The sequence below is a fragment of the Neovison vison genome, chromosome 11 (assembly GCF_020171115.1).
Source record: "Neovison vison isolate M4711 chromosome 11, ASM_NN_V1, whole genome shotgun sequence".
NCBI lineage: Eukaryota > Metazoa > Chordata > Mammalia > Carnivora > Mustelidae > Neogale > Neogale vison.
This window is the reverse complement of record NC_058101.1, coordinates 12,334,591-12,478,769: the sequence shown is the minus strand read 5'-3', so window position 1 is coordinate 12,478,769 and position 144,179 is coordinate 12,334,591. Positions and strand designations below refer to the sequence as shown.

At 36.2% G+C, this 144,179-nt stretch overlaps 2 protein-coding genes, 1 non-coding gene and 3 pseudogenes across 11 annotated transcripts; all 6 read right to left on the bottom strand.

Moving 5' to 3' along the window:
• Positions 1-17,812: 17,812 nt before the first annotated feature.
• Positions 17,813-17,947, bottom strand: LOC122890635. The gene has a single exon (XR_006381110.1). It is a non-coding gene; the product is annotated as a U4 spliceosomal RNA (small nuclear RNA).
• Positions 17,948-33,208: 15,261 nt separating this feature from the next.
• On the bottom strand, positions 33,209-54,649 carry LOC122890535 (UDP-glucuronosyltransferase 2B31-like). Of its 5 annotated transcripts, XM_044226203.1 has the most exons (7): positions 54,372-54,649; positions 53,926-54,017; positions 49,952-50,100; positions 48,147-48,278; positions 45,236-45,323; positions 37,484-37,703; positions 33,209-33,542 (listed from the first exon to the last, which is right to left on the bottom strand). In XM_044226203.1, exons 1-7 carry the CDS (start codon positions 54,647-54,649, stop codon positions 33,263-33,265), a joined length of 1,239 nt encoding a protein of 412 aa, XP_044082138.1. In that variant the 3' UTR covers positions 33,209-33,262. The 5 variants fall into 5 exon arrangements, with proteins under 5 accessions (XP_044082138.1, XP_044082135.1, XP_044082134.1 ...); XM_044226200.1 differs by having other exon boundaries at positions 49,952-50,096; positions 53,922-54,649; XM_044226199.1 differs by having other exon boundaries at positions 53,926-54,649.
• Positions 54,650-70,651: 16,002 nt separating this feature from the next.
• LOC122890169 lies at positions 70,652-78,333 on the bottom strand (annotated as a pseudogene).
• Positions 78,334-81,130: 2,797 nt separating this feature from the next.
• On the bottom strand, positions 81,131-102,931 carry LOC122890525 (UDP-glucuronosyltransferase 2B31-like). 5 transcript variants are annotated; one of them, XM_044226189.1, is made up of 7 exons: positions 102,654-102,931; positions 102,208-102,299; positions 97,304-97,452; positions 95,528-95,659; positions 93,542-93,629; positions 85,763-85,982; positions 81,131-81,583 (listed from the first exon to the last, which is right to left on the bottom strand). In XM_044226189.1, exons 1-7 carry the CDS (start codon positions 102,929-102,931, stop codon positions 81,304-81,306), a joined length of 1,239 nt encoding a protein of 412 aa, XP_044082124.1. In that variant the 3' UTR covers positions 81,131-81,303. The 5 variants fall into 5 exon arrangements, with proteins under 5 accessions (XP_044082124.1, XP_044082121.1, XP_044082119.1 ...); XM_044226186.1 differs by having other exon boundaries at positions 97,304-97,448; positions 102,204-102,931; XM_044226184.1 differs by having other exon boundaries at positions 102,208-102,931.
• An 8,600-nt stretch (positions 102,932-111,531) lies between these two features.
• LOC122890168 lies at positions 111,532-118,151 on the bottom strand (annotated as a pseudogene).
• A 17,544-nt stretch (positions 118,152-135,695) lies between these two features.
• On the bottom strand, positions 135,696-136,350 carry LOC122890167 (annotated as a pseudogene).
• Between the last annotated feature and the right edge of the window lie 7,829 nt (positions 136,351-144,179).

The following is a 144,179-nucleotide window of genomic DNA, read 5'->3' as shown; positions in this document are numbered from 1 at the left end:
TTAACATATCCAGCACCTCATGAGTTTGTGTGCGTGTGTGTGTGTGGGGGGGGGGGGGTGAGGGCTTTTTAAAAATCTTTCTTTGTTACTTTTTTTAAAGCATAGTTAACACACAATGTTACATTAGTCTTAGGTTACAACATAGTGACTCAGCAGGTTAATAACTATGCTGTTATTCTCACAAGTGTAGATTCCATTTGTCAGTACACAACTATTACAGTAACTTTGACTATATTCCTTATGTTGTACCCTTTATCCTCCTGACATTCATTTAATAACTGGAAGACTGTATCTCCCACTCTCCTTACCCATTTTCCTTTCCTTCTCTTGTTTTTTTTTTTTTTTTTTTTCAAGCAACCATCAGTTCTCTGTATTGATGAGTCTTTCTGCTTTTGTTCTTCTTCTTCTTTTTTTTTAGGTTCCATATGTAAGTGGTAACATATGATATTTGTCTTTCTCCCTCTGACTTACTTCTTTTAGCGTAATATTCTTACAGTCCGTCCATGTTATCACAAATGGTAAGTTAACACTATTTTTTTTACAGTGGAATAATATTACATTGTCTACATATACTACATCTTCTTTAAACATTGATTTATTAACAGATTCTTGGGTTGCTTCCATATGCTGGCTATGGCAAATAATGCTACGGTAAACATAGAGTGCGTATACCTTTTTGAATTAGTGTTTTTGTTTTCTTTAAGTAAATGCCCAGTAGTGGAATTACTGGATCATATGATATATTTTTTTCTTTTTCTCTAGCTTTATTGTAATAATACAATATGTAATACATATCACATTCAAAGTATGTGGAGTTTTTTTATGTGCCCTCCTTTATTTCTCCTTCTCCTTCTCTTCTCCTTCTTCTTCTATCCTCCTCCTCCTCCTTCTCTTCCTTCTTCTCCTTCTCCTTCCTCCTCTGAAGAAGGTTCCATGCCCAATATGGGGCTTGAACTCATGACCCTGAGATCAAGAGCTGCATGCTTTACTGACTGAGCCAGCCAGGCATCCCTTCCTCTCTGTCTTCTTTGGGAAATGTCCATTCAGGTCCTTTGCCCATGGTTTAATGGGATTATTTCATTTCTTGGTGTTGCATTCTATAAGTTCTTTACATATTTTGGACATTAACCCCTTATTGGGCATATCATTTGTGGATATCGTCTCTCATTCTGCTACTTGCTTTTTTGGTTTGCTGATGCTTTTCTACACAGTGCAAAAACTTATTTTGGTATAGTCCCAATAGTTTATTTTTGCTTTTGTTTCCCTTGCTTGAGGAGATATTCGAGAAGAATGTCACTGCAAACAATGTCAGAGAAATTGCTGCCTTTATTTTCTTTTAGTAGCTTTATGGTTTCATGTCACACATTTAGGTCTTCAATCCATTTTGAGCTTATTTTTGTGTATGGTATAAGAAAGTGGTTCAGTTTTATTCTTTGACATGTATCTCTACAGTTTTTTCAGCACCATTAATTGAAAGGACTGTCTTTTCCCCATCATTTAGTCTCCATGCCTTTTAGATTAATTGACCATATAAGTGTGGGTTTCTTTTTTTTTTTTCAATTTATTTATTTTCAGAAAAACAGTATTCATTATTTTTTCACCACACCCAGTGCTCCATGCAATCCGTGCCCTCTACAATACCCACCACCCGGTACCCCAACCTCCCACCCCCCCACAACTTCAAACCCCTCAGATTGTTTTTCAGAGTCCATAGTCTCTCGTGGTTCACCTCCCCTTCCAATTTACCCCAACTCCCTTCTCCTCTCTAACACCCCTTGTGTGGGTTTCTATCTGAGCTCTCTATTCTGTTCCACTTATTTTTGTGTCTGTTTTTGTGCCAGAACCATGCTGTTTTGATTAGTATAGTTTGTAGTATATCTTAAAATCTTAAAATGTGGGATTGTGATACATCCAGCTTTGTTCTTCTCTCTCAGAATTGCTTTGGTGATTTGGGGTCTTTTGTGGTTACATACAAATTTTAGTATTCTTTTGTTTCTATAAAATATGCTATTGGTGGTATGGTAGAGATTGCTTTGACTCTGTAGATTGTTTTGAGTAATATGGACACTTTAAAATTATTACCTTTTCTAGTCTGTGATATTGAATGTTTTTCCCTTTGGTTGTGCAATTTTTAATTTCTTTTATACATTTTTTATTAACATATCATGTATTATTTCCCCCAGGGGTATAGGTCTGTGAATCATCAGGCTTGCACATTTCACAGCATTCACAGTAGCATATACCCTCCCCAATGTCCATAACCCAGCCACCCTATCCCTACCTCTCCACCCTCCAGCATCCCTCAGTTTGTTTCCTGATCCCATCTTATTTTATTTTTTCCTTCACTGCCCACCCCAAATGCCCAAACTTTTCTCTCAAATTCCTCAGATCAGAGAGGTCACATGATTATGGTCTTTCTCTGATTGACTTATTTTGCTTAGTATAATACCCTTTATTTCCATCCATGTCATTGCAAATGGCAAGATTTTGTTTCTTTTGATGGCTGGATAGTATTCCATTGTGTGTGTGTGTGTGTGTGTGTGTGTGTGTGTGTATTTATATATATATATCACATCTTCTTTATCCATTCAACTGTTGATGGATATCTAGGTTCTTTCCATAGTTTGACTATTGTGGACATTGCTGCTTTAAGCATTCAGGTGCACGTGCTCCACTGGATCACTACATTTGTATTTTAAGGGTAAACACCCATTAGTGCTATTGTTGGGTCATAGGGTAGCTGTATTTTCAACTTTTTGAAGAAACTGCATACTGTTTTCCAGAGTGGATGCATCATCTTGCTTTCTCACCAACAGTGTAGAAGGGTTCCCCTTTCTCTACATCCTCACCATTGTCTGTTGTTTCCTGACTTGTTGATTTTAGTCCCTCTGACTGGTGTGGGGTGATATCTCACTGTGGTTTTGATTTGTATTTCCCTGATGCAGAGTGTGTTGAGCACTATTTCATGTGTCATTTGGCCATCTGGATGAACACTTTGTAGAAATGTCTATTCATGTCCTCTGCCCATTTCTTGATTGGCTTCTTTATTCTTTGAGTGTTGAGTTTGATAATTTCTTTGTAGGTATTCAAAACTAACCCTTTATCTGATATGTCATTTGCAAATACATTCTCCCATTCTGTTGGTTGTCTTTTGGTTTTATTGACTATTTCCTTGCCTCTGGAAAAGCTTTTTTAAAATATATTATTAATTTTTTTATAAACATATAATGTATTATTAGCCCCAGGGGTACAGGTCTGTGAATCGCCCAATTTACACACTTCACAGTACTCACCATAGCCCATACCCTTCCCAATGTCCATAACCCTACCCCCTCTCCCTAACCCCCTCCCCACAGCAACCCTCAGTTTGTTTTGTGAGATTAAGAGTGTCTTATGGTTTGTGTCCCTCCTGATCCCATCTTGTTTCATTTATTCTTTTCCTACCCCCCCAAACCCCCCACATTGCATCTCCACTTCCTCATCAGGGAGATCATATGATAGTTGCCTTTCTCTGATTAAGTTATTTTGTTAAGCATAATACCCTCTAGTTCCGTCCACATCATCACAAATGGCAAGATTTCATTTCTTTTGATGGCTGCATAGTATTCCATTGTATATATATACACCACATCTTCTTTATTCATCCATCTTTTGATGGACATCTGGTAATTTCCATAGTCTGGCTATTGTGGACATTGCTGCTATAAACATTAGGGTGCACGAGCCCTTTCAGATCACTACGTTTGTATCTTTAGGGTAAATATCCAGTAGTGCAATTGCTGGGTCATAAGGTAGCTCTATTTTCAACTTTTTGAGGAACCTCCATGCTGTTTTCCAGAGTGGTTGCACCAGCTTACATTCCCACAGAAAGTGTAGGAGCATTGCCCTTTCTCCGCATCCTCACCAGCATCTGTCATTTCCTGACTTGTTAATTTTAGCCATTCTGTCTGGTGTGAGGTGGTATCTCATTGTGGTTTTGATTTGGATTTCCCTGATGCTGAATGATATGGAGCATTTTTTCATGTGTCTGTTGGCCATCTGGATGTCTTCTTTGCAGAAATGTCTGTTCATGTCCTCTGCCCATTTCTTGATTGGATTATTTGTTCTTTGGGTGTTGAGTTTGCTAAGCTCTTTATAGATTTTGGATACTAGCCTTTTATCTGATATATCATTTGCAAATATCTTCTCCCATTCTGTCAATTGTTTTTTGGTTTTGTTGACTGTTTCCTTTGCTGTGCAAAAGCTTTTGATCTTGATAAAATCCCAATAGCTCATTTTTGCCCTTGCTTCTCTTGTCTTTGGCAATGTTCCTAGTAAGAAGTTGTTGTGGGGACGCCTGGGTGGCTTAGTGTTAAGCAGCTGCCTTCAGCTCAGGTCATGATCCCAGCGTCCTGGGATCGAGTCCCACATCGGGCTCCTTGCTCCGCAGGGAGCCTGCTTCTCCCTCTGACTCTACCTGCCACTCTGTCTGCCTGTGCTCACTCTCTCTCTCTCTCTGACAAATAAATAAATAAAATCTTTAAAAAAAAAAAAAAAAAAAAAGAAGTTGTTGTGGCTGAGGTCCAAAATGTTGCTGCCCATGTTCTCCTCAATGATTTTGATGGATTCCTTTTTCACATCGAGGTCCTTCGTCCATTTTGTGTCTATTTTTGTGTGTGGTGTAGGGAAATGGTTTATTCTTCTGCATGTGGCTGTCCAATTTTCCCAACACCATTTGATGAAGAGGCTGTCTTTTTTCCATTGGACATTCTTTCCTGATTTGTCGAAGATTTATTGACCATAGAGTTGAGGGTCTGTTTCTGGGCTCTTTATTCTGTTCCATTGATCTATGTGTCTGTTTTTGTGCCAGTACCATGCTGTCTTGATGATGACATAGAGCTCGAAGTTCGAATTGTCATGCCACCAACTTTGGCTTTCTTTTTCAATATTCCTTTGGCTATTTGAGGTCTTTTCTGGTTCCATATAAATTTTAAAATTATTTGTTCCATTTCTTTGAAAAAAAAATGGATGGGATTTTGATAGGGATAGCATTAAATGTGTAGATTGCTTTAGGTAGCATAGACAATTTCACAATATTTGTTCTTCCTATCCAGGAGCATGGAACATTTTTCTATTTCTTTGTGTCTTCCACAATTTCTTTCATGAGTACTTTTTTTTTTTTTTTTTTCATGAGTACTTTATGGTTTCCTGAGTATAGAGTTTTTGCCTCTTTGGTTAGGTTTATTCCTAGGTATCTTATGATTTTGGGTGCAATTATTAATGGGATTGACACCATAATTTCTCTTTCTTCTGTCTTGTTTTTGGTGTAAAGAAATGCAACAGATTTCTGTGCAGTGATTTTATATCCTGACACTTGACTGAATTCCTGTACAAGTTCTAGCAGATTTGGAGTGGAGTCTTTTGGTTTTTCTAAATATAGTATCATATCATCTGCAAAGATTGATAGTTTGACTTCTTTGCCGATTTGGATGCCTTGAATTTCTTTCTGTTGTCTGATTGCTCAGTCTAGAACTTCTAGTACTATGTTGAATAGCAGTGGTGATAACAGACATCCCTGCCGTGTTCCCTGACCTTAGTGGAAAAGCTTTCAGTTTTTCTCCATTAAGAATGATATTTGCAGTGGGTTTTTCATAGATGACTTTGATACTATTGAGGTATGTGCCTCTATCCCTACACTTTGAAGAGTTTTGATCAAGAAAGGATGCTGTACTTTGTCAAATGCTTTTTCAGAATCTATTGAGAGTTCATGTGGTTCTTGTTCTTTCTTTTATTAATATATTGTATCTTATTGATTGATTTGCAGATGTTGAACCAACCTTGCAACCCTGGAGTAAATCCCACTTGGTCATGGTGAATAATCCTTTTAATGCACGGTTGGGTCCTATTGGCTAGTAGTTTGGTGAGAATATTCATATCTGTGTTTATCAAGGATATTGGTCTGTAATTCTCTTTTTTGATGGGATCCTTGTCTGCTTTGGGGATCAAGGTGATGCTGGCCTCATAAAGTGAGTTTGGTAGTTTTCCTTCCATTTCTGTTTTTTTGGAACAGTTTCAGGAGAATAGGAATTAATTTTTCTTTAAATGTTTGGTGGAATTCCTCTGAGAAGCCGTCTGGCCCTAGGCTTTTGTTTGTTTAGAAATTTTTGATGACTGTTTCGATCTCCTTACTGGTTATGGGTCTGTTCATGTTTTCTATTTCTTCCTGGTTCAGTTGTGGCAGTTTATATGTCTCTAGAAATACATCCATTTCTTCCAGATTGTCAAATTTGTTGGTGTAGAGTTGCTCATAGTATGTTGTTATAATTGTATTTCTTTGGTGTTGGTTGTGAACTCTCCTCTTTCATTCATGATTTTATTTATTTGGGTCCTTTCTCTTTTCTTTTTATAAGTCTGGCCAGGAGCTTATCAATCTTCTTAATTCTTTCAAAGAACTAGCTCCTAGTTTCATGGATTTATTCTATTGGGGTTTTTTTGTTTGTTTGTTTGTTTGTTTGTTTCGATTTCATTGATTTCTGCTCTGATCTTTATGATTTCTCTTCTCTTGCTGGGTTTAGGGTTTCTGTGTTGTTCTTTCTCCAGCTTCTTTAGTTGTAGGGTTAGGTTGTGTATTTGAGACCTTTCTTGTTTCTTGAGAAAGCCTTGTATCACTATATATTTTCCTCTCAGTGGTGCCTTTATTGTGTCCCACAGATTTTGAACCGTTGTGTTTTCATTATCTTTTGTTTCCATGATTTTTTTTTCAATTCTTCTTTAAATTTCCTGGAGAAACAATTCATTCTTTAGAAGGATGCTGTTTATCCTCCATGTATTTGGGCTCTTTCCAAATTTCCTCTTGTGATTGAGTTCTAGCATCAGAGCATTATTGTCTGAAAATAGGCAGGGAATGATCCCAATCTTTTGATACCAGTTGAGACCTGATTTATGACCCAGGATGTGATCTATTCTGGAGAATAGTTCCATGTGCACTGGAGAAGAATGTGTATTGTTACTTTGGGATGTTACTTTTTGATGTCCAATAGGTCCAGTGTGTCATTGAAGGCATTTATTTCCTTGTTGATCTTTTGCTTGGATGATCTGTCCATTTCAGTGAGGGGGGTATTAACGTCCCCTACTATGATTGATTTATTGTTGCTGGGTTTCTTTTATTTTGTTATTTATTAGTTTATATAGTTGGTTGCTCCCACATTAGGGCCATAGATATATAAAATTGTTAGATCTTCTTTTCAGATAGACCCTTTGAGTATGATATAGTGTCCTTCCTCATGTCTTATTAGTTTTTGGCTTAAAATCTAATTGATACGATATAAGGATTGCCACCCCAGCTTTCTTTTGATGTCCATTCACATGATAAATTGTTTTCCACCCCCTTACTTTAAATCTGGAGGTGGCTTTGGGTCTAAAATGAGTTTCATGTAGGCAGCATATTGATGGGTTTTGTTTTTTATCCATTCTGATACCCTGTGTCTTTTGATTAGGCTTTTAGCCCATTTACATTCAGGGTAAATATTGAGAGATATGAATTTACTGCCATTGCATTGCCTGTAAGGTGACTGTTACTGTATATTGTCTCTATTCCTTTCTGGTCTACTACTTTTAGGGTTTCTTTTTGCTTAGGGGACCCCTTTCAAAATTTCCTGTAGAGCTGGTTTGGTGTTTGCAAATTCTTTCAGTTTTTGTTTGTCCTGGAAGCTTTTCATTTCTCCTTCTATTTTCAATGATAGCCAAGCTGGATATAGTGTTCTTGGCTGCATGTTTTTCTCATTTAGTGCTCTGAATATATCATGCCCATTCTTTCTGGCCTGCCAGGTCTATGTGGATAAGACTGTGGCCAATCTAATATTTTTACCATTGTATGTTACAGACTTCTTTTCCCTGGCTACTTTCAGTATTTTCTCTTTGTCGCTAAGACTTTTAAATTTTACTGTTAGATGACGGGGTGGGGACCTATTCTTTTTGATTTTGAGAGGGTTCTCTCTGCCTCTTGTATTTTGATGCTTGTTCCCTTTGCCATATCAGGGAAATTCCCTACAATAATTCTCTTCAATATACCTTCTGCTCCCTTCTCTCTTCTTCTTCTGGAATCCTAATTATTCTAATGTTGTTTTGTCTTATGGTATCACTTATCTCTTGATTCTCTCCTCTTGGTCCAGTAGTTGTTTGTCTCTCTTTTCTTCAGCTTCTTTATTCTCTGTCATTTGGTCTTCTATATCACTAATTCTTTCTTCAACCTCATTTATCCTAGCAGTAAGAGCCTCCATTTTTTAATTGCACCTCATTAACAGCTTTTTAAATTTCTACTTGATTAGATTTTAGTTCTTTTATTTTTGCAGAAATGGCTTTTATCTCTCCAGAGAGGGTTTCTCTAATATCTTCCATGCCTTTTTTGAGCCCACCTAGAACGTTGAGAATTGTCATTCTGAACTCTAGATCTGACATATTATCCATGTCTGTATTGATTAGGTCCCTAGCCTTCAGTACTTCCTCTTGTTCTTTTTTTTTTTTTTTTTTTTTTTGTGGTGAGTTTTTCTGCCTTTTCATTTTGTCCAGATTAGAATATATGAAGGAGCAAATAAAATACTAAAAGGGTGGCAAAGACCCCAGGAAAATGTGCTTTAACCAAATCAGAAGAGAACCGAAATTTTCTCTCTTCTCTAGCTGGGTTTAAACTTTCTTTGCTGTACTTTCTCCAGCTCCTTGAGGTGTAGTGTTAAGTTGTGTAATTGAAACCTTCCTTGTTTCTTGAGAAAGGCTTGTATCGCTATATACTTTCCTCTAAGGGACACCTTTGCTGTGTCCCAAAGATTTGGAACAGTTTTGTTTTCATTTTCATTTGTTTCCATGAATTTTTTCAATTCTTCTTTAATTTCCTGGTTGAACCATTCATTCTTTACTAGGATTATCTTTAGCCTCCAAATATTTGAGTTTTTTCAATTTTCCCCTTGTAATCGAGTTCTAGTTTCTGAGCATCATGATCTGAAAATATGCAGGGAATGATTCCAATCTTTTAGTACTGGTTGAGACCTGATATGTGATCCAGGATGTGATCTGTTCTGGAGAATGTTCCATGTGCACTAAGGAAGAATGTGTGTTCTCTTGCTTTGGGATTGAATGTCCTGAATATATCTGTGATGTCCATCTGGTCCAGTGTGTCATTTAAGGCCTTTATTTCCTTGTTGATCTTTTGCTTGGATGATCTATCCATTTCAGTGAGGGGAGTGTTAAAGTCCATTACTATTATTGCATTATTGTCAATGTGTTTCTTTGCTTTTGTTATTACTGGTTTATATAGTTGGCTGCTTCCATGTTAGGGACATAGATATTTAAAATTGTTAGATCATGTTGGACAGACCCTTTAAGTATGATATAATATCCTTCCTCTTCTCTTATTATATTCTTTGGTTTAAAATCTAATTTATTTGGGGGTGACTGGGTGGCTCAGTGCGTTAAAGCCTCTGCCTTCAGCTCAAGTCATGATCTCAGGGGACTGGGATCAAGCCCTTCATCGGACTTTCTGCTTGGCAGGGAGCCTGCTTCCTCTTCTCTCTCTCTCTGCCTCTCTGCCTATTTGTGATCTCTGTCTGTCGAATAAATAAATAAAATCTTTTTTAAAAAATCTAATTTATTTGATATAAGGATTGCCACCCGAGCTTTGTTTTGATGTCCATTAGCATGGTAAATTGTTTTCCACCCCCACTTTAAATCTGGAGGTGTCTTTGGGTAAGATGAGTTTCTTGTAGACAGCGTATTGATGGGTTTTGTTTTTTAATCCATTCTGATACCCTGTGTCTTTTGATTGGCCTTCGAGCCCATTTACATTCAGGATAACTATTGGGAGATATGAATTTAGTGCCATTGTATTGCCTGTAACATGACTGTTACTATCTATTGTCTCTGTTCCTTTCTGGTCTGTTACTTTTTGGACTCTCTCTTTGCTTAAGGACCCCTTTCAATATTTCTTGCAGGGCTTGTTTGGTGTTTGCAAATTCTTTTAGTTCTTGATTGTCCTGGAAGCTTTTTATCTCTCCTTCTATTTTCAATGACAGCCTAGCTGGATATAGTGTTCTTGGCTGCATATTTTTCTCATTTAGTGCTCTGAATATATCATGCCAGTCCTTTTCTGCCTGCAAGGTCTCTGTGGATAGATCTGCTGCCAATCTAATATTTCAACCATTGTATGTCACAGACCTCTTTTCCCGAGCTGCTTTCAGGATTTTCTGTTTGTCACTCAGACTTGTAAGTTTTACTATTAGATGACAAGCTGTTGACCTATTTTTATTGATTTTGGGAGAATCTCTGTGTCTTCTGGATTTTGATTCTTGTTCTATTCACCATATACAAATCAAAACCCCAGTGAGATACCACCTCACACAAATCAAAATGGCTAAAATTAACAAGTCAGATAATGACAGATGTTGGTGAAGATGAGGAGAAAGTGGTACCCTCCTACCCTAGAATGTAAGCTGGTATAGCCACTGTGGAAAACAGTATGCAGGTTCCTCAAAAAGTTTAAATAGAGCTACCCTATGACCCAGCAATAGCACTAGTGGGTGTTTCCCCTTAAGATACAAACGTAGTGATCCAAAGGGGCATGTGCACCTGAATGTTTATAGAAGCACTGTTCATAATAGCCAAACTATGGGAATAACCTAGATATCCATCAACAGATGAATGGATAAAGAAGAAGTGGTATACATATACAATGGAATACTCTGCAGCCATCAAAAGAAGTCTTGCCATTTGAAATGACATGGATGGAACTAGAGTGTAGTATGCTAAACAAAGTCAATCAAAGAAAGATGATAATCATATGATCTCTCTGATATGAGGAGTTTGAGAGGCAGGGCCTGGGGTTGTGTGGTAGTGAGGGAAAAAAATGAAACAAGATGAGACCGGGGATGGAGAAAAAGCATAAGAGACTCTTAACACTAGAAAACAAATTGAGAGTTTTGGGGAGGGTGAAGGTGAGGGAAGAAGTGGCTGGATTATGGACATTGGGAAGGGTATATGCTATGGTGAGTGCTATGAATTGTGTAAGTCTGATGATTCACAGATCTGTACCCCTGAATCAAATAATACATTATATTTTAATAAAAAATAAAAATAAAAAAATTGCTGAGTAACTCTCTGTCTTTATAGTGAGTATTCCAAATACTTTCTGGTCTTACCTGAAAATTGGGTTTTCCCTATAATCCTTTAAGTATATTCTACTCGTTCTACCATACCTATATTAATGAAGATCCAGGTATAGGCTTGATCTACTTTCTCCTCCCTTCTGACCACATTTCCAAATATTTCCTTTTGTATGCTTTAAAAAAATATCCTCAACATTATGTTTTTAATCTGTGCTATCAATGACTCATGCTCCCTAATGCCAACTGTCAAGCTTTTAGGAAAAACTCCCATTCACAGAGGCGTCTGGCTCCTAGTCTTGTGCTCCACCTATGTTCTGGTTTTACTCTGGGTAGCTTAATTTTTATGATAAGGATCCAGAAAAAAATCATGTCAATTTATTAAATGGCATTCTTAATTTAAAACCACTGCTTATGGAAAAGATAGAACTATGGAGGCAATAAAAAACAATCCCGAGATTTTGAGGTAGGAAGGGATGAATAAGTGACACACAGAAGATTTTTGGGGCAGTGAAACTATTTTGTATGATACATGAGTGGATACATGACATTATATATTTATCAAAACCAACAAAATGTATTACACAAAGAGTTAAGTTTAAGCTAAGGAAAGGGGTTGATACTCATGTGTAAACCTTGATTAATTGATTGTAACAAGTATGCCACACTGGTGTGAGGTATTTATGGTGGGGAAGCTGTGTGTGGGAAAGGGGTAGGTGAAGAGTGGGAACTTTGTACCTTCTGCCCAATTTTGCTGTGAATGTAATTTGTCTCTAAAAATAATGTATCAATTAAAAAAAAACCCCACAAACTCTGTGTAGGCTGATTCCCTGAGATTAAAACCCTGATTTAATATTTGCTTATCTACATTGCATTTGTGCCTCAAATTCAGCATGCCAAAATATAAACATATTATTTTTCCCTCACAACTGCTCCCCTTTATTTCTTCACCTTAGTAAATATCAGTATTTACTTCTAAATTTCCAGTAAGAAACAAAGAAAGGCTTTTGGAAATAAATAAAAAGCTAAAGATTCATTCTTGAACCCTCTCCTTTAATCTCCACCTCCAGGAAACCACCCAATCTTATTTACTTTCTTTGTATGTACTTTTTAAACCTCTCTAATTCTAATAAAAAATTATTGTCATATTGTAGTTTGTATCTCTATAATCTCTTGCAAGAGTTATTGCAACTGTATCTCAGCTCATTTCCCTGTGTTAAATTTTGCTCCATGCCAAACATTCAATAAACAATATTTATGAAAAGGTAAGCTGTATCATTTAACTGTTTAAAAATTATACAGTAATCCTTCATTGATCTTAAATTTGAAATGAAGAATACTTAGTATTGCCCTTTTTTAAAATTTAAATTATCTCCCAATTATCTATTCAGTCTAACTTCTCTTCTTTGTTCAAACCAAGCAGTTCATCATTGCTGAACTTCTGCTACATTTTTTGGATGGGCCATCATATCTCTATATGATATATTCTCAAAGTAATATAATTTACCTACTACTATCCATTTCTACAACTAGATTAGACTAAATGACATACAACTCCAAAACCTCAGTGGCCTAAAACAGTTTATTCCTTCCTCATGCTGTATGTTCATCTATTGAGCTGCAGCTGGTATGTATATTGTTTAATCTAGAACTCAGGTTGATATTTCAGCTATCATCTGGAATAAAGCCATTGGCATGACAAAGGAAAAGAGACTTCTGGAGTAACTGAATCTGGCAACTAAATATTGGGCCTGGAAGACATACATTTATTTTAGCTCAGACCATTGTGCAGGAGGACTCCATGGTTCCACTAAACTCAGGGTCTAGGAATCTCATTCCTATCATATGTGTGGCAATGTCAGTAATGGTTGCCATGATAATGTTATAAGATATCTATGATAGTGTAATTAACAGTTTAAGAAAATAATGTCCATTAATTTCTGTGATGTGTTTTCACTTAAGGGATCAAATATTATAAATAAGAAGCTAGAAATAATTCCAAGAGATAAAAAGATAAACAAGAAGAAATAAGCATATTTAATTACCTTAGGCAGGGACTTTGCAGATTTGCAATGCAGTCCTGCAAGAAATTCAAAATTAGGGATATAAGAGTAAGGAAATTCAAAATCCCAGTAAATTCAAATCAACCACATTTCAGCTTTCCTCATAATCTCACATAATGTAGTAGGTTTTCCTGAATAAAAATGAAGGATGATAGAGGGAAAATAAACTGATATGTTAAATGAGAAATATTCGACTATCTCATTTTCTAAGAAAAATCTTTAAGGAACAAATTCAGACCTATGAAAATCATATAAAATTGATCCACCTTTCCCCAGCAAGAGTACATAGTAGTGAAATTATGAATAACCAATCAAACAAGGATTTAGGTCTACAACAAAGCCAAAAGCCTGCTGCTTTCCTCTTTGCCATGAGAGTCATCTGCTTGAGAGAAGCCTGACTTCTACTTAATGCTCAGAATCACTAAATGCTCCCAGCAAAGAACAAGAAACAAGCAGTAACTCTAAGCTCATTGTGGTAGTGTCTCTTGTTTTTCTGGGATATAATTTATCTCATTCTTGTCTCTCCAAAAGACACTTTATGTCCGTAAAAAATATGACTTTTGTAATTTATCCATCTTTTTCTAGTGTTTTTGAGTGTGCTGACACAACAAATCACATCCAACCAGGAATGGAAATCTTTCAGTAAGTTTTTGAGAGTGATTTCCTCCCTTACTATACAAAATCAAAGTTCCTGTTGATAAGACTTTGTTCTCTTTAGCAGGAAAATATTAGCTGTTCTGACATATTTAGTTAATACACAGTACAAAAAGAGTACCCTTCGAATGATGTGGTAACCCATTGAACATTAACAAAATAAAAACTCAGATTAGTGACTCTGAATTAAATAATTTTCCTTATTTGAGAACTAGAGCTTTGTTTCTGAATTCCAGTTATTGTGCAACAAGAAGACAACTGGAGGTTTTGTACCCTTTTGAAATATATATTCAGTATTGCTGGTATGAGGAAATTGTAACTGTATAATTTTGCACCATATGGCTTTTTTAATGTTCTTGATATTTTAAGCATGCTAAAGTTTTGATCAGAAAATATGAGGGATTTTTAACTGACCAGGTCAATCTCTCTGTATAAAAGATCACAAACAAATCTCACTAATTTACGAGTTTTATTCTGAGAATGCTAATGGTGTTGAAAATCCAGTTTCAACTCAGTCCATATACTATTTTAGTGCCTTATAGGTGTCAGCCATTGCTGTAATCTTATTTTCTTTGTGTGATGATTCACTCCCCCACTTTTTTTATATAATAGTTTTATTAAGATGTAATTTATATGTCATACAATTATTCCATTTAAAATACACAATTCCGGGGTGCCTGGGTGGCTCAAAGGGTTGAGCCTCTGCCTTTGGCTCTAGTCATGATCTCAGGGTCCTGGGATCGAGCCCCGTATCGGGCTATCTGCTCAGCAGGGAGCCTGCTCCCCGCCCTCTCTCTGCCTGCCTCTCTGCCTACGTGTGATCTCTCGCTGTCTGTCAAATAAATAATTAAAATATTTAAAAAAAAATAGAGAATGTCTGGGGGAGACAAGATGGAGGGGAAGTAGGAGGAGGCGCCCTTTCAACCTGTACCATAAAGTAAGCTGATTACCTTCCAAAGAACTCTGATCACCCACGAAATCAGCCCGAGATCAGAATTATACACATCTGGATCTCTACCGGACCAGAAGATGCCAGTGGGCAGGTAAAGCAGAGTGGGAAAGTCGTACTGATATTGGAAGATAAACAAAAGGGGGAGGGAACCACCAGAGGCGACCTGTTGGAAAGTAATAACCCAACACGAGAGTGCCCTGTGCCTGGGGACCAGCATTAACTCGGGAGTTTGGTAGAAAGCACTCAAAAAGAGCAAAGGATCACCGGGGGGAAATTGCAAGAATCAGGGTGTTAGGGTCAGGGGCTTAAGACCCCAGACCCAGGACAACCACCCCTGGTGCAGAGCCAGAGAGAGTGCGGCAGAGAAACCAGGTCTTGGTCCCTGAACCACCAGTCTTTTTGTTTGTCTGTTTTTGTTTGTATACTTCATAAATCTTAACTTGAAGCCCATTTGGGCTGAACCTTCTCTTTTATCTCACCTTTTGTTCCTGTCTCTCTCCTTCTCTCTTTTTTTCTTTTCCTTTTCTTTTTCCTCTCATTTGGGTGGGGAACCCTGATTGCTCAGAAGCATTCCAGGGTGCACCTTGACTGCACCACAGTTGATACATCCAGCTACACCCGTTCAGCCATCTCTCACCAAAATGACTAGGAGGAGGAATGCCCAACAGAAGAAAAATAGAGAGGATGGACCTTCTGCAACAGAGCTAATGACTATCAACATAGACAATATATCGGAAAGAAAATTCAGGCTAACGATTATCCAAGCAATAGCTAGGTTGGAGAAAGCCATGGGTGACCAAATGGAATTGATTAGGGCTGAACTGAAAACGACCAGAGATCATGTTTTTAATATTAGGGAAGAACTGAAAGCTACCAGGTATGAGTTTCACAATGCTCTCAATGAGTTCCAATCTAATCTAAATTCTCTCAACGCTAGAGTAACTGAGACAGAAGATAGAATTAGTGATCTGGAGGACAAACAGATAGAGAGAAAGGATCAGGAGGAAGCCTGGAACAAACAGCTTAGGAGCCATGAAAACAGAATTAGGGAAATAAATGATGCCATGAAACGTTCCAACGTCAGAATTATTGGAATCCCTGAAGGGGAGGAGAAAGAAAGAAGTTTAGAAGATATAGTGGAACAAGTTCTTCATGAAAATTTTCCAAATCTCATGAATAGAACCAGCGTTCATGTACTAGAGGCCGAAAGGTTTCCCCCCAAGATTACAGATTCTCAAAAGTCCTAGAGACACCTAATAGCAAGAATGAAGAATTATAATTGTAGGCAGAACCTCTTGAAAGCAGCGAGGACAAAGAAGAATCTTACATACAGAGGAAAGCCCATCAGAATAACGTCAGACCTGTCCACAGAAACCTGGCAAGCCAGAAAGGGCTGGCAAGATATATTCAGGGCACTGAATGAGAGGAACATGCAGCCAAGAATATCCAGCAAGACTGACATTCAAAATGGATGGAGAGATAAAGAGTTTCCAAGACCGGCAAGGCTTAAAAGACTATGCAACCACCAAGTCCATACTGCAGGAAATATTAAGGGGGGTTCTATAAAAGAGGAAAAAGCCCAAGAATAGCATTGAACAGAAATATAGAGACAATCTACAGAAAGAAAGACTTCAAAGGTAACACGATGTCAATAAAAACGTATCTATCAATAATCACCCTCAATGTGAATGGCCTAAATGCGCCCATAAAATGGCACAGGGTTGCAGACTGGATTAAACGACAGGATCCATCCATATGTTGTCTACAAGAGACCCATATTGAACCTAAAGATACACCCAGACTGAAAGTGAAGGGATGGAGAAGCATCTTTCATGCCAACGGGCCTCAAAAGAAGGCTGGGGTAGCGATTCTCATATCAGACAAATTAGATTTTAAACTAAAGACTGTAGTCAGAGATACAGAAGGACACTACATCATTCTTAAAGGGACTATCCACCAAGATGATCTAACAGTTGTAAATATCTATGCCCCCAATATGGGAGCAGCCAATTACATAAGAAAACTGTTAATCAAGATAAAGAGTCGTATTGATATGAATACACTAATCGTTGGAGATCTTAACATGCCTCTCTCAGAAACAGACAGATCATTGAAGCAGAAAATCAATAAAGAAACAAGAGCATTGAATGACACATTGGACCAGATGGACTTCATAGATATATACAGAACATTCCACCCTAAAACAGCAGAATACTCATTCTTCTCAAGTGCACATGGAACCTTCTCCAGAACAGACCACATACTGGGTCACAACTGATCAGGACTCAACTGATACCAAAAGACTGAGATTATTCCCTGCACATTCTCAGATCACAATGTTTTGAAACTTGAGCTCAATCACAAGGAAAAGTTCAGAAGGAACTCAGACACCTGGAAGCTAAAGACCACTTTGCTTAAGAATGCTTGGATCAACCAGGAGATCAAAGAAGAACTGAAACAATTCATGGAAACCAATGAGAATGAATACACTTCGATCCAAAACCTATGGGATACGGCAAAGGGGGACATACATAGCCATCCTAGCATCCCTCAAAAAAATTGAAAAATCCAGAACACACCAGTTGTCTCTACACCTTAAAGAACTGGAGAATCAACAACAAATCAAACCAACTCCACACATAAGAAGGGAAATCATCAAGATTAGAGCTGAGATCAATGAGGTAGAAACCAAAGATACAGTAGAACATATCAATGAAACTAGAAGTTGGTTTTTTGAAAGAATCAATAAGATCGATAAACCATTGGCCACAATAATCCAAAAGAAAATAGAGAAAGCTCAAATTCATAAAATTATGAATGAAAAGGGAGAGATCACAACTAACACCAAGGAAGTAGAAACAATCATCAGAAGTTATTATCAACAGTTATATGCCAATAAGCTAAGCAACCTAGATGAAATGGATGCATTCTGGGAAAACTATAAACTCCCAAAATTGAACCAGGAAGAAATTGACAACCTGAATAGAACAATATCTAGCAACGAGATTGAAGCAGTGATCAAAAACCTCCCAAAAAATAAGAGCCCAGGACCTGATGGATTCCTTGGGGAATTCTACCAAACTTTCAATTAGCAATAATCGCTCCTCGGATAAACCTCATTGGCTATGATACTGCCACTGTGCAAAGCTGTCTACCAAACTTTCCAAGAAGAAATAACACCTATTCGCCTGAAGCTGTTTCAAAAAATTGAAGCAGAAGGAAAACTTCCAGACTCTTTCTATGAAGCCAGCATTACCCTCATCCCCTAAACCAGGCAAAGACACTACTAAAAAGGAGAATTTCAGACCAATATCACTGATGAATATGGTTGCTAAAATTCTCAACAAGATCCTAGCAAACAGGATCCAACAGCACATTAAAAAGATTATCCACCATGACCAGGTGGGATTCATCCCTGGGCTACAAGGATGGTTCAACATTCATAAATCAATCAATGTGATAGAACAAATTAAAAAGAGAAAAGAGAAGAACCACATGGTCCTCTCAACTGATGCAGAAAAAGCATTTGACAAAATCCAGCATCCGTTCCTGATTAAAGCGCTTCAAAGTATAGGGATAGAGGGAACATTCCTGAACTTCATAAAATCTATGAAAGACCCACAGCAAATATCATCCTCAATGGGAAAAAGCTTGCAGCCTTCCCGTTGAGATCAGGAACATGACAGGGATGCCCACTCTCACCACTCTTGTTCAGCATAGTATTAGAAGTCCTAGCAACAGCAATCAGACAACAAAGAGAAATAAAAGGTATCCAAATTGGTAATGAAGAAGTGAAACTCTCTCTCTTTGCAGATGACATGATTCTTTTTTTTTTTTAATTTTTTTTCCCAATTTATTTATTTTCAGAAAAACTATTCATTATTTTTTCACCACACCCAGTGCTCCATGCAAGCTGTGCCCTCTATAATACCCACCACCTGGTACCCCAACCTCCCACCCCCCCCGCCACTTCAAACCCCTCAGACTGTTTTTCAGAGTCCATAGTCTCTCATGGTTCACCTCCCCTTCCAATTTACCCAAATTCCCTACTACTCTCTAACGCCCCTTGTCCTCCATGCTATTGGTTATGCTCCACAAATGAGTGAAACCATATGATTCTTTATATGGAAAACCCAAAAGACTCCACCCCCAAACTACTAGAACTCATACAACAATTCAGCAACGTGGCTGGATACAAAGTCAATGTACAGAAATCAGTGGCTTTCTTATACATTAATAATGAAAATACGGAAAGGGAAATTAGAGAATCGATTCCATTTACTATAGCACCAAGAACCATGAGATACCTGGGAATAAACCTAACCAAAGAGGTAAAGGATCTGTACTCAAGGAACTACAGAACGCTCATGAAAGAAATTGAAGAAGACACAAAAAGATGGAAGACCATTGCATGCTCTTGGATCGGAAGAATAAACATTGTTAAAATGTCTATACTGCCTAGAGCGATATATACTTTTAATGCTATTCCGATCAAAATTCCACTGGTATTCTTCAAAGAGCTGGAGCAAATAATCCAAAAATTTGTATGGAATCAGAAGAGACCCCAAATCGCTAAGGAAATGTTGAAAAACAAAAATAAGACTGGGGACATCATGTTACCTGATTTCAAGCTTTACTACAAAGCTGTGATCACCAAGACAGCATGGTACTGGCATAAAAACAGACACATAGAACAGTGGAACAGAGTAGAGAGCCCAGATATGGACCCTCAACTCTATGGTCAAATAATTTTCGACAAAACAGGAAAAAATATACAGTGGAAAAAAGACAGTCTCTTCAATAAATGGTGCTGGGAAAACTGGGCAGCTATATGTAGAAGAATGAAACCCGACCATTCTCTTACACCATACACAAAGATAAACTCAAAATGGATAAAAGACCTCAACGTGAGATAGGAATCCATCAGAATCCTAGAGGAGAACATAGGCAGTAATCTCTTCGATATCAGCCACAGCAACTTCTTTCAAGATATGTCTCCAAAGGCAAAGGAAACAAAAGCAAAAATAAACTTTTGGGACTTCACCAAAATCAAAAGCTTCTGCACAGCAAAGGAAACAGTCAAAAAAACAACCCACGGAATGGGAGAAGATATTTGAAAATGACAGTACAGACAAAGGTTGATATCCAGGATCTATAAAGAACTCCTCAAACTGAACACACACAAAACAGACAATCATATCAAAAAATGGGCAGAAGATATGGACAGACACTTCTCCAATGAAGACATACAAATGTCTAACAGACACATGAAAAAATGTTCATCATCACTAGCCATCAGGGAGATTCAAATTAAAACCACATTGAGATATCACCTTACACCAGTTAGAATGGCCCAAATTAGCAAGACAGGAAACAACATATGTTGGAGGGGATGTGGAGAAAGGGGAACCCTCTTCCACTGTTGGTGGGAATGCAAGTTGGTGCAGCCTCTTTGGAGAACAGTGTAGAGATTCCTCAAGAAATTAAAAACAGAACTTCCCTATGACCCTGCAATTGCACTACTGGGTATTTACCCCAAAGATACAGATGTCGTGAAAAGAAGGGCCATCTGTACCCCAGTGTTTATAGCAGCAATGGCCACGGTCACCAAACTGTGGAAAGAACCAAGATGCCCTTCAACAAATGAATGGATAAGGAAGATGTGGTCCATATACACTATGGAGTATTATGCCTCCATCAGAAAGGATGAATACCCAACTTTTGTAGCAACATGGACGGGACTGGAAGAGATTATGCTGAGTGAAATCAGTCAAGCAGAGAGAATCAATTATCAAATGGTTTCTTAATTTCATTTAAATTGTTTATTGCGGTTGCATATTATATATTTTCCCTCTATAAGATGATGGCACCTGCCCATTTAAATAGTTCTATGTCTTCCTATCCAATGTGGATTTCTTTATTTTATGTTCTTGCCTAGTTAGTTGTTTTGGTTTGAACCTTCATTACGATGCCAAAAGGGTGAGAATGGATGTCATAATCTTCTTCCTTATCTTAGGAAGAAAGCATTTAGTCTTAAGCAGAAAGTATGATGACAGTTGTGGTTTTTTGTAGATGTCTTTTATCCATTTGAGGAAGTTCCCTTTTATTACTGGTTTACTGAGTATTTCTATCATGAGGGTATTGAATTTTTAAATAATTTTCTGCATTTATTGAGATAACCATGCAGGTTTTGTTTTTCATTCTATTGGTATAGGGTATAGTAATAATTGGTTTTTCAGTTGTTAAGGCAACTCTTGCATTCCTGGGACATATCTCAATTTTTCTTGGTGTATAATTCCTTTTGCATATCCTTGGAACTGGATAACTAGCATTTGTTGAGGACTGTTGAATCTATATTCATAAGAGATATTGGTCTGTAGTGCTTTCTAGTGATGTTTTTATGTATTGGTAATATCAGGACCTTATTGAATATGTTGGCAAATGTTTACTCCTTTTCTATTATTTGGAAGATCTTTTTGAAGAAGTGATATTAATCCTTAAATTCTTGGAATTATCAATGAAGTCATTTGGGCATGAACTTTTCTTTCTAGGCAGTTTTTTGATTGCAGATTCAATCTATTTTTGCAATAGGCCTATTCAGATTTTCATTTTCATCTTGAGTCTATTTAATAGTCCATATATCTGCATCTACTATCATTAAAATTTCTGTTGCAATGAGTTGAGTGTGTGATGAAAGAGTGGGTCATATTTCAAATGCTATAGGTCCTTTTTAATCTTTTCTTCCACGTTTTTACTTAAATTCCTGTTAGTTAATATAAAGTACAATATTAGTTGCAGGTGTAGAATTTAGTGATTCACCACTTCCATACAATATCTGGTGCTCATCACATCAAGAGCCCTCCTTAATGCCCATCATGCATTTAACCAATTCCCTACCCACCTCCCCTCATAACCATCAGTTTGTCTTCTGTAGCTAAGATTCTGTTGTCTGGTTTGCCTGTCTCTCTCTCTCTCTCTCTCTTTTATTTTTTCCTTTCCATATATTAATCTCTTTTGTTTTTTAATTTCCTCATATGAGTGAAATCATATGTTATTTGTCTTTCTCTGACTTATTTTGCTTAGCATACTACTCTCCAGCTCCATCCATGTTGGTGTAAATGGCAAGATTTCATTCTTTTTTATGGCTGAGTAATATTCCATTGTATACATGAACCATCTTTTCTTTATCCATTCATCAATCAATGAACATTTAGACTCTTTCCATTATTTGGTTATTGTTGATAAGGCTGGTATATACATAGTGGCATGTGTGTCCCTTCAAATCAGTATTTTTGTGTTCTTTGGGTCAATATCTAGTAGAGCAATCCCCGGATCATAGGGTAGCTCTATTTTTAACTTTCTGAGGAATCTCCATACTGTTTTTCAGAGAGGCTGCCCCAGTTTGCATTTCCATCAACAGTGCAAGAAGGTTCCCCTTTCTTTACATCCTTGCCATCATCTGTTGTTTCACATGTTGTTGATTTTAGCCATTCTAACAGTTGTGAAGTAATATCTCGTTATAGTTTTGATTCATATTTCTTAATGGTGAGTGATGTTGAGCATCTTTTCATGAGTCTATTAGCTTTCTATATGTCTTCTTTGGAAAAATGTCTGTTTATGTCTTCTGTCCACTTTTTAACTGGATTACTTTTTGTTGTTGTTGTTGTTTTTGGTGTTGAGTTGAGAGAGTTCTTCAAACATCCTTCAGTTCTTCAATTTCCTTCATGAGTGTTCTATGGTTTTCAGAGTACACATCTTTCACTCATTTGATTAGATTTATTCTTAGGTATGTAATAGTTTTTGTTGCATTTATAAACGGAATCGATTCCTTGATTTTTCTTCCAACCGCTTCATTATTGGTGAATAGAAGTGCAACACATTTCTGTACATTGATTTTATGTTCTGCAGCTTTGCTGAACTCATGTATCAGTTCCAGCAAATTTTTGGCAGAGTCTTTTGTGTTTTCTCCATAGAGTATCAGCTCATCTGCAAAGAGTGAAAGTTTGAATTTATCCTTGCCAATTTGGATGTCTTTTATTTCTTTTTGTTTCCTGATTGATGAGGCTATGCCTTCTAGTATTATGTTGAACAACAGAAATGAAAGCGGGCATCTGTGTCATGCTCCTGACCCTAGGGGAAAAGCTCTCAGTTTTTTCCTATTGAAGATATTAGCCGTGTATCTTTTGTCTATGAGGTTTATGATGTTATGTTCCATCTGTATCTACTTTGTTGAAGTTTTAAGAATGGTTGCTATATTCCATCAAATGCTTTTTTTGTATATATTGAGAGGATCATATGTTGAGTATCATATTGATTGATTTCAAAATATCATGCCACCCCTGCAGCCCAATGAATAAATCCCATTTGATCATCGCTACTAAATGTGCTATTGGATTTGATTTGCTAGTATCTTGTTGAGAAGTTTTACATCCATGTTCATCAGGGGTATTGTTCTATATTTTTCCTTTTTAGTAGTGTCTTTGTCTGGTTTTGAAATTGAGGTAATGCTTGTCTTGTAAAATGAGTTTGGAAGTTTTCCTTACATTTCTATTTTGGACAGTTTGAAAAGAACAGGTATTAACTCTTCTTTAAATGTCTGGTAGAATTGCCCTGGGAGCCATCTGGCTCTGGCTCTGTTTGTTGGGAGAGTTTTGATTACGATTCAATTTCTTTCCTGGTTATGGGTCTGTTCAAATATTCTACTTCTTCCTTTTTCAGTTTTGGTAGTTTGTATGTTTCTAGGAATTTATCCATTTCTTCCAGATTGCCCAAGTAGTTGGCATATAATTTTTCATACTGTTCTCTTATAATTGTTTGTACTTCTGTGGTGTTGGTTGTATCCTTCCCCTTTCATTTGTGATTTTATTTATTTATTTGGGTCCTTTCTCTCCTTTTTTGATAAACTTGGCTAGAGGTGTATTAATTATATTAATTCTTTCAAAGAATCAGCTCTTTTCATTGATCCATTTTCTTTCCTATATTATTTATCTCTGCTCTAATCTTTATTATTTCTCTTCTTCAGCTGACTCTAGGATTTACATGCTCTTCTCTTCCTATCTCCATTAGGTGTAAGGTTAAGTTGTGTGTTTGAGACTTTCTTGCTTCTTGAGGTAGACCTGTGTTGCAATATACTTCCCTCTTATGACTGCTTTTAATGCATCCAAAAGGTATTCAACTGTTATATTTTTATTTTCATTTTTTTTCATCTAAAATGTCTTGTTTAATTTCTGCTTTGACCCATCCTTTCCTTAGTAGCATGCACTATAACTTCCATGCATGTGGTCTTTCCACATTTTTTCTTGTGGTTGACTTCATGTTTCCTGGTATTGGGGTTGGAGAAGATCTCAATCTTTTTGTACTTCTTGAGGCCTGATTTGTGACCTAGTATGGGATCTTTTCTGCAGAATGTCCCATGTACACTTGAAAAAATATGTATTCTGGTGCTTTAGGAGGAAATGTTTTGAATGTATCTGTTGAATCTATCTGGTCCAGTGTGTCATTCAAACCATTGTTTCCTTGTTGAGCTTCTGCTGAGGTGATTTGTCCATTATTGTGAGTGGGATGTTAAAGTCCCCTACTGTTATTGCTTTATTATCAATGAGTTCCTTTGTGTCTGTTATTAGTTGTTTTATGTATTTTGGTGTTCCAAGTTGGGGGCATAAATATTTACAATTGTTAGATCCTCTTGTTGGATAGTCCCCTTTATTATGATATAATGCCCTTCTTCATCCCTTGTTATAATCTTTGGTTTAAAATCTCATTTGTCAAGGCGCCTGGGTGGCTCAGTGGGTTAAAGCCTCTGCCTTCAGCTCAGGTCGTGATCCCAGGGTCCTGGAATCAAGCCCCACATCAGGCTCTCTGCTCAGCAGGAAGCTTGCTTCCTCCTCTCTCTCTGCCTGCTTCTCTACCTACTTGTGACCTCCATCTGTCAAATAAATAAATACAAATCTTTAAAATCTCATTTGTCTCATATATGTATTAGTTCACTGTTTTTTGTTTCTATTTTTTCATTCATTTGCATGTTTAATATTCCTCCATTCACTCACTTTCAATCTGCAGGTGGATTTAGGTCTAAACTGAGTTTCTTGTAAGCAGATTACAGATGGGTCTTGTCTTACAATTTTAATCTATCTACCTTCAGAGTAATTACTGATACATATGTATTCAGTGTTATTTTATTACTTGCTTTTTCATTGTTTCCTGTGATTTTCTCTGTTCCCTTCTAGTCTTGTCACTTTTGGTCTCTCTCTCCCACTCAAAAAGTCCCCTTTATTATTTCCTGAAGGGCTAGTGTAATGGTCACAAACTCCTTTAGTTTTTATTTATCCTGGAAACTCTTTACCTCTCTTATTCTGAATGACAGTCTTGCTTGATAAAGTATTCTTGGCTGCATATATTTCCCATTCAGCTTGTTGAATATATCATGCCACTCTCTTTTGGTCTGACAAGTTTCTGTGGAGATCTGCTGCTAATTGGATTTGTTTTCCCTTGTAGTTTAGGGATTTCTTTTCCCTCACTGCTTTCAGAATTCTTTCCCTATCTTTATATTTTGCAAATGGTATTACAATAAGTCCTGGTGTTGGCCTTGTTTTGTTGATTTTGTTGGTTGCTCTCTGTGCCTCCTGGATTTGGATGTCTGCTTCCTTCCCCAGATTAAGGAAGTTTTCAGCTATACTTTACTCAAATAAACCTTCTACCCCTTTTCCCCTTTCTTCTTCTTTGGGATTCCTATGATAAGAATGTTACTACACTTTCTTCAGTCACTGAGTTTCCAAAGTCTACATTCATGTCCAATATTTTTCTTTCCCTATTCTTTTCAGCTTCATTATTTTCCATAATTTTATCTTCTGTATCACTTAGTCATTCTTCTGACACTTTCATCCTTGTGGTCATTACATCCAGGTGGCTTTGCATCATATTTAGAGCATTTTTTTTCCCTCCCTCCTTCTTTGGTCTGACTAGCTCTTATCTGTGTTGTAAGGGACTCACTGGTATCTTGTATGCTTTTCATGATCCCAGTTGGTATCTTTATGATGGTTGATTTAAATTTCAGTTCAGACACAATACTTATACTTGTGTTGATTAGGTCCCTGAGTGTGATGTCTTATTGTTTTTACTTTTAGGGTGAATTTCTCTATCTTGACATTCTCTATAGGTTTCTGTTTTCTCTGTGTTAGGAAAGTCTGTTTTGCTTCCTTCTCCTGAGAGTAATGGCTATATTAAGGAGAGCTCTATACTTTTCAGGGCCTAGTGCTTCAGGGAGTGTTTCTGGTGTATGCTGTGTGCATTCTAAGTTATTTTCAAAATGTAACATTTGTAGTTCTCATTTTTTTAAAGATATTTCTTAGTTATAATATTTTCATATATGTATAATTTTTTAAAAATGTAGGAATGCCATTCCTGAGTTCTTTCTCTTCAGAACAACCTGCCACCATATATAGGGGCCTACAACATCAATAATCTTTTTATTATTATCCCTCATAGTTCTGGGTGTCAGCTGGGCTCAGGCAGTAGTTTCTTTGCATTGATTCTTGGGTTTCTCAGTGGCTTACAGTTATATAATGGCTGGGATATAATCATCCAAAGGATCTTCATTCACACATCTAGTGATAATTAGGGAATACTCAAGTTGCTGCTATCTGTAGTCAGGTTTTAAAATTACCATAAAATAATCTTTTATTAGCACATAATGTGTTATTGTTTCAGGGTACAAATCTGTGATTCATAAGTCTAACTGGGGCGCCTGGGTGGCTCAGGGGGTTAAGCCACTGCCTTCAGCTCAGGTCATGATCTCAGGGTCCTGAGATCAGCAGGATCCCTCCTCAGCAGGGAGCCTGCTTCCTCCTCTCTCTCTCTCTCTGCCTGCCTCTCTGCCTACTTGTGATCTCTCTCTGTCAAATAAATAAATAAAACCTTAAAAAAAAAAAAAAAAGAAGTCACAGTACCCATCATAGCACATACCCTCCCCAATGTCCATCACTCTATAATCTTTTGGAAGCCAGCCAGCAGAGGTCACTAAGCTATTGTAAAATTCATGAAATATTGACATTAAAAATACAGTAAAATCATTAAAAATTGTGCATTTTGGTCTTCACATGTATTGAAATTTTTAATAAACATTCTAACATATTTATTATTAGATATTTTAGATGAAAGATTTCCTAAACATGAAAAAGGGGCCCAAGTTTGTAACAATAGATGGCATATCAGATTTTGGTCAATTCTAGTATTCTGACTGACATTACTGACCTGATAGCACAATAGCAAAATCTTGGAAATTGTTATATTGAAATCATATGTTTATTTCATTAGCAGATTTTTAAAATACATTAATTAATTAGCAGTATAATTAATACATGAAAACCATGTTGTGAAATGTCAAAAGATGAAGACAGGTATAAATGTCTATATTACCATCATTTGTTGTTCTCAGTGTTCTTTCAGAATGTTTCTTTGGTGTATGTACAAATTTATGTGTATTTTATTTTATTTCCAAAAGAGAGTACCATGCTTGTGTTTTTTTCTGGAACTTGTTCCTTTAGCAATGTGATGTGGGAAATATACAACAATATTGCCTGTAACAAAATCTTTTGTGTAATTATTTCTTGGGGACTGCCTGTGGCCAAGGAAGTTCTCACCATTGCAAGATGGTGCCTGGCCAGGTGCCAAAACAGACCTCCACGTAAACAAGTCAATAGTGGCAAACAGTGGCAGCCCATGTGGGGGAGGAAAAGCAGACCCTGGATAGACTAACTAGGGGAAGCCTAGAAGCAGGTCTGTGATTGGATGTCTTGAGAATATCTGTCTTCTGATAGGGTGCCCTACTGCATATAAGCAAGTGTGGTATGAGAATAATAAAAAAAAGCAACATTAACAAGAGACCAGGCTACGTGTCGTTCTTGTGGGTCGAGAGCGACAAATGGTGCCGAAACCCGGGAGATATTAAGAAAAATAGAAAAACCTTGCAAGGGAGAAGTCCGCAGGTAAGCGGGGTAAAAGCACGACAAAGGTGGTGGGAAACTTGTACAAGTCCGTAATAAGAAGCGGGGCGGCCATAGAGCCAGGATTTCACAAGTCCGCAATAAGAAGCGGGGTGGCCTTAGAGCCGGGATATAGGGGCAAGTATACGCTGAACAACCATTAGGTTGGGATTCTAATTATGGGATCTGAACTGTCAAAGTCAAGGTTGGAGGGTGCCCTAAAGGACCTTCTAAAGGCCAATGGCACGCCGTTAAAAATGAGAACTGCTAGGATATTCTTGAATACAGTTGAGACCGTGGCACCTTGGTTTCTGGACGAGGGCTTACTAAATATCCCCCAATGGGATCATTTAGGCGAGGATTTTAAGAAGAGGGATAAGAACAAACTATTGCCGCCGGGAACGTTAGTTATATGGATTCTAGTCAGAGGGTGCCTGGGAGGATGTAAGCCGAGATGTGACTCAGCTATTCAGGAGGGCGCTGAGGCACTCGAGGAAGTGAAAGAAGAACGCTCATTTCGTGCTTTGGAAAGGAGCAGTTCTAGCGAAGGGGAAGAAGAAATGTCGGGGGAGGAGCTAGAGCGGAAGTTCAAAGTAAGACTAGGCCCTCCCTGTTCAGCAGTGACCCCTAATGCTCCACCTCCCTACAATCCCCTGGTGGAGGAGATGACATGTAAATGTCATCCCTCTGCCAATGAGGATTGGAAGACCGCATGGAGGGGGGCCAATAGCAGTTCAATATTCCCAGTTCTAGAGGACCAAAATCATCAACGATATCACCAGCCCTTGGACTTTAAATTAGTTAAACAATTAAAGGAAGCGGTCATGCAGTATGGCCCTCAGGCAGCATTTACTATTTCTCTAGTGGAGTCCATAGCAGGCATGAATTTAATCCCTGAAGATTGGGGGAATTTAGCAAGGGCAGCCCTCTCTGGAGGGCAATATTTGGTCTGGAAGACAGCATGGCAAGAGTATTACCAGGATGTTGCACGGCATAATGCCACAGCAGGCAACCCACAATGGAATCTGGATATGCTTATGGGCATGGGGCCATACGCTGGTAAACATAACCAACTGCAATACAACCCTGCCGTATACAGGCAGATTTCAGCTGCTGCTACTAAAGCATGGAAGACCCTCCAGGGCAGTGGGGATTTGCAGGGTCAACTATCTAAGGTTATACAAGGACCAAATGAAGCATATGCTGATTTTGTTGCAAGATTGATGCAAACAGCTGGGAGAATATTTGGGGATGTTGACACAGCCATGCCTTTAATTAAACAACTGGCCTATGAGCAAGCCAATAAATGGTGTAAAGAGGCCATTAGGCCATGGAAAGCTAAAGATTGAAGCACATACATCAAGGTATGCAGGGATATTAATGACAGTGTTATTCAAGGACAAGTACTTGCTTCAGCCATTACTCAAGGCCCGGATCCTGTATTAATCTGGAGCAGAGGTTCCGTTTGTGTTTTCCCACAGGACAAAGAAGTGCCAATTTGGATTCCAGAGAGATTGGTCCGGAAAGCCCCTGAGAACGAAGATGAGGACAGAGGAAGCCGTGATCCTCCTACTGTCGTGGGGGACTCTGATATTCCTAATTCCCCCGACAGCGACACGTGAATTATGGGCTATTCTGAAAGCTTGGCCCTATCCTTTACCCTTAACTAATTCTTCCTTTATTTTCCCCCTGTTCTTTACCACCAATCAAACCCTAGGCTTAGCTGAAATACTGAGTGTTGGTTGGAACAATACAACCAACACTCAGTATTTCAGCTAAGCCTAGGGCTTTTTCTGCGCTCTGTGTTACCCCTGTAAAATTCTCTAGCCTTAGTCAGATTAGCAATTCCTCCCGACGGCTCTCCCGATATTTACAGGCACCTGGTCTGAAGACTTTCAAAATTTTACACAGAGCCTTCTTGCTGAGATCACTAAGGTTAATAGTACTTGTGTATGGCCCGCATCATTTCCAGACATACTAAATGCACTCGGCAATGTTTTTAACTTTACTAAACAATGGGCTGGAACGATTGGTCTGCTTGTCCTTCTCCTCATTGGCATGCTACTTCTCACTAAGAAAATATAGCAATGGAGATGACAACATCAGGAACAAAAGTGAGACCTAGTACAAGCTCTGCTGGCGATCGAAGCTGGAACATCCCCCCAAATATAGTTAAGCATGCTGGATCGGTAGTCAAAGACGGGTAAGATCAGTAGAGAAACATACCAACCTAAGACAGGACAGAGATCATGGATATCTTGTGTCTGATGACGGGTAAGGATGTTTTCTGCTACTGACAACCTAAGACAGGCACGATCCCTGCCATAAAACAAAAAAGGAGGAGATGTTGGGGACTGCCTGTGGCCAAGGAAGTTCCCACCATTGCAAGATGGTGCCTGGCCAGGTGCCAAAACAGACCTCCACATAAACAAGTCAATATCAGTGGCAGCCCATGTGGGGGAGGAAAAGCAGACCCTGTATAGACTAACTAGGGGAAGCCTAGAAGCAGGTCTGTGATTGGATGTCTTGAGAATATCTGTCTTCTGATAGGGTGCCCTACTGCATATAAGCAAGTGTGGTATGAGAATAATAAAAAAAAGCAACATTAACAAGAGACCAGGCTACGTGTCGTTCTTGTGGGTCGAGAGCGACAATTATTGTATACATTATGTCTTTCATTAGAGATATATTTGATAGATATTTAGGTACTTCTGGGAATATGCTGTGTATAAACACGTGCATGTATATTTCTACATGACTGATTCCTAGAGGTAGAAATGCATGATTAAACAGTATGTTTAAGTTTTATTAGAGGGTGCCTGGGTGGCTCAGTGCATTGAGCCTCTGCCTTCAGCTGTGGTCGTGATCTTGGGTTCCTGGGATCGAGTCCCACATTGGGCTCTCTGCTCAGTGGGGATACTGCTTCCTTTTCTCTCTCTGCCTGCTGCTCTGCCTACTTGTGATCTCTCTCTCTACCAAATAAATAAATAAAATCTTTAAAAAAATTTTATTTGAAATCCTCATTCTGCATTATACTTCATAAAAACAGTTTTCTCATATTTTTTTTAACAGAAGAGAATTGCCTTAATTTGATTAAATATTTATCTACAGTAAGTCAATAACAGGGAATATTGGTGAAACAGGTAAAGGTTTTCACTGAGATTGTGAAGGATATTTAGAATGGTCACTATTCCACCTCAATTCAGTATTGTATTTGGGGTTATGGACATAAAATAAATTGTTATATGTGTTCAACATAATATGGACCCTGAAGCTAATTTAAAAAAAAATCAACCATTTATAAGAGAAATTGCCAGAATATAAAGGTGGTTTCCTTAGCTTGCTAAGTAGTAATTATCTCACTCTGGCATTAATTAAGAATATTTACTATAATGACCACTTCACAGATAAGTAAAACAATTTACATTTTAAACACTTCTGTAGGATATATATACTACCACTTGAAGTAGAAATGAAAGCCAAAGAATGTCTTACTAGACAACATGCTGACCTTAAGTATTTCTTAGCCATGGCTCAGGAGCCATGGAGAGCTTCACAGTGTGCCACTCCCTGCAGGCCGCATGTGGGGTTGTGGCTTTGCAGCTCAATACAGCAGCAGTGTCCTCTGAAGGCATCAGAGAAGAACAGGCCGCGATGTCAAGAGAGGCCCAGGTCTGCAGTGATCCCTGAACCCTTTCAGATCTTGCAGACAGCAAGGATCTCAGTAATGGCAATAGGCACCCAAACATTTATCTGCACGGCTGGTCACCAGTCTTTGCTGGGGTGCTCAGCGGAATAAGAAGCTGTGGCAAGGCCCACTAAAGGAGTGGTGGGCTGTGATTGGGCCCTCTAAGCTCAGGGCAGTGGCCCACAGCAGCGGCCATGTGGCTAGCACACAGGAGATGTACACCAGGTAGTGAATGTGCCATTGTTTGTGCAATGAGCCACATGCCCCAGTTGTACTAGAAATAGCGGCGTCTGGCTAGGTACCATGTAGGGCAAGTACGCCTTTGGGTGAACTGAGGCACACAGCCAGGCTGGGGTTGTAAAGACTGGGTTGGCCGAGGGCTGCCAGCCATGCAGCACTTGGCAGGCCAGGCTGTTCATTCCCGCTGTGTCGTAGTCCACAGGGTCCAGGGGGCCTGGGCTGGGTTGCCGAGGACTGTAACAGGTCTGGGGGCAGCCAACTCCATGACAGCCCACTACTAGCACTGAGGCTACCTCCAGGTGCCACTGCTGCACACACCCAGCTGAGGCATCACCTTGTTGTGGGCTTTGGAGCCACAGCTCCTATCCACTCTGGGCATCCTTCTGGGCCACAAGAACCAGTCATCAGACTCTGGTCACCAGTCTCTGCATCTGGGGGCCAGGGGCTCCTCCTAATGGGTCACTTCGGCCTACAAGGTGATGACTCCCTCCCTGGTAGGCATGGCAGCCCCTTCCCTCTCAATAGGAGAGAGTGAAAGTTCAGTAAGTGCCTTAGGGAGCGTATCCTCTATTATCCAACCTACAAGTGAGACTTTGCATCCATTATCAAAGAGTAGAATGAGCGTGGAATTCACCAGGTGAATCTTTTTAAAGGACTGTGAGGTAAAGAGAATAAGCTAATGAAACAAAGTCTGTCATAAATAGCTCAGTTTTAGTTTTGTTTTTTTAAGATTTTACTTATTTTGGAGAGAGAGTATGCCGGAGCAGGGGGAGTGAGAAGCCGAGGGAGATAACCTTCAGCAGACTCCTTGCTGAGCCCAGAGCCCAACTCTGAGGTTAGATCTCTTGATCTCACCGCCCTGAGATCATGACCTTTGCTGAAACCGAGAGTCAGAAGCTTAACCAGTTGAACAGCTCAGTTTTATCATAGGAAAATGGTAGATAGTAGATTTCTAAATTCACCTATGTTCTGCTGCAAAGTGACAAGCTGGATGAAACCCAAGAACTCGCCCTGTTCTTAGGTAAGGAGTGACGCAGAGGCTGGATCCTACTCTGGAGAATCAGTGGTCTCCCAAAATGAAATAAACAAATAAATCATTTTGCACAATTTTAACCACCTGTCGTATCTCTAGCAAAGGACAAAACTACAAAATTCTGGCCCCAATTTATCTTAACATATTCTGAGTATTTGACGATAATAAAGATATTCTGCATAGCTTTCATAATGTTCTTGTGTCCATACCCAATGTTTGAAACAGAGTTAAGATCAATAACTTTTGGAGGGAGATGACTTTTGATTTAGAATAATAAGTTTCAATAAATACCCATACAGCTTTATTTATATTTTATTTATTTTTTCCCAGTTTTCCTTTTGGCATGACATTTCTAACTCTTAAGTAGGCCGTAAATCCCTTGAAAACAGATTTTGATCTGAGAAGCTAAGTGGTGAAAAGTCATTTGTCACAGGAGGAAGAAACCTTCTATCACGGCTTCTTGCTGGAATAAACTGGATGAGTCCCATTTGTGAGGCATACCAGCTTGAGGCCCCCAATGTAACTACTCCTTTTTTTCCTTCTTCCCTGTTTTTGCAAACTTCCGGTAACAAAACAGACAACAACGTGTGGTGACAAATATAGCAGCTGCCACACAGGCCAGCAGGAACCCAATCACATCCAGAGAGTGGTACTGGAACCAGGTGAGGTCATGGGAGGCCGGCCGCAGGTGCTTGGCTCCTTTGTGGCGCATGACAAACTCGATCCAGAAGACGGCTCGATCCAAGGGCTTTATAGGCTGGTCGTGGTGAATCCTTGATAATCTCATAGCGTTTTCTTTGTATCTAAACAGAACCATAAAGATACCGACATTGAAAGGAAGCTCATTTGCCTAATCGTATAATTCCCATGAAAGGTTTTTGAAAAGTGCCATACAAATGCTTCAAAATATATGTCATAGAGTTACAGAAGCCATATGTTTTTTTATTTGGATCCTCACTGGAGATTTGGCATTTAAATTGGAATTTTCCCAGCACCAACTATTCTGAGAAGTGATAATGGAAGTGCAGTGAGGATAGTTTGATCTTTTCTAACAGAGGAAATGCTATGGGCCCTTGTAACAGCTGTAAATGAGATGGTGGGAATGCACTTGTAGAATGACCTCATGAAGAAACAAAGGGAATGTGCCATGGTAAGTAAAATGCCACCTCACTGGTCTCTGTCTCCACTCGTCTGCCCTCTACTCTTTATTTTCCATCATGTAGCCAGTCTGATTTTTGAAACCGATATCAGATCACGGCACTTCCCTGCTCAAAATTTCCATTTGGCTTCTCATTACCTTTAGAATAAAGTCTAGCTAGGGATTTTGGACAATAGGATCTTACAGATACAGCCCCCGGCAACCTCTCCTCCTGTCACTTTGTCCCATGTACACTCTGTTGCAGGCATAAAGACCTGCTAGGAGTTCACTAAAGTTGCCAAACATGTCCTCACTTAAGCACCTTTGCACTTTCTCTCTCTCTACTGGACACTTTTCCCTGCAACACTCTAAAGCTGCTTCTACATGTTGATAGATGACCAGCTCTGTGTTCCATCTCAGGCTTTTCTGGGCCACACTATCAAAGTACCCTTAGACATGTGGGATGTGTATGTGCTACTCTTTGAAACCTAGGATTTTACATATATTTTCCATAATAACATTTAAATATAGAACATAAGAAAAACGCACATCGTCTTAACTGAATAGCTCATAAATTCAAAATTTGTTAGAATATTATTGTGAAGTAGATATAATAATACACCTACTGCTTAGATATTGATATAGGGTATCACATGCTACCCAGAAGGATCCCATCTTCCCTGACCCTTTTAGTCATCATAGATTATTTTTCTTATTTATGTATCAGTATAATAAGATAGCACTCATTTCCTTTTGTCATTTGTTTAACAGTTTTCAGTTAATTATAGAATATTTCTATTATTCCATTGTCTGTATTGTACATTGTAAACATTGTAGTATTCCATTGTTTGGCAATACCACAGAATATTTCTTTATTTAATGATCAGTGGACATTTGTGTTAACAATTTTTAGCCATTACTACTAAAGCTGTCATAAAAATCTTGTGTATTTCTTTAGATTTGCATGTTCATACAGTTGTGTTTCTATATAATGTGAAAGTGGAATAGTTGAGAAGAAGGTTATTTAGGGTTGTGATTTCTTTACTGACTGAATTATGTAGAAGTATATTGCTTAATTTCCAAAATTTAGAGATGTTTCCATTATCTTTCTTTTTGACAATTTCTAAGTGAATTCCAGTAAGGCTGGGCAGTATACTGTTGATGATTTATATTTTTCAAATTTACTATTGGTGTATAGCCCAGCATTTTGTTAATTCCAATATCTATTCCATCCTTGATATATATGTATTTTATGTTGTTTTTCTTACTATGATGTATATGTATGTCAGATAGGTTATATTTCAAATTGAATCCTTTAAACATTTAGGAATTTAGTCATTTCATTATCTTCTCTGTCCATCCATCCTTCCTTTCTTCCTTCTTTCTTTTTTTGTCTTCTTTTTCTATGTTATTGAGAAAGATGTTTGAAAACTCAATAATACGACTGTAGAGTTGTGTATTTGTTTGTTCTTTTGTACATCAGCTGCATTTTGATATTTTCATAGTAGGTGTCACCAGGTACTAATTTGTGTTGTTTTGACAGATCAGTCTATGTATCGTTATGAAATATGTATCTTTATTTTTGTTAGTGATTCTGGAGTACTGTGTCTGATAGTCGCATAGGCACATCTTTCTAAATGGTTACTGCTAAAATAGATCATTTTCTACATTTGTACTTCAAATCCTCTTCTACATTTCCATTTGAACATATCTTATAAACAGAATTTAGTTTTTAAAATGCATTCTGAAGATATTTGTCTTCAAATTATATAATCTGTTTAAGTTTAATGTAAGTGCTGGCATATTTATATTTTTACCTGCTGTCTTATTCTCTATATTCTGTTCTATTTCTCCAACATGCCATATATTTCTTTTGCTTTCTTATCTATTTAAAGTATTTTATTAATTCATTGTTCTATCATTTTCTTCTTGATAATACATTTTTTGGTATTTCATTAGATGATACCCTCCTAATTTAATACTAAACTGGTAGTAGTAACAAATACTGAATTCATAGATGTTGTGCTAGGCACTACAAATTCCCACACAATATTTTCCTGTGTAATATAGAAAATTTCTTTATTTGTCTTTTCAACCTTAAAAAATTTTCACTTCAAAGGACACAATCAAGAAAGTTAAAAGTCAAGTCAACCAGATGGAAGAAAACATTAACAAATCATATATATGTTAATGTGTTATAGTCATAAAACACAACAGATTTTTTAAAAAAGTGAGACAAATAATGAAATTTTAAAATTACCAAAGAATTGGAATAGACATTTCTCTAAAGAGGGCACATGGATGGCAATTGGTATATGAAAAGATGCTTAATAACTTAGGCTACAAGGGAAATGCTAATCAAGAGCACAAGGAGAGACCACTTTACACTCACTGGGATGTCTGTAATAAAACACTGGGTGGCTCAGTGGGTTAAGCCTCTGCCTTCAGTTCAGGTCGTAATCTTGTGGTTCTGGGATCAAGCCCCACATCAGGCTCCCTGCTCAGTGGAGAGCCTGCTTCCCCCTCTCTCTCTGCCTGCCTCTCTGCCTACTTGTGATCTCTGTCAAATAAATAAATAAATAATCTTAAAAAAAAAACAGATGATAACAAGTGTTGGTAATGATGTGGAGAACTCGGATCTCCCATACTCAGCTGGTGGAAATGTAAAATGGTGCATCTCATGTGGATATCAATTTGGCAGTTCTTCACAGAGTTAACATATGACCAGCAATTCTACTCCTAGAATTTCCAAAAGTTTCCTTTCATTTCAAAAGAAGTGACAAATTTTGTTCACACTATACCATATGTAGGAATATTTATAATTCTTAAATGTGGAAATAATCAAAATGTTCATGAACTGATGAATGAATAAATAGATTGTAGTATATCCATACCACAGAATATTATTCAGCAATGCAAAACTACCACATCAGTGAAACTCGAAACTCGAAACATGCTAAGTGAAAGAAGCCGCATGCAATAGGCCATAATTGTATGATTCCATTTATATGAAATATCCAGAATACAGCAGTTAGTAGAGCCAGAAAGTAGATTGTTTACTTAAGGCAAAAGGAATGGGAAATGACTTCTAAGTCATATGCAATTCCTTTTTGGGTTAATGAAAATGTCCCAAACTTAGATTATAGTCATGGCTTCATAATTCTGTAACATACCACATATGTTTGATTTTTGTACTTTAAATATTATGGTACATAAATCACATATTATAAAATATATTACAATAAAAATAAAAATTAATTCTTGGACAAAAAGTTTTATACTGAATTGAAAGTTATTTTACATAACTGAAAAGTCTTCATTCTTTCATTTTAGGAATTCTATCATATTTTTAAATATGTGTCCTTACAATTCCATATATAACTTTTGCATTTGCTCATATAGAAAATTGTTGCAGCCCATTAAATCAATGGGGTTAAAAAACAACTTTGCAAAAAATGTCTGGTTGAAAATAAAGGTAAGTTTAAGATGAGTTATACATATTAATATTTCAAAATTAGCTTCTTAAATACAGGATGAAATGCATAGTCATCATTGATAGAAGAACCTATCTCTAAATACTATTAATGAAAAAAAAATAATACTCACGAAGGGTTATTAATGACCATCCTCAATGCATTGAGCAAATCTGTACTAGACAGTGTGTGGAAATCCAAACTGACAGCTGCTCCCTTGGCCTTCATGTGAGCAAGGTTATCAGGTTGATCCGCAAACAAGGGAATGCCCACCATTGGAATCCCATGGTGGATCGCCTCATAGATGCCATTGGTTCCACCATGAGTTACAAAGGCTTTGGTTTTTGGATGACCTAGGATTGGATGAATCTCAGCACATTAGTAATTATAATTCTTAGGAAAAGGAGAGGTTAGCAACATAAGGCACATAGTACAATACATATGAAATAGCATTAAAATGTCTTTTAGATCCCAGAGCAAGAATTGCATAAAGCTGCTGGAGAAGTCAATAAAAATTGATGTGGTAGTTGTAGCTTGAAAAATAGTTATAGGATGGCTGAACAGACAGATTGAAAGGGAAAATTCTGGATAAAGAAGAGCATGTGAAAAAAAAAAAGAAAGAAAAGAAAAGAAAAGGAGGTGGCATGTTAAAACATAGAACATAGTCTCTTAAACAGTAAAGTCACTGAAACTAACATGTAGAGTGTCAAGGCAAAAGGAAGTATGATAGTGGTGGTTCAAGTCAGGGGAAAGAAAGACTGCACTTTATCATGAAATGTGTTATGACTTTATGAAAAAGATTATGGTGTTTTCCTGGAGAAAGTGTAGAGTCACTGGGAATAATTTTTCACTAGCACTGAATAGCCATGCAGAATGAGAAAAGATAGGAATAATTAGGAGAATTAGGAGCCAAAGTGATGATCCATTTAGTTATTAAAAATTTATTGGAAGTGGCAAGATGGTGGAACAGTAAGGGACCTCATTTCATCTTGTCCCTGAATTTAGCCAGATAATTATCAAACCATTCTGACCACCTATGAATTCAACTTGAGATGTAAGAATAGAATTACTGAAATTCTACAAATAAAAAAGTGGGCACTTTTTGCAAGGTGGGAGGATCAGAAAAATGAATCTGAGGGTATATTCAGAAGATAAATTGTAGGGGGAGAGAGTGTCCACAAGCTGGCTACCAGAAAGTGATTTGGCCCTGGAGGGCAAATTCAGACTCTTTAGAAGTCTGTTCCAGGGAGAGATGTCCCTTCCTGAAAGGTGCTCAGGTGGCAAAGTGGGGCAGAATCCTAGGTGGGACAGTGTGGTCTCAGGATCCCTGGGGTCACAGAAAGAACCGGGGTGCCTGAGTTGCAGAATTCCCAATCCATTAGAGGAGAGAAACCAGTTATGTTCAGTGAGACAGGGAGGGGGCTCTCAGCTCAGTTCATAAACTGCAAACTGCACCATGATCAGGTGACCATTCTCTGTGTGGGGGACCTCCAAAGGGCAGAAATGTGGTGACCCTTCACCTTCTCCTGGGAAGATCAGCGTGGGTGCATACCACACGAGTCTGCAGTTTGACACACACAGAACTGAAAACTGCTTATCCCTGTAGACTTGCTAAAGAGAAGGGGCTGTGATTTTTCAGCAACAGGGCTGGAGACTGGCATGCAGCCATTTTAATTTTTATCCTCCAAAGAGGCACAGAGGGTCTTCAGTGAACAAAAGCCACATACAACAATCAGAAAGCTTACACTGAGCCCAGCCTCAGGCAAGGTGTTGTGCAAATCTGCCCAGGCAAGGCCACTTGAGAATCAGTGCAGCTGGCCCTTCTCCTGGAAGACCAGCAAAAACAACAGAGAACACCCGGTTTTTGGAGCACAGGGGACTATAAAACTCCAGCACTGGAAGAAAATAGTATGTAGAATTCAGTTTTTCTCAAGAGTCATTTAACTTTCAGTTTAAAATCTCTTGTTCTTTTAGTCTTTTTTTCTTTTTCCATTGGTTTCTTATTTTATTTTATTTTTTAAACATATTGTTTATATGTGTGTGAGAGAGAGAATGATCAGGGGAGAATCACGGAGGGATAGAAAGAGAGAAGCAATTTCCATGCTGAGGAGGGAATCAGATGCAGGACTCGATCTCAAAACCTGGAGATCATGACCTGAGCCAAAGGCAATAGCTTAAGTGGCTGAGCCACCCAGGCATACCAACTGGTTTCTATTTTATCAATTCTTTGTTTTTAAATATTTTTTAACATTCATTTTTAAATTTACATTTTATAGATTTATTATTCATTTTTGGCCTCCTCTCACTGTTTCAATTATATTTTTGTGTTTATATGAGTTTTGCTTTCTTTATAAGTTTGGTATTTAGTGTCTTCTAACAGACCAAAATATACCTAGGATCAAGTGGGTCACCATGTTTTGTCCACCTGGGAGATTATAATCTCTCTCCCCCACTATCTTCTTTTTGTTTTTTTGTCTTTTTTAGTTTCTGACCTCTTTGGATTTGTATAGTGTGTGTTGCATTTGATTCTTGGTTGTTTTTTTTTTAATTTTGTTGCCTCATTCTTCCATTCTTCTTTGGTTAAAATGCCTAGAAGGTGGAAATCACAACAACAAAAAAAGAACCATAGGTGATATTCTCTGCCACAAATATAATCAAAATGGATATAAGTAAAATGCCAGAGCTGGAATTCAGGGTAATGATTATAAACTTACTATGTGGGCTTTAAAAAAGCACAAAACATACTAGAAAATCTCTTAGTGTAGAAATAAAATCCAATCAGACAAATTAAATATACTTTAACTGAGATGCTATCTAAAATGGATGCTCTTACAGCTAAGGTAAATGAGGCAGAAGAGTCAGTGACATAGAAGACAAGATAATGGAAAGGAAGGAAGGAAACCAGAGAAAAGCAAGAAAAACAACTAATGGGCCCAAAGGGTAAGAGGAGGGATTTGATAAATGAGTGATCCCATAAACAAAATAAGTTTTTGGGGACCCAGAGGAAGAAGAAGAGAGGTCTATGAGGCATATTTGAGCAAATCATGGCTGAGAATTTCCCTAATCTGGAGAAGGAAACAGGCATTCACGTCCAGGAAGCACAGAGAACCCCCCTGGAAATCAATAAAAATAGGTCAACACCTTGACACATAACAATGAAACTTGCAAATCTCAGAGACAAAAAGAAAACCCTGAAAGCAGCTTGGGACAAGAGGTCCATAACCTACAAGGTAGAGACATTAGATTTGCAGCAGATGTAACCAGGAGACCTGGCAAGTCAGAAAAGACTGACAGGATATATTTAGAGTGCTAAATAAGAAAAATAGGAAACTAAGAATACTTTATCCAGCAAGGCTGTCATTCAAAATAGGAGAAAGTAAAGGCTTTCAGGACAAACAGAAACTCAAAGAATTTCTGATCAGTAAACCAGTTCCGAAAGTAATATTAAAGGAGATTCTTTAAGTGAAGAGAGTGTCCAAAAGTAACATAGACCAGAAAGGAACAGAGACAACCTACAGAATCAGTGACTTTACAGTTAGTACAATAGCACAAAACTCATATCTTTCAATAGTTATTCTGAATGAAATGGGCTAAATGGACTAACTGAAAGACACAGGGTATCAGATTACATAAAAAAAGCAAGACACATCAATATGCTGTTAGCAAGAGACATATTTTAGACTCAAGTCACCTCAGGATTGAAAGTGAGGGGTGGAAAACAATTTTCATGCTAATGGGCATCAGAAGAAAGCTGGGGTGGCAGTCCTCATGTCAGAAAAATCAGATTTTAAACCAAAGACTGTAGAAAGGATGAGGAGAGACATTATATCATAATTAAAGGGTCTATCCAACAAGAAGATCTAACAATTATAAATATGTATCCTTCTAACTTGGAAGCAATAATTTATATAAATATATTAATAACCAAATTAAAATAACACATTGATAATTATACAATAATAGGGAATTTCAGTATCCCACTCATTTTAATGCACATCTAAGTGAAGATCAACAAGGAAACAGGGCTACGGATGACACAGCGGATGAGATAGACTTCACAGATATATACAGAACATTCCATCTAAAGCAACAGCATACATATTCTTCTTAAGAGCCCAGGGAACATTCTCCAGAATAAATCACATACTGGGTCACAAATTGTTTTTCAACCCATAACAAAAGATTGGGATTATCCCCAGCATATTTTCAGAGCATGATGCTTTGAACTTGAACTCAATTACAAGAGGATGTTTGGAAGGAAATCAAACATTTGAAGGTAAAAAGAGCATCATCCTAAAGAATGAATAGGTCAACCAGGAAATTAAAGAAGAATTTAAAAGCTTCATGGAAACCAGTGAAAATGAAAATACAGCTGTTCAAAACCTTTAGGATGCAGCAAAGGCGGTCCTAAGAGGGAAGTACATAGCAATGCAAGCCTTTTTCAAAAAAGTTAGAAAGTTCTCAAATACACAAGCCAAGCTAACTTTAAAACTAAAGGAGCTGGAGTAAGAACAGCAAATAAAACTTATACCAAGCAGAAGAAAAAATAACGATTAGGGCACATATCAATGCAAGAGAAATCAAAAGTGTAGAGCAGATCAATAAAACTAGAAGCTTGTTATTTCAAAGAGCTAATTACGTAAAAAAATCCCTAGCCAGATTATCAAAAAGAAAAGAGAATGGGCCCAAATTAATAAAATCATGAATGAAAGAAGAGAGATCATGCTCAACACTAAGGAAATACAAATAATTTTAAGTACAGTTATGAGCAACTATATATCAATGAAATAGGCAATCTGGAGGAAATGGATGCATTTCTGGAAATGTATAAAGTACTAAAACTGAAACAAGAAGAAATAGAAAATGTGAACACACTTGATAGCCAGGAAGGAATTTGAAGTAGTAAGAAAAAATCTCACAACCAAATAGAGATGAAAGTCGATGGCTTCCCACAGGAATTCTACCACTTAAGGAAGAAATAATACCTATTATTCTGAAGCTGTTTCAAAAAATATAAATGGAGGGAAAACTTCTGAACTCATTTTATGAGGCCAGCATTACCTTGATCTCCAAACCAAAGGCCCCACCAAAAGGGAGAATTACAGAGCAATACCCGTGGTGAACATGGATGCAAAATTTCTCACCAAGATATTAGCCAATAAGATCCAACAGTGCATTAAGAGGGTTACTCACCACAATGACGTGAGACTTATTCCTGGGCTGCAAGGGTGGTTCTGCACTCACAAATCAATCAATGTAATACATCACATTAATAAAAGAAATGGCAAGAAACATATATGTCCTTCTCTATTGCAGAAAAACATTTGACAAAACAGTATGTTTCTTGATTAAAACTCTCCAGAGTGTAGGCACAGAGGGAAACTATCTCAACATCATAAAAGCCATCTATGAAAAGCCCACTGTGAATATCATTCTCAATGGGGGGAACACAGAGTTTTTCCTCTAAGGTCAGGAATATGACAGGGATGCCCACTCTCACCATTTTTGTTCAACATAGAACTGGAAGTCCTAGCCTCAGCAGTCAGACAACAGAAAGAAATAAAATGCATTCAATATGGCAAAGAAGAAGTCAGACTCTCACTCTTTGCTGATGACATGATACCTTATGTGGAAAACCCCAAACACTTTACCCCCAAATTGATGGAACTTATACAGGAATTCAGCCACATGGCAGAAAATAAAATCAATGTACGGAGATCAGTTGCATTTCTATACACTAACAATGAGACAGAAGAAAGAGAAATTGAGGAGTTTATCCTATTTAAAATTGCACCCAAAACCATAGGATACATTTGAATAAACCTAACCAAAGAGGTAAAGGATTTGTACTCTAAAAATTACAGAAGACTTGTGAAGGAATTTGAGGAGGACACTAAGAAATGAAAAAATATTCCATGCTCATGGATTGGAATAATAAATATTGTTAAAATGTCTGTGGTACCCAGAGCAATCAACACATTCAGTGCAACCCCTATCAAAATACCATCAAGAATTTTCAAAGAGCTGGTACAAATAATCTTATAATTTGTATGGATCCAGAAAAGACCCCAAATGTTGAAAAAGAAATGTTTAGAGAGGAATGTTGAAAGGAATGTTGAAAAAAAGAATATTGAAAAACCAAAATTGGTGGCATCACAATTCTGGACTTTAAGCTCTATTACAAAACTGTAATCATAAAGACAGTGTGGCATTGTCACAAAAAGAGATACTTAGACCAATGGAAAAGAAGAGAGAACACCAAAAAGAACCCTCAACTCTATAGCCCACTAATCTTTGAAAAAGCAGGAAAGAATATCCAATGAAAAAAGGACAGTCTCTTCAATTGATTGTGTTAGGAAAATTGGACAGCCACAGAAGAATTAAACTGGATTATTTCTTACACCATGCACAAAGATAAACTCAAAATGGATGAAAGACCTAACTGTGAGACAGGAATCCACCCAAATTCTCGAGAACACAGGTAGCAACCTCTTCAACCTCAGCCACAGCACCTTCTTGCTAGACATGTCTCCAAAGGCAAGGTAAACAAGGCAAAAATGAACTGATGGGACTACATCAAGATAAAAAATTTCTGCACAGCAAAGGAAACAGTTAACAAAACTAAAAGGCACCTACGGAATGTAAATGACATATTAGATTAAGGGCTGATATCCAACATCTATAAAGAACTTAGCAATGTCAACACCCAAAAAACAAATAATCCACTCAAGAAATGGGCAGAAGACATGAACAGACATTTCTGCAAAGAAGACATGAAAATGACCAATAGGCACATGAAAAAATGCTCAACATCCCGTGGCATCAGGGAAATATAAACCAAAACCACAGTGAGATACCATCTTATACCAGTCAGAATGGCTAAAATTAACAAGACAGGAGACAACAAATGTTAGAGAGGATGTAGAGAAAGGGAAACCCTCTTACACTGGTGGTGGGAATGCAAGCTGGTGCAGTCACTCTGGAAAATATTATGGAGGTTCCTCAAGATGTTAAAAACCGATCTACCATATGACCCAGCAACTGCACTTCTATGTATTTACCTCAAAGATACAAATGTATTGACCTGAAGAAGCACTGCTATAACCCCCAGTGTTTATAGTGGCAATGTCCACAATAGTCAACCTGTAGAAAGAGCTGAGATATCCATGGACAGATGAATGGATAAAAATAAAGTGGTATATTTATGCAATGGAATATTACTTAGCCATTATAAAGGTTGGATATTTACCATTTATATTGACATGGATGGAACTGGAGAGTATTATGCTGAATGAAATAAGTCAGTCAGAGAAAGACAATAATATTATGCATTCATCCAAATGTGGAATATAAGAAACAGCACAGAGGATCACAGGGGTAGGAGGGAAAACCGAATGGAGAGAAATCATACAGGGAGACAAACCTATGGTTTGCTATAGTTTGCCCCTATAGGGAGCAAACCAAGAGTTGCTGGAGTGGAGATGGATGGGGGATAGGGTAATTGGTGATGGACATTAGGGAGGGCACTTGATGAGATGAGCACTGGGTGTTATATGCAATTGATAAAATATTGAACAGTACAACTGAAACAAATGATGCACTCTATGTTGGCTATTTGCATTTAAATTAAAAATTAGAAAATTACACTTGAGAAGCAATTACACCTGAAATAAAGATACTTTGATTCTGGTTATAAGGAACGTGACTGTGTATAATAACATCCCATATGTGATCTTTTCCCCCCCTAGCACGGTAAAATAAATGTAATGAAGTTAATTTTTGTTTTAGAATTTTTCAATAATGAATGTTCAATCAATTTGCTTCTTGAGAACTCTTATCATTTTGTTTAGCATTGTGTTTAACTCAAGGTTTTCCAGATTCTTACCAAGAAGGTCATTCTGGGGGATCCAGTCATACAGCCGAGTATTTGGCCCTAAGTTGTCTGGTTTCTTGCCAGTAAATCTCCATAGAACCTGTTAAAGAAAATCCCTTATTTCATGAGTCGAAACTCTGAAGTTATAGCATATTAGAATTTTTTATAGATTTTATTTATTTATTTGACAGAGAGAGCTCACAAGTAGACAGAGAGGCAGGCAGGGGTTGGGGGGAAGCAGGCTCCCTGCTGAGCAGAAAGCCCGATGTGGGGCTTGATCCCAGGACTCTGGGATCATGACCTGAGCTGAAGGCAGAGGCTTTAACCCACTGAGCCACCCAGGTGCCCCAGCATATTAGAATTTTTTTTCTTACTTTTTTTAAAATTAATTTATTTTTTTTCAGCGTAACAGTATTCATTGTTTTTGTACCACACCCAGTGCTCCATGCAATCCATGCCCTCCCTGATACCCACCACCTGGTTTCCCCATCTTCCCACCCCTACCCCTTGCTCCCTCAAAACCCTCAGATTGTTTTTCAGAGTCCATTGTCTCTCATGGTTCACCTCCCTTTCCAATTTCCCTCAACTCCCTTCTCCTCTCCATCTCCCCTTGTCCTCCATGCTATTTGTTATGCTCCACAAATAAGTGAAACCATATGATAATTGACTCTCTCTGCTTGACTTATTTCACTCAGCATAATCTCTTCCAGTCCCGTCCATGTGGCTACAAAAGTTGGGTATTCATCCTTTCTGATGGAGGCATAATACTCCATAGTGTATATGGACCACATTTTCCTTAGCCATTCGTCCATTGAAGGGCATCTTGGTTCTTTCCACAGTTTGGCGATGGTGGCCATTGCTGCTATAAACATTGGGGGTACAGATGGCCCTTCTTTTCACGACATCTGTATCTTTGGGGTAAATACCCAGTAGTGCAATTACAGGGTCATAGGGAAGCTCTATTTTTAATTTTAAGAAATTAAGAGATAATCTAGTTAGACCCCTTTCACTGAATGAAAAATAACAGGACAAATATATTAAAAATGAGACTACCAAAATGCTGGTATAATAAAATACCCACATTTTTTACTTATTTTTACATTCAAACAAGTATGAATGTAATCATGATGTTTTACACATAGAGATTAGACAAATGAGATTAGCAGTGACAAATATACATATTTAAGAAATTTTTAGGCAGTTATTATAATTCTAGTGCAAACAAATTGGAAATTACTAAGTCCTACACATTTGTTTTGTTTTATCTATTATAACTGCTATCATCTTCCAATGTAATATTACCTATTTATTTCTTTTAAAGTGTTGCAGGAGGGAGTTCATGTATATCTACTTGTTCCATATGTTATTTTATTAGAGTTTTATATCTTTTGATATACAAAAAAGCTAAGTATGCAATCTGTTGCTTGTGAGAAATAAATATTTCTGCTTACCAGTAATTTTTTTAATGTAAATAATTTCTCTTAGTACCTATAATTTCTTTTACATTACTAATTATTAGACACTACTTCCAAGAAAAAGGTAAATTTTTACATGAATCCAGATTGTTATTACTATTTCTTGGTTTGGAAATTCTTCAATTGTTACAAAGAAGAGCCTATTGGTGGGCACCTGGGTGGCTCAGTGGGTTAAAGTCTTTGCCTTTGGCTTGGGGCATGATCCCAGGGTCCTAGGATGGAGCCCCGCATCTGGCTCTTTGCTCAGCAGGGAGCCTGCTTCCTCCTCTCTCTCTGTCTGCCTCTCTGCCTACTTGTGATCTCTCTCTTGGTCAAATAAATAAATAAAATCTTTTTTTTTTTTTAAGCCTATTGGAACTTCAGAAATAAAAGTGCAGCTGTTGAAAAACATCCAAAGCAGTGATGATGCTACATTTTATTTAACTGATTGTTAACACTTCAATAATGCACTACAAATATGATAGCATGGATTAATATGAGTTCTATACCAAAGCAATTTCCATTCCCAGTACCAAAATAGATTGATTTTAGAATTCCCCAGGAATCCACATAATCTGGATGATGGTTTACATTGGTTAACATATGCGAATTTTCAAGTAACTTTAGATATTAAGTGAACATTAGCATAAAGAGAAACTATATCAGTAAACCAAAAAGTAGTTCACAAATACCCAAATACCCAAATACTCCAGTTGTTTTCTATATATCAGAAAATAATTTCCTACTATATTTTACATAGAAAGAGGAATCCAAAACTTTTCCTTCCTAAGCTTGTTTCTGGTTGACTCCTTAATATATTTCCATTTCCTTCCTTAATCAAGTGAAGTTACTATTCTGGCAAGTTAAAGTCCTTTTGGAACCACTATTACTAAGCACAGGGTCACCTTGAAGGGGTGGACTCATCTCCTCCCTTTTCATTTATTTTACTCTTTTACTCTGAATGGGGTCCACTCCACCATTCATGTCAGTTTTTCTCTTTCCCTGAATCACTTAGGCTGGATGATTGCCAAAACCTAGCTTGGTGTGCCCTGGGCATCCTTTCTCTGAAGAGCATACTGAGTTGGCTTTTCTCAAAAAGCTAGTGGAAGGAAAAGTAACCTGGATTATCCAACAAGCATAAACTGCATAGGAGAAGGAGTGAATGACAGGACAGAATTTGGTGATTTCTGCATCTGCCCATGATACATTATAATAGCAAATGTTACACTGTATCTCCTAAATAATTCCTCCTAAATATCTTTCTTTCTGATCTCAATGTTAATGCCAAAGTTATTGTCAAAACACCTTCTGTACTACTTTACCATCTGCCACATATATTTTGCTCATATCTGAGAAAATTGGAGCTATCATCATGGCTTCCATGTGACGAAGGAAAGGGCAAACAAACTTTTTACACAGTTTAACAGACTCGCTAAGTAGTTGTATAGGATTAAGTTACTTTATCTAACCTTTTGTGGAATCTGTGCAAGGGCTGATGCAATCACATTGGCTTTTTCCTCTGGCAGGTTAGTGACCATAGACCCTAGTGTAAACACCACAATACCATTTTCTCCAGAGCTCTGGACAAATTCTTCCATTTCCTGTGAAGAAAGAATTTGTTCCATTACAAAAGGAGAACACCACAGCAAACACTATTAAACAAATTTCTATAGGGGTGCCTGGGTGGCTCAGTCAGTTAAGTATCTGACTCTTGATTTTACCTCAGGTCATGATCTCAGGGTTATAAGACTGAGTGAGCTGAGTCTGGCTCTACACTCAGTGGAGAATATGCTGGGTCTTCTGTCTCTCCCTCTGCTGCCCTCCCCTATCCCCCATCTCTCTCTCAAATAAATAAATCTTAAAAAAAAAAATCTTTAAACAACGAAAGAGAGACACCAAATAGTATCAGGGGTTTTAGAGTAATGTCTGTTCTTATCTTTAAATTGTGGTGAAATACACAAAAAATTTACCATTTTAACTATTCCTGGGCATGCAGTCAATAATGTCTATATTTACACTGCTGGGTCACAAATCACCAGAATTTTTTCATCTTGATAAACTGGAATTCTGTGCTCATTATATAACAATTCCCCATTCCCTCCTTCACCGTCTTTAGCAACCATCATTATACTTTGTATTTCTATAAATCTGACTAATCTGCATACCTTGTATCAGTGGAATCATACCATATCCATCGTTTTGTGATTGCCCCCTTTTACTTTCTGTAACATCCTGAAGCTTTACTACCTTAGAGTATGTGTTAGACATTTCTTCTGTTTTATACCTAATATTCCATTATTTGTAAATACATTATATTTATGGATTTATCTGTTCTGGACACTTGTGTTAGACTGAATAGAACTTTTGTTAGTTTTACCTCAGGATTTCGACTTTGAGAAAGTTACCGTACACATTTAAACATTTTGCAATCAAAATTGATATTAGGTTAACCCTCAAATAAGGTTTTAGTTTCATCTTATTACCAATAAAAAGGTGGACAACAAGATGTTGAAAAGACCATAAAATCATTTTGTAAGGGATATTTGTTTTTCTTATGTCTTAAAGGTACAATATCAACTTAAAACATATTACCTTATTGCTTTCCTTCATAAAGTATCATCTTATACATTAACAGTATTATTTTGCAATTTTATATTATGAATATTTTTCAGCTCTAAGTGGTTGAAATTATTTGGTCCTTATTAAATATGCAGAATTTGTGGTACTTATTATGTACAAAATGTAGTTTTTTCTGTGCTCATTTTTGCAGACAGCTATCATGTTGAGAACCATGTTCCCTCAATGATCTTTTTCTTTTTTTCAAATATTTTATTTATTTGTTTGTCGGAGGGAGAGAGCACAAGCAGGCAGAGTGTCAGGTAGAGGCAGAGGGAGAAGCAGACTCCCCACTAAGCAAAGAGCCCAATCCCAAAACCCTGGGATCATGACCTGAGCAGAAGGCAGCCGCTTATCTGACTGAGGCACCCACGTGTCCCTCCACCAGTGATCTTTACTGAGGTTTTGTTTAGCCTTGATATGTGGCAGAAAACACATATTCTCATAATCTAAGCAAACCCATTAATGCTCTAAGATGTCAAGCCTTGGGATCTCAAATGAGGAATTGTGTAAATGTTGGAGTGACAGCAAGTGAACATTGGATTTGACTGCAGATATTGTTGGGACACACAAATATTGTTGAGGAATGATATTTCTAAGTAGAATACTGGTTAAATGCCTCAGAGTAAATAAAACAAAAGAGACAGGAATCACTTACCTTAGGCAGGGGTTTGGCAGGTTTACAGTGGAGTCCTCCAACAAACTCAAAATTTGGTAGGAGAGGGCGAGGAAATTCAAAATCCCAGTAGGTTCGAATGAGCCATATTTGAGCTTTCCCCCTTAACTCAGATAATGTAGTGGTTCTTCCTGAAAGGAAAAAGACAAACATCACATTAGTGAAAGAAAGGAGAAAAACCATATGATCGTTTCTATATATTCAGGAAAAGCATTTGACAAGGATATACATCTATTCATGATAAAAACTCTCAACAAAATAAAGGCCTTATATGGAAAACCCACAGTGAACATCATATTCAATGAGGAACAATGGAGAGCTTTTCCCCCAAAGTCAGGAACAAGACAAGGATGTACACTCTTATGACTTTTATTCCATATAGTACTATATGTTCTGGCTATAGCAATCAGACAACAAAAAGAAAGAAAATCCATTCAAATTGGTAAGGAATAAGTAAAACTTTCACTATTTGCAGATGGCATGATATTATAGAAAACCCTAAAGAAAGAGTTAGTATCCAAAATATATAAAGAACTTACATAACTCAATACCACAAAACCAAATAATCCAATTTTAAAAAAGGATAGAAGTCATGAACACACATTTCTCCAAAGAAGGCATACACTTGGCCAACAGACACATTAAACGATGCTCAACACCGCTCATCATCAGGGAAATGCAAATCAAAACTCCAATGAGATATCACCTCACATCTTTCAGAATGGCTAAAATCAAAGCCACAAGAAAGAAGTGTGGAGGTTTCTCAAAAAGTTAAAAATAGAAGTACCTTATGATTCAGCAATTGCACTACTAGGTATTTACCCAAATCATACAAAAATACTTATCCAAAGTACATGTACTCCAATATTTACAGCAGCATTATCTACAGTAGCCAAATTATGGAAACAGCTTAAGTGTTCATCAGCTGATGAATGGCTACAGAAGAAGTGGTATAGTTATACAATGAATATTACTCAGCCATTAAAAAAAAAGAATGAGATCTTAGGGCACCCAGCTGGCTCAGTTGGTTAAGCATCCAACTCTTGGTTTTGGCTCAGCTTCTGATCTAGTGGCCGTGGGATAGAGCACCAAGTGGGCTGAGTATACTTCAGATTCTCCCTCTTTCTTTCTTTCTTTCTCTCTCTCTCTCGTAAAAAAATAAAATATTTTTTTAAAAAAATGAAATCTCACAATTTGCAGTGACATGGATGTAGCTAGAGACTATTATGCTAAGTAAAATAAGTCAGTCAGAGAAAGACAAATACCATATGATTTCACTCATATGTAGAATTTAAGAAACCAAACAAAGGAGCAAAAGACAAAGATAGAGAGAGAGACAAATCAAGAAAAAGACTCTCAACTATAAAGAACAAACTGTTACTAGAGGGGCAGTGGGTAAGTGGATGGTTTCAATAGATGATGAGGGATTAAGGAGGGTACTTCTGACGGGCACAGAGTGATGTCCAGAGTTGTTGAATAACTATATTGTACACCTGAGATTAATATAACATTATCAGTTAACTATACTGGAATTAAAATTAAAACTTAATGCAAAATAAAAGTAAATAAATAAGTAAAGAACCCTACAACAAGCAATAGGTAGAGGAAATGAGGTAATGATAAAGGTAATGGCAGGTAATGTAATGTGAATATACTAGGGAGTTTTCTGAAAGGAATTTGGAAAAATTTAGTCAAAAATGTTTAAAAGTATTTGCAGTTTGATAATAGAACACACATATGATACAAACATCTATAATGATGCAAATATATATTTACATATTATGTATGTTGTTCATATGTATATATGAAAGACAAAGTGTAAGTCTCATTTCTAATATCACAGCAGTACATTCACAGTCATAAACAATTATTAAACCTAAGCCACCATCAAATTAAACATGCATTTATTTCCTTTGAAATGCTGCAAAAGTAACAGATGCAAATGTAAACAATTATTTGAGCTCCCCAATCAATTAAGCAATGGAAACATTCTTCCCCACTCAGTCTCATTTCTATAATTTAGCAAGTTATTCCCTTGATCCTAGATTTTCCAAGAAAACTGTAAGGTTTTGAAAGTATGGCTTGACTCCTTGTACTTACCATTGCCCTTGGTTCACATTAGGAGCATAATAATATTTGTGTATTAAATAATATTTGCAAATAACAGCTGGAATATTTTCATCAAGTATGGAAATAGATATGTGCACTATTAATTTTGACTCATTTTTTCTTTAATGCAGTAACATAGTTTTCAAAAAAAGTGAACTATTAATGTGTATGTGCACCCGTCAACAAGATTTTAGGTCTTTAAAGCATGATTTATAAGCCCGAATAAAAGAATTTGTGATCGTTAGAAACTTCTTATTATAGGCTCCTGAGTCTGGGATAGAGCCAGTATTTCTTCCAGTTATGAAGGAATCTTTGAGGTAATATGACAAAACATTTTTATTTTTAAATTAAAAAAGAGAAACAAGTGGAAATAATATCCTTAATACTCTATAGACAGTTGTACTGGAAAAATGTGACTCCTCAATTAACATCTCTGCTTTCATCAAGATAGTGAAATTTCTAATGTCTTTTTTTAATTATTTCTTAAGATTTATTTATTTATTTATTTGACAGAGAGAGAAATAACAAGTAGGCAGGGACGCAGGCAGAGGGAGGGGGAAGCAGGCTCCCCGCTAAGCAGAGAGCCCGATGCTGGGCTTGATCCCAGGATCCTGAGATCATGACCTGAGCCAAAGGCAGAGGCCTAACACACTGAGCCACCCAGGTGCCCCTCCAATGTATTTTTTAAAAAGATTTTATCTATTTGACAGAGAAAGAGAGAACATAAGCAGGGGAAGAGGCAGGCAGAGCAAGAGGGAGGAACAGGCTCCCTGCAGAGAAGAGAGCCCAATTTGGGGCCAAATCCCAGGATGCTGCCACCATGACCTGAGCTGAAGGCAGACGCTTAAATAACTAGCCATCTAGGCACCCTTCTAATGCCTTTTTTAAAAAATGGGAAAAGTAAAGTAAAATGGGTATGTAGGAAATAGGCATAGCAGAGAGGATTTTTAAGGCAGTGAAACTGCTTGATATAGTATTGGTGTATACATATCATTATAAATTTGCTAAAACCTATAGAATGTACATCACCAAAAGTGATCTCCACTGTAAATTGTGGACTTTGGATGATAATAATGTGTTAGTGTAGGTTCATCAATTGTAACAATTATACCACTCTGGTGGGGGATGCTGATATTGAGGATTATTTTTTAAGATTTTATTTATTTATTTGACAGATAAAGATCACAAGTAGGCAGAGAGGCAGGCAGAGAGAGAGGAGGAAGCAGGCTCCCTGCTAAGCAGAAAGCCTGATGCGGGGCTTGATCCCAGGACCCTGGCATCATGACCGGAGCTGAAGGCAGAAGATTTAACCTACTGAGCCACCCAGGTGCCCCGATATTGGGGATCTTATGCATGTGTGGGAGCAACAGTTATATGGGAAATCTTGACTCAATATGCTGTCATTATTCTATTATTCTCAAAATTATTCTAAAAAGTGAAGCATATCAAAGGTAATATTTTCAACCTGTATTTAATAAATAACAAAGGAAGTTTAAAACACTTTATCCAGGAAAATTTTTAAAAAATTTAAAGTATTATAAATAAACACAGAATGAATAGATATTAGATATATAGATAAATAGTAATTGCTTAAAGAAACCCTTAGTGCTTTAATTTGTGGTTATTGAATTCTTGGAGTGTAATGTGTACTCAGTAGTGGATGACATGGTTGGAACTGGTCCTGTCATATAAGTCTTTCCATAATAATTGTGAGGCTGGGAGACCACTGTTTATTATAATTTCATAATTTCTCTTATAAAAGAGAAATTCCTTTGACTTCATACAAACTCATCTTCCTAGGCACTAAGAATTAAGACTTCATGCTACCAATTAGAAACATGACTTACCTAGTACTTGGCTGTAAAACAGATTCCAACTCTTCCAATTAAGTGCTTGGAACCAAAAGTCAAAATAAAGCACATATATCATGTTTTTTACTCTCTCCATGAATGTCATTTGATCACTTAATTCTGAAAAAATAATAGGCACATAGGATGGAGGGAGAGGAAGACCTCCACTTTGCTTTTCAGCTGCATAGCCAGGAGAGAAGCGAAGACTGTACACTAACGGTATTTTAAGGAGCTCAGCCAGCAGCTCACCACAGGGTCCAACGGTGTCTGCAAGAATGACGTCAAACCTTGATTCTTGTAGTTTGGTCATGAGCTTCCTGTTCAAAACTACATCTTCACAGAGCTTTTGAATAGCGTCAGAAAATTTCCAAAATATTTCTTGCATTTGTGAAAAATATGTCCAAAATGTGTCTCTTGGCAAGTTATATATCCACATATCGAGCATTTTGCTGAAAAAATTCTTAAAATCATCTTTAAGTATGGATGCAGGGAAAATCTCATACTTGATAGCAGATGATTCATTTGGATTAACAAGAATGGAAGCTGAAGATGTCAGAACAGTCACTTCGTGACCTCTCTGGACAAGTTCATCGAGGATTGTCTTTATATTGATCCAGTGGCTATATTCTGTGGGCCACACCAGCACCTTTCCACAACTCCCAGAGCTGAAGTAACAACTGAGCTGTAGCAGCAGCAGAACGGAAATCCACTTTGTAGACATCCTGGTGGAATGCAATGCTTCTTTGCAAATTCCTGTTTCCTTGTCCCATTGCTTGTATTTATAGCCAAGGACAAATCACTCAGTAAGTTAAAGTATAACTCTTACATTTCAAAGTAAACAGATTATGTGAACAGTCAGATTATTTGGATGGCAAATGGAAAAAGGTAAAGGCAGATGATTTCATCTGTACACAAATGTGTTTAATATCTGTTTGATGCTTATAAATTCTATCATCTAGCTAAGAGCCAATGACCTAACATGTGCAAGTCACCCGTCTTATGTAATATATTTTGGAAGAATGTTAGTGACAGTGGTGAAAGGTCACTGTCTGTAGTCTCATTGACACAAGAATTAAAGTTATTATACAGGTGAATTATATTTTGTGGATATGATGGTTCAAGAGATTTTGTTTTGTTCATAAAAGTTTGGTTGACATGTAATTCATATCCTATACAATTGTTAGATTTTAAATGTACAATTCAGTGGTTTATAGTATATTCACAGAATAGTGTAACCACCATGATGATCAATTTTAGAGCCGTTTTATCACCCCAAATGGGAACATTTACCCTCTAATGAAACTGCATTTTCTGCATCTCCCAGCCTTAGTCAACATTTTATCTACTTTTTGTCATATTTATTGTCTGTTCTGTGCATTTCATATAAGTGAAATTATACATCATATTGTCTTTTGTGACTGGCTCCCTTAATTAGCATAATCTTTTATGTTAAAAATTTGTTTTCTGAGTTTATTGAGATATCATTGATACAACATTGTGCATATTTAAGGTGTACAACATGCTGACTTGCTTCCCTTATATACTGTGAAATGTTTGCACCACAGGATTATTTAACACATCCAGCACCTCATGATTTTGGGTGCGTGTGTGTGTGTGTGTGTGTGTGTTGAGGGCTTTTTAAAAATCTTTTTTGTTACTTTTTTTAAAACCATAGTTAACACACAATGTTACCACAACATTGGTACAACACTGGTATTGTGTTACTACATATTAGTTAACACACAAAGTCTCAGGTTACAACATAGTGACTCAGCAGGTCTATCTGCTGTTATTCTCACAAGTGTAGATTCCATTTGTCAGTACACAACTATTACAATAACGTTGACTATATTCCTTATGTTGTACCCTTTATCCTCCTGACATTCATTTAATAACTGGAAGCCTGTATCTCCCACTCTCCTTACCCATTTTGCTTTCCCTCTCTTGTTTGTTTTTTTTTTTTTAAGCAACCATCCGTTCTTTGTATTGATGAGTCTTTCTGCTTTTGTTCTTCTTTTTTTTTTTTAGGTTCTGAGTATAAGTGGTATCATATGATATTTGTCTTTCTCCCTCTGACTTCTTCTCTTAGCGTTAATACTCTTATAGTCTGTCCATGTTATCACAAATGGTAAGATAACATTATTTTTTTTTACAGTGGAATAATATTGCATTGTCTACATATAATACATCTTCTTTATCCATTGATTTGTTAATGGACACTAGGGTTGCTTCCATATGCTGGCTATGGCAAATAATGCTACAGTAAACATAGGGTGCATATATCTTTTTGAATTAGTGTTTTTGTTTTCTTTAAGTAAATGCCCAGTACTGGAATCCCTGGATCATATGGTATTTTTTTCCTTTTCCTCTAGCTTTATTGTAATAATATAGTATATAATACATACCACATTCAAAGTACATGGAGTTTTTTTATGTGCCCCCCTTTATTTCTCCTCCTCCTTCTCTTCCTTCTTCTCCTTCTCCTTCCTCCTCTGAAGAGGTTTCCATGCCCAATGTGGGGCTTGAACTCATGACCCTGAGATCAAGAGCTGCATGCTTTACTGACTGAGCCAGCCAGGCATCCCTTCCTCTCTGTCTTCTTTGGGAAATGTCCATTCAGGTCCTTTGCCCATGGTTTAATGGGATTATTTCATTTCTTGGTGTTGCATTGTATAAGTTCTTTACATATTTTGGACATTAACCCCTTATTGGGTATATCGTTTGTGGATATCGTCTCTCATTCTGTTACTTGCTTTTTTGGTTTGCTGATGCTTTTCTACACTGTCCAAAAACTTATTTTGGTATAGTCCCAATAGTTTATTTTTGCTTTTGTTTCCCTTGCTTGAGGAGACATTCGGGAAAAATGTCACTGCAAACAATGTCAGAGAAATTGCTGCCTTTATTTTCTTTTAGGAGTTTTATGATTTCATGTCACACATTTAGGTCTTCAATCCATTTTGAGCTTATTTTTGTGTATGGTATAAGAAAGTGGTTCAGTTTTATTCTTTTACATTTATCTGTATAGTTTTTTCAGCACCATTAATTGAAAGGACTGTCTTTTCCCCATCATTTAGTCTCCATGCCTTTTAGATTAATTGACCATATAAGTGTGGGTTTCTATCTGAGCTCTCTATTCTGATCCACTCATTTTTGTGTCTGTTTTTGTGCCAGAACCATGCTGTTTTGATTAGTATAGTTTGTAGTATATCTTAAAATCTTAAAATGTGGGATTGTGATACATCCAGCTTTTTTCTTCTCTCTCAGAATTGCTTTGGTGATTTGGGGTCTTTTGTGGTTCCATACAAATTTTAGTATTCTTTTTTTTCTATAAAATATGCTATTGGTGGTATGGTAAAGATTGCTTTGACTCTGTAGCTTGCTTTGAGTAGTATGGACACTTTAAAACTATTACCTCTTCTAGTCTGTGATATTGAATGTTTTTCCCTTTGGTTGTGCAATTTTAAATTTCTTTTATACATTTTTTATTAACATATCATGTATTATTTCCCCCAGGGGTATAGGTCTGTGAATCATCAGGCTTGCACATTTCACAGTATTCATAGTAGCACATACCCTCCCCAATGTCCATAACCCAGCCATCCTATCTCTACCTCTCCACCTGCCAGCAACCCTCAGTTTGTTTCATGAGATTAAGAGTCTCCTGTGGTTTTCCTCCCTCTTGATTCCATTTTGTTTCATTTTTTCCTTCACTACCCCCCCAAAACCTTTTCTCTCAAATTCCTCAGATCAGAGAGGTCACATGATTATTGTCTTTCTCTGACTGACTTATTTTGCTCAGCATATTACCCTCTAGTTCCATCCATGTCATTGCAAATGGCAAGATTTCATTTCTTCTGATGGCTGAATAGTATTCCATTATATATATACCACATCTTCTTTATCCATTCATCTGTTGATAGACATCTAGGTTCTTTCCATAGTTTGGCTATGTATATATGTGTGTGTACACACACACACACACACACACACACACACACATATTTTTCATCATAGTCAATGATGTATATGTTTGATTGTTCATTAGCTTTAATTCACATGCCTGAGAAAATTAACATTTGACCCAACTAAATTATATTTATATAGTTCACAAGAGTTAATGATGGCATTATATATATAACTAAATTATATTTATATAGTTCACAAGAGTTAATGATGGCATTATATATATAACTAAATTATATTTATATAGTTCACAAGAGTTAATGATGGCATTATATATATAACTAAATTATATTTATATAGTTCATAAGAGTTAATGATGGCATTATATATATATAACTAAATTATATTTATAATGCCATCATTAACTCTTGTGAACTATATAAATATAATTTAGTTGAGTCAAATGTTAATTTTCTCAGGCATGTGAATTAAAGCTAATGAACAATCACACATATACATCATTGACTGTGATGAAAAATTCTAAAGCAAATTATGGATACCATTCTTTTTCACAAATTACTTCCATCCTTAAATAAAGATAGCAAACTCTGTATTCCAGGCATATTCTTCCTTACCTCCACTGTGGAGTAGTAATCCAATTTCCCTTTGGTAGTCAGGATCAATCATCCAGACAGCACAGTTATCTTCCTTTTTGCCTGCTGATTTAGAAGCATGAGGACTCTCACTTCCTCCTTCCTATACATGAATGGTCATAGCAGCATTATTCATAGTAGCCAAAATGAAAACAACCCAAATGACCATCAACTGATGAATGGGTAAAGAAAATGAAGTATATTCATATGAAGGAATTTCATTTAGCAATAAAAGATGATGAAGAACTGATATATACCACGACATGGATGAACCTTGAAAACATTATGCTAAGCCAAAGAAGGGAACACACACACACACACACACACACACACACACACACAAGAACAGAGAATGTATGATTTATTTATATGAAATGGAGTAAGATTATTTTGGAACAGGCAAATAGGGACAGAAAGCAGATTAGAGGTTGTCAGAAGCTGAGAAGAGGGGGAAATGAAGAATGACTGCTAATGGATATGGCATTTTTTAGAAGGGGTAATGAAAATGTCATAAAATTTGAGGCACCTGGGTCATTCAGTTGGTTAAGCATCTGCGTTCAACTAGGGTCACAATCCCAGGGTCCTGAGATTGAGCCCCGTGTCTGGCACCCTGCTCGGTGGGGAGTCTGCTTCTTCCTCTCCCTCTGCCTGCTCTTCCCCCTGCTTGTGTTTTACCATGCTCTCTCACTCTGTCAAATAAATAAATAAAGAAAATCTTTAAGATAAAAAGAAGAAAATGTCCTAAAATGAAATTATAGTGATGGCTGCATAACTTTATGGATCTACAAAGAACAGAATTGTATATTTTAAAAGGAAGAATTGTATGACATATAAATTACATCTTAATAAAACTATTATATAAAAAAGTTGGGGAGTGAAGCATCACACAAAGAGAATAAGATTACAGCAATGGCTGACACCAATAAGGCACTAAGATGGTATATGGACTGAGTTGGAACTGGATTTTTAACACCATTAACATTCTCAGAATAAAACCCATAAATTACTGAGATTTGTTTGCGATCCCTTATACAGAGAGATTGTCCTGATCAGTTAAAAATCCCTCATATTTTCTGATCAAAACTTTAACATGCTTAAAATATCAAGAACATTCAAAAAGCCAGATGGTGCAAAATTATATAGTTAAAATTTCCTCATACCAGCAATACTGAATATATATTTCAAAAGGGTACAATTTCCTTACACCACACACAAAAATAGACTCAAAATGGATGAAGGACCCCAATGTGAGAAAGGAATCCATCAAAATCCTTGAGGAGAACACAGGCAGCAACCTCTTCGACCTCAGCCACAGCAACATCTTCCTAGGAACATCGCCAAAGGCAAGAGAAGCAAGGGCAAAAATGAACTATTGGGATTTCATCAAGATCAAAAGCTTTTGCACAGCAAAGGAGACAGTTAACAAAATCAAAAGACAACTGACAGAATGGGAGAAGATATTTGCAAATGACATATCAGATAAAGGACTAGTGTCCAAAATCTATAAAGAACTTAGCAAACTCAGCACCCAAAGAACAAATAATTCAATCAAGAAATGGGCAGAGGACATGAACAGACATTTCTGCAAAGAAGACATCCAGATGGCCAACAGACACATGAAAAAGTGCTCCATATCACTCGGCATCAGGGAAATACAAATCAAAACCACAATGAGATATCACCTCACACCAGTCAGAATGGCTAAAATCAACAAGTCAGGAAATGACAGATGCTGGCGAGGATGCAGAGAAAGGGGAATCCTCCTACACTGTTGGTGGGAATGCAAGCTGGTGCAACCACTCTGGAAAACAGTATGGAGGTTCCTCAAAATGTTGAAAATAGAACTGCCCTATGACCCAGCAATTGCACTACTGGGTATTTACCCTAAAGATACAAATGTAGTGATCCGAAGGGGCACGTTCACGTAAATGTTTATAGCAGCAGTGTCCACAATAGCCAAACTATGGAAAGAACCTAGATGTCCATCAACAGATGAATGGATAAAGAAGAGGTAGTATATATACACAATGGAATACTATGCATTCATCAAAAGAAATGAAATCTTGCCATTTGTGACAACATGGATGGAAGTAGAGTATATCATGCTTAGTGAAATAAGTCAAGCAGAGAAAGACAACTATCATATGATCTCCCTGATATGAGGAAGTGGTGATGCAACATGGGGGCTTAAGTGGGTAGGAGAAGAATAAATGAAACAAGATGGGATTGGGAGAGAGAAAAACCATAAGTGACTCTTAATCTCACAAAACAAACTGAGGGTTGCTGGGGGGAGGGTGGTTTGGAGAAGGGGGGTGGGGTTATGGACATTGGGGGGGTGTGTGCTTTGGTGAGTGCTGTGGGGTGTGTGGACCTGGCGATTCACAGACCTGTACCCCTGGGGATAAAAATATATGTTTATAAAAAATAAAAAATTTAAAAAAAAAAAGAAAAAGTGTATCAAACCTTCAGTTAAGTTTTCTTGTTGCATAATAATTGGAATTCAGAAACAAAGCTCTAGTTCCCAAATAAGGAAAATTATTTAATTCAGAGTCACTAATTTGAGTTTTTATTCTGTTAATGTTCAATGGATTACTACATCAGTCGAAGGGTACTCTTTTTGTACTGTGTGTTAACTAAATATGTCAGAACAGCTAATATTTTCCAGCCAAAGAAAACAAAGTCTTGTGAACAGGAACTTTGGTTTTGTAGAAACCAAAGCAAGGGAGGTAATTACTTTCAAAAACTTACTGAAAGATTTCCATTCCTGGTTGGATGTGATTTGTTGTGGCAGCACACTCAAAAACACTAGAAAAAGATGGATAAATTACAAATGTGTTTTTTTGTTTTTGTTTTTGTTTTTGTTTTTTTTTTTATGGACAACAAAAGTCTTTTGGAGCAACAAGAATGAGATAAATTGTAATTCCAGAAAAGCAAGAGACACTCCCACAATGAGCTTAGAGTTACTGCTTGTTTCTTGTTCTTTGCTGGGAGCATTTAGTGATTCTGAGCATGAAGTAGAAGTCAGGCTTCTCTCAAGCAGATGACTCTCATGGCAAAGAGGAAAGCAGCAGGCTTTTGGCTTTGTTGTAGACCTAAATCCTTGTTTGATTGGTTATTCATAATCTCACTACTATGTACTCTTGCCAGGAAAAGGTGGATCAATTTTGTATGATTTACAAAGGCCCAATATTTGTTCCTTAAAGATTTTTTCTTAGAAAATGAGATAGTCAAACATTTCTCATTTAACATATCAGTTTATTTTCCCTCTATCATCCTTCATTTTTATTCAGGAAAACCTACCACATTATGTGAGATTATGGGGAAAGCTGAAATGTGGTTGATTTGAATTTTATGGGATTTTGAATTTCCTTACTCTTATATTTCTAATTTTGAATTTCATCTGGGACTGCACTGCAAACCTGCAAAGTCCCTGCCTGAGGTAATTAAATATGCTTATTTCTTCTTGTTTATGTTTTTATCTCCTGGAATTATTTCTAGTTTCTTATTTTTAGTATTTGATCCATTAAGTGAAAACACAGACACTGCAACTAATGGATATTATTTTCTTAAAGTGTTAATTACACTACCATAGATATCTTATAACATTATCATGGCAACCATTATTGACATTGCCACACATATGATAGGAATGAGATTCCTAGACCCTGAGTTTAGTGGAACCACGGAGTATCTCTGCACAGAGTCTGAGTTAAAATGAAATGTATGTCTTCCAGACCCAACATTTAAATTCCAGATCCAGTTATTCCAGAATTGTCTTTTCCTTTGTCGTGTCAAAGACTTTGTTCCAAATGATAGCTGATATATCAACCTGAGTTCTAGATTAAAGAATATATATACCAGCTGCAGCTCAATAGATGAACATACAGCATGAGAAAGAAATAAACTGTTGTTTTAAGCCACTGAGATTTTGGAGTTGTATGTTATTTAGCATAACCTAGTCTTAGAAATAGATAATAGTAGGGAAATTATTATACTTTGAGAAGATATCAGATAGAGATATGATGGCTCATCCAAAAAACCTAGCAGAAGTTCAGCAATGATGAACTGTTTGTTTGAAAAAAGAAAAAAAAATTAGACTGCACGGATAATTGGGAAATAATTCATATTTTTAAAAAGGGCAATACTAAGTATTTTTCATTTTAAATTTAAGATCAATGAAGGATCACTGTATAATTTTTAAACAGTAATATGATACAGCTTACCTTTTCATAAATATTGTTTATTGAATGTTTAGTATGGAGCAAGATTTAACACAGGGAAATGAGCTGAGATACAGTTGCAATAGCTCTTGCAAAAGATTATAGAGATAGAAACTACAGTATGACAGCAATTTCTTATTAGAAGTAGAGAGATTTAAAAATTATATACAAAGAAAGTAAATAAAACTGGGTGGTTTCCTGGAGGTGAAAATTAAAGGAGACAATTCATGAATGAGTCCTTGGCTTTTTGTTTATAAGACTTTCTTTGTTTCTTACTGGCAATTTAGTAGTAAATACTGACATTTACTAAGGTGAAGAACTAAAGGGGAGCATTTGTGAGGGAAAATAATGTGTTTATATTTTGGCATGCTGAATTTGAGGTACGAATGCAATGTAGATAAGCAACTATTAAATACAGTGTCTTCATCTCAGGGAATCAGCCTATGTAGGGTTTGTGGTTTTTTAATTGATAGATTCTTTTTAGAGCCAAATTACATTCACAGCAAAACTGAGCAGATAGTACACAATTCCCACCCTTCACCTGCCCCTCTCCCACACACAGCTTCCCCACCATAAATATCCCACACCAGTGTGGCATATTTGTTACAATCAATGAACCAACTTTTATGAGTATCAACTCATTTCCACAGCTTAAAGTTAACTCTTTGTGTTATTCATTTTATAGGTTTTGATAAATATATAATGTCATGTATCCACTCTTACAGTATCATACAAAATAGTTTCACTGCCCCAAAAATCTGTGTCACTTATCCATCCCTCCCTGTCTCTAAAATCTCTAGGGATTGTTTTTTATTGCCTCTATAGTTCTACCTTTTTCTTAAGCAGTGGTTTTAAATTATAGAGGGCACGGATTGCATGGAGCACTGGGTGTGGTGAAAAAATAATGAATACTGTTATGCTGAAAATAAAAAAAATTAAAAAAAAGAATGCCATTGAACAAATTGAGATGATTTTGTTTTGTGTCCTTATCATGAAAATTAAGCTTCCCAGAGTAAACCCAGAACTTAGGTGGACCACAAGATGCCTCTGTGAATGGGAGTTTTTCCTAAAAGCTTGACAGTTGGCATTAGGGAGCATGGGTCTTTGATAGTACAGATTAAAAACATAACATTGAGGATAATTTTTTAAAGCATACAAAAGGAAATGTTTGGAAATGGGGTGAGAAGAGAGGAGAAAATAGATCAGGCCTATACCTGGGTCCTCATTAATATAAGTATGGTAGAATGAGTAGAATATACTTAAAAGATTATAGGGAAAACTGAATTTTCAGGTAAGACCAGCAAGTATTTGGAATACTCACTGTAAAGACAGAGTTATTTAGGAAATTTTTATTTTTATTTTTTATTAACATATAATGTATTATTAGATTCAGGAGTAGAGATCTGTGAATCCTCAGACTTACACAATTCACAACACTCACCATAGCACATACCCTCGCCAACATCCATAATCCAGCCACCTCATCCCTCCCCTTCACCCCCCCACCAAAAACTCTCAATTTGTTTTCTGAGATTAAGAGTTTCATAGTTTTTCTCCCTCCCTGGTCTCATCTTAGTTCATTTTTTCCTTCATTACCACACAACCCCCAGCCCTGCCTCTCAAATTCCTCATATCATAGAGATCATATGATTTTCTGATTGACTTATTTCACTTAGCACAATACCCTCTAGTTCCATCCATGTCATTGTAAATGGGAAGACTTCGTTTCTTTAGATGGCTGCATAGAATTCCATAGTATATGTATATGACATCTTCTTTATCCATTCATCTGTTGATGGACATCTGGGTTCTTTCTATAGTTTGACTATTGTGGACAGTGCTGCTATAAACATTCAGGTTCACGTGTCCCTTTGGGTCACCGCATTTGTATCTTAAGGGTAGACACCCATTAGTGTAATGCTGGGTCATAGGGTAGCTGTATTTTCAACTTTTTGAAGAAACTGCATACTGTTTTCTGAAGTACCTGCACCAGCTTGCATTCTCATCAACAGTGTAGGAGGGTTCCCCTTTCTCCACATACTTGTGAACATCCCTCATTTCCTGACTTGTATTTTAGTCCTTTTGACTAGTGTGAGGTGGTATCTCCTTGTGGTTTTGACTTGTACTTCCCTGATGCTGAGTGTGTTGAGCACTATTTCATGTGTCTGTTGGCCATTTGGGTGTCTATTTTGCAGAAATGTCTGTTCATGTCCTCTGCCCATTTCTTGATTGGATTCTTTGTTCTTTGGGTGTTGAATTTGATAAGTTCTTTGTAGGTATTGGATATTAACCCTTTATCTGATATGTCACTTGAAAATATATTCTCCCATTCTGTTGGTTGTCTTTTGCTTTTGTTGACTATTTCCTTTGCCCTGCAAAAGCTCTTGATCTTGATAAATTCCCAATTGTTCATTTTTCCTCTTGTTTCCCTTGCTTATGGTGGTTTCTAGGAAGAAGTTGCTGCGGCTGAGGTCAAAGAGGTTGCTGCCTGTGTTCTCCTCAAGGATTTTGATGGATTCCTTTCTCACATTGAGGTCTTTCATCCATTTGGAGTCTATTTTTGTGTGTGGTGTAAGGAAATGACCCATTTTCATTCTTCTGCATGTGGCTGTCCAATTTTCCCAACACCATTTTTTGAAGAGAAAGTCTTTTTTCCATGTACTCTCTTTCCTGCTTTGTGAAAGATTAGTTGACCATAGAGGTTAGGGTCCATTTCTGGGCTCTTTTTTTTCTGTTTAACTGATCTATGTGTCTGTTTTTGTGGCAGTACCATACTGTGTTGATGATGACAGCTTTGTAATAGAGCTTGAAGTCTGGAATTTTTATGCCACCAACTTTGCCGTTCTTTTTCAACATTCCTCTGGCAATTTGGAGTCTTTTCAGGTTCCATATAAATTTTAGGGTTATTTGTTCCAGTTATTTAAAAAATGATGATATTTTGATAGGGATTGCATTAAATGTGTATATTGCTTTAGGTAGCATAGACATTTTCACAGTATTTGTTCTTCCAATCCATGAGCAGGAGACGCTTTTCCATTTCTTTGTGTCCTCCTCAATTTCTTTCAAGAGCACTTTATAATTATCTGAGTACAGGTTCTTTGCCTCTTTAGTTAGGTTTATTCCTAGGTATCTTATGGTTTTGGATGCAACTGTAAATGGAATCAACTCCTTAATTTCTCTTTCTTCTGTCCTGTTGTTCGTGTATAGATATGTAACTGATTTCTGTGTGTTGATTTTATATCCTGACACTTGACTGGATTCCTGTATGAATTCTAAGAGTTTTGGAGTGGAGTCTTTGGGTTTTCAACATAAATTAACATATCATCTGCAAGGAGGGAGAGATTGACTTCTTCTTTGCCAATTCAGCTGCCTTTAATTTCTTTTTGTTGTCTGATTGCTGAGGCTAGGACTTCTAGTATTATTTTGAATAACAGTGGTGATAGTGGACTTCTTGTCATGTTCCTTACGGGAAGAATTCTCAGTTTTTCCTCACGGAGAATGATATTCGCTGTGGGTTTTTCATAGATGGCTTTGATGATATTGAGGTATGTACACTGTATCCCTACACTGTGAAGAGTTTTGATGAAGAAGGGATGCCCCACTTTGCCAAATGCTTTTTCAGCATCTATTAGAGGATCATATTATTCTTGTTCTTTATTTTTAATTAATGTATTGTATCATATTGACTGATTTGCAAATGTTGAACCAAGCTTGGAGCCCAGGAATAAATCCCACTACTCATGGTGAATAATCCTTTTAATGTACTGTTAGATTCTATTGGCTAGTATTTTGGTGAGAATTTTCACATCTTAAGGATTCATTTCTCAAGGATATTTGTCTGTAATTTTCCTTTTTCATGGGATCCTTGTCTGACTTTTGGGATCAAGGTAATGCTGACCAAATAGAATGAGTTTAGAAGTTTTCTTTCCATTAATATTTTTTGGGAGAGTTTTGGGAGAATAAATATTAATTCTTCTCTAAATGTTTAGTAGAATTCCCCTGGGAAGCCATCTGGCCCTGCACTCTTGTTTGCTGGGAAATTTTTGAAGACTGCTTCAATCTCCTTACATGCTATGGGTCTGTTCAGGTTTTCTATTTCTTGCTGGTTCAGTTGTGGTAGTTTATATGTCTCTAGGAATACATCCATTTCTTCCAGATTGTCAAATTTGCTGGCGTATAGTTAGTTGCTCATAATATGGTCTTATAATTGTTTGTATTTCTTTGGTGTTAGTCGTGATCTCTCCTCTTTCATTCATGATTTTATTAATTTGTCCTTTCTCTTTTCTTTTGGATAAGTCTGGCCAAGGGTTTATCAGTCTTAGTAATTCTTTCAAAGAACCAACTCCTAGTTTCATTGATCTGTTCTACTGTTCTTTTGGTTTCTATTTCATTGATATCTGCTCTGGTCTTTATTGTTTCTCTTCTGCTGGGTTTAGGCTTTCTTTGCTGTACTTACTCCAGCTTCTTTAGGTATAGGGTTAAGTTGTGTACTTGAGACCTTCCTTCTTTCTTGAATCACACTATATACTTTCCTCTAAGGGATGCCTTTGCTGTGTCCCACGGATTTTGAACAGTTTTGTTTTAATTTTCATTTGTTTCCATGATTTTTTTCAATTCTTCTTTAATTTCCTGGTTTACCCATTCATTCTTTAGTAGGATGCTTTTTAGCCCATTTTTCCCCCAATAATTTGTAAGTACTCAATCATCAAAAACAAACCAAAAAAGAATTTTTTTTTCACTTAAAACTGTTTAACTGCAGAAGCTTAGATCCTTACCTAATACCTTTTAAAACTTTTTATACAGTCTGATAAATACTTATATTTTACATGAGATGTAAGAACCCTAATTACATGCAAATTTCTTTCAGATAAAATTTTGCTCTAATATACATCCCATTCTGGAAATATAAAATATAGAAACATAATATCACTCATTTTGTAGAAAAACCAATTCTCCAGCCTCTGTACAAAAGTCCTGCTGTCTCTCAGTCCTGATGTGCTGCCAGGAAACATGAAGACGGGGTGGAAAATTGAGCACACAGTCTCTCAATGACATTCCCATAAGAAAACCAAAAAGAATAGTTAAATGGAATATTGAGGAGCTCAGCCAACAGCTCCCCACAAAAGCTTAAGGAATCAGCAAAACAGATTATCAAACTTAGCTGCCTGTAGTCTGCTGATTAACTCTTTATTTGTGACAACACTGTCGCATTCCTGAAAAATCTCTTGTTCATTTGTCTCAGTTTTGCTTGTCTGTCCCACCATGAAAGTTTTGGCAGTTCAAAAGAAGCCATGTAAAGAATGGTATCAAGCTCTTCTATGAGACTTTCTTTAGTTACTGGAAGTTGAAGGTATCTCCACATTAAAGGGAATCTTGGTATGATGAAATAGATGATTTGGTGAAGGCACCAAGATAGTTATCTCAGGTCCATGAAGCTGGAGCTGAACCAGAATAACATTTAGATAAATCCAGTGACTAGAATCTGAGGACCACACAAGTACTTCCCCAGTCTTTCCAGAGCCAAAGAAGCACAGATGCAGCATGGAAAGAACATAGAAACCTTTCAGAGTCATCATAATCGGCTCTTGCTCTAACTAAACCTGGGCTGAAACCAAGTTCACAATCCCACAAATCTCTTCCTTGGTGCTCTCAATCAATTCATAGCAGGTTGAGCTGAACTTTGAAGTACATATTTTGTTTATTGGTTAAAATCAAATGCAGGTGATTTGTTAAAAAAATCAATAACTCAACAAAATGAATTAGTTTTTCTTTTAGAGGATATGAAAATAAAAAAGCTTAAACACAAACTGAGAATAATTCCCAAATGATCTTAAGAAAATCCATTACTATGTCATGTATATTCAATTAAGACTGGATTTTTTTTTGATAAATTTTTCTTTGGTTTTATTCAATGTTCATTTGAACAGAATAGTCCTTCTAGTATTTCTGTCACTGACAACACTGCTAGGAAATGCAGGAGGAGAAATCACCTCTTGCCAAAATCAGATTATGTAAATTAGGGCCAGGAGAAGATTTAAATCCAAACAGTTTTATGCTAAATTCAGTGCCCTTTCTGCTAAGTCATGTCTATCTTTAAGAGACAAAGAATAAGCTTTTTCTTTTGCTTTTACTACAGATATGAATTCAAGTTCTGATTCTAGATCAGATTCATGTTATAGTGAAAAGAGATAGAATAGAAAAGGCAAGTCTTGTAAAAGATAACTTGATAATCTTATTCTTCCTTCCAGCACATCCAATTCTAATTTCATTGCTTTCTTGTACAGGACCTTTTATAATGTAAAATTCTTCTTTTTTTTTTTTTTTTTTTTTGCTTGGCTCCCCACACCTGGAAGTGAAGTGACTACTTCAATTAGAATTGGATCCAATGATATTTAGGACAATGACTTCATCTATAATCCTTTTGCATAAAAAGTTATTTTCAATTTCATAAGAATTTGACTAATAGAAATAGGATTGAGCAAATATTCAGTTGATCACCATATCTATAAATTCTACTCCTGCATTGTATATCGATCCAATCTTTGTCAGTCTTTACTATGACTTTAATCCCAGCCATTTTCATATCCAATTTGGATTTCCTGCAACAACCTTAAACCATCATTTTCACACTGCTGTAACCCAGTTTCTACAAATAAAAGTTCCAGATTTCTAGAAAGTCTATTTCAGAGGATGCCAATATTTAGTAGAATACTTCAATAACTTTCTCTTTTATATATGTTAAAATCTATATTCTCTGAAATGCCCCCCCCGCAAAGATCCTGACTAGTATTTTAACCTTGCTACTCTACTTTCTCCCCCCATCCATATCAACTTTCTTTGAGCTTTTTTTTTTCAAATCTTCATTTAAATCCTAGCTAATTAGCATACTGTGTGGTATTGATTGCAGGAATGGAATTCAATGATTTATTACTTACATATAACACGCAGTGCTCACCCTAACAAGTGCCCTTGATACTAGTACCCTTCACCCATCTAGCTTATCCCCACCTGCCTCCCTCCATCAACCCCTAGTTTATTCTCCATAGTTAAAAGTCTCTTATGGTTTATTTCCCTTTCTCCATTTCTCCCTCTGCCATATGTTCACCTGTTTTCTTAAATTGCACATATGAGTGAAACCATATATTTGTCTTTCACTCACTTATTTCACTAAACATAATACACTCTAGCTCCATCCACACCAATGCAAATGGCAAGATTTTATTCTTTTGCATGGCTGAGTTATATATATCTATATCATCTATATTATATCTATATTTATATCTATATATAGATTTCTATATATCTATATCTACCTATATATAGATATGTATATATATATGTATATCTATCTATATTTTTATATATATATGCATATATATATACCACTACTTCTTTATACATTCAGCAGATGGACATTTGGATACTTTGGCTCTTCTTGCTAATGCTGCTATAACCACAGGGTGCAGTGTGTGTCCTTAAAATCTGTATTTTTTGTATCCTTTGAGTAAATACCTAGCAGTGCAATTACTGAATTATAGGGTATTTCTATTTTCTAGCTTTTTGAGGAAACTCCATACTGTTTTCCAAAATGTTGGTGGGAATGCTGCACCAGTTTGCATTCCCACCAACAATGCAAGAGTTTACCCCTTTCTCTGCATCCACACCAACTCCTTTTGTTTCCTGTGTTGTTAATTTTAGCCATCCTAACAGTGGAGAGTCTGCTTGTCCCTCTCTCTCTGGCCCTTCTCCCACATGTGCCCTCTCAATATCTCTTTCTCTTTCTCTCAAATAAATAAATAAATAAAATCTTTTAAAAAGAGATATTTGGGAAAAGACCAAGGAAGACGGACATGTTCACTAGTTAATGGTCATGTTGAATTCTCAGCTTTTCTTTAACCTAAAATACAGGAATGGGATATTTGAAAACAGGAGGGGAGCATTGTATTCTCATTCAGCTCTTTGTGTCTGGAATGAACAGGATTGTCCACTCAGGCCCTTGCCAAATTTGCAAGACTCTATTCCCTCATTTTCTTCTTTCCTGTTTTTACCAAATTTTTGAAAAGAAAACCAACATTTTGTGACCAAGAATATAGCAGTTGCCACAAAGGCCAGCAGGAACCCAATCACATCCAAAGAGTGGTACTGGAACCAGGTGAGGTTGTGAGCAGCTAGGGACAGGTGCTTGGCTCCTTTGTGGTACATGATAAACTCAAACCAGAGGTCTGCTCTATCGAGAGGTTTTATAAGTTGATCGTGGTGAATCCTGGAAACTTTGGGCATTCTATTTGTAACTGGAAGGCAAATACAAAGAAAGAAATTAATAAATTTTTGTTAAAGTTAGTCTTGGATATGCATTCTAAAAACTAAACAATCTTAGGTCCATAGATATTCTTGTTATATGAACTCTGGTCTTTGCATACTATTTTAACAACTATAGGGAAATTGAGAAAGAAATGTATTATTAACAGAATTTGGTTAAATGCAAACACAGAAAAAATCAGAATATACCTGTTAATAATTTAAGCCTATTTTTTTTCCCAAGAAGGACGTTTGGTACTATATGAAATATCACTTCCAGGATATTTCCAAGATCAAGTTAGTGATGACCCAAAATTGTGGGAAAAGATCCACTTAAAGATCTTTAAGCATGATTGCTAATATTTTCTCATATGGTGCACAACACAACCAATGATAATCCCCTAGAAAACACTGGTACTTATGAAGGATCATTAATGACTGTTCTCAAAAAACTGAGAAGCTCTGCACTTGTCATTGTACTGATGTTCCCCTCCATAGGGGCTCCATTGATCTTCATAGGGAGGATGTTATTATGCTGATCAGGAAACATGGGAACCCCAACAAAGGAACCCCATGACAAACAGCTTCATAGATCCCATTTATTCCACCATGAATGAGAAATGTTTTGGTTTGGGGATGACCTAGTTTGGGGTAAGAGTTAGCAGTACGTGAAGATTTCATTATAATAGGATAACAGGATTTTAGAGACAGAAGGGGAAAACCTATAGGATAAGCCACTGAAAGGGACAGTACTGTCTACAAAAGCTAGGCACATTGCTACTACAGAAAACTGTATCCCAGGAAAAGGAAGCCTTAATTCCTTCTGTGTGGCCTGAATTTTTTTTTAATTATAGCAAGTATGATTCTCTAATATCTAATGACCACATCTTTAATTGTATCATTCAAAACTGAGGTAAGATGAGAAACACTTAACAATTGTTAGATAGTAGTTGAATTTATCATTTAACAATTATTCATCTTATTCATCCTTTAACTCTATAGCTTTAATTCCCCATAAGCTTATGAAGATTATTCTAGGGTATCCAGTCATGGAGCTGAGCATTTGTTCCGAATGTGGTCATTTTCTTTTCTTTGTATCTCCATAAAACCTTTTGAAGGCACTGCATATATTTCACAATTCATAGGATAATGACATTTTAAGATTGTAGAGTTTTTGCAGGTTATGCACCCACTCTGCTTTAGGTGACATTTGAGAGAAGAATATAGAGATGTAAACACTGAAAGACAGAATGGGACTATTTACAACCACCATGTTTTAAAAAGTGCTTGCATCTGTCATCTATTAAGTATATTTTTGGTCTGTTATCACTTATTTATTAATCAAAGTACAGTTGACACACAATGTTACATTAGTCTTAGCTGTATAACATTGTGATTTGACAAATTCATACCTTATGCTATGCTCACCGTAAGTGTAGCTACCATCTTTAAGATTGGTTATCTTTCCCCACTCTTTTCTTCCTACTTCCTTTTACATCTTTTTTTCTTTTTCTTTTTTGTCTTTTAATTTTAGGTAAGAATGACACAGTGGATTTGTTGATATTCCATTGTTCAACAAATTATCTTGTTTATAATCAGCATTTCAATTATCTTTTAATTCTAGAAAATGCTAATTAATTAGAAAGACTATATGAATGCAGGCTTTTGCTTTTATGCTCAACTGCAATGGATCAAAACCTAATACAACCAAAGATGTGGAAGATAGTTTTGACTATGATTTAGCTCTCTCTTTGTTATGCCACTTCTACCTTTTTCTTGTCCTCGAAGTGAATGTACTTCAGGTCTATTTGGGGAGAAGTCAGCCCAGGCCTTAAGATTTCAAATACTAAAACATGAACAGTGTGCTTAGTGTTTTCATCTCTATTTTAGTAAAAACAAATGATTCCGAAAGATATTTTTCCATACTAATGGCAAGGCTCAGTAGGCAGGGCTCAAATGTGCCTACACATGTTATTGTAATGTTTTACCAATTTTTACTAATAATTTCTCTTTTATGTTACATGTAAAAGGAGATTTAACTTTTAAATGGAAAGACACCATTAGCCACACTCTCTTTCCAATTGGTAAATAGCTGTCCAGCAGAATCAAAGGTTATACTTATCTTCTGTGGAATCTGGGCATAGGTTGAGGCAATGAGGTTGTGTTTTTCTTTTGGGAGATTTTGAATCACTGTACCCAGAGGAAAACACCAGAATATGACTGTCATCTGAGTTTTGCACAAATTCTTCTATTTCCTGCAGAGAAAAAATTCTTTGTATTACAAAGATGTAGCATCATAGAGAATAAAATAAAGTTCACTTGCACTTGTAAAATCAAGATTCAAGAAAATTGGCAGAGACATGGTTAGATTGTTTTTTACCCAACACGTAGAGCCAACCAGCCTCTCTCTCTCTCCTTCTTTCTTTTTGCCATCCAGGCTCTTTAGGAAGAAGTATATACATATCTAAAACTTATGCCTTAAGTACTTAATCATCAATTACTGAATAGCCATAGAACCAAGCCATTATACAAAAGGTAATAAGAATACAGCACTTTTCATGATGATTGACACTGTTACTTACTAGGGTTTAATTTTATTAAAAACTGAGTGATTTGCAAATTAGTAAAAATATCCCTCAAAAGAAATCCTTGAAATGGGTCTGAATTGGGTTTTTGAGATTATTATTATAACAGTTTATATCTAATAAATTATTAATGTGTTGCCTTCTCTTTTAAAATATATGGTTTCCCTGGTAATTTTCTCATGCTTAAGTCATCCCTACATTATTGATAGGACTAGGAAAATATTTATTAGAATTATGATATATAGTGATATGTCATAAAAGGAGATAACATATTTAAACTACTTCAGTAATTATAAACTACTTTTAGGGGACAGTGATTGTCTCTCCTCCTGATGTATAAAAGCTCCCAATTCAATGGACTTGAGTTACATATCGTTAATTTGAGATTTAGTACAGAACTAAATCTCTGTAAAGTAAACCCCTGCCATTTGTAGCTATGCAAGTTGACCACTGCAAACTCTCGGGTTGGGCCAGTCACATCATATTGTATAAGAATAATATCCTCTAGACATGTGTCATGTATTGTCAGTAAAAACTTTTGTGGCATCTCTGAAATCCCTATGTTCCCAAATTAAAGGCTATTAAGTGATCAGAAAAGAGATGACGTCAAATTTGGGAGTAAACTTGCACTTTTAGCTTTGTTAATATTAGTGGAGTATTTCAGACACCTCAAAAATTATTGTCTTAATATTTATATTGATTCATGTCCCCAAATATATGAATTTTGAATGATGTTTTATATATATATGTGTGTGTGTGTTTATATACATAAATATATACATATATATTTATATGTATACTAAATTCATTGAGTTCTTGGTCAGAGGACCCCTCATTGCTTTTTTCTTGTTTTTATTTTATTTTATTTTTTAAATTTATTTATTTGACAGAGAGAGAGAGATCACAAGTAGGCAGAGAGGCAGGCAGAGAGAGGGAGAAGTAGGTGCCCCGCTGAGCAGAGAGCCTGATGCAGGGCTCAATTCCAGGACCCCGAGGTCATGACCTGGGCAGAAGGCAGAGGCCTAACCCACTGAGCCACCCAGGTGCCTCTTGTTTTTATTTTTAATTCTTGGTAATTAACATATATTGATATATTAGTTTCAGGTATACAATATAACAATTCAACAATTCCATACATCACCCAGTACTCAACAAGACAAGTGCATTCTTCAATCCCCATCACTTATTTAACTCAGCCCCCAGCCCACCTCTCCTCTGGTCACCATCACTTGCTGTAATTAAAAGTCTGTTTCTTGTTTTGTCTTGCTCCTTCTTTTTTTCCCTTTATTCATTTGTTTTGTTTCTTAAATTTCACATATGAGTGAAATCATATGTTCTTTGTCTTTCTCTTATTGGACTTAGCATCCTATTTTCTTTGTCTTTCTCTTATTGGACTTAGAATTGTACTCTCTAGCACCACCCATGTCATTGCAAATGGCAAGATTTTATTCCTTTTATGGCTGAATAATATTCCATTGTATGTTTGTACCACATCTTTATCCATTCACCCATGAGAGGACACTTGCACTGCTTCCTTATGTTGGCTATTGTAATTAATGCTGCTATAAATATAGAGGTGTGTGTATCCCTTTGATGTAGTGTTTTTGTCCCCTGGTTGCTTTTCAATCTCTGTACCGAGTGCTAATCTCACAAAACCACCATAAGCATGAATGCTATTCATGCTGCACAAACTTCTTACCAAGAGGTAAACTGAACTTGTAAGGGAATAATTTACCCTCTCTTCACTCTTCCTCATTTTATCTGAGATCATTTTGTGAAATTATGTGGCTGTGTGTGTGTGCGTGTGTGTGTGTAAAAGTGGAAAGTCGATAACAAATTATTTAGAATAGGTGATTATCTAGAGCCAGAGAAATTGTCACCTGTCTTTTGATGTCTCCAGTTAGAAATTGGTTGATTATATTAAGTCTTAATAGATCTTGGTTTGCAGTTGTAACTTGATTGGCAAAAAAAGTGCATTCATAATCCTAAAGGGAAATTTCATCAACATACATTTTTTTTCATTCTACATAAAATTTATTTTGGAAAGCAGTAGAATTTAGCAATGAAATTCAAATGAAACAGTGAACTTTATTTATTTATTTATTTATTTATTTATTTTTGCCATTTATTTTTTTTTTCTCTTTTTTCCTTTTTTTCTTTCTTTTTCCTTTTTTTCTCTTTCTTTTTTCTTTTTTTTAAATTTTTTTAAATTTAATTTCTTTTCAGTGTAACAGAATTCATTTTTTATGCACCACACCCAGTGCTCCATGCAATAGGTGCCCTCCTAATACCCACCACCAGGCTCTCCCACCCTCCCACCCCCCCCACACCTTCAAAACCCTCAGATTGTTTTTCAGACTCCATAGTCTCTCATGGTTCATCTACCCTTCCAATTTACCTCAACTCCCTTCTCCATCTCCCCATGGCCTCCGTGTTATTTGTTATGCTCCACATATAAGCAACATACATTTTTTTTCCAATTTATTTATTTTCAGAAAAACATTATTCATTATTTTTTCACCACACCCAGTGCTCCATGCAAGCCGTGCCCTCTGTAATACCCACCACCTGGTACCCCAACCTCCCCCCCCACTTCAAACCCCTCAGTTGTTTTTCAGAGTCCATAGTCTCTCTAAGCAACATATATTTTACTAGAAATAAAAATCAAGAATTCCGAGAACCTCATTTATTCTGCAAACAACTTAAAAAGATTTGGTTAATATTCTCACAGTACAAGTAAATAAAGATTTTCCTCCTTACTCTCTATTGATAGTTAAATAGTTCTTCTGTTTCTCAATATCATTTCCTTCCAACGTCCCTGGCACTCTACGTATTTTCCTTGGAAGATTTAGGAATGTGATATAATATATTTTTTTTTTTCATTTCAAAAGGAACCTGTTTTCAGGTTGATAAAAAAAATCAATCCAAATTTGGATATTTTTTCTCATTCTCATGAACTCTACTTAATGCCAATGACCCTCAATATTTCCTTTTCTGTTTGCTAAGCTTGAGGCCTATATTATCCAATGACTTCTAGAAAATTCTACTTGTAAATCCTACCAAGTAGGATTATTCCTCTAAGTAAATATTCAAAAAAATAGAGCTCATTGTATTAATTTTAAACAAATTCTAACTTTATGTGTTTCTTATATCATTAGAAATAATCACTATCAAAGAAACATTCAAAATGGAAATCCAGGAGACTTCCTTATTTCCTTACTTTCCCTCAACTCCTATTTGGTTTCACTCAATAACAATGTGGAACTTACCCCAAAGTGTCTGAGGAAAACATGCTTATCTCGCTACCATTATGATAATTGCCTGTGTTTATAACTCCATCAGCTTGTTGAGGAAGATTACAGCAGTCTCCTTAGTGATTTTTGTGGCTCTACTTTCCTGTCACTTTGATCCATTATCCATACTATAGAAACAATATTTTGAGATGTATTTCAATCATGCAGTTTTTCAGTTTAACATCTCAATAAAATGACAAAACCACCTTTTTGCATCTTAAGATCCCTTCTGACATGGAAAATGGAAATAGAGTGACCAACCAAAGATGTTCAGTATCATGTCTCTGTTACTAAGGCGGTAATCTTTAAAGGAAAATCAGGAGTCATATCACAAGGAATACAAAAATCTTTCAACATAATAATCTTACCTTACGTAAAGATTTGGTAGGCTTCGGGCGCCGGGGTGGCTCAGTGGGTTAAAGCCTCTGCCTTCGGCTCAGGTCATGATCCCAGGGTCCTGGGATCGAGCCCCACGTCGGGCTCTTTGCTCAGCAGGGGGGCTGCTTCCTCCTCTCTCTCTCTCTGCCTGCCTCTTTGCCTACTTGTGATTTCTGTCTGTCAAATAAATAAAATCTTAAAAAAAAAAAGATTTGGTGGGCTTGCCATGAAGCCCACCTTCTATGAGAAATTTAAAATTAAGTAGGTATGAATGAGGAAATTCAAAATCCCAAAATGTTTGAATTCACCAAATTTCAGCTTTCTTCAGAGACTCACGTAAGTAGTGGGTCTCCTGGATTAGGTGGGAGGATTAGCCTATAAGTTAAATAAGAAAACCTCATCACCAATTTAAAGATAAGCTGCTAAAGGAAAAATATGTTTAGGTCTCCTAGAATAATAGGGCTTCTGATGTGAAATTAAAGGGAGCATTAATGCAACAATATGGAATTTAAAAAAAAGAGAAAAAGAAAGGAAAACATAGTTAACTATATGTAAGTTTATTTTTTGACAGAAAATAAATGAAGGGCTAGAGGAGGAAGATGGTGGAGGAGTAGGGGCCCTAGATTCATCTGGTCCCTGGAATTCAGCTAGATATCTATCAAATAATTCTGAACTCCAGTGAACTCAACTGGGGACCTAAAAAAAGAATTGTTGCAATTCTACAAATAGAAAAGCAACCACTTTTTGCAAGGTAGGAGGTGTGGAGATGAGAATCTGAAACAATATATGTACAGAAAAACTGTGGGTAGTGGGAGCCTCTATCAGCTTGCTTCCAAAGGAGCACAAAATTGTAACTTTTGGAAGTCTGCTCTGGTGGGGGGAGGTGGTCTTCCTGTTTTGAAAGGCACTCAGGTGGCAAAGAGGGGTGGAATCCAAAGGGGGACAGTATGGTCTCAGGATCCCTGGAGTCACAGAAAAAACTATGCATGAGTGTGGCAGAGTTCCCAGGCAAGAGAGAGGGGAAGCAGACACAATCAGCAAGACCAGGAGTGGGCTTGCAGCTCCGTGTTGCCATAAACCACTTATCACAACATGTTCAGGTGACCACTCTACAAGTGGAATCCAGCAAGCAGCAGAACCATGGCCCAGATCTCCCTCTCTCCCCTCAGAGAACAACACAGTTGCATGCCACAGGAGTCTGCAAAGTTTGGAGACTCAAACAGGGTCATGTGTTAGAGATAAAGATGCTTGGTCACAGGCTGGGTGAACACAGCATGAGAACAAAACTAAGGAGAGAAGAGTGATTGACTGTGTTCCTATGAGGGCTCACTGAAGAGTTGAAGGATGAACTTTAAGCTCACAAGCTAGAGATTGGGGTGCCACCATTTTCACTCCCCCCACCTTCTCCAGATATCCAAATCTACTTAAACTGAGCCTGGTCCCCTGGCAAGGTCTGTGCAGTCCACTGGTGGCAAGGACACTTGAGAAGCAGCACAACAGCCTCTTCCCCCAGAAGACCAGCAGAAACTTCTAGTTGATAGCAGGTTTACCCATTACACAGGACTCTGAAACTCTATGACTGGAAGAAAATACTATGTAGAGCTCATGGATTTTTCTTATGATTCTTTAGTCTTTCAATAATTTTTTCCCCTTTTCAACTATTTTTTTTAGTTTTTTTTCAACATTTTTAAAGTCTTTAATTTTCATTTTTACACTTATATTTATTTTCTTTATTTTGGGCTTCCTTTCTCTCTGTCTCTCTCTGTCTTTCTGTCTGTCTGTCTGTCTCTCTCTCTATATATATATATACATATAATTTTTCTTTACAAATTTGGGATTTACTTTCTTCTAAGAAAGAGATCAAAATACATCCAAGATCTAGTGTATTGCTCTGCTCTATTCAGCTCTTTATATTATATTCTCCCTCTCTTTTTTGTTATTTTTTTCTGATCTCTTCTGATCTGTTTAGTGTAAATTTTTCTGAGGTTGTTGCTATTTCTGTATTTTGTCCTCTCATTTATCTATTCTCTGGAAAGAATGACAAGATGGAAGAACACACCCCTCAAAAAAAGAACAAGAGGCAGTACTGACTGCCAGGGACTTAATCAATATGGATATAAGCAAGATATCAGAACTAAAATTCAAAATAACAATTTTAAAGATACTAGCTGAGGTTGAGAAAAACAGAAGATATTTTTGGAGAAATAAAGGAACTGTAATCAGGTCAAAATAAAAAAAAAAGTTTATTAGTGAGATGCAATAAAAAATGGAGGCTCTAACTGCTAGGATAGATGAGGCAGAAGAGAAAATTAGTGACATAGTGTCCAAATATTGGAGTATAAAGAAGCTGAGAAAATGAGAGATTAACAACTACTGGATCATGGCGGGGGGAGAATTTGAGAGATAAAAGATATCATAAAACAAAACAATAAGACTGGCAGCAGACCTGTCTACAGAGACCTGTGGCAAAGTACTGGTATGATAAATTCAGGGTGCTAAATGAGAAAAATATGCAGCCAAGAATATGTTATCCAGCAAGGCTGTCATTCAAGACATAAGGAGAGGAAAGGAGCTTTTATGACAAACAGAAATGCAAAGAATGTGATCGTGAAACCAGCCCTGCAAAAAAAAATATTAAAGGAAATACTTCAAGCAAAGAGAGAGCCAAAAGGAACAGAGACTAGAAAGGAAAAGAGACCATATACAAAAACAATAACATTACAGGTAATAGAGTGGCACAAAATTCATATCATTTAATAGTTCATATAATTTAATAGTTGCTCTATTAAATGGGCTAAATGTTCCAGTCAAAAGACACAAGGTAGCACATTGAATAAACAGGCAAGACCCATCCATATGTTGCTCACCAGAGACTCCTTTTAGACCTAAAGACACCTCCATATTTAATTTGAGGGTCTGGAGAACTATTTTTCATGCTAGGGTAGCAATCCTTAAAGAAGACAAATTAGATTTTAAACCAAAGAATTTAATAAGAGATGAAGGACACTATAGCATATTAAAGAGTCTATCCAACAAGAAGATCTAGCAACTGTAAATATTTATGCCCCTAACATGAGAGTAGCCAAATAGATAAACCAATTGATAACAAAATTAAAGAAACACATTGATAATAACACAATAATAGTAGGATACTTGAAACCGAGAGTCAGAAGCTTAACCAGTTGAGCAGCTCAGTTTTATCACAGGAAAATGGTAGATAGTAGATTTCGAAATTCACCCACGTTCTGCTGCAAAGGGACCAGCTGGATGAAACCCAAGAACTTGCCCTGTTCTTAGGTAAGGAGTGACACTGAGGCTGGATCCTACTGTGGAGAATCAGTGGTCTCCCAAAATGAAATGGACAAATAAATCATTTTACACAATTTTAACTACCTGTCGTTTCTCTAGCAAAGGACAAAACTACCATATTCTAGCCCCAAATTAACATATTCTGAGTATTTGACGATAATAAAGATATTCTGCATAGCTTTCATAATGTTCTTGTGTCCATACCCAATGTTTGAAACAGAGTTAAGATCAATAACTTTTGGAGGGAGATGACTTTTGATTTAGAATAATAAGTTTCAATAAATACCCATACAGTTTTATTTTTATTTTATTTATTTTTCCCAGTTTTCCTTTTGGCATGACATTTCTAACTCTTAAATAGGCTGTAAATCCCTTGGAAACAGATTTCTTTTTTTTTTTTTTTTTTAAAGATTTTATTTATTTATTTGACAGAGAGAAATCACAAGTAGATGGAGAGGCAGGCAGAGAGAGAGAGAGAGAAGCAGGCTCCCTGCTGAGCAGAGAGCCCGATGTGGGACTCGATCCCAGGACCCTGAGATCATGACCTGAGCCGAAGGCAGCGGCTTAACCCACTGAGCCACCCAGGCGCCCCTGGAAACAGATTTCATTCTGAGAAGCTAAGTGGTGAAAAGTCATTTTGTCACAGGAGGAAGAAACCTTCTATCACGGCTTCTTGCTGGAATAAACTGGATGAGTCCCATTTGTGAGGCATACCAGCTTGAGGCCCCCAATGTAACTACTCCTTTTTTTCCTTCTTCCCTGTTTTTGCAAACTTCCGGTAACAAAACAGACAACACCGTGTGGTGACAAATATAGCAGCTGCCACACAGGCCAGCAGGAACCCAATCACATCCAGAGAGTGGTACTGGAACCAGGTGAGGTCATGGGAGGCCGGCCGCAGGTGCTTGGCTCCTTTGTGGCGCATGACAAACTCGATCCAGAAGGCGGCTCGATCCAAGGGCTTTATAGGCTGGTCGTGGTGAATCCTTGATAATCTCATAGCGTTTTCTTTGTATCTAAACAGAACCATAAAGATAGCGACATTGAAGGGAAGCTCATTTGCCTAATCGTATAATTCCCATGAAAGGTTTTTGAAAAGTGCCATACAAATGCTTCAAAATATATGTCATAGAGTTACAGAAGCCGTATGTTTTTTATTTGGATCCGCACTGGAGATTTGGCATTTAAATGGGAATTTTCCCATCACCAACTATTCTGAGAAGTGATAATGGAAGTGCAGTGAGGATAGTTTGATCTTTTCTAACAGAGGAAATGCTATGGGCCCTTGTAACAGCTGTAAATGAGATGGTGGGAATGCACTTGTAGAATGACCTCATGAAGAAGCAAAGGGAATGTGCCATGGTAAGTAAAATGCCACCTCACTGGTCTCTGTCTCCACTCGTCTGCCCTCTACTCTTTATTTTCCATCATGTAGCCAGTCTGATTTTTGAAACGGATATCAGATCACGGCACTTCCCTGCTCAAAATTTCCATCTGGCTTCTCATTACCTTTAGAATAAAATCCAGCTATGGATTTTGGACTATAGGATCTTACAGATACAGACCCCGGCAACCTCTCCTTCTGTCACTTTGTCCCATGTACACTCTGTTGCAGGCATAAAGACCTGCTAGGAGTTCACTAAAGTTGCCAAACATGTCCTCACTTAAGCACCTTTGCACTTTCTGTCCCCTCTGTCTCTCTGCTGGACACTCTTTCCTGCAACACTCCAAAGCGGCTTCTACATCTTGATAGATGACCAGCTCTGTGTTCCATCTCGGGCTTTTCTGGGCCACATTATCAAAGCACCCTTAGACATTTGGGATGTGTGTGTGCATGCATGTGTGTGCTACTCTTTGAAACCTAGAATTTTAAAATATATTTTCCATAATAATATTTAAATATATAACATAAGAAAATGCACATAGACTTAACTGAATAGCTCATAAATTCAAAATTAGCTAGAATATTATTGTGAAGTGGATATAATAACATACCTACTATTAAGATATTTATATGGGGTATCACACACTATCCAGAAGGATCCCATCTTCTCTGACTTTTTTAGTCATCATAGATTAGCTTTTATTATTTATGGATCAGAATAACAAGATAACACTCATTTCCTTTTGTCTTTTGTCTAATAGCTGTCGGTTAATTCTATTATTGTATAATATTCCATTTTTTGGCAATACCGCAGAGTATTTCTTCATTTAATGATCAATGGACACTTGTGTTAACAATTTTTTAGTCGTTATTACTAAAGCTGTCATAAAAATCTTGTGTATTTCTTTAGATTTACATGTTCATACGGTTGTGTTTCTATATAATGTGAAAGTGGAATAGCTGAGAAGAAGGTTATTTAGGGTTGTGATTTCTTTTTTTTTTTTTTAAAGATTTTATTTATTTATTTGACAGAGAGAGATGACAAGCAGGCAGAGAGGCAGGCAGAGAGAGAGGAGGAAGCAGGCTCCCCGATGAGCAGAGAGCCCGAAGTGGGACTCGATCCCAGGACCCTGAGATCATGACCTGAGCCGAAGGCAGCGGCTTAACCCACTGAGCCACCCAGGCGCCCGATTTCTTTACTGACTGAATTATGTAGAAGTATATTGCTTAATTTCCAAAATTTAGAGATGTTTCCATTATCTTTCTTTTTGACAATTTCTAAGTGAATTCCAGTAAGGCTGGACAGTATACTGTTGATAATTTAGATTTTCCAAATTTACTCTTGGTGTATAGCCCAGCATATGGTTAATTCCAGTATCTATTCCATCCTTGACATTTATGTATTCTCTGTTGTGCTATATATTATGATGTATATGTATGTCAGATAGTTTTATTTCAAATTGAATCCTTGAAATCATTTAGGAATTTAGTCATTCCATTATCTTCTCCGTCCATCCATCCTTCCTTTCCTCCTTTCTTCTTTCTTTCTTTTTTTGTCTTCTTTTTCTATGTTATTAGAAAGATGTTTGAAAACTCAATATTATGACTATAGAGTTGTGTATTTGTTTTTTCTTTTGTCTACATGTGCTGCATTTTGATATTTGCATAGTAGGTGTCACCAGGTACTAATTTGTGTTGTTTTGACAGATCAGTCTATGTATCGTTATGAAATATGTATCTTTATTTTTGTTAGTGATTCTGGAGTACTGTGTCTGATAGTCGCATAGGCACAACATCTTTCTACATGGTTACTGCTAAAATAGATCATTTTCTAACTTTGTGCTTAAAATCCTCTTCTATATTTCAGTGTGAACATGTCTTATAAACAGTATATAGTTTTAAAAATGCATTCTGACAACCTTTGTCTTTAGATTATGTAATCTGTTTAAGTTTAATGTAAGTGCTGGCATATTTAAATTTTTTACCTACTGTCTCATTCTCTATATTCCGTTCTATTTCTCCAAACTGCCATATATTTCTTTTTCTTTCTTATCTATTTAAAGTATTTTATTAATTCATTGTTCTACCATTTTCTTCTTGATAACACGTTTTTCGCTAATTCTTTAGATGATACCCTACTAATATAATATTAATACTGATAGTAGTAACAAATACCAAATTCGTGGTTACTATGCTAGGCACTACAAATTCCCACACAATATTTTCCTGTGTAATATAGAAAATTTCTTTATTTGTCTTATCATCTTTAAAAAGTTTTCTCTTCAAAGGACACAATCAAGAAAGTGAAAAATCAAGTCAACCAGAATGGAAGAAAACATTATCAAATCATCTATCTGCTAATGTGTTATTTTCATAACACATAAGAAGTTCTTTAATAAGGTGAGACAAATAATCAAATTTAAAAATTATCAAAGAACTGGAATAGACATTTCTCTAAAGAGGATAAATGGATGGCAACTGGCATATGAAAAGATGCTTAATAACTTAGGCTCTAAGGGAAATGCTAATCAAGAGCACAAGGAGAGACCAGTTCACAACCACTGGGATGTCTGTAATAAAACAGATGATAGAGGCACCTGGGTGGCTCAGTGGGTTAAGCCTCTGCCTTCAGATCAGTTCATGATTTCAGGGTCCTGGGCTTGAGCCCCGAATCAGGCTCCCTGCTCAGTGGTGAGCCTGCTTCCTCATCTCTCTCTGCCTGTCTCTCTGCCTGCTTGTGATCTCTGTCTATCAAATAAATAAATAAATAAATCTAAAAAAAAAAAGATGATAACAAGTATTGGTAATGATGTAGAGAACTTGAATCTCCCATACTCAGCTGGTGGAAATGTAAAATGGTGCATCTCATTTGGATATCAATTTTGCAGTTCTTCACAGAGTTAACATATGACCAGCAATTCTACTCCTAGAATTTCCAAAAATTTCCTTTCATTTCCCAAAGAAGTGAAAAAATTTGTTCACACAATAACATATGTTGTAATGTTTATAATTCCTAAATGTGGAAATAATCAAAATGTTCATGAACTGATGAATGAAAAATAGATTGTAATATATCCAGACCATAGGATATTATTCAGCAATGCAAAACTACCGCATCAGTGAAACTCGAAAATATGCCAAGTGAAAGAAGCCAGGTGCAAAAGGCCATAAATTGTGTGATTCCATTTGTATGAAATATACAGAATACAGCAATTAGGAGAGCCAGAAAGGAGATTTTTTACTTAAGGCAAGAGGAATGGGAAATGACTTCTAAGTCATATTCAGTTCCTTTTTGGGTTAATGAAAATGTCCCAAACTTAGATTATAGTCATGGCTTCATAATTCTGTCACATAATATATATGTTTGATTTTTTGTACCTTAAATATTATGGTACATAAATCACATATCATAAAATATATTAAAATAAAAATAAAAATTAATTTTTGGGCAAAAAGATTTATAGTTTTGGAAATTTTTGTTGCTGAATTGAAAGTTATTTTACATATCTGCAAATTCTTTATTCTTTCATTCTAGGAATTCTATCATATTTTTTAAAATGTGTTCTTACAATTCCATATACAACTTTTGCATTTGCTCATATAGAAAATTGTTGCAGCCCATTAAATCAATGGGGTTAAAAAGCAACTTTGCAAAAAATGTCTGGTTGAAAATAAAGGTAGATTTAAGATCAATTATATATATTAAAATTTCAAAATTAGCTTCTTAAATATAGGATGAAATGCATAGTCATCATTGATAGAAGAACCTATCTCTAAATACTATTAATGAAAAAAAAATTATAATACTCACGAAGGGTTATTAATGACCATCCTCAATGCATTGAGCAAATCTGTACTAGACAGTGTCTGGAAATCCAAACTGACAGCTGCTCCCTTGGCCTTCATGTGAGCAAGGTTATCAGGTTGATCCGCAAACAAGGGAATGCCCACCATTGGAATCCCATGGTGGATCGCCTCATAGATGCCATTGGTTCCACCGTGAGTTACAAAGGCTTTGGTTTTTGGATGACCTAGGATTGGATGAATCTCAACACATTAGTAATTATAATTCTTAGGAAAAAAAAGAGAGTTTAGCAACATAAGGCACATAGTATAATACATATGAAATAGCATTAAAGTGTCTTTTAGATGCCAGAGTAAGAAGAGCAAAAATATGCTGGAGAAGTAAATTAAAATTGGTGTGGCAGTTGTAACTTGAAAAATGGTTATAGGATGGCTGAACAGACAGATTGAAAGGGAAAATTCTGGATAAAGAAGAGCATGTGCAAAAAAAAAAAAAAAGAAATAAAAGAAGAGAAAAGGAGGTGGCATGTTAAAACATAGAACATAGTCTCTTAAACAGTAAAGTCACTGAAACTAACATGTAGAGTGTCAAGGCAAAAGGAAGTATGATAGTGGTGGTTCAAGTCAGGGGAAAGAAAGACTGCACTTTATCATGAAATGTGTTATGACTTTATGAAAAAGATTATGGTGTTTTCCTGGAGAAAGTGTAGAGTCACTGGGAATAATTTTTCACTAGCACTGAATAGCCATGCAGAATGAGAAAAGATAGGAATAAAGTGGGAGAATTAGGAGACGAAGTGATGATCCATTTAGTTATTAAAAATTTATTGGGAGAGGCAAGATGGTGGAAGAGTAAGGGACCTCATTTCATCTTGTCCCTGAATTTAGCCAGATAACTATCAAACCATTCTGACCACCTATGAATTCAACTTGAGATGTAAGAACAGATTTGCTGAAGCTCTACAAATGAAAAGTGGGCGCTTTTTACAAGGTGGGAGTTGCAGAAAAATGAATCTAAGGGTATATTCAGAAGATAAATGGTAGGGGGAGGGAGCATCCATAAACTGGCTACCAGAAAGTGATTTAGCCCTGGAGGGCAAATTCAGACTGTAGAAGTCTGTTCCAGGGAGAGATGTCCCTTCCTGAAAGGTGCTCAGGTGGCAAAGTGGGGCAGAATCCTAGGTGGGACAGTGTGGTCTCAGGATCCCTGGGGTCACAGAAAGAACAGGGGTGCCTGAGTTGCAGAATTCCCAATCCATTAGAGGAGAGAAACCAGTTATGTTCAGTGAGACAGAGAAGGGGCTCTCAGCTCAGTTTGCCATAAACTGCAAACTGCACCATGATCAGGTGACCATTCTCTGTGTGGGGGACCTCCAAAGAGCAGAAATGTGGTGACCCTCCACCTTCCCCTGGGAGGATCAGTGTGGGTGCACACCACACAAGTCTGCAGTTTGGCACACACAGACCTGAAAGCTGCTTATCCCTGAAGACTTGCTGAAGAGAAGGGGCTCTGATCTTTCAGCAACAGGCTGGAGACTGGCATGCAGCCATTTTTATTTTCATCCTCCAAAGAGGCACAGAGGGTCTTCAGTGAACAAAAGCCACATAGAGCAATCAGAAAGCTTACACTGAGCCCAGCCCCTGGCAAGGTGTTGTGCAAATCTGCCCAGGCAAAGACACCTGAGAATCAGTGCAGCTTGTTCTCCTAGAAGACCAGCAGAAACAACAGGGAACGCCCAGTTTTTGGAGCACAGAGGACTTTAAAACTCCAGCACTGGGAGAAAATAGTATATAGAATTCAGTTTTTTCTCAAGAGTCATTTAACTTTCAGGTTAAAATCTCTTATTCTTTTATTCTTTTTATCTTTTTCAACTGGTTTCTTATGTTATTATTTTTTTAAACATATTGTTTCTATGTGTGTGAGAGAGAGAATGAACTGGGGGGAATCACAGAGGGAAAGAGAGAGAGTAGTTTCCATGCTGAGGAGGGAACAGATGAAGGGCTCAATCTCAAAACCTGGAGATCATGAGCTGAACCAAAGGCAATAGCTTAAGTGGCTGAGCCACCCAGGCACCACAACTGGTTTCTTATTTTATCAATTCTTTGCTTTTAAGTATTTTTTAACTTTCATTTCTAAATTTACATTTTATAGATTTGTTCTTCATTTTTAGCTTCCTTTCACTGTTGCAATTTTATTTTTGTTTATATAGGTTTTGCTTTCTTTACAGTTTTGGGATTTGGGTAATAGACCAAAATACACCCAGAACCATGTGGATCACTATGTTTTGTCCACCTGGGAGATTATAATCTCTCTAACCACCTTTTTTTTTTCTTTTTTAGTTTCTGACCTGTTTGGATTTGTCTAGTGTGTGTTTCATTTCAATCGTGGTTGATATTTTTTATTTTGTTGTCTCTTTCTTCCATTCTTCTCTGGGTAAAATGACTAGAAGTAGGAAATCACAACAAAAGAAAGAACCATAGGTATACTCTCCACCATAGATATAAGCAATATGGATATAAGTAAAATGCCAGAGCTGTAAATTAGGATAACGATTATAAAGTTACCAAGTGTGCTTGAAAAAAGCATAAAACACACTAGAGAATCTCTTAATGCAGAAATAAAATCTAATTAGGCTTAAATTAAGAATACTTTAACTGAGATGCTATGTAAAATGGATGCTCTTACAGCTAAGGTAAATGACACAGAAGAGAGAGTCAGTGACATAGAAGAAAAGATAATGGAAAGGAAGGAAGGAAACCAGAGAAAAGCAAGAAAAACAACTAATGGACCCAGAGCATAAGGGGGGGATTTGATAAATGAGTGATCCCATAAATAAAATAATATTAGAGTTTTTGGGGTCTGAGAGGAAGAGGAAGAAAGGTCCATGAGGCATATTTGAGCAAATCATGGCTGAGAATTTCCCTAATCTGAGGAAGGAAACAGGCATTCAAGTCCAGGAGGCACAGAGAATCACCCTGAAAATCAATAAAAATAGATCAACACCTTGACACATAACAATGAAACTTGCAAATCTCAGAGACAAAAAGAAAATCCTGAAGGCAGCTTGGGACAAGCGGTCCATAACCTACAAAAGTAGAGACATTAGACTTGCAGAGACCTATCCAAAAGACCTGGCAAGCCAGAAAAGAGTGGCATGATATATTTAGAGTGCTAAATAAGAAAAATAGGAAACCAAGAATACTTTATCCAGCAAGCCCGTCGTTCAAAATAGGAGAGAGCAAAGGTTTCCAGGACAAACAGAAACTCAAAGAATTTCTGATCACTAAACCAGTTCTAAAAGTAGTATTAAAGGTGATCCTTTAAGTGAAGAGAGTGTCCAAAAGTAACATAGACCAGAAAGGAACAGAGACAACCTACAGAATCAGTGACTTTACAGTTAGTACAATAGCACTAAAGTCATATCTTTCAATAGTTACTCTGAATGTAAATGGGCTAAATGGACTAACTGAAAGACACGGGGTATCAGATTACATTAAAAAAGCAAGATGCATCGATATGCTGTCTGTAAGAGACACATTTTTGACTCAAAGACACCTTCAGATTGAAAGTGAGGGGGTGGAAAACCATTTTTCATGCTAATGGACATTAAAAGAAAGCTGGGGTGGCAATCCTCATGTCAGAAAAATAAAATTTTAAACCAAAGTCTGTAGAAAGGGATGAGGAGAAACAGTATATCATAATTAAAGGGTCTTTCCAACAAGAAGATCGAAAAATTATAAATATGTATGTTTTTAACTTGGGAGCAGTGATTTATATATGTATATTAATAATCAAATTAAAGTAACACCTTGATAGTAATACAATAATAGGGAATTTCAATATCCCACTCACTGTAATGGACATCTAACTGAAGATCAACAAGGAAACAAGGGCTTTGGATGACACAGTGGACGAGATGGACTTCACAGATATATAGAGCATTCCATCTAAAGCAACAGGATACACATTCTTCTCAAGTGCACATGGAACATTCTCCAGAATAAATCACATACAGGGTCACAAATTGTTTTTCAACCCATATCAAAAGACTGGGATTATCCCTGGCATATTATCAGGGCATGATGCTTTGAACTTGATTTCAATTACAAGAGGATGTTTGGAAGGAACTCAAACATTTGAAGGTAAAAGAGCAGTCAACTAAAGAATGAATGGTTGACCAGGATATTAAAGAAGAATTATAAAGTTGCATGGAAACCAATGAGAATAAAAACACAACTGTTCAAAACCTTTCGAATGCAGCAAAGGCAGTCCTAAGAGGGTAGTACATGGCAATGCAAGCCTTTTAAAAAAAAATTAGAAAATTCTCAAGTACATGAACTAACTTTAAAACTCTAGAAGTTGGAGGAAGAACAGCAAATAAAGATTACACCAAGCAGAAGAAAAAATTAATAACTATTAGTGCACAAATCAATGAAATAGAAACCAAAAGAGTAGAGCAGATCAATGAAATTAGAAGCTGGTTCTTTCAAAGAGTTAATTACATCAATAAATCCCTACCCACATATCAAAAAGAAAGAGAAAGGACCCAAATTAATAAAATAATGAATGAAAGAGGAGAGATCATGCTCAACATCAAGGAAATAAAAATAATTTTAAGTACATGTTATGAGCAACTATAGCCAACAAATTAGGCAATCTTGAAGAAATGGCTGCATTTCTGGAAATGTATAACCTACTAAAACTGAAACAAGAAGAAATAGAAAATGTGAACACACTGATAACCAGGAAGGAAACTAAAGTAATAAGAAGAAATCTCCCAACCAACAAGAGACGAGAGCCAATGGCTTCCCACAGGAGTTCTACCAAACATTTAAAGGAGAAATAATACCTATTCTTCTGAAGCTGTTTCAAAAAATAGAAATGGAAGGAAAACTTCTGAACTCATTTTATGAGGCCAGTGTTACCCTGATCTCCAAACCAAAGGCCCCACCAAAAAGGAGAATTACAGAGCAATACACCTGATGAACATGGATGCAAAATATCTCACCAAGATAGTAGCCAATAAGATCCAACAGTGCATTAAAAGAATTATTCACCACAACAAAGTGAGATTTATTCCCAGGCTGCAAGGGTGGTTTTGCACTCACAAACTAATCAATGCAATACATCACATTAATAAAAGAAAGGGCAAGAACCATATATGTCCTTCTCTATTGATGCAGAAAACATTTGACAAAACACAGTACGGTTCTTGATTAAAACTCTCCAGAGTGTCGGCAGAGAGGAAACCTATCTCAATATCATAAAAGCCATCTATGAAAAGCCCACAGCGAATATCATTCTCAATGGGGGGAAAACAGAGCTTTTCCTCTAAGGTCAGGAATATGACAGGGATGCCCACTCCCACCATTTTTGTTCAACATAGTACTGGAAGTCCTAGCCTCAGCAGTCATACAAAAAAAGGAAATAAAATGCATTCAAATTGGCAAAGAGGAAGTGAGACTCTCACTCTTTGCTGATGACATGATACCTTATGTGGAAAACCCCAAACACTCTACCCCCAAATTGCTAGAACTGACACAGGAATTCAGCCACGTGGCAGGAAATAAAATCAATGTATGGAGATCAGTTGCATTTCTATACACTAACAATGAGACAGAAGAAAGAGAAATTGAGGAGTCTATCCTATTTAAAATCGCACCCAAAATGATAAGATACATTGAAATAAACCTAACCAAAGAGGTAAAGGGTCTGTACTCTAAAAATTACAGAAGACTTTTGAAAGAATTTGAGGAGGACACAAAGAAATGAAAAAAAATATTCCATGCTCATGGATTGGAAGAATAAATATTGTTAAAAAGTCTATGGTACCCAGAACAATCTACACATTCAGTGTAATCCCAATCAAAATACCATCAAAATTTTTCAAAGAGCTGGTACAGATAATTCTAAAATTTGTATGGCTCCAGAAAAGATCCCAAATGTTGAAAAAGAAATGTTGTGAGAGGATTGTTGAAAGGAAGGTTGAAGAAAGGAATGTTGAAAAAGAAAACCAAAATTGGTGGCATCACAATTCTGGACTTCAAGCTCTATTACAAAACTGTAATCATCAAGATAGCGTGGTATTGGCACAAAAACAGATACTTAGACCAATGGAAAAGAGGAGAGAACCCAAAAATGAACCCTCAACTTTATGGCCCACTAATCTTTGACAAAGCAGGAAAGAATATGCAATGAAAAAAGGACAGTCTCTTCAATCAATTGTGCTAGGAAAATTGGACAGCCACATGTAGAAGAATGAAACTGGACTATTTCTTACACCATGCACAAAGATAGGCTCAAAATGGATGAAAGGCCTAACTGTGAGACAGGAATCCACCCAAATTCTAGAGAACACAGGTCGCAACCTCTTCAACCTCAGCCACAGCACCTTCTTGCTCACATGTCTCCATTGGCAAAGGGAACAAAGCAAAAATGAACTGTTGGGACTTCACCAAGATAATACGTTTCTGCACAGCAGAGGAAAGAGGCAACCTAAAGAATGGGAGAAGATATTTGCAAATGACATTTTAGATAAAGAGCTGATATACAAGATCTATAAAGAACTACATCAATACCCCCCCCCAAAAAAAAACAAAAAGAAAAACAAAAACAAAACAAAACAAAAACAAATAATCCACTCAATTAATGGGCAGAGGACCTGAAAAGACATTTCTCAAAGACTTAAAATTGGCCAACAGGCACATGAAAAACTACTCAACATCCCTTGGCATCAGGGAAATACAAATCAAATCCACAGTGAGATACCACCTTACACCACTCAGAATGGCTAAAATTAACAAGACAGGAGACAACAAATATTGGTGAGGATGTGGAGAAAGGGGAACCCTCTTACACTGTTGGTGGGAAAGCAAGCTGGTGCTGCCACTCTGGAAAATATTATGGAGGTTCCTCAAGATGTTAAAAACAGAGCTACCTTATGACACAGGAATTGCACTTCTGGGTATTTACCTCAAATATACAAATGTGTTGATCTAAGGGAGCACTGCTATAACCCCCAGTGTTTATAGCAGCAATGTCCACAATAGCCAACCTGTAGAAAGAGTTGAGATATCCAAGGACAGATGAGTGGATAAAGATAATGTGGTATATTTATGCAATGGAATATTAGCCATCAGAAAGGTTGAATACTTACCATTTACATTGACAGGGATGGAACTGGAGGGTATTATAATGAATGAAATAAGTCAATCAAAGAAAGACAATAATCTTATGCTTTCACCCATATGTGGAATATAAGAAACAGCACAGAGGATCATAGGAGAAGGAGGGATAACAGAATGGAAAGAAATCATACAGGGAGATAAACCTATGGTTTGTCCCTATAGGAGCATAGTAAGGGTTGCGGGAAGGTAGGTGGATGGGGGATGGGGTAACTGGATGATGGACATTAGGGAGGGCACTTGACGTGATGAGCACTGGGTGTTATATGCAATTGATAAATTATTGAACAGTACAACTGAAACTAATGATGTACTCTATACTGGCTATTTGAATTTAAATTAAAAATTAAAAAATGAATTACCCTTGAGAAGTAACTACACCTGAAATAAAGATACTTTGATTCTGGCCATAAGGAATGTGACTGTTTATAATAACATGCCGTATCTGATCTTTCTCCTCCTAGCACTGCAAAATAAATGTAAGGAAGGAAAGTTTTGTTTTTGGATTTTTCAATAGTAAATATTCAATCAATTTGCTTCTTGGGAACTCTTATCATTTTGTTTAGCATTAGTTTTAATTTAGTGTTCTCCAGATTCTTACCAAGAAGGTCATTCTGGGGGATCCAGTCATACAGCCGAGTATTTGGTCCTAAGTTGTCTGGTTTCTTGCCAGCAAATCTCCATAGAACCTGTTAAAGAAAATTCCTTATTTCATAAGTTGAAACTTTGAAGTTATAGCATACTAGAATTTTAAGAAATTAAGAGATAATCTAGTTAGAACTCTTTTACTGACTGATATAAATAAGGACAAAAATATTAAAAATGAGACTACCAAAATCCTGGTATAATAAAATACCCACATTTTTAACTTATTTTTATATTCAATCAGGTATGAATGTAATCATGATGTTTCACACATAGAGATTAGACAAATGAGATTAACAGTGAGAAATATAAGTATTTAAGAAATTTTTAGATAGTTATAATTCTAGTGCAAACAACTTGGAAATTACTAAGATCTACACTTTTGTTTTGTTTTGTCTATTATAATTGCTGTCATCTTCCAATGTAATATTACCTATTTATTTCTTTTGAAGTGTTGTAGGAGGGAGTTCATGTATATCCACTTGTTCCATATGTTATTTTACTAGAGTTTTACATCTTTTGATATACAAAAAAGCTAAGTATGCAATCTGTTGTTTGTGAGAAATAAATATTTCTGCTTACCAGTAATTTATTAATATAAATAACTTCTCTTAGTATATAAAATTTCTTTTACATTACTAATTATTAGGCACTACCTCCAAGAAAAAGGTAATTTTTTACATGAATCCAGATTGTTATTACTATTTCTTGGTTTGGAAATTCTTTAAATGTTACAAAAAAGAGCCTATTGGAACTTCAGAAATAAAAGTGCAGCTGTTGAAAAACATCCCAAACTGTGATGATGCTACATTTTATTTAACCGATTGTTAACACTTCAGTGATGTACTACAAAACACTGATAGCATGGATTAATATGAGTTCTATACCCAAGCAATTTCCATTCCCAGTACCAAAGTAGATTGATTTCAGAATTCCCTTGGAATCCACATAAATTGGATGATGGTTTACATTGGTTAACACATATTTGTTATGCAAATGTTCAAGTAACTTTAGATATTAAGTGAACATTAGCATAAAGAGAAACTGTATCAGTAAACCAAAAAGTAGTTCACAAACACCCAAATACTCCAGGTGTTTTCTATATATCAGAAAATAATTTACTACAATATTTTATGTAGAAAGAGGCATTTGGAATTTTCCCTTCCTAGGCTTGTTTCTGGTTGACTCCTTAATATATTTCATTTCTTTCTTTAATCAGGAGGAGTTACTATTCTGTTAAGTTAAAGTCCTTTTGGAACCACATATTACGAAGCTCAGGGTTATCTTGAGGGGTGGACTCATCTCCTCACTTTTCATTTATTTTACTCTTAACAGGGTCCACTCCACCATTTGTGTCAGTTTTTCTCTTTCCCTGAATCATCTAGGCTGGGCGATTGCCAAAACGTAGCTTGGTGAGCCTTGGCCGTTCTTTCTCTGAACAGCATACTGAGTTGGCTTTTCTAAAAAAATTAGTGGAAGGAAAAGAAACCTGGATTATCCAGCAAGGATAAACTGCATGAAGCTTTTCAGACTTTTATCAGTTCCTGCTTAACATTACTGTTGAAATGTAACTCCTTTCAGAGAACATCGATGTGTTTTTCAGTGCCCTTGGAAATCCTGTAAGAAGAAAGGAGTGACAGAACAGAATTTGGTGATTTCTATATCTGCCCATGATACATTATAATAGCAAATGTTACACTGTATCTCCTAAATATATTGCTCCTAAATATATTTCTTTCTGATCTTAATGTTAATGCCAAAGTTATTGTCAGAACACCTTCTGTACTATTTTACCATCTGCCATGTATATTTTGCTCATATCTGAGATAAATTGGAGCTATCATCATGGTTTCCATGTCATGAAGGAAAGGGCAAACAAACTATTTCCACAGTTTAACAGACTCATTAAGTAGTTGTATAGGATTAAGTTACTTTATCTAACCTTTTGTGGAATCTGTGCAAGGGCTGATGCAATCACATTGGCTTTTTCCTCTGGCAGGTTAGTGATCATAGACCCTAGTGTAAACACCACAATACCATTTTCTCCAGAGCTCTGGACAAACTCTTCCATTTCCTGTGAAGAAAGAATTTGTTCCATTACAAAAGAGGAACACCACTGCAAACACTATTAAACAAATTTCTACAGGGGTGCCTGGGTGGCTCAGTCAGTTAAGTACCTGATTTTACCTCAGGTCATGATCTCAGGGTTGTAAGATTGAGCCCTGAGTCTGGCTCTACACTCAGTGGAGAATCTGCGTAGAGCATCTGCTGGCCTTCTTTCTCTCTCTCTCGACTCCCCTCCCCTATTCCCCATCTCTCTTTCAAATAAATAAATCTCAAAAAAAAAAAAAAATCTTCAAGCAGCTAAGGAGCTATACCAAATAGTATCAGGAGTTATTAAAGTAATGTCTGTTTATATCTTTAAACTGTGGTGAAATACACACAAAAAAGTACCATTTTAACTATTCCTGGGTATGCAGTCAATATGTCTATATTTACACTGCTGGGTAACCAATCCCAGAACTTTTTCATCTTGCTAAACTGAAATTCTGTGTCCATTACGTAACAATTTCTCACTCCCTCCTTCACCATCTTTAGCAACCATCATTATACTTTGTATTTCTATGAATCTGACTAATCCGCATATCTCGTGTAACAGTGTAATCATACCGTATCTGTCTTTTTGTGATAGCTCCCTTTCACTTTCTGTAACATCCTGAAGCTTTTCCACTTTAGAGTATGTGTTAGATGTTTCTTCTGTTTTATGACATTATATTTATGGATTTATCTGTTCCTGGACACTTGTGTTAGGCTGAATAGAACTTTTGCCAGTTTTACCTCAGGATTTAGACTTTGAGAAAGTTACCATACGCACTTAAACATTTTGCAATCAAAATTGGTATTAGGTTAACCCTCAAATAAGATTCTAGTTTCACCTTATTACCAATAAAAAGGTGGACAACGAGGTTTGAAGAGACCATAAAATCATTCAGTAAGGGATGTTTGTTTTTCTTATGTCTTAAGGTAAATTATCAGTTTAAAACATATTATCTTATTGCTTTCTTTCATAAAGTATCATTTAATACCCTAACAGAATAATTTTGAAATTTCATACTTTGAATATTTTTCAGGTATAAGTGGTAGAAATAATTTGGTCCTTATTAAATATGCAGAATTTGTGGTCCTTATTATATACAAAATGTAGTTTTTTCTATGCTCATTATGTTGAGAACCATGTTTCCCCAATGATTTTTTTTAAGATTTTATTTATTTGTTTGTCAGTGGAAAGAGCACAAGCAGGCAGAGTGTCCGGCAGAGGCAGAGGGAGAAGCAGGCTCCCCGCTGAGCAAGGAGCCCAATGCAGGAGTCTATCCTAAGACCCTGGGATCATGACCTGAGCAGAAGGCAGCCGCTTAACTGACTGAGCCACCCAGGTGTCCCTCCACCAATGATCTTTACTGAGATTTTATCCAGCCTTGGTGTGTGGCAGGAAACACCTGTTCTCATAGGCTAAGCAAACCCATTAATGCTCTAAGATGTCAAACCTTGGGACTCAAATGAGGAATTGTATAAATGTTGGAGTGACAGCAAGCGAACATTGGATTTGACTGCAGATGTTGTTGGGACACACAAACATTACTGAGGAATGGTATTTCTAAGTAGAATACTAGTTAAATGCTTCAGAGCAAATAAAACAAAAGAGACAGGAATCACTTACCTTAGGCAGGGGTTTGGCAGGTTTACAGTGGAGTCCTCCAACAAACTCAAAATTTGGTAGGAGAGGGCGAGGAAATTCAAAATCCCAGTAGGTTCGAATGAGCCATATTTGAGCTTTCCCCCTTAACTCAGATAATGTAGTGGGTCTTCCTGAAGGGAAAAACAAACAAACATCACATTAGAAAGAGAAAGGGGAAAAACTATATGATCATTTCCATATATGCAGAAAAAGCATTTGACAAGGATACACATCTATTCATGATAAAAAGTCACAACAAAGTTGGTTTAGAGGGAACACACCTCAGCAAAATAAAGGCCTTGTATGGAAAACCCACAGTGGACGTCATATTCAATGAGGAACAACTGAGAGCTTTCCCCCCAAAGTCAGGAACAAGATAAGAATGTCCACCCTTATGGCTTTTATTCAACATAGTACCATATGTTCTGGTTACTGAAATCAGACAACAAAAAAAAAAGAAAATCCATTCAAATTGGTAAGGAAGAAGCAAAAACTTCACTATTTGCAGATGGCATGATATTATAGAAAACCCTAAAGAAAGAGTTAGTATCCAAAATATATAAAGAACTTATACAACTCAATACCCCAAAACCAAATAATTCAATTTAAAAAGGATAGAATACATGAACACACATTTCTCCAAAGAAGGCATACGCTTGGCCAAAAGACACAGGAAAGATGCTCAATACCGCTCATCATCAGGGAAATACAAATCAAAACTCCAATGAGATATCACCTCACATCTTTCAGAATGGCTAAAATCAAAGCCACAAGAAACAAGTGTGGCGGTTTCTCAAAAAGTTAAAAATAGAAGTACCTTATGATTCAGTAATTGCACTACTAGGTATTTACCCAAAGCATACAAAAATACTTATTCGAAGGGATACATGTACTCCAATGTTTACAGCAGCATTATCTACAGTAGCCAAATTATGGAAGCATCTTAAGTGTTCATCAGCTGATGAATGGCTAAAGAAGAAGTGGTATATTTTTACAACAAATATTACCCAGCCATAAAAAAAGAATGAGATCTTTGGGCACCCAGCTGGCTCACTTGGTTAAGCATCCAACTCTTGGTTTTGGCTCAGGTCCTGATCTAGTGGTCGTGGGATGGAGCCCCACATGGGGCTCTGTGCTCAGTGTGGAGTATACTTCAGATTCTCTTTCTCTCTTTTTCCCCCTCTCTCCCTCAAATAAAGAAATAAAATATTCTTAAAAAAATGAAATCTCACAATTTGCAATGACATGGATGTAGCTAGATGCTGTTATGCTAAGTAAAATAAGTCAATTAGAGAAAGACAAATATCATATGATTTTACTTATATGTAGAATTTAAGAATCCAAACAAAAAAGCCAAAGACAAAACAAGAGAGAGAGGCCACAAAAGAAATAGACTCTTCATTATAAAGAACAAACTGTATTACTAGAGGCACTGTGGGTAAGTGGATGGGTTCGATAGGTGATGAGGGATTAAGGAGGACACTTCAGATGGGCACAGAGTGATGTACAGAATTGTTGAATAACTATATTGTACACCTGAAACTAATATAACACTCTGTTAATTATACCAGAATTAAAATGAAAATTAAAACTTAATATCAGGATATAAAATCAATGCACAGAAATCCGTTGCATTTTTATACACCACCAACAAGACAGAAGAAAGAGAAATTAAGGAGTCAATCCCATTTACAATTGCACCCAAAACCATAAGATACCTTGGAATAAACCTAACCAAAGAGGCAAAGAACCTGTACTCAGAAAACTATAAAGTACTTATGAAAGAAATAGAGGAAGACACAAAGAAATGGAAAAACGTCCATGCTCATGGATTGTAAGAACAAATGTGAAAATGTCTTTGATACATAAAGTAATCTACACATTTAATGCAATCCCTATCAAAATACCATCAATTTTTCCCCAAAGAAATGGAACAAATAATCGTAAAATCTTTATGAAACCAGAAAAGTCTCCAAATAGCCAGAGAAATCTTGAAAAAGAACGCCAAAAACAGACACATAGATCAATGGAACAAAATAAAGAGCCCAGAAATAGATCCTCACCTCTATGGTCAACGAATCTTTAACAAAGCAGGAAAGAATGTCCAATGGAAAAAAGACAGTCTCTCCAATAAATGGTGTTGGGAAAATTGGACAGCCACATGCAGAAGAATGAAAATGGGTCATTTCCTTACACCACACACAAAAATAGACTGCAAATGGATGAAAGACCTCAATGTGAGAAAGGAATCCATCAAAGTCCTTGAGGAGAACATGAACAGCAACCTCTTTGACCTCAGCAACCTCTTTGACCTCAAGAAGTTGCCACAGCAACTTCTTCCTAGAAATCTCACCAGAGGCAAGGGAAACAAGGGGGAAAATGAACTATTGGGAATTTATCAAGATCAAATCTTTTGTAGAGAGTTCAATGGATAAAGAAGATGTGGTGTATGCATGTGTGTGTGTGTGTGTATACACACACACATATATATATATACGTATATATATACGTATATATATATATGCAATGGAATACTATCCAGCCATCAAAAGAATCAAAATCTTGTCATTTGCAATGACAGTATGGAACTAGAGCGTAGTACACTAAGCAAAATAAGTCAATCAGAGAAAGACAATAATCATGTGACCTCTCTGATATGAGGAATTTGAGAGAAAAGGTGCGGGTTTCAGGGGGTAGTGATGGAAAAAATGAAACAAGATGGAATCAGGAGGGAGAAAAACCATAAGAGACTCTTAATCTCATGAAACAAACCGAGGGATACTGGTGGGTGGAGAGGTAGGAATAGGATGGCTGGGTTATGGACATTGGGGAGGGTATATGGTATGCAGAGTGCTGTGAAGTATGTAAGACTGACGATTCAGACCTGTAACCCTCTGGCAAATAATACTTATATGTTAATACAAAATTAAAACTTGGTAGAAAAATAAAAGTAAATAAATAAATAAGTAAAAAAAAAACCTACAATAAGCAACAGGTAGAGGAAATAAGAGTAATGCATTGTGAATATACTAGAGTATTTTCTGAAGGGAATTTGGAATAATTCATTGAAAAATGTTTAAAAGTATTTGTAGTTTGATAATAGAATACATATATGATACAAACATGTATAATGATGCAAATATATATTTACATACTTATATATGTTGTTCCTATGTATATATGAAAGACAATGTGTAAGTCTCATTTTTAACATCACAGTAGTACATTCACAATCATAAACAACTATTAAACCTAAGCACTATCAAATTAAACATACATTTATTTCCTTTGAAATGCTGCAAAAGTCACAGATGCAAATGTAAACAGTTATCTGCGCTCCCCAATCAATTAAGCAATGGAAACACCTTCCTTAGAGTACTCAGTCTCATTTCTATAATTTAGCAAGCTATGCCCTAGATCCTAGATTTTCCAAGAAAACTGTGAAGTTTTGAAAGTATGACTTGACTGCTCATAGTCACCATTGCCCTTAGTTCACATTAGGAGCATAATAATGTCTGTTTATTAAATAATATTTGCAAATAACAGCTGAAATATTTTCATCAAGTATGGAAATGGATATGTGCACTATTAATTTTGACTAATTTTTTCTTTAATGGAGTAACATAGTTTTCAAAAAATGTGAACTATTAATGTGTATGTGCACCTGTCAACAAGATTTTAGGCCTTTAAAGCATGATTTATAAGCCCTGATGAAAGAATTTGTGATCATTTGAAACTTCTCATTATAGATTCCTGAGTCTGGGATAGAGCCAATATTTCTTCCAGTTATGAAGGAATCTTTGAGGTAATATGACAAAACATTATTGTTTTTTGAATTAAAAAAAGGGAAACAGGTGGAAATAATATCTTCAATACTCTATAGACAGTTGTACGAGAAAAATGTGACTCCTCAATTAACATCTCTGCTTTCATCAAAATAGTGAAATTTCTAATGTCTTTTTTTAAAAAGATTTTATCTGTTTTACAGAGAAAGAGAGCAGAAGCAGGGGAAGAGACAGGCAGAGCAAGAGGGAGGAACAAGCTCCCTGCTGAGAGAGAGACAAATTCAGGGCTCAATTTGAGGACCCTGGGATCATGACCTGAGCTGAAGGCAGACGCTTAAACAACTGAGCCATCCAGGAACCCTCCTAATGTCTTTTTTTAGAAAATGGGAAAAGTAAAGTAAAATGGATCTGTAGGAAATAGGCACAGCAGAGAGGATTTTTAAGGCAGTGAAACTACTCTGATATAATAGTGGTGTATACATATCATTTTAAATTTGCTAAAACCTATAGAATATACACCACTAAAAGTGAACTCCAGTATAAATTATAGACTTTGGATGGATAATAATGTGTTCATGTAGGTTCATCAGTTGTAACAAATGTACCACTCTGGTGGGGGATGCTGATAATGGGGAACCTTATGCATGTGTGGGGGCAAGGGTTATCTGGGAAATCTTGACTCCATATGCTGTCATTTAAAATTATTCTAAAAAGTAAAGCATATCAAAAGTAATATTTTCAACTTGTATTTAATAAATAACAAAGGAAGTTTAAAACACTTTATCCAGAAAAAAGTAAAAAAAAAATTTAAAGTATTACAAACACACAATGAATAGATATGTAATTGCTTCAAGAAATCCTTAGTGCTTTAATTTGTGGTTATTGAATTCCTGGAGTGTAATGTGCTCAATAATGGATGACACGGTTGGAACTGGTCCTGTCATATGTCTTTCCATAATATTTGTGAGATTGGAAGATCATTTTATATTATCCTTTCATCATTTCATTTATAAAAGACAGATTCCTCTGACTTAATACAAACTCACCTTCCTAGGCACTAGGAATTAAGACTTCGTGCTACCAATTAGAAACATGACTTACCTAGTACTTCACTGTAAAACTGATCCCAACTCTTCTCATTAAACGTTTGGAACCAAAAGTCAAAATAAAGCACATATATCATGTTTTTTACTCTTTCCATGAATGTCATTTGATCACTTAATTCTGACAAAATAACAGGCACATAGGATGGAGGGAAAGGAAGTCCTCCACTTTGCTTTTCAAATTCATAGCCAGGAGAGAAGCGAAGACTGTACACTAACGGTATTTTAAGGAGCTCAGCCAGCAGCTCACCACAGGGTCCAACGGTGTCTGCAAGAATGACGTCAAACCTCGATTCTTGTAGCTTGGTCATGAGCTTCCTGTTCAAAACTACATCTTCACAGAGCTTTTGAATAGCGTCAGAAAATTTCCACAAAATTTCTTGCATTTGTGAAAAATATGTCCAAAATGTGTCTCTTGGCAAGTTATATATCCACATATCGAGCATTTTGCTGAAAAAATTCTTAAAATCATCTTTAAGTATGGATGCAGGGAAAATCTCATATTTAATAGCAGATGATATGTTTGGATTAACAAGAATGGAAGCTGAAGATGTCAGAACAGTCACTTCGTGGCCTCTCTGGGCAAGTTCATCGAGGATTGTCTTTATATTGATCCAGTGGCTATATTCTGTGGGCCACACCAGCACCTTTCCACAACTCCCAGAGCTGAAGTAACAACTGAGCTGTAGCAGCAGCAGAACGGAAATCCACTTTGTAGACATCCTGGTGGAATGCAATGCTTCTTTGCAAATCATTGTTTCCTTGTCCCACTGCTTGTATATAAAGTCAAGGAGAAATCAATCAGTAAGTTAAAGTATAACTCTTACATTTCAAAGTAAACACATTATATGAATAGTCAGATTATTTGGATGGCAAATGGAAAAAGGTAAAGGCAGATGATTTCATCTGTACACAAATGTGTTTAATATTTGTTGATGCTTATAAATTCTATCATCTAGCTTAGACCAATGACCTAACATGTGCAAGTCACCCGTCTTATGTAATATATTTTGGAAGAATGTCAGTGCCAGTGGTGAGAGGTCACTGTCTGCAGTCCCAGTGACAGAAGAATTAAAGTTATTTTACAGGTGAATATTATTTCTTGGATATGATGGTTCAAGAGATTTTTGTTTTGTTTTGTTCATAAAAATTTGGTTGACATGTAATTCATATGCTATACAAGTGTCAGATTTTAAGTGTACAATTCAGTGGTTTACATTATATTCACAGAATTATGTAACCACCATGATGATCAATTTTAGAACACTTTTAGCATCCCAAATGGGAACTTTTACCTCTAATGAAACGGCATTTTCTGCATCTCCCAGCTCTAGTCAACATTTTATCTACTTTTTGTCATATTTATTGTCTGTTCTGTGTATTTCATATAAATGAAATTATACATCATATTGTCTTTTGTGACTGGCTCCCTTATTTAGCATAATTTCTTACATTAAAAACTTATTTTCTGAGTTTATTGAGATATCATTGATATAACATTGTGCATATTTAAGGTGTACAACATGCTGACTTGCTTCATTTATATACTGTGAAAAGTTTGCACCACAGGATTATTTAACACATCCAGCACCTCATGAGTTTGTATGTGTGTGTGTGTGTGTGTGTGTGTGTGTGTGTGTGTGTGGTGAGGGCTTTTAAAAAATCTTCTTTTATTACTTTTTTTTACAGCATAGTTAACACACAATGTTACATTAGTCTCAGGTTACAGCCTAGTGACTCAGCAGGTCTATCTGCTGTTATTCTCACAAGTGTAGATTCCATTTGTCAGTACACAACTATTACAGTAACGTTGACTATATTCCTTATGTTATACCTATCCTCCTGACATTCATTTAATAACTGGAAGCCTGTATCTCCCACTCTCCTTACCCATTTTGCTTTCCCTCTCTTTTTTTTTTTATTTTTTAATTTTATTTATTTATTTGACAGAGATCACAAGCAGGCAGAGAGGCAGGCAGAGAGAGGAGGAAGCAGGCTCCCTGCTGAGCAGAGAGCCTGATGCAGGGCTTGATCCCAGAACCCTCGGATCATGACCTGAGCCAAAGATAGAAGCTTTAACCCACTGAGCCACGAGGCACTCCCCCCTTTCTTTTCTTTTAGCAACCGTCAGTTCTCTGTATTGATGAGTCTTTCTGCTTTTGTTCTTATTCTCTCTCTCTCTCTCTTTTTTTTTTTAGGTTCCGTATATAAGTGGTATCATATGATATTTGTCTTTCCCCCTCCGACTTACTTCTCAGCGTAATATTCTCACAGTCTGTCCATGTTATCACAAATGGTAAGTTAACATTATTTTTTTTACACTGGACTGATATTGCATTGTCTACATATAATACATCTTCTTTATCCATTGATTTGGTAATGGACACTTGGGTTGCTTCCATATGCTGGCTATGGCAAATAATGCTACAGTAAACATAGGGTGCATATATCTTTTTGAATTAGTGTTTTTGTTTTCTTTAAGTAAATGCCCAGTGGTGGAATTACTGGGTCATATGATTTTTTTTTTCTCTAGCTTTATTGTAATAATACAGTATATAATACGTAGCACATTAAAAGTACGTGGAGTTTTTTTATGTGCCCCCCTTTATTTCTCCTCCTCCTTCTCTTATCCTTCTTCTTTCCTTCTCCTCCTCCTCCTTCTCTTCCTTCTTCTCCTTCTCCATCCTCTGAAGAAGTTTCCATGCCCAATATGGGGCTTGAACTCATGACCCTGAGATCAAGAGCTGCGTGCTTTACTGACAGCCAGCCAGGCATCCCTTCCTCTATTTTTCTTCTTTGGGAAATGTCCATTCAGGTCCTTTGCCCATTTTTTAATGGGATTATTTCATTTCTTGGTGTTGCATTGTATAATTTCTTTACATATTTTGGATATTAACCCCTTATTCGATATGTCATTTGTGGATATCGTCTCTCATTCTGTTACTCGCTTATTTGGTTTGCTGATGCTTTTCTACCCTGTGCAAAAACTTATTTTGGTGTAGTCCTTGTAGTTTATTTTTGCTTTTGTTTCCTTTGCTTGAGGAAACATTCGAGAAGAATGTCGCTGCAAACAATGTCAGAGAAATTGCTGCCTTTATTTCCTTTTAGGAGCTTTATGATTTCATGTCACACATTTAGGTCTTCAATCCATTTTGAGCTTATTTTTGTGTATGGTATAAGAATGTGGTTCAGTTTTATTCTTTTACATGTATCTGTACAGTTTTTTTCAGCACCATTAGTTGAAAGGACTGTCTTTTCGTAATCATGTAGTCTTCATTCCTTTTAGATTAATTGACCATATAAGTGTGGGTTTCTATCTGTCTCTCTCTTCTGTTCCACTTATTTTTGTTTCTGTTTTTCTGTCAGTACCATGCTGTTTTGATTAGTATAGTTTGTAGTATATCTTATAATCTTAAAATGTGGGATCGTGATACGTCCAGCTTTTGTATTTCCCTGATGCTAAGTGACACAGAGCATTTTCTCCACCATCTTGACTCTTCCCCACCTCTGCAAAAGCTTCTGATCTTAATAAATCTCCAATAGTTCATTTTCCAACTTGTTTCCCTTGACTCTGGTGATGTTTCTAGGAAGAAGTTGCTGTGGTTGAGGTCAAAGAGATTGCTGCTCATGTTCTCCTCAAGGACTTTGATGGATTCCTTTCTCATATTGAGGTCTTTCATCCATATGGAGTCTATTTTTGTGTGTGGTATAAGGAAATGGTCCAGTTTCATTCTTTTGCATGTGGCTGTCCAATTTTCCCAACACCATTTGTTGAAGAGACTGTCTTTTTTCATTAGACATTCTTTCCTGCTTTGTCAAAGATTTGTTGACCAGAGAGGTGAGGGTCTATTTCTGGGCTCTCTATTCTGTTCCATTGATCTATGTGTCTGTTTTTGTGCCAGTACCATACTGTCTTGATGATGACAGCTTTGTAATAGAGCTTGTAGTCTGGAATTTTCATGCCACCAACTTTGGCTTTCTTTTTCAACATTCCTTTGGATGTTTGGAGACTTTTCTGGTTCCATAAAAATTTTAGGATTATTTTTTCCATTTCTTTGGGAAAAAAAAATTGATGGTATTTTGATAGGGATTGCATTTAACGTGTAGAGTGCTTTAGGTATCATAGACATTTTCACAATATTTGTTCTTACATCCATGAGCATGGGAAGTTTTTCCATTTCTTTATGTCTTCCTCAATTTCTTTCATAAGTTCTTAATAATTTGCAGAGGACAGATGCTTTGCCTCTTTGGTGAGGTTTATTCCTAGGTATCTTATGGTTTTGGGTGCAATTATAAATGAGATTGACTCCTTAATTTCTCTTTCTTCTGTCTTGTTGTTGGTGTATAAAAATCCAACTGATTTCTGTGCATTGATTTTATATCTTGGCACTTGACCGAATTTCTATATGAGTTCTAGCAGTTCTGGAGTGGAGTCGTTAGGGTTTTCCACATAAAGTATCATATCATCTGCAAAGGGGGAAATTTTGAATTCTTCTTTGCCAATTCAGTTCTCTTTATTTTTGTTGTCTGATTTCTGAGGCTAGGACTTCTAGTACTATGTTGAATGGCAGTGGTGATACTTGTCTTCCTGTCATGTTCCTTAGGGGAAAGTTCTCTATTTTCCCTACTGAGAATGATATTCACTGTGGGTTTTTCATAGATGGCTTTGATGATTTGAGTTATGTACCCTGTAGCCCTACTCTTTGAAGAGTTTTGATCATGAAAGGATGCCCCACTTTGTCATATACTTTTCCAGCATCTATTAGAGGATCATATGCTTCTTGTTCTTTCTTTATTAATATATTGTATCATATTGATTGACTTGCAGATGTTGAACCAAGCTTCCAGCCCAGGAATAAATCCCACTTGTCATAGTGAATAATCCTTTTAATGTACTGTTGGATCCTATTGGCTAGTAGTTTGGTGAGAATTTTCACATCTGTGTTCCTCAAGGGTATTGGTCTGTAATTCTCTTTTTTGATGGGATTTTTGTCTGGTTTTGGGATCAAGGTAATTCTTGCCAAATAGAATGAGTTTGCAAGTTTTCTTTCCATTTCTATTTTTTGGGAGAGTTTCAGGAGAATAGGTATTGATTCTTCTTTAAATGTTTAGTAGAACTCTCCAGGGAAGCTCTCTGGCCCTGGGCTCTTGTTTGCTGGGAGATTTTTGATGACTGCTTCAATCTCCTTACAGGATATGGGTCTGTTCAGGTTTTCTATTTCTTCCTGGTTCAGTTGTGGTAGTTTATATGTCTCTAGGAATGCACCTGTTTCTTCCAGATTGTCAAATTTCCTGGCATATAGTTAGTTGCTCATAATATGCTCTTATAATGGCTTATATTTCTTTGGCATTGGTTGTAATCTCTTCTTTCAGTCATGATTTTATTTGGGTCTTTTCTCTTTTCCTTTGGATAAGTCTGGCCAGGGGTTTATCAATCTTAGTAATTCTTTCAAAGAACCAGCTCCTAGTTTCATTGATTTGTTCTACTGTTCTTTTGATTTCTATTTCATTGATTTCTGCTCTGATCTTTACTATTTCTTTTCTCTAGCTGGGGTTAGGCTTTTTTTTTTTTTTTTTTTTTTTTTTTTTGCTGTACTTTCTCCAGCTCCTTTAGGTGTATGGTTAAGTTGTGTACTTGAGACCTTCCTTGTTTCTTGAGAAAGGCTTATATCGCTATTTACCTTCCTGTAAGGGATGCTTTTGCTGTGTCCCAAAGATTTGGAACAATTTTGTTTTCATTTTCATTTGTTTCCATGAATTTTTTCAATTCTTCTTTAATTGCCTGGTTGACCCATTCATTCTTTAGTAGGATGCTCTTTAGCCTCCATGTATTTGAGATTTTTCTAGCTTTTCCCTTGTGATTGAGTTCTAGTTTCTGAGCATCATCATCTGAAAATATGCAGGGAATGATCCCAATCTTTCTGTACTGGTTGAGACCTGATTTGTGACCTAGGATGTGATCTGTTCTGGAGAATGTTCCATCTGCACTAAGGAAGAATGTGTATTCTCTTGTGTTGGGATTCAATGTCCTGAATATATCTGTGATGTACATCTGGTCCAGTGTGTCATATAAGGCTTTATTTCTTTGTTCATCTTTTGCTTGGAAGACCTGTCCATTCCAATGAGGGGAGTGTTAAAGTCCATTACTATTATTGTATTATTGTCGATGTGTTTCTTTGATTTTGATATTATTTGGTTTATATAGTTGGCTGCTTCCAGATTAGGGGCATAGATATTTAAAATTGTTAGATCATGTTGGACAGACCCTTTAAGTATGATATAGTGTGCTTCCTCATCTCATATTATAGTCATTGGCTTAGAATCTAATTTATTTGATGTAAGGATTGCCACCCAGCTTTCTTTTGATGTCCATTAGCATGGTAAATTGTTTTCCACCCCCCCCTACTTTAAATCTAGAGGTGTCTTTAGGTCTAAGGTGAGTTTCTTGTAGACAGCATATTGATGGGTTTGTTTTTTTATCCATGCTGATACTCTGTGTCTTTTGTTTGGGAAATTCAATCCATTTACATTCAGAGTAACTATTGAGAGATATGAATTTAGTGCCATTGTTTTGGCTGTAACATGACTGCTACTGTATATTATCTCTGTTCCTTTCTGTTCTGTTACTTTTTAGGTTGTCTCTTTGCTTAAGAACCCCTTTCAATATTTCCTGTAGGGCTGGTTTGGTGTTTGCAAATTCTTTTAGTTTTTGTTTGTCCTGGAAACTTTTTATCTCTCCTTCTATTTTCAATGACAGCCTAGCTGGATATAATATTCTTGGCTGCATATTTTTCTCATTTAGTGCTCTGAATGTATGATGCTAGTCCTTTCTGGCCTGTCAGGTCTCTGTGGATAGGTCTGCTGCCAATCTAATATTTCTACTATTGTATATTATAGACCTCTTTTCCCAAGCTGCTTACAGGATTTTCTCTTTGTCATTGAGTCTTGTTAGTTTTACTATTAGGTGGTGAGGTGTTGACCTATTTTTATTGTTTTGGGGGGTTTCTCTGTGCCTACTGGATTTTGATTCTTGTTCCCTTCCCCAGATACAAATCAAAACTCCAGTGAGATACCATGTCACATCAGTTAGAATGGCTAAAATTAACAAGTGAGGAAATGACAGATGTTTGTGAAGATGAGGAGAAAGGGAAAACTGTAGGTGGGAATGTAAGCTTGTGCAGCCACTCTGGAAAACAGCAAGGAGGTTTCTCAGAAAATTGAAACTAGATCTATCCTATGATCCAGCAATCACACTACTGGGTATTTACCCTAAGGATATAAATGTAGTTATTCAAAAGAGGCATGTGCACCTGAATATTTATGGCAGCATTGCCCATTACAGCCAAACTATGGAGAGAACCTAGATGTCCATAAACAGTTGAATGGATAAAGAAGATGTGGTATACATATACAATGGAATACTATGCCACCATCAGAAGAAACGAAATCTTGCCATTTTCAATGACATGGATGGAACTAGAGAGTATTATGCTAAGCGAAATAAGCCAATCAGAGAAAGGTAATAATCATACAATTTATTTGATATCAGGAATTTGAGAGGCAGGGCTGGTGGTTGTGTGGTAGTGAGGAAAAAAATGCAACAAGATGAGATTGGGGAGGGAGAAAAAACGTGAGACTCTTCATCTCAGGAAACAAATTGCGGGTTGTTGTGGGGTGAAGGGGAGGGATGAGGTCACTGGATTATGGACACTGGGTAGGGTATATGCTATGGTGAGTGCTGTGAATTGTGTAAGTCTGATGATTCATAGATCTGTATTCCTGAATCAAATGATACATTATATTTTAATAAAAAATAAAAATAAAATATTCCTAAATAACTCTCAGTCTTTACAGTGAGTATTCCAAATACTTTCTGGTCTTACCTGAAAATTTGGTTTTCCCTATAATCCTTTAAGTATATTCTACTCATTCTACCACACCTATATTAATCAGGATCCAGGTATAGGTTTGATCTATTTTCTCATCTCTTTTGACCACATTTCCAAACATTTTCTTTTGTATACTTTAAAAAAGTATCCTCAACATTATGTTTTTAATCTGTACTACTAATGACCCATGTTCCCTAATGCCAACTGTCAAACTTTTAAGAACATCTCCATTCACAGAGGCATCTAGTTCCTAGTCTTGTGCTCCACCTAAGTTCTGGTTTTACTCTGGGTAGCTTAATTTTCATGGTAAGGACCCAAAACAAAATCATGTCAATTTATTCAATGGCATTTTTAATTTAAAACCACTGCTTATGGAAAGATTGAATTATGGAGGCAATAAAAGACAACCCCCAGAGATTTTGAGGTAGGGAGGGATGAATAAGTGACATACAGGAGAATTTGGGGGCAGTGAAACTATTTTGTATGACACTGTAAGAGTGGATACATGACATTATATATTTATGAAAACCTACAAAATGTATAACACAAAGAGTTAACTTTAAGCTAAGGAAAGGGGTTGATACTGATGTATAAACATTGATAAATTGATTGTAACAAATATGCCACACTGGTGTGGGATATTTATGTTGGGGAAGCTGTGTGTGGGAGAGGGGCAGGTGAAGGGTGGGAACTCTGTACTTTATGCCCAATTTTGTTGTGAATGGAATTTGGCTCTAAAAATAATCTATCAATTTAAAACAAAAGAAAACACAAACTCTGCATAGGCTGATTCCCTGAGGTTAAGACCCTGATTTTTTTGTTTTTGTTTTTGTTTTTTTTTGCAGTTGTGATTGAGGGAGACAAACCATAAGTGACTCTTAATCTCAAGACCCTGATTTAATAGTTGCTTGCTACATTGCATTCATACCTCAAATTCAGCATGCCAAAATATAAACATATTATTTTCCCTCACGACTGCTCCCCTTTAGTTCTTCACCTTAGTAAATATCAGTATTTACTTCTAAATTGTCAGTAAGAAACAAAGAAAGGCTTATAGAAATAAACAAAAAGCTAAAGATTCATTCTTGAACCTTCTCCTTTAATCTCCACCTCTAGGAAACCACCCAATCTTATTTACTTTCTTTGTATGTACTTTTTAAATCTCTCTACTTCAAATAAAATGTTACTGTAATATTGTAGTTTGTATCTCTATAATCTCTTGCAAGAGCTATTGCATCTGTATCTCAGCTCATTTCCCTGTGTTAAATCTTGCTCCATGCCAAATATTCAATAAACATTATTTATGAAAAAGTAAGTCGTATCATTTAACTTTTTATAAATTATACAGTGATCCTTCGTTGATCTTAAATTTGAAATGAAGTATACCTAATATTGCCCCTTTTTAAAATATAAATTATCTCCAAATTATCTATTCAGTCTAATTTCTCTTCTTTGTTCAAACCAAGCAGTTCATCATTGCTGAACTTCTGCTACATTTTTTGGATCAGCCGTCATATCTCTATATGATATATTCTCAAAACAACATAATTTCTCTACTCTTATCCATTTCTACAACTAGGTTAGGCTAAATAACATACAACTCCAAAATCTCAGTGGCTTAAAACAGTTTATTTCTTTCTCATGCTGTATGTTCATCTATTGAGCTGCAGCTGGTATATATATTCTTTAATCTAGAACTCAGGTTGATATATCAAATATCATCTGGAATAAAGCCATTGACATGACAAAGGAAAGGAAAATTCTGGAGTGTCTGGATCTGGCAATTAAATGTTGGGCCTGGAAGGGATACATTTCATTTTAGCTCGGACTCATTGTGCAGGGATACTCCATGGTTCCACTAAACTCAGGGTCTAGGAATCTCATTCCTATCATATGTGTGTCAATGTCAGTAATGGTTGCCATGATAATGTTTAAGATACCTATGGTAGTGTAATTAACAGTTTAAGAAAATAATGTCCGTTAATTGCAGTAATGTGTTTTCACTTAAGGGATCAAATACTATAAATAATAAACTAGAAATAATTCCAAAAGAAAAAAAAATAACCAAGAAGAAATAAGCAAATTTAACTACCTTAAGCAGGGGCTTTGCAGGTTTGCAGTGCAGTCCCAGAAGAAATTCAAAATTAGGGATATATTAATAATGAAAATTCAAAATCCCAGTAAATTCAAATCAACCACATTTCAGCTTTCCCCATAATCTCACATAATGTGGTAGGTTTTCCTGAATAAAAATAAAGGATGATAGAAGGAAAATAAACTGATATGTTAAATGAAAAATATTTGACAATCTCATTTTCTAAGAAAAATCTTTAAGGAACAAATATTGGGCCTTTGTAAATCATACAAAATTAATCTACTTTTCCCAGCAAGAGTACATAGTAGTGAGATTATAAATAACCAGTCAAACAAGGATTTAGATCTACAACAAAGCCAAAAGCCTGCTGCTTTCCTCTTTGCCATGAGAGTCATCTGCTTGAGAGAAGCCTGACTTCTACTTCATGCTCAGAATCACTAAATGCTCCCAGCAAAGAACGAGAAACAAGCAGTAACTCTTAGCTCATTGTGGTAGTGTTTCTTGCTTTTTTGGAATTACAATTTATCTCATTCTTGTTGCTCCAAAAGACTTTTGATGTCTGTTAAAAAAAAGACTTTTGTAATTTATCCATCTTTTTCTAGTGCTTTTGAGTGTGCTGCCACAACAAATCACATCCAACCAGGAATGGAAATCTTTCAGTAAGTTTTTGAAAATGATTACCTCCCTTGCTATACAAAATCAAAATTCCTGTTCACAAGACTTTGTCCTCTTTGGCAGGAAAATGTTAGCTGTTCTGACATATTTAGTTAACACATAGTACAAAAAGTGTACCCTTTGACTGATGTGGTAACCCATTGAACATTAACAGAATTAAAACTCTGATTCGTGACTCTGAATCAAATAATTTAGAGCTTTGTTTCTGCATTCCGATTATTGTGCAACAAGAAAACTTAACCAGAGGTTTGGTACCCTTTTGAAATATATATTCAATAATGCTAGTATGAGGAAATTGTAACTATATAGTTTCCCACCATCTGGCTTTTTGAATGTTCTTAATATTTTAAGCATGTTAAAGTTTTGATCAGAAAAGATGAGGGATTTTTAACTGACCAGGACAATGTCTCTGTATAAGAGATCACAAACAAATCTCAGTAATTTACAAGTTTTATTCTGAGAATGCTAATGGTGTTGAAAATCCAGTTTCAACTCAGTCCAAATACCATTTTAGTGCCTTATTGGTGTCAGCCATTGCTGTAATCTTATTCTCTTTGTGTGATGCTTCACTTCCCCACTTTTTTATATAATAGTTTTATTAAGATGTAATTTATATGTCATACAATTCTTCCTTTTAAAATACACAATTATGTTCTTTGTAGATCTATAGTTATGCAGCCATCACTACAATTTCATCTTAGGACATTTTTTTCTTTTTTTCCTTAAAGGTTTTATTTATTTACTTATTTGACACAGAGAGAAAGAGAGAAAAAGAAAGAGAGAGAGAGAATGCAAAAGCACAAGCAGGGGGAACAGCAAGCCGAGGGAGAGGGTGAGGGAGACTCCCCAGTGAGCAGAGCAGAGTGCCAGACATGGGGCTCAAACTCAGGACCCTGCGATTGTGACCTGAGGTGAAGCCAGATGCTTAACCAACTGAGTGACCCAGGTGCCTCAATTTTTATAAGATTTTCATTACCCCTACTAAAAAATGCGATACCCATTAGCAGTTATTCTTTATTTCCCCCTCTTCTCAGCTTCTGACAACCACTAATCTATTTTCTGTCCCTATTTGCCTGTTCCAGAATAATCTTACTCCATTTCATATAAATAAATCATACACTCTCTGTCCTTCTGTGTGTGTGTGTGTGTGTGTATGTGTGTGTGTGTGTTTCCTTCTTTGGCTTAGCATAATGTTTTCAAGGTTCATCCATGTTGTAGTATATATCAGTTCTTCATCATCTTTTATTGCTAAATGAGATTTCTTTTTATGAAGATACTTCATTTTCTTTACCCATTCATCAGTTGATGGTCATTTGGATTGTTTTCATTTTGGCTACTATGAATAATGTTGCTATGACCATTCATGTATAGGAAGGAGGAAGTGAGAGTCCTCATGCTTCTAAATCAGCAGGCAAAAAGGAAGATAACTATGCTGTCTGGATGATTGACATCCAGGGAAATTGGATTACTACTCCACAGTGGAGGAAAAGAAGAGTATGCCTGGAATACAGAGTGTGCTATCTTTATGTAAGGATGGAAGTAAGTTGTGAAAAAGAATGGAAGAATGGTATCCATAATTTGCTTTAGAATTTTTCATCATAGACAATGATGTATATGTTTGAATGTTCATTAGCTTTAATTCACATGCCTGAGGAAACTAACATTTGATCCAACTAAATTATGATTATATACCTCACAAGAGTTCATGAAGGCTCTTCAGACACACACACACACACACTCACACACACACACTGGAGGCTGGATTGGTGTGTGGGTGGTTTAGTTGCTTAACTAAAATGACCATTTTATAATGAGCAACTTCTGACTTTGGCTCAGGTCATGATCTCAGGGTCTTGGGATTGAGCTCTGCACGCAGCAGGATGTCTGCTTGAGGTTCTCTTCCTCTCCCTCTATCCCTCTTCCAACTCACACTCACTCTCTCTAAAACAAATAAATCTTTAAAAAGAAAAGCTACCCTGGAGTTACTTTGTATAAGGAAGATTAGAATTATTTCCTTTGTTCAGATTAAGAGTGCTATTTGTGGGTAATGGAAAACATCATTCAGCATTTCTGCCCCTGGATAAACAGATAAATAAATCGTGTCTAGGGAATCCAGAGACATAACACACTTTGGGTGGGATACTCAGGCAGAACTTTGATTCTGTTTTGTGTCTAAGGAGTTAACAGAAGAGTCTGGTGCCAAGGTTCTTGCTAGAAAGCTAGCTGAAGGCTGGCTTTAGCAGCATTTAGTGAGCAAGTAAAGTGATCAAAGAATCCTTCTCAATATGCATTAGAGTGATTAGGTGGACAAAAAGATAAGGTTTTATTGATTTTACGACTCACCTACTTGCTATAAACATATGAAAATGTAGCAGAATTCTGTCTGTGATAATTTTGTTGTAACATATTAACTGATCATGAGATAATGGAGGAAAGAAATGATGGCCTTCATCTGCCTCTATTCACTGGCAGAACAGATACTCAATCAAACATCACAGTTGTAAACCACAAAAGTGTTTAGGGTCAGTTTTTAACAAGTGGGAGAACATTTTTCCCACTGGCTCTTCTATAGTTTCTTCAATTTTTTTGTTCTAGATTTAAGATCAGGAAGTCTTGTTTGAATGTATGGTTACTTAATGTCCCAGACTGTGGCTATGGGAACAGGTATATGTATATTTATAAATACATGTCTATATTTATATTTGTGTATATATGTGTGAATATACATAAATACATGTAACATAATGTATTTGCCTAAACAGATAAGCATATTCACATATGTGTGGGTATGTATGTATGAAGAAAGAGAGAAAGAAAGGAAATTTCCCTTAGATCATTTTATTATTCCTATTTATATACCCAGTGACTGGGACACTGCTTAGAATGTGGTAGAGGTTTATAAAATGTGTGTTTAAAGAAAGATTATTTAAGATATAGCTGATTTTATTCAAGTCATTACTTGAATTCAGTACTGTTTTTCTTGCTTAAAAATACACTTTAGCTTGATATGAGTTGAAAGACAGTTATTTTTACAAAAATGTAAATTTTTTTACATTTTTTACACTAAAAATGTAAATTTTTTCTCCATTACCACATGGTATCATTTTAAGGAAACATTTACTTTTTATATTTACCAAGTAATTTTAACTTATAGATCAATACTGAGTGGGAATTTCTCTTATTATTGAAAACCCATTTCTCCTGGTCAGTGAGACCTACAACTACCATCTACAAGCAAAGTGGAACTGTTTATGTATCATGTGAAAATATCTCTTCTCACAATAAAATGTAATTCAAGGGCAATACTGGGCCATTTTAAAATTTAAATGCAAGGTATTAATATTCTAAATCTTCAGGGTCATAAAAACAAAAACAAAAACAAACCCAACTTCATACAGAGGGTAGTGATTATTTTGTTGTTGTTAAGTTGCCAATAGTAGTAATGCCCAGGGACAAACTTTCTAAGAAGAGTGATTTTGGTTTTAAAATATACTTTAAAGAGAAAGGCAAGAATGTAAGAAATCCAAGACATGCAGACTTCTAAGTCAGCAGATGAGGCAAGCATAAAATAATAATGGGATATTTTCTATTTTTATAGCTTTTTGCAATGTAAAACAAGACAAGTAATAACAATAAAATTTCCTAAAATTTTGGAAGAAGAATTATAATTGAAATTCCCACTGAACTAATTTATAGTATGGGAATGTAGAGATAAGAAGGGTTAAAAGATGGGGCACCTGGTGGCTCAATGGAAAGCCTCTGATTTTGGCTCAAGTCTTGGTCTCAGGGTCCTGGGATCAAGCCCCACATCAAGCCCCTCATTGAGCTCTCTGCTTGGCAAAGTGCCAGCTTCCCCCACCCCCTTGCCTGCCTCTCTGCCTACTTGTCATGTCTCTCTCTCTTTCAAATAAATAAATAAGTACTCTTTAAAAAAATTAAAAAGAAGGGGTAAAAGAAATTGCTGAAATACGAGAGAAACAGTGATCTCTAATGCAATTTTGAATACAACAACAAAAACAAAATAATGAGAAATATAAGTCTGGAAACCTGGTCCTTCAGAGAAAATCTTTCATATTTGACCATTTGGGAGAGAAGAGCAGATGAAACCAATATATATTTATTTTCTAGGTTTGTGTTCATCACATGATAAGACTTAGAACTAACAACACAACCTACACTGGATCCAAACAGAAAGCTTGAGAAAAAGCAAATTAGTCAGAAAGAAAACAGGGTGTATGAAAGCAGAGTAAACAAGAGAGAAATAGTCCCACATTATGGATATTAAGCACACTGCTCAGATTAAGCACTCATGGTTTTACAGATACTCCAAAAAAATTAGTAGCAGAAGTCAGGATTTATGTGTAAATATAGAGAATATTCATTTTTTCCCAATCATTTGTAAGTACTCAATCATCAAAAACAAACCAAAAACGAGTATTTTTTTTTCACTTAAAACTGTTTAACTGCAGAAGCTTGGATCCTTACCTAATACCTTTATAAAGTTTTTATTCAGTCTGATAAATACTTACATTTTACATGTGATGTAAGAATCCTAATTACATGCAAATTTCTTTCAGCTAAAATTTTGCTCTAATATATATCCCATTCTGGAAATATAAAATATAAAAACATAATATCACTCATTATGTAGAAAAACTAATTCTCCAGCCTCTGTACAAAAGTCCTGCTCTCTCTCAGTCCTGATGTGCTGCCAGGAAACATGAAGACGGGGTGGAAAGTTGAGCGCACAGTCTCTCAATGACATTCCCATAAGAAAACCAAAAAGAATAGTTAAATGGAATATTGAGGAGCTCAGCCAACAGCTCCCCACAAAAGCTTAAGGAATCAGCAAAACAGACATCAAACTTAGCTGCCTGTAGTCTGCTGATTAACTCTTTATTTGTGATAACACTGTCACATTCCTGAAAAATCTCTTGTTCATTTGTCTCAGTTTTGCTTGTCTGTCCTACCATGAAAGTTTGGCAGTTCAAAAGAAGCTATGTAGAGAATGGTATCAAGCTCTTCTATGAGACTTTCTCTAGTTACTGGAAGTTGAAGGTATCTCCATATTAAAGGGAATCTTGGTATGATGAAATAGATGATTTGGTGAAGGCACCAAGATAATTATCTCAAGTCCTTGAAGCTGGAGCTGATCCAGAATAACTTTTAGATTGATCCAGTGACTAGAATCTGAGGACCACACAAGTACTTCCCAGTCTTTCCAGAGCCAAAGAAGCACAGATGCAGCATGGAAAGAACACAGAAACCTTTCATAGTCATCATAATCAGCTCTTGCACTAACTAAACCTGGGCTAAAACCAAGTTCACAATCCCACAAATCTCTTTCTTGGTGCTCTCAATCAATTCATAGCAGGTTGAGCTGAACTTTGACGTACATATTTTCTTTATTGGTGAAGATCAAACGCGGGTCAGGGGAGCCTGGGTGGCTCAGTGGGTTAAAGCCTCTGCCTTCAGCTCAGGTCATGATCCCGGGGTCCTGGGATTGAGGCCCACATAGGGCTCCCTGCTCTGCAGAGAGTCTGCTTCTCCCTCTCCCACTCCCCCTGCTTGTGTTCCCTCTCTCACAGTGTCTCTATGTCAAATAAATAAATAAAATCTTTAAAAAAAAAAGTTCAAATGCAGGTCATTTGTTAAAAAAATCAGTAACTCAAGAAAATGAGTTAGTTTTTCTTTTAGAGGATATGAAATAAAAAGGCTTAAACACAATTTGAGAATAATTTCTAAATGATCTTAAGAAAATCCATCACTGGGGTGTCTGGATGCCTCAGTGGGTTAAAGTCTGCCTTCAGCTCTGGTCATGATTCTGGAGTCCTGGAATCAAGCCCCATGTCAGGCTCTCTGCTCAGAGGGGAGCCTGCTTCCTCCTCTCTGCTTGTCTCTGCCTACTTGTGATCTCTGTCTTTCAAATAAGTAAAAGAAATCTTAAAAAAAAAAAAGAAAAGAAAATCCATCACCATGTGATGCATATTCAATTAAGACTGGATTTTTTTTTTTTTTTGATAAATTTTTCTTTGGTTTTATTCAATGGTCATTTGAACAGAATAGTCTTTCTAGTATTTCTTTCACTGACAACACTGCTAGGAAATGCAGGAGGAGAAATCACCTTTGCCAAATTCAGATTATGTGCATTAGGGCAGGGAGATTTAAATCCAAATAGTCTTATGCTAAATTCAGTGCCCTTTCTGCTAAGTCATGTTTATCTTTAAGAGACAAAGAATAAACTTTTTCTTTTGCTTTTACTACAGCTATGAATTCAAGTTCCAATTCTTGATCAGATTCATGTTATAGTGAAAAGAGATAGAATAGAAAAGGCAAGTCTTGTAAAAGATAACTTGATAATCTTATTCTTCCTTCCAGCACATCCAAATCTAATTTCATTGCTTTCTTGTACAGGACCTTTTATAATATAAAATTCCTTTTTTTTTTGGATTCCCACACCTAGAAGCCACTATCTCATGTAGAAATGGATCCAAAGATATTTAGGACAATGACTTCATCTATAATTCTTTGGCTTAAAAAGTTGATTTTTTTCCCAAGTAATTAGTCTACAGGAAATATATCATAATAACATAATTATTTTTAATTTTTGCAAGAATTTGACTAATAAAAATAGGATTGAGCAAATATTCAGTTGATCACCATATCTATAAATTCTACTCCCAAGTTGTATATTGATCTATTCTTTGTCAGTCTTTACTATGACTTTAATCCTAACCATTTTCATACCCGAGTTGGATTTCCTGCAGTAGCCTTCTAATATCCCTACCTGCATTTTCACACTGCTGTAACCAAGTTTCTACAAATAAAAGTTCCGGATTTTCAGAAAGTCTATTTTGGAGGATGTCAGTATTTAGTAAGATACTTCAATAACTTTCTCTTTTATATATGTTAAAATCTATATTCTCTGAAATGGCCCCCAAAATATCTTGACTAGTATTTTAATCTTGTCACTCTACCATCTTCCTTCATCGATATCAACTTTCTTTGACTTTTTTTTTTAATCCAAATCTTTACTTAAATTCCAGTTAATTAGCATACTGTGCGGTATTGATTGCAGGAGTGGAATTTAGTGATTCATTACTAACATATGACACCCGGTGCTCATCCAACAAGTGCCCTCCATACTAGTACCCTTCACCCATATAGCTCATCCCCCAACTGTCTCCCTCCACCAACCCTTAGTTTGTTCTTTTTTTTTTTTAAAGATTTTTTTTTATTATTTATTTGACAGAGAGAAATCACAAGTAGATGGAGAGGCAGGCAGAGAGAGAGAGGGAAGCAGGCTCCCTGCTGAGCAGAGAGCCTGATGCGGGACTCGATCCCAGGACCCTGAGATCATGACCTGAGCCGGAGGCAGCGGCTTAACCCACTGAGCCACCCAGGCGCCCCTAGTTTGTTCTTTATATTTAAAGAGTTTCTTAGTGTTTATTTCCCTTTCTCCATTTCTCCCCCTCCCATATGTTTTCCTGTTTTCTTAAATTCCACATATGAGTGAAATCATATGGTATTTTTCTTTCTCTGACTTATTTCACTTAGCATAATACACTCTAGCTCCATCCACGCCATTGCAAATGGCACAATTTTATTCTTTTTTGTGACTGTGTAAGATACACACACACACACACACACACACACATACATACCACTTCTTTATTCATTCATCAGATGGACATTTGGGCTCTTTCCATACTTTCACTCTTGTTGCTAATGCTGCTATCACCACAGGATGCTGCATGTACCCCTTCAAGTATGTATTTTTTGTATCCTTTGGGTAAATACCTGGCAGCGCAATTACTGAATTATAGGCTATTTCTATTTTCTAACTCTTTAAGGATACTCCATTCTGTTTTCCAGAGTGGCTGCACCAGTTTGCATTCCCACCAACAATGCAAGAGTTTTCCCCTTTCTTTGCATCCTCACCAACACCTGTTGTTTCTTGTATTGCTCATATTAGCCATCCTGATAGTGGGATGTCTACTTGTTCTATCCAGATCTTTATAAGCTGATTGCAGTGAATCCTTGATAATCTTATGACATTCTATTTGTAACTGGAAGGCAAATACAAAGAAAGAAATTAGTAAAATTTTATTAAAGTTAGTCTTGGGTACACATTCTAAAAACTAAACAATCTTAGGTCCATAGATATTCTTGTTATATGAACTCTGGTCTTTGCATAGGATTTTAACAAGTATAGTGGGAGAAATGAAAAAGAAATATAGTATTAACAGAATATGGTTAAATGCAGACATAGAAAAAATTAGAATATACCTGTTATTAATTTGAGCCTATTTTTTTTTCCCAAGAAGGAAGTTTGGTATTATGAAATATCATTTCCAGGATATTTCTAAGTTCAAGTTAGTGATGACCCAAGATTGTGGGAAAAGATCCATTGAAAGGTTCTTGAGAATGAGTGCTAACATTTTCTTATATGATGTACAACACAACCAATGATAATCCTCTAGAAAACACTAGTACTTATGAAGGATCATTAATGACTATTCTCAAAGCACCAAGAAGCTCTGCACTTGTCATTGTACTGATGTTCCCCTCCATAGCAGCTCCTTTGATCTTCATATGAAGGTCATTATTATGCTGATCAGGAAACATGGGAAGCCCCACAAAAGGACCCCATGATAAACAGCTTCATAGAGCCCATTTATTCCACGACGAATGAGAAATGTTTTGGTTTGGGTATGACCTAGTTCGGGGTTAGAATTAGCAGTGGGTGAAGATTTCATTTTAATAGGTTAAGAGGATTTTAGAGACAGAAGGGGAAGACTTATGGGATTAGTCACCGAAAGAGACAGTATTTTCTACAAAAGCTAGGCACATCATTACTACAGAAAACTGTATCCCAGAAAAAGGAAGACTTAATTCCTTCTGTGTTATCTGAATTTTTTTTTAATTATAGGACATATGAATCTGTAATAAGTAATGACCACATCTTTAATTGTATCATTCAAAACTGAGGTAAAAATGAGAAACAATTAACAATTGTTAAATATAAGTTGAATTTATTGTTAAACAATTATTCATCTTATCCATCCTCCAACTCTACAGCTTTAATTTCCCATAATCTTACCAAGATTATTCTAGGGTATCCAATCATGGAGCTGAGTACTTTTCCTAATGTGGCCAGTTTCTTTTCTTTCTATCTTCATAAAGCCTGTGGAAGGCACTGCATATATTTCACAATTCGAAGGATAATGACATTTTAAGGTTGTAGAGCTATTTATAAATTATGCACCCACCCTGCTTTAGGTGGTAATTGAGATAAGAATATATAGATGAAACACTGAAAGACAGAATGGGACTATTTACAATCATTTTTAAAAAAGTGCTTGCATCAGTCATCTATTAAGTATATATTTTGTCTGTTATCATTTATTAATCAAAGTATAGTTGACACACAATGTTACATTAATTTTAGATGTATAACATCATGATTTGACAAATTTATACCTTAAGCTATGCTCACTGTAAGTGTAGCTACCATCTTTCAGATTGGTTATCTTTACCCACTCCTTTTCTTCCTACTTCCTTTTACATCTTTTTTTCTTTTCTTTTAATTTTAGGTAAGAATGACAGAGTGGGCTTGCTGATATTCTAATGTTCAACAAATTATCTTGTTTATAATTAGCATTTCAATTATCTTTTCATTCTAGAAAGCGCTAATTAATTAGAAAGACTATATAAATGTAGGCTTCTGCTTTTATGCTCAACTGCAATGGATCAAATCCTAATACAACCAAAGATGTGGAAGATAATTTTGACCATGATTTAGCTCTCTCTTTGTTACGCCACTTCTACCTTTTCCTTGTCCTTGAAGTGAATACACTTCAGGTCTATTTGGGGGGAAGTCAGCCCAAGCCTTAAGATTTCAAATATTAAAACATGAGCAGTGTGCTTAATGTTTTCATCTCTATTTTAGTAAAAACAAATGATTTAAAAATTATATGTTTCCATACGAATGGCAAGGCTCAGTAGGCAGGGCTCAAGTGTGCCTACACATGTTATTGTAATGTTTTACAAATTTTTACTAATACCTACTCTTTTATGTTACATGCAAAAGGAGATTTAACCTTTAAGTGGAAAGACACCATTAGTCACATTCTCTTTCCAATTGGTAAATAGCTGTCCAGCAGAATCAAAGGTTATACTTATCTTCTGTGGAATCTGGGCATAGGTTGAGGCAATGAGGTTGTGTTTTTCTTTTGTGAGATTTTGAATCACTATACCCAGAGGAAAACACCAGAATATGATTATCATCTGAGTTCTGCACAAATTCTTCTATTTCCTGCAGAGAAAAAAATTCCTTGTATTACAAAGATTTAGCATCATAGGGAATAAAATAAAGTTCATTTGCACTTGTAAAATGAAGATTCAAGAGAATTGGCAGAGACGTGGTTAGATTGTTTTTACGTGACACCTAGAGCCAACCAGTCTCTCTTTCTCTCTTTTTGCCATCCAGGCTCTTTAGGAAGAAGTATATACATATCTAAAACTTATAGCTTATATACCTAATCATCGATTACTGAATAGCCATGGAACCAAGCCATTATACAAAAGGATTAGGTGATAAGAATACAGCACTTTTCATGTTTGATGGACACTATTACTTACCAGGTTTCATTTTATTAAAAACTGAGTGATTTGCAAACTTGTAAAAATATACCTCAAAAGATATCCTTGAAATGGTTCTGAATTGGGTTTCTGAGATTATTATCATAAGAGTGTATAACTAATACATTATTACTGTGCTATCTGCTCTTTTAAAAAATATGGTTTCCATGGTAACTTTCTCATGCTTAAGTCTTCCCTTATTAATAGGGCTAGGAAAATATTTATTAGAATTGTGATATATAGTAACATATTATAAAAGGAGATAACATATTTAAACTGCCTTAATAATTATAAACTACTTTGAGGAGACAGTGATTGTCTCTCTTCCTGATGCATAAAAGTTCCCAATTGAGTGAACATGAGTTACATATCCTTAATTTGAGACTGAGTACAGAACTGATATTAGTTGTCTCTGTAAAGTAAACCCCTGCCATTTGTAGCTATACAAGTTGGCCTCTGAAAACTCTAGCATTGGGCCAGTCACATCATATTATATAAGATTAATGTCCTCTAGACTTTTGTGGCATCTCTGAAATCACCATGTTCCCAAATTAAAGGCTGTTATGTGATCAGAGAAGAGATGATGTTAAAGTTGAGAGTAAACTTGCACTTTTAGCTTTGTTAATATTGTGGAATATTTCAGATATCTCAGAAATTATTGTCTTAATATTTATATTGATTCATGTCCCCAAATATATGAAGTTTGGATGAAGCTTTATATATGAATCATATTTATATGTGTATGTGTTTATATACATAAATATATACATATATATTTATACGTATAGTAAATTCATTGAGTTCTTGGTCAGAGGACACCTCACTGCTTTTTTCTTGTTTTTAATTTTAATTCTTAGCAATTAACAAATAATGATATATTAGTTTCAGGTATACAATATAACAATTCAACAATTCCATACATCACCCAGTACTCAACAAGGCAAGTGCATTCTTCAATCCCCATCACTTATTTAACTCAGCCCCCGGCCCACCTCTCCTCTGGTCACCATCACTTGCGTAATTAAAAGTCTGTTTCTTGGTTTGTCTTAGTTCCTCTTTTTTCCCCTTTATTCATTTGTTCCATTTCCTAAACTTCACATATGAGTGAAATCATATGTTCTTTGTCTTTCTCTTATTGGACTTAGAATTATACTCTCTAGCTCCACCCATGCCATTGTAAATGCCAAGATTTTATTCTTTTTATGGCTGAATAATATTCCATTTTATGTATGTACCACATCTTTATCCACTCACCCATCGAAGGACACTTGCACTGCTTCAATATCTTGGCTATTGTAATTAATGATGCTATAAATATAGAGGTATGTGTATCCCTTTGAATTAGTGGTTTTTTCCCCTCATTGCTTTTCAATCTCTGTATTCAATGCTAATCTCACATAATCACCATAAGAATGACTGCTATTCATGATGCACAAACTTCTTATTAAGAGGTAAACTGGGATAATTTCCTCCCTCTTCTTCATTTTATCTGAGATGATTTTGTGAAATTATGTGACTTTGTGTGTGTGTGTGTATGTGTGTAAAAGTGGAAATTCGATGATTATTTAGAATGGGAGATTATCTAGAGAGCCAGAGAAATTGTCACCTCTCTTTTGATATCTCTAGTTAGAAATTGGTTGATTATATTAAGTCTTAATAGATCTTGGTTTGCAGCTATAACTTGATTGGCAAGAAAAAGGGCATTCATAATCCTGAAGTGAAATTTCATCAATATACATTTTCCTAGAAATAGAAATTGAGAATTCTGAGAACATCATTTATTCTACAACCTTCTTAAAAGGATTTGGTTAATATTCTCACAGTACAGGTTAATAAAGATTTTCCTCCTCACTCTTTATTGATAGTTAAATAGTTCTTCTGTTTCTCAATATTATTTCCTTCCAGCATCCCTAGGACTCTACATATTTTTCTTGGAAGATTTAGGAATGTGATAAAATACAATTTTCTTTTTCATGTCAAAAGGAACCTGTTTTCAGGTTGATAAAAAATCAATCCAAATTTAGATATTTTTTCTCATTCTCATGAACTTTACTTTATGCTGATGACCTTAATTTCCTTTTCTGTTTGCTAAGCTTGAGACCTATCTTATCCAAAGACTTCTAGAAAATTCTACTTGAAAATCCTACTAAGTGGTATTATTCCTCTTAGTAAATATTAAAAAAAAAATAAAGCTCATTGTATTAATTTTAAACAAATTCTAACTCCATGAGTTTCCTATATCATTAGAAATGATCACTGTAAAATAAACATTCAAAATGGAAATCCGGGGGACGGACCTCTTTCCTTACACTCTTACTTCCTTACACTCATTAATAATGTGGAACTTACCCTAAAGATTCTGAGGAAAGTACGTTTATCTCTCTACCATTATGATAATTGCCTGTGCTTATAAGTCCATCAGCTTGTTTAGGAAGATTACAGCAGTCTCCTTAGTGATTTTTGTGACTCTACTTTCCTGTCACTTTGATCCATTATCCATATTATAGAAATAATATTTTGAGATGTACATCAATCATGCCATTTTTCAGTCTAATTTCTCAATAGAATGCCTAAAAAACCTTTTTGTATCTTAAAACCCCTTCTGACATGGGAACCGGAAGTAGAGTGACCAACCAAAGATGTTCAATATCACATCTCTGTTACTAAGACAGTAATCCTTAAAGGAAAATCAGGAGTCATATCACAAGGAATACAAAAATTTTTCAACATAATAATCTTACCTTACATAAAGATTTGGTGGGCTTGCCATGAAATTCGCTGAGAAATTTAAAATTAAGTAGGAATAGATGAGGAAATTCAAAATCCCAAAATGTTTGAATTCAACAAATTTCAGCTTTCTTCACAGACTCACATAAGTAGTGGATCTTCCTGGAGAAGACAAAGGATTGGGTGGAAGGATTAGCCTATAAGTTAAATAAGAAAATCACCTCACCAATTTACAGATAAGCTACTAAGGGAAAAATAAGTTTAGGTCTTCTAGAATAATATGGCTGCTAGATATGCAGTGAAAGGGAGCATTAATGCAACAATATGGAATTCAAAAAAGAGAAAAAGAAAGAAAAACATAGTTAATTATATGTAAGTTTATTTTCAGACAGAAAATAAACCAAAGGCTAGAGGAGGAAGATGGTGGAAAAGTAGGCGACCCTAGTTTCATCTGGTCCCTGGAATTCAGCTAGATATCTATCAAATAATTCCAAACACCAGTGAACTTAACTGGGGATCTAAGAAAAAAATTGGTGCAGTTTTCAAATAGAAAAGCAACCACATTTTGCAAGGTTGGAGGTGTGGAGATGTGAATCTGACACAATATATGTGTCGACAAACTGTGGGTAATGGGAACCTCTGTCAGCTGGCTACCAAAGAAGCACAAAATTGGCACTTTTAGAAGTCTACTTCAGTGAGGGGGTGTCTCTCTGTCCGAAAGGTACTCACTCAGGTGGCAAAGACAGGTGGAATCCTAAGGGTGACAATATGGTCTCAGGATCCCTGGAGTCACAGAAAAAACTGCATGAATGTGGCAGAGTTCCCAGGCATGAGAGAGGGGAAGCAGACACAATCAGCAAGACCAGGAATGGGCTTGCAGCTCTGTGTTGCCATAAACCACTCACAACATGGTCAGGTGACCACTCTACAAGTGGAATCCAGCAAGCAGCAGAACCATGGCCAGATCTCCCTCCCTCCCCTCAGAGAAGAGCACAGTTGCAGACTCAAAACAGGTCATGTGTTAGAGATAAAGATGCTTGGTCACAGGCTGTGTGAACACAGAGTGTGAACAGAAACTAAGGAGACAAGAGAGATTGACTGTTTTTCTGTGAGGGCTCATTGAAGAGTTGGAGGCACAAACTTTAAGCTCCCAAGCTAGAGATTGGTTGCCACCATTTTCATTCCCCCTACCTGCTCCAGATATCCAGAGCTACTTAAATTGAGCCTGGTCCCCTGGCAAGGACTATGCAGTCCACTGGAGGCAAAGTCACCTGAGACTCAGTACAACAGCCTCTTCCCCAAGAAGACCAGCAGAAACTTCTAACTAATAGTAGGTTTACCCATTACACAGAACTCTGAAACTCATGACTGGGAGAAAATACTATATAGAGTGCATGGTTTTTTCTCATGATTCTTTAGTCCTCCAATAATTCTTTTTCCCTTTTCAAATAATTTCTTATTTTTTCAAAGTTTTTTAAGTCTTTCTAATTTTTATTTTTACATTTATATTTAACATATATTTTCTTCATTTATGGCTTCCTTTCTCTCTCTATCTGTCTGTGTGTGTATATATATATATATATATTTTTTTCTTTATAAATTAGGGATCTACTTTCTTCTAAGAAAGAGACAAAAATAACTCTGGGATCTAGCGTATTGCTCCATGCTATTCACCTGTTTATATTATATTCTCTTACTCTCTCTCACTCTCTCTCTTTGTTTGTTTCTGATCTCTTCTGATCTGTTAGTGTAAATTTTTCTGGGGTTGTTGCTATTTCTGTATTTTGTTCTCTCATTACCTATTCTCTGAACAGAATGACAAGATGGAAGAACACACCCCTCAAAAAAAGAACAAGCGGCAGTACCGACTGCGAGGGACCTAATCAATATGGATATAAGCAAGAAGTCAGAACTAAAATTCAAAATAACAATTTTAAGGATACTAGCTGACATTGAGAAAAACAGAAGATATTTTTGTAGAAATAAAGAAACTATAATCAGGTCAAAATAAAAAAGATTATTAATGAGATGCAATAAAAAATGGAGGCTCTAACTGCTAGAATGGATGAGGCAGAAGAGAAAATTAGTGACAAAGAGTCCAAATGTTGGAGAATAAATAAGTGGAGAAAATGAGAGATTAACAACTACTGGATCATGAGGGGAGAATTTGAGAGATAAATGATATCATAAAGCAAAACAATATCAGAATAATTGGGATCCCAGGAGAAGAGGAAAGAGGTGTCATAAGGTATACTGCAGCAAATTATAGTGGAGAACTTCCCTAATCTGGGGAAGGAGACAGACATCAAAATCTAGGAGACACAGAAAACACCCCTCGATATCAATAAAAACAGGTCAACAACCTGATATATAATACTGAAACTTACAAATCACAGAGAGAAAGAGAAAACCCTGAAAGCAGCACAGGACAATATGTCTGTAACCTACAAGGGTAGAAACATAAGGCTGGCAGCAGATCTGTGTACAGAGAGACCTGTGGCAAAGTACTGGTATGATAAATTCAGGGTGCTAAATGAGAAAAATATGCAACCAAGAATACTTTATCCAGCAAGGCTGTCATTCAAAACAGAAGGAGAGGAAAAGAGTTTCAGGACAAACAGAAATGCAAAGAATGTGATCACTAAACCAGCCCTGCAAAAAATATTAAAGGAAATACTTTAAGCAAAGAAAGAGCCCTAAAGGAACAGAGACTAGAAAGGAAAAGAGACCATATACAGCAACAGTAACTTTACAGGTAATACAGTGGCACAAAGTTCATATCATTTAATAGTTCATATCTTTAGTAGTTGCTCTATTAAATGGGCTAAATCTTCTAGTCAAAAGACACAAGGTAGAAGACTGGATAAACAGGCAAGACCCACCTATATGTTGTTTATCAGAAACTAATTTTAGACCTCCATATTGAATTTGAGGGGCTATAGAACTGTTTATCATGCTAGGGTAGCAATCCTTAAAGAAGACAAATTAAATTTTAAACCAAAGAATTTAATGAGATGAAGGACACTATAGCATAATAAGAGTCTATCCAACAAGAAGATCTAGCAACTGTAAATAGGTATGCCCCTAACATGAGAGCAGCCAAATAGATAAACTAATTGATAACAAAATTAAAGAAATGCATTGATAATAATGCAATAATAGTAGGATACTTTAACACCCAACTCACAGCAATGCACAGATCATCTAAGCAGAAGATCAACAAGGAAACAAGTGCTTTGAATGGCACACTGTACCAGAACTTCTCAGATATATTCCAAGCACTCTGTCCTAAAGGAACAGAATACATATTCTTCTCAAGCACATATGGAGTTTTCTCCAGAATAGGTCACATTCTGGGTCACAAATCAGGTCTCAACAGGTACCAAAAGACTGAGATTATTCTCCGCATATTTTCAGACCACTATGCTTTAAAACTTGAATTCAATCACAATAGGAAATCTGGAAGGAACACAAATACCTGGTGGTTAAAGAGCATTTTACTAAAGAATGAATGGTTCAACCAGGAAATAGACATAGAAACAAAAGAACAGTAGAACAGATCAATGAAAGTAGGAGTTGTTTTTTAAGAGAACTAGTAATATCAATAAACCCCTATCCAGACTTATCAAAAAGAAAAATGACCCAAATTAATAAAATCATGAATAAAAGAGGAGAGATCACAACCAACACCAAGGAAATACAGACAATTATAAGAACATACTATGAGTAACTATATGCCAACAAACTAGAAAATCTAGAAGAAACAGATGCATTCCTAGAAATATATAAACTACCAAAACAGAAAGAGGAACATATAGAAAATCTGAACAGAGCCATAACCAGCAAGGAAATTGAAGCAGTAATCAAAAATCCCCCAAGAAACAAGAGTCCAGGAATGAATGGCTTCCCAAGAGAATTCTACCAAACATTTAAAGAAGAATTAATATCTCTTATTCTGAAAAGTTTTCAAAAAATAGAAATGGAGGGAAAACTTTCCAATTCTTCCTACAAGGCCAGCTTTACCCTGATCCCCAAACCAGACAAGACCCCACCAGAAAGGCAATTGTTGATCAATAACCCTGATGAACATAGTTGCCAAAATTCTCACCATGGTAATAGCCAATAGGATCAAACAGGACCTTGAAAGGATCATTCACCACAACCAAGTAGGATTTATTCCTGGAGAAACAAGTGTGGTTCAACATCCACAAAACAAACAAACAAAAAAACAGAAAAAGTATTTGACAAAGTGCAGTGTTCTTTCTTGATTAAAACCATCCTTGCCACAGGGATAGAGATAACATACTTCAATATCATAAAAGCCATATACAAAAAAATCCACAGAGATTATCATTCTCAATGGGGAAAATCTGAGAGCTTTTCCCTTTAGGAAAGGAAAGTACAGGGATGTCCACTCTCACCCTGTTGTTCAACATAGTACTAGAAATCCTAGCCTCAGCAATCAGACAGTAAAAAAAAAATAAAATGCATTCAAACTGGCAAAGAAGAACTCATCAACAAAATCATCTTTCTGGATGACATAATACTTTATGTGGAAAACCCCAAAGACTTCACCCCAAAAGTGTTAGAACTCATAGAGGAATTCAGCAGAGTGGCAGGATATAAAACCAATGTACAGAAATCAGTTGGATTTATATACCCAGACAATAAGAGAGAAGAAAAAGAAAGTAAGGAGTCTATCCCATTTACAAGTGGAAACATAAGATACCCAGGAATAAATCTAACCAAAAGGGGAAAGGGTCTGTACCCTGAAAACTATAGAACACTCTGAAAGAAATTAAGGAAGGCACAAAGACGTGGAAAAACATTCCATGTTCATGCATTGGAAGAACCAATATTGATAAAATGTCTATGCTTCCTAGACCACTCTACATATTTAATGCAATCCCTATCAAAATACCATCAATTTTATTCATAGAGCTGGAACAAACGATCCTAAAATTTGTATGGAACCAGAAAAGACAGTGAATAGCCAAAGGAATGTTGAAAGGGAAAACCAAAGGTGGAGGCCTCACATTTCTGAACTTCATGCTTTATTACAAAGGTATAATCATGAAGACCATACAGTACTGACACAAAAACAGACACATAGAACCAATGGAATAGAAGAGAGAATCCAGAAATGGACCCTCAACTCTGTGTTTCACTAGTCTTTGACATAGCAGGAAAGAATATCCAATGGAAAAAGGACAGTCTCTTCAACAAATGATGTTGTGAAAATTGGACATTGATATTCAGAAGACTGAAACTGGACCACTTTTCTACACAAAATAAATTCAAAATGGATGAAGGGCCTGTGTGTGTCAGTAATCTGTCAATCTCAAAGAGAAGAACACAAGCAGCAACCTCTGTGGCTTCAGCTGCAAAAATTTCTTGATATACATGTCCCTAAAGGCAAGGGAAACAAAGGCAAAAATGAACTATGGGAATTTCATCAAGATAAAAATCTTTTGCACAGCAAGGGAAAGAATCGATAAAACCAAAAGACAACTGACAGAATGGGAGAAGATATATGCAAATGTCTTATCAGGGGCGCCTGGGTGGCCAGTGGGTTGGGCCACTGCCTTCGGCTCAGGTCATGATCTCAGGGTCCTGGGATCGAGTCCTGCATCGGGCTCTCTGCTCAGTGGGGATCCTGCTTCCTCCTCTTTCTCTCTCTCTGCCTGCCTCTCTGCCTACTTGTGATCTCTCTCTGTCAGGTAAATAAATACATAAAATCTTTAAAAAAAATGTCTTATCAGATAGAGGTCTAGTACCCCCAATCTATAAGGAATTTATCAAACTCAACACCCAAAAAACAAATAATCCAGTCAAGAAATGGGCAGAAGACATGAACAGACATTTCTCAAAGAAGACATACAAAGGGCCAACAGACAACGTGAAAAAAAAAATGCTCAACCTCTTTTGGCATCAGGGAAATAGAAACCAAAACCAGAATAGGATACCACCTCAGTCCAGTCAGAATGGTTAAAATTAACAAGTCAAGAAACAACAGGTGTTGGTGAGGATGCAGAGAAAGGTGAACCCTCTTAAACTGTTGGTGGAATGCACACTGATGCAGCCACTCTGGAAAACAGCATGGAGTTTTCTCAAGAAATGAAAAAAGAGCTACTCTAATACGCGGCAATTGCACTACTAGGTTTTTAGCCCAAGGATACAAATGTAGAGATCTGAGGGGGTACCCCAAAGTTTATGGCAGGAATGTCCACAATAAACAAACTATGGAAAGAACCCAGAGGAACATTGACAGACAAAGACGAAGTGGGGTGTGTGTGTGTGTGTGTGCGTGTGTGTGTGTGTGTGTGTAATGGAATATTACTCAGCCATAAAAAAATGAAATCTTGCCATTTCCCATGACATGGATGGAACTAGACAGTATTAGGCAAAGTGAAATAAGTCAATCAGAGAAAAACAATTGTCATATGATCTCACTCTTAAGTAGAATTTAAGAAACAAAACAAAGGAGCATAGAGGAAGGGAGAGGAAAATAAAACAAGATCAAATCAGAGGAGACATACCATAAGAGATTCTTAACCCCAGGAAAGAAACTGGGGGTTCCTGGAGGGAAGAGACGTGAGGGGGATGGGTTACTCGGTCACAGGCCTTAAAGATGGCACAAGATATAATGAACAGTGGGTGTTATATACAACTGAAAATCACTGAACTCTACCTCTGCAACTAATAATACATTACATTTTAATTTTTTTAAAAAAAGGAATTAAACTAAAGATTAAACCAGAGCTCCAAACTAAATAATTTACCTCTTATTTTTATTTTTCTCTCTAACTGAACAGTGGAGAATAGATTCATTCCATAATATCAATAGAACAGTGGAGAATAGATTCACTCCATAATATCCAATAATGTCAGTTGTCAATGGTTTCTAGTTTCCCGCTCAGGTATTTGTTCATGCCCAACTGCCTGTTACAATTTCAGGATCACTCCTCTCATAAGATCACCATCAATATCAGCCCAAATTATCCTTCTGAGTTGTAGCTCATCACTTCAGTTGATGGGCCACTATTTTATTAGTTAGAACTTCCCGAGTAATTCAAATTTGCGATAGCCTTCCTTTTAGAATGTGAGGTACACAAGTACATGTGCAATTATCACACACTTTGCTGCTGCCTTTTGCTGATATATTTTGAAGGGAACACATTTTGGGTACGACTTTTAAGATTTTTATGCAGAAGGATGACTGATTGCAAATAACCCAGTCAATCAATTCTATTTATCAAAAATTTGTGTTTTGTACCTGAGAGAAAGAGCCTGAGACAAGAACTGTTTCCATTTCAGGACTCTAATCACAGTTGATAATGATATAACAGCCAGGGAGAGAAGCCTCATTTTAGAGTCATCCCTTTTTAATGCTTGAAATTTTGTCCAAGGGTGACAGTCCGATGCCTATAATTTGATAATAAAGTTTTGCCCAAGTACACTTTGTTTGGAGTTGACAGAAATTACACTAAAATTCTATCTCTTAGCTTCTAAGTTAATAGGATTTTGCCCTTTAGGTGCCTACTTCCTTGTGAGTTAAATCCTTAATTATGAACCCCTGTGTAATTATTTCCTATTAATCATTCTCTTGTTTCACTTAATTCCTCCCCACCCCCCAACCAGGTGAGTGAGTTTACATGACTTTAGGCTTCATTTAGAAAGGTAGTACTCACAGCAGTTAGGAAAATTCTATATTTGAAGCAATGGTTCACAATAACTAGTAGAGCGAGGATGAAAGGAAAGAATGAAAGTGAATTTAAGTATTAAAAAAGCTGTAAATGATTTTGTAACTCTCATTCAAAATGTTAAACGTAATGAAATATGACATGAAACAGTGAAGTGAAGTTGACCTACATTCCTTTTCCGGTAGTTGTATTATTCAGATATAGTTGGGTTATAATCATGATAGATAATTCTATAAAACATATAATTAACTTTTTATTAAAATTTAGCTACCAATATATATTATTACCAAATTAATCTATTATTTTAAGCTACCCAGTGAGCCAAGTAAGATAGTTTTTAATTTTAAAGACTTCTTGGAGATTGCCTGAAGCATCGCCAGTGTGCAGTTTTGCTTAATAGGCAATGTTCTTCCCCTCTTCTTCTTTGATAATGCCTCTGTCCTCTCATTGTCAACTTGAGTCCTTCCAGATGTCTTTACTCATAATCCTATTTTACCAAAGTGTGGCAGTGACCTATATATATTTCTCTCTTTAATTTACTTCTGGAGGTAGACTTGACATCACGATTCTTGCATTTTCTTTTTAACCTAAATCTATATAGAGCCTAGCATGTAGTATGCATCTGCAATGTGTATTGATTATTAAATTAATTAGTTATAGCAAATCACTGCATTTTAATTCAAATCAGCGCTCTGTTGGCATTAGTTCTGTGAAACAATTAGATATTCAGTGAATTAGATAATATTTTCTGTCTAAGATGAACCTTTGTTTGTTTGTTCATATCTGTGCATACTACTCAAAGATAGTTGAAGTGGAAGCCTGTCTGAGTTGAATGATTCAGATCATACTTGAGTTTAGAAAAATTGCAGAAAAAAAATCATTTTTAGCAGGAAAGGCAAGGAAATGAAAACAGGTAGAATAAATGTATTTCAGTGAAGTAAAGAAAAAACTACTCTCTTTTACTGCTAAGAAACAAAGGTTTTTAGTTTTCTAAATACTTTTCAGGTTTTTCTTTGTGGCACTCCCTCCAAGAAGTGTAAAGCATTCTAGGACACTTTTCAATTGCCAGCCATGGTAAAACTTTCCAAATAGGACTTTCCGAATTTTTATCTAAAATTTATGAGAGTGACCAAAATTGTGAGCATTCTGTTCCAATTCAAATGGTACAAGATTGGGTATAATCATCCCCAATTATCAGCAATTTCTGGAACAGATTGAGGTAAATTAAATCTCTTTGTTAATCTTGTTAATGTTGACATATTTCAGTTTATTACTTGTGTCAATAAATAAGTTACCTTACTGTTTGAATCAATATCATACTATTTCTTTTTACCAAGAATATCCCAATTTCCTTGAATATGAAAACTCCTGGTACTGGACTTATATATCATATGCAAATATGAAAAACCATCCATCTTTCAGAGGATTGATAAATTTTGTGTGTTCTGTTTTGCTTTGGGTGTCAATTTAACAAGTATGAAGGTATCTTATGGGAAATATTTGATGACTGTGAAGAGTAACTATGGCACGAGATTTCTTGTCTCCATTCCCACTTAGTTTTTGATAACCAGTTTATTGTTATTACTTGTAGAATTAAAGTGGAAGACACATGTTTTATAGTGTATTCCCTTCATTGACCTAGACTTCACTGAATTCTTTCTAAATTTCTTCTGATAACAAGTTTAAAATGAAAAGCAGTGTCTTTTATCTAGTGCCTCACCTTAAACTGTTCCCAAAGATGAATGCCATAATCCTATATCCAGAAGTCAAAGAAAACAGAAAACATTGTATTTTTCACTCTTTCTAGAAAGGTCATTCTGTCTGTTAGTCCTGTCATGTAAACAGGCACATAGCAAGGTAGAGGTGAAAGTTTCCCACAATCTTTCACATTCATGCTTCCTACCGGTGAAGTGACCCTACTGATCACTCTTAAAGTGATCACAAAAGGCACTGCAAGCATTTCAGCCACCAGCTCTCCACAGGGCATCAGAGGACCCATAAACACTGCACTGTAGTTGGTTTCCTAAGGTGTGATCGTAGATTATACTCTCACATAGGACTTTTATTGTCTCAACCATGTCAACAAAGTAATCTGTCAGTTTTATTGTTGACTGCCAGGATGTTTACTTTGGCAAGACTTTAAGGGCTAGGTCTATAAATTTATTATTTGAATTCTCAAATAATGTTTTGATGTCTGGTGAATGGATTACCTTGAAGTTTAAGAGGGAGGACTTCTTGTATTCAATGAAGTGAGTATATAAAGGAGTCAACACTGTTATCTCATGGCCTCTCTCTGTGAGTCTGTCCAGAATGATCTTTACATTAAGTGTCTCATGTCTCAAGACTACCACCAGAAGCTTCCCACAAAATTCACAACCAGAGCAGAACTGCAGCAGCAGAATTGCCATGGTCCATTTCTCAGACATATCAGCAGCACCTTCACACACTGCTCTGCACTGGCCACACTGTGTTGCTGCTGAATGCAGAAATTGAAGGGCAGTCTAGACACAGAACAAGTTAAAAATTAATTTCAAAGGAAAAAGTTTATCATTGCATGCAAGTTTTATGTTTATTGAGAGAATAAAACAGACAAACAAAAATATCTGGGAATAATTATTCCAAACCTCTAGAACTTAAAATACATGAAATAGAGACACATTTATTCTCTGAGTTGGCAATGAGAGAAACAACAAATAAGGACACTCTAAAATTAATATTTCACACAGAATCACACACACACTAACACCCACTCCATCCTATGTTCAAAGGTGCTAGGGGCTTTAGCCAAATATATTCTACATCTTTTTCCTAATGTTGAATAGTAACTAGTTTGCTTAAATACGTTTGGATACCTAGGGGAATATTTTGACAAGAGTCATATAAATAGTCCAGGGTGTTCAGAATTCCAGAGGAAGAACACAATGTTCCTGTTTGCAATGAGTAGGAACAACTTTAGTAAGGCAGGTAACACATGGGGTGAGATGAAAGCTCTGGTAGTATGTAAGCAGAGTGTGGCAAAAAGTCAGATTTTGCGCTAAATAGAAGGATGGGAACAGTTCATGGATATTGGAAAGTATTCCAGTAGATGTGGAGCTCAGACAAAGTCATGGGAAGTACGTTATAGAAGAAAGTTGGATCGAAACAGGAGACATTAAGTTAGTCTTGAATGATATAGAATGACTTCAGATTTCAATTTTTAGGCAAAAATTATTTACTCAGGTTTTAAAGTAAGTCATTCACAAGATCAAATATTTTCTTTAGCAAACAGTTCTGTCAGCTAAGCATAAATTGGCATACAAATGTAAGAGTTTAAAAGAAGAGAAATGATTAAAACTGTGGACTAGTAACTTAAACATGGGATCATAATATCCTTTAACATGGACCGATAATAGTAAATGTTAGAAACACAGTTGAAGTTTATATCTACTGATTAGATCTGTGGTTAAAAAATGTATTAGAGCAAAGATGTATGGTTTTGTACAATGATATGAAGGAATGTGATTTCTGCCTCAATAACCAAAAGGCTGATAATATCATTAGGTAAAGTGTAATGCACAAAACTCAGAGCAGGACTAGGACTCAATATGATCTGAGATTTTTTTTCCCTATGGTGATCAATTTGATTAGACAACACTATGGAAATGTTTTTTTAAGGGTTTATTTATTTATTTATTTGACAGATTTCTACCCCTACTAAATGAAAGTTTTTCCAGAAGTTATTATAAGGTATTCAAACTGCACAAGCTTTTATATTAGCAGATGAATTTGGGAAGAGAGGAAGAGTATAATTTTTCCTATCTTGCATGATGGAGATGACTGTGTGAAGAATTGTGAATCATTGTGTAGTATGTGTATGTGCATGTAAACATTTGTGTTTATTTATGTGTGAAAAATGGATGTAGAAGGAAAAATATAATATTTTAGAATGAGAGATTATTTAGAGAGACATGAAAAATGTTCAGTACACATTTCATCATTTAAGAAAACCAAGATCCCTCTTAGGAACACTATTTACCTTACATCCTTCTCAAGGAGGTTTTACTCATATTCTACAACCCAAGAAAATATGGCCTCTCTCCATGTTCTCTATTATTAGTTAAATACAGCATTGTTACCCTATTTATCATTACTATCTTTCCTTTCTCAATACTGTTACTATTTCCTTCCAAAGTCCCTAACACCCTACGTATCTCTTTTGAAGGCTTTGAATGTATTGCACAATTTTCTTTTTTCCTTAAAAAACAAAACAAATCTACCATCACACTGATAACCAACCAATGTTTAGGTCTCTCATTTCTATAAAGTCTCCCTTATGCTGTTGACCCTCAACCTATTTCTTTTACTATCTGGTTGATACTTTGTGTTATCCAAATGACTTCTAAAAATCTCCACCTAAATATCACTTTGTCTCTTTAAGGTGAATAAATTCAAAAAAGAACACAGCATATTAATCTCAAAGAAGTTGTTCCTCCCAGTTGTTATCTGTTTCTGTAAAAGCCAACTGTGTTCAAATACATTCACAAGGTAGAAATCCCAGAATCCACCTTAATTTCTTTTCTTCCCTGGATATATTCCTTTCACTGAACTTTTCTCTATGAAAACTTAAAATCTAGTGGGAGCTCTTACAAGGCATATCCACTAATTTATGCTGTTGATAAGTGAATAAGAATAGCCATGTTTATGATAGACAAATACAGAAAAACATAATGATCATAAACTTCTCAATATTATTTTCATATCCATCCTTGTAATTCCTTTGTCTGGTTAATTAGTCATTTTTCATATAGACAAGTAGGGTGTTTAACTTATTAACTATCATATCCTCTGTAATAACACAATGATTCTCCAAAATCCCACCATGTTTTTTTAAAAATATTTGTTGAGTTAGTGAATGAAATAAATACTGAATTAAGTTTCATATTTCTAGTTATTTTAGTTATAATAGTTATTGTTCACTAGCACATATAATTTATACAAATGTAATTACATTTATATAAATGTAATTATATGTGTCCAATTATATATAAACATTTGTTTTTTGCTTATGATATTATATGTCCCCACAAAATAACCTTCAGTGCGTATGGCTTTCTTACTCATTCTAAGATGAACATATCTGCATAGTGGAGTTAAGTACTAGAGAAATGTATAAATCACCTAGCAAAATACCTGGCAAAAGTTTATATTCAGGAAGTTCAAGCACTCATAGAATGTTCAGTATCTGCTTATTTTATTTAGCTGCTATTAATTCCTATAATTATTCAATTAAATAAGCTTAGATTTTCAGGCAAACAATTGTATCTGTACAGATGCAATCTCCTCAGTGATAACTCATGTGCAATTTAAAAGTTAGTGTGTTGTAGAAGGTTTCTTGGTTTTACATCACATATCATTGAGAATACATCAATAATTTCATAATTATTCTTTCTATTCTTCTTAAAACACCATCTTCTAGTTTCCCTAACAATAAAATCCCCAGTTTTACTCCTTATACCTACCTAGTCTTTCTTATTCTCACTTTATATCTTCTATTTCTCTGTCTCTATTCTCAATGGTGGCCTTGAAATGGTGTGACTATTCTTTATTTATCTTCCAAGACCTATTATCCTCAACTTTCTTTTCTAGTTCTGGGTCTCAGGAGGCTAATCTCTGTGGACTATATCATGTGAATTACTCTGCCGTGTGGCATCTGGTTGGATTCAGGTAGTGGTGGAAGAGAGCAATTATAGTTTTTGCAGTTCCCTTCCTGGCTTGGGACCTTGTTTTAAGCAACTGCTTTGTCATTCCATTACTGCATCTCTTGCCATTGGTTTCTTACTCCACAGTTCCTATTTTCACCAGTCTCTGAGAACATTACTGCCTTCCTTTATATCGTAGCCTAATAGGTTAGTAATGGCCTACACTGTTCTTAGGCTGGGGGTTTCAACATTCCATTTAATTCCCTTCATTTAATGTCCAGATACTTGCTAAGTATTCTTTTCATTAAAATGTCTTTGTTTGCAATGAAATACCACCTCACACCAGTCAAAATGGCTAAAATTAACCATTCAGGAAACAACAGATATTGGTGAGGATGTGGAGAAAGAGGAACTCTCTTACACTGTTGGTAGGAAGGCAAGCTGGTGCAGTCATTCTGGAAAACAGTATGAAGGCTCCCCAAAAAGTTGAAAATAGAGCTACCCTATGACCCAGCAATTGTACTACTGGGTATTTATCCCAAAGATACAAATGTAGTGATCTAAAGGGGCACGTGCACCCAAATGTTTACAGCAGCAATGTCCACAATAGCCAAACTATGGAAAAAACCTAGATGTCCATCAACAGATGGATGGATAATGAAGATGTGGTATACTCAGCTATCAAAAAATGAAACTTTGCCATTTGCAATGATGTGGATGGAACTAGACGATATTATGCTTGGTGAAATAAGTCAAACAGAGAAAGACAATTATCATGTAATCTCACTAATATGTGGAATTCAGGAAACAAGGCAGAGTATCATAGGGGAAGAGAGGGTAAAAATGAAACAAGGTGAAGTCAGAGGGGGAAACAAACCATAGAGACTCTTAATCATAGGAAACAAACTGAGAGTTCCTGGAGGGGATGGGTGGGGGGATGGGGCAATGGATAATGGATATTCAGGAGTGTATATGTTGTAATGAGCACTGTGTATTGTATAAGACTGATGAATCACAGACATGTACCCATGAAACAAGTAATACATTATATGTTAATTAATTGAATTTAAGTTTAAAAAATTAAAAAAATAAAATGTCCCTGTTGAAACACTTTAGGTGACTTTTGTTATCCATATGGAAACTGAGTGATTGAATCTGATTTAAAAATGGGCAGAAGATCTGAATAAACATTTCTCCAAAGAAGATGGACAACATGTACATGAAAAGATTCTCAGCATAATTAATCATCAGGGAAATGCAAATCAAAACCACAATGAACATCACCTCACACTTGGCCATTATTTAAAAAAAAAAGAGGAAGAAGAAGAAGAAGAAGAAGAAGAAGCAGCGGCAGCATTGGCAAAGATGTGGAGATATTGAAATCCTTGAGCACTATTGTAATGTAAATGTATGTAATATAATACATAGGAAAAGGAAAATGATGCACCCACTATTGAAAATAGTATGGACCTTCTTCAAAAAATTAAAAATTAATTTTTAAATATAATACAGCAACTCCTTTTCTAGATGTTTATCCAAAAGTATTGAAATCACTATCTCAAAGAGGTATCTGTATTCCCATGTTCATTGTAGGATTATTCACAATAAACCAGATGTGGAAGAGACCTAAATGTCTATTGATAGATGAATGGATAAAGAAAATGCGGTATATGAGTATTATTCAGCATTAAAAAAGACAGAAATTCTGTCATATACTACAATATGGAAGAAACTTAAGGACATTATGCTAAATTAAATAAGTCAGACATAGAAGGGAAAATACTGCATGATTCCACTTACAATGAGACATCTGAAGTAATCAAACTCATTGAAATAAAAGGCAGAGTGGTAGATGCCAGAGGCTGGAAGGATAGGTCGATGGATTTGCTGTTCAAGAAGTATAATATTTTGCTTATGCACGATGAACAAATTCTAGAGGTCTGTTGTACAACATTGTACTTCTAGTTAATAACACTGTACTGTATACTTAATATTTTGTTAAGGAGGTAGATCTCATGTGTTGTTTTTAAATTACCACAAAAAGAAAAGAAAATCCAAGGGTAGCTTCCATGCTATAGCAGATAGCAATGTTAAATATACTTTTGACAGACTCCAAAAAGAGAATCCCAAGATTTTGAAACAAAACTATGACCTATTTTCTTGGTATCTCTCGTCCACAGAATAAATAGCCCCTGGCTTGTTATTGAGCCCTGGCTGAGACTGAATACCTAACCATAGGCACCAAATAACCGTGCTACTTGTGATGGTCTATGCTGTGGTAACAAAAATATGACAGAACATTAGCAGCAACATTCTACAAGTAAACAGAGATAATATAGTGAGAATAGGTCAGAGCAATTCCAGAAATACACATAAATTGTCTCTGCAGGTGGCTTAGACTTCCATGTAACCTACCAGTATATTTAAATAAACCTGTCAATCCCCACGTTCAGACTCACAAGAGGATTCCAAAATGAAAATAGGGAAAACATTCTCATACATCCCAATTTATGTGTGAGTACACATATTCTCACAGCAGCAGAAAGGAGCCATTGTTACAGCTCCCCTCAGGGTGGTCTTTGAACTTTAGTGGTGGAACATAATCTTTACAATCAGTAGAATATCAATGTGTTTCCATTTTTATGGAGAAAAAGGGTGGTCTGCTTTAGATCTATGAATCTAGATCTATAGATTCATAGACAAAGACTAATGGCTTGACTGGTTTGTCAAAGATTTGGAAATAATTAGAGGGAAGTTTAAATGTAAGAAGGTTTGAGGTAGAAGTATGTGAATAAACCTTTTGGAGGTTGCATAGATTATGAATATATTCATATTCTTTGGAAATTCCCTCCAGAATCCATGTACTACAGACAAACTATCTCAATAATAATGCGACTTGGGGTGCTTGGCAGGCTCAGTCAGTTAAGCATCTGCCTTTGGCTTGGGTCATGGTGTCAGGGCCCTGTGGTAGAGCCTTGTTTCGGGCTTCCTGCTCAGTGGGGAGTCTGCTTCTCCCTCTCCTTTTCTCTCTGCCATCCTTGCACACTCTCTCTCAAATAAATAAACACAATCTCTTTAAAAAAAAAAAAATAAGGAGATTTGGATAAGCAGTCCTGCAAATGTTGGTCTTTTTCCAGACCCTTCAGAATTTGATCTTAAAGCTCATGCACAAAGGAGTAGTGCAGACTGGGGTGGAAACTACATATGAATACACGGCACGGACTTCACCTCACCAGAGCTCATTTGGTTACTCCATCTTAATTTGTTAATAACAGGGATCACCCCCACTTCCTTCCCAATATAGTAAACTCCCAAGGGTTCTAGCTAGCCAAAAAGTAGAAAAATTGTTTTGGTCACCTTCCATCCTAGATGATGCACCATTTTTTTCTTCATAAAAGTAGTTAGAATTTCCAAATAACAGATTTCCCCCTCACTTTCTCTGCAGTATTTCTGCCAGATCACAAACTGTGCACATGAAACCTTAGTAAAAATGTTGGTGTTGATATTAACATTGTGCATGACCAGGGAACATATTTACAATGAAGGAAATGCAACAGTCTAATATTCATAGAATTGCTGATTTTTACCAAATTCCCCCTTAGCTAATGAGAGCTTTTCAGGGTTTTAGCTGGAAGACAAAATCCTATATATTTTAGGTCTTGTCTTAGAGTAGGCAGTGTATGCTTCAAATCATTAACCTAATATATAGGCCTTTTGTATTTTACTTTGAATACATGGGTTCAGATCTCAAGGGGTTGAAAGTGGGAAAGAGTCCCTTAACAAGTACGCCTCACGGTTTCCCTTAGACAAGTTTGTTTTTCATTATTACAACCTGGAGACAGGTGGTTTAGAAGTTGCATTTCCAAGGGAGGAATCATTCCCTTCAGGGATAGATCCATGATTTACTTAGATTACTAACTGTGAATTATTTTGAGCTTGATTATTTTAAGTTCCTCTGCTTCAGAATTCAGTCGAAGAAGGATTTACTCTCTTGTCTGTGATCACGGGTTCAAAATACCAAAGATATATTTGGCTGCTGACATTTATTTGGAGTGCTTGAAGTTTGGGATCATTCTGTCAGGTAAAGAATCCTAACCAGAGGAGATGCTGCCCGAAGATAAGGGGAACAAGGAATGCCTATGAACAAAATAAGCAAAAGTATTAAGCGCAGCCTCCTGAATAGCTCCAAGACCTGAGAATGTAAGAGCTATGTAACAGTCCTCTGCTTTATGAGACTTGGTTTCTGCTTATTAAGGACGAGAGTTTCTTCATCTGAACAGTTTTGCAAATGACTGCTAACGAAAGTCCATTCTCACTGTGTATATACATATGCGTATATTATTTTTATTTATTTATTTGTTTAGTATCCAAATATATGCTGCAGTTAGACTGACTAATGCAGTTGGTATCACCCAGGAATTTCTGCCAGCTGCCTTCTGGTGTTATTCAGGCAAAGGAAGAAAACTGTAGATAATCAGCAGGAGAGAAGAAAGCAGGTGAGCAGGGACTATATCTGTGCAGAAACAAATCTCTGTGTTGTGGGTAACCAGTCTCAGAAA

Excerpts from the sequence above, each read along its gene's own strand:
- LOC122890525 (XM_044226186.1), bottom strand. The coding sequence starts at position 102,931 with ATGTCTACAAAGTGGATTTCCGTTCTGCTGCTGCTACAGCTCAGTTGT. Across the intron at positions 95,660-97,303 it reads CTGCCAAACCCCTGCCTAAG|GAAATGGAAGAGTTTGTCCA; the intron begins GTAAGTGATTCC and ends CTTTCTTCACAG. Across the intron at positions 93,630-95,527 it reads TTGCACAGATTCCACAAAAG|GTTCTATGGAGATTTGCTGG; the intron begins GTTAGATAAAGT and ends TTTCTTTAACAG.
- LOC122890535 (XM_044226200.1), bottom strand. The coding sequence starts at position 54,649 with ATGTCTACAAAGTGGATTTCCGTTCTGCTGCTGCTACAGCTCAGTTGT. Across the intron at positions 48,279-49,951 it reads CTGCCAAACCCCTGCCTAAG|GAAATGGAAGAATTTGTCCA; the intron begins GTAAGTGATTCC and ends CTTTCTTCACAG. Across the intron at positions 37,704-45,235 it reads CCCCCAGAATGACCTTCTTG|GTCATCCAAAAACCAAAGCC; the intron begins GTAAGAATCTGG and ends ATCCAATCCTAG.